Genomic DNA, 144179 nt, shown 5'->3' on the forward strand with positions numbered 1-144179 from the left:
TTAAACAGATATATCCAAGCGTAAAATCTAAAAAATGTTCCCTGTGGGCGCCTGGGGGGTGTTGTTTGAAATCAACTACATATCAATTGAGCGGCGGCGAGCGGATCCGATGATAAATTCCAGTCCACAGACGCCTTATAAATTACATTTTTTTGTTCACGATCTAGCCTCATCTCAGCTCCCCAGAGGCCCTTAGACTGAGAACTATGATTGTGTTGGAGAAACGTTTGCTCAGCTTGAGCGATGCCATTAGTGTTACATGTGCCAGGCCCCTCTCGCCGGCACCCCCCACTTCCATCCCTCCATCCCCCCAGTCCCAATCCAATCCCCCCCAACCCCTCCCCTCCTCTTCTTCCCTTCAACAAAATGCAATATGTGCCTGGTAATTCTTCTGTTCATTATCTCATTGTTTTCTGTAAGTACAAGGTTAGATTGAATTACTGCAGGCTCTATTGTCTATTTGTAATTCTCCTTCCATGCCGCGCTACTAATGAATGGGCAATTTAGTCAAATCTTTGTAACGGCTTCTTCTGTGCGTCAGCCACTTAATTACTCTGAGCTTTTCTCACTGCTGCTTTATTGCATGGAAACTCAGGCTGCTTCCAGGTTTTTGCTAGAGGATCTCCAGCTCTGAAAGCAGGAAAAAAAAAAAAAATAAAAAAATAAAAAAGCATAACAATAACCAGCCTGGATCATCTTGATTCCTTGGTGTAACAGCATCCTCAGCACGTGGGACTTTCCCCTCCCATATGGTTTATTTGCTCTATAGTTAGTATTTTTCTTATTGTCGTGTGCAAGGGGGAAACTGTCACCATGTAAATTAGTCAAAGTACATCTAAGGTGAAGACCCTTTACTATGATGAGAGCTTGGCAAAAAAAAGACAAAGTAAATAAATGCACAGGACCTCTTATGGAATATGTCCCACTCTGTGCAATTCCACTGAAACTGAGATGCTAACCTCGATCTATTTTGGGATCGCCAAGATCTGAATTTATCTTGATTTTGGTACTAGGGGAAGGAATTGTGCTTGCCTGTGTTTGTTTGCAAAAATGATATGTTCACCTTTGTGTTTAATATCCAATATTTCAATCTGCAAATGAGGGGCAGGGCATGGAAATAAATACATTTTAAAATCCATTTAATAAAATTAAACACGATCATTTATAACTACCAGTCAGATAGATATGTGTAGAAAGCTTTAAAACAGCCCCTTCGCATGACAAACACTTTTTATTTTCTTTAATAGCAGGATACAAAAACAAAAATAACAGGAAATAAAGGAGTTAAAAAGGAAGTGTTGTGAATTATAAATAAAATCCTGGCAGATTATTTCCATACATGATCTGACTCACCTATTTAAATTCCTAAAGAGACTGTTCCTTTCTTCAGTGACTGAAATACTTGGAGGCTTGTGCAGTGCAGGTTTGGACCCAAAATCAGAGGTAAGTGGACTCTGTGTGTATTTGTACTCTGCTTTATCTGTGTGTTTAAACTGGATGCCTTATATCAACCACATTTTTAGCAAACTGTGCTGCCTCTTTGCAACATTAGTGTATTTTACGCTTTTCACTTTTGCACGGCGTTTATTCTCTTCAGGGAGGAAATGCTCTAACTGTCCTTCTCTGATCCTTTTTCAATTATGCCTATATACACAAAATCCAAACCTTTGGTTCTATTTTTTTGTCACATTTCTAGGTTTTTAATTCAAAATTGAAACTTTGAACGTGTTCAATGATTCATTAATTCCTGTCAAGTTGACCTTTTACAGAGGGTTTCATATCCGTGTGGCAGACAGGTATAGATTTCACATTTGTTTTGCACAGAGGGTCTGCACGCTCAGTGATCTAGACTGATATTTAATATACAAACACGAATTGTAACAATAAAAAAAGATATTTTCTCTCCAGCTCCTATGACTGGAAAAGAGATTTAAATTGAAATTATAGTCTGCAGGATTTCCATAGAATGAGTTCATCCCCCAAAACTGTTACAAATTGATGAGGAAGATCTTGGGATCTTTGTAAGAGTACAAAAAGGCTGATAATAAATTACTGTAATTATTAATGATTATAAAGGTCTTTCAAAAGACTTTTCAAGGAGTTTTCCTACAGGAGAGTTTTCCAACCCCCGGAGACAGATTGCTGAAGAGAGTTGTGAGCTGAAAACCCAGCACAAAGACGTTCCAGGCTTTTGAGAGATTTTGACTAACACTGATGCTCATCCTTGACCCTACAAGTCAAAACCTTCCCCAGTCCAGGAGTAGTCAGCAGGTGGAGAGGGACTACATCTCCCCTCCATGTGGTGCTGGGATGGGGCAGGATGGTGGATGGGCCTGGGGGAATCTGCAGTGTCCATCCCATGAGCTCCTGGCTGCTTTCTTGTCCCTTGCCTAGAATGTGGTTTACCAGCTCTTATGGTGGGACCTCACTTGAGCTTCACAATAGACATGTGTAGCTTTTGTCCCCACTCTTCCCCAGGCCAGACTCTAAAGGTAATGGCCATCCAATGCCTGTTGCACACAGCAGGAGTTGGGGTCTGAATAACCTTGGGGATCTGCTCCTAAAAGCTCAAAGTTCTTAGATTTCAGTAGAAATTAAAATAACCCAGGTTTTGGCCAGGACACAAGTGTGAACCTCTGGGCCAACCTCCAAAGAAAATCCTTGTTTCAGTAAATGTGCATTTTAATCACAGCAGTGTTGTCAGGTCAGGATAACCATGGCTTTGATGTGTTGTTACCCTCTTCACACCTAGGAAAGCGTGCTGAGCTCAATGAGACTTGAACACCATCCCAACACGTTACCCCTCTTGCCCTGTCCCCATTCACACATGTGATCCCCCAGCATCTCTCTTTCCTCTCCTCATCCACAATGGTGGTCTTCATGTCCACCTTAGAGATGCTGCAAACAACCAGATCCTGCCTGGGGATTTGAGTTCAACCCTGGATGCCACCAGGACAGAAACCGTTGCATGGCCACGACATTGCATGGCCATGGCATTGCATGGCCATGCCAGAAGAGGTTGTCCAGGCTGCACTGGACCAGCATCTCTTTGACGGGCTCTGCTGCAGCTCTTGGTGTCTCCAATCTTGGTGTGGAGGAATAAGGGGATTTCTGCTGGCGTCCGGATCAGTGAGTGTTGGATTTCTCACCACACCGCCTCGTGCCACCCACAGAACTGAAAACGCCACGTGCCTTCAGAAACACATATCGTTAAATAGCAGCTTATTTCCGTTTATCTTTACAAAATAGCTGAAGAAGGGGAGAGAGGCAGCCTGAGAGCGAGCTGGTGCCTCGTAGACCCAGATAGGCTCTTTGCCTGCTTTGTTATAATACTTCATTGGAACTGACACATTGATAGCCACAGTTTTTCTAGGAAGTGACCTTCACGCTGCCCATTGATTCCCAGTGGCCATCAACTCCTTGCAATTGGAATGACAGGCCAGGTTAAAGGTCAGTCCTTAAATAAAGCTTCTGGATTACTAAACACCTGAAGTTCAAATGAAAATGGAAATCTGCACCTCATTTTATGTGACATGTTACTGCTAATGACACTTCAGGATCTTAAACGGCTCCTGCTCTTTAACTCACGTGCGCGCTTCAGTCCGTAGCCCCTTACACCGACTCCTCTCTCCGCCGCTGCTGGACCCTTGCAGGACAGGCAGCACGGGAAAGCAATCTCCCTGGGATATATGGCTTCTGGGGAAAAAGAAGCTCTCGCAGGAAAAGACATCAGAACCAATTAAAACGCTTGCCTTTCAAGCAATGGCCAGAAACAATCATTCCCTTAATTAAGATTCACAGTAAAAGGATTTTATTTACATGAGCTGTGGCGTTAAAAAGGCCCTGATAATAGAGCCGTGCTGGGGAAGTCAGATGTCTTTTTTTTTGTCTGTGTGTGGCCAGGGCAGCACCGGACTCCTCAGCTGTGCCTGGCTGTGGGGATGGGCAGTGGGATGTGTGTCCAGGGGATAGACGGTTGCTGTCTCCCCACACCTTATGGAGCAGGAGCTCCATCATCCTCACCTTGAACCTTGGTCCCCAGAGCCCTCAGCCTTGGTGGCACCCATCTGCAGGGCACCCAGAGCTGTCCTGGGGCTCCCAGCATCTTCCCTGCCCCACCAGGCCCCCAGGCCCCCTGAGAGTGGTGGCCTCAAATTTACCTTTTTATCGTCTCCTCCAAATTTTTATTTATTTTCTGCATCTTGACTGCATCTTGTGTGAAACATTGGCAGACAGAGCACTAAAGTTGTCATTGTGTCTTCAAGAGTATTTATACTTATTCTGTAACTTTTGCAAAAAATACTTTGATAGATTCTGCTAATTTACTTCTGTGCTATTATGATGTCTCTGGTTTCCAGCTGAGATTAGCGTGTGCTAATCCTTGTGCCAGATGCAGTATATACTCCCTGTAAGAAATAGCACCTGTCCCAAAAATCGCACTGTCTAGATAATCACGTGAAGTTATTTGCCCCAGGGTAGGTTCATCTTCTTCTGCGGTGTGCCAGGACAACGGGAGCCAGAATCTGGTGGACACTGCAGCACACTCATGTTTCTTAATCCAAAGTCCCCAGTGCTCAATAAATGACCATATAATAAGTTAAATATCCCCAGGGCTTCCCACTGGCGCTGTAACCAGCTGGCAGAGTATGGCCTGCATCCATGCTCTTCATCTCATCATTCAAAGAAGGGGTTCCCTGTCCAAAAGATTTGTTTGGAGGGATCTCTGGATGACCCTAAGTCTCAAGTCACGTCTGGAAATTAGCTGACGACTAGTTGGTTGGCCAAAGCAGGGCCAAGATCTGTTCTGACAGGCTGAAGTATAGTGACCAAGTTCCCAGATCTGGGGATGTCCCTCCTCTTTAATTTGCCTTATAATACTAATCATTAAATTGCCAAATACAATCATATGGGTGTGCACCAAACACAAGATCTCTGTTTGTGCTAGATGATGCTTTCATTGCTTTGGAGAGTCGGCAGGTGAGAAAATGACTGGGTGAGGAGGGAAGAAACAGACTTCATTCCAAAATCTCACAGGTCCTGTACAGCCTCTGTTGTATGCACTGTTAGGTCACCTAGATGAAGGATGTTTTGGAAAGAAGGCATCTGAAATACGGACAGACCCCTTTTCATAAGAAAATAACACCAGAGCACAACTAAAATAATTCCATAAGCAGTAGGACATTCCTAGTACCCGACCTCCACCAGCCATGATTGCATGATCATAGAGTCATAGAATGGTTCGGGTTGGAAGGGACCTTAAAGACCATCCAGTTCCAACCCCCCTGTCATGGGCAGGGACAACTCCCACTAGACCAGGTTGCTCAAAGCCCCCTCCAACCTGGCCTTGAACACCTCCAGGGATGGGGCAGCCACAGCTTCTCTGGGCAACCTGGGCCAGGGTCTCACCACCCTCACAGCAAAGAAGTTCTTCCTGACATCTCATCTCAATCTCCCCTCTTTCAGTTTAAAACCATTCCCCCTTGTCCTATGGCTCCCCTCCCTGATCAAGAGTCCATCCCCAGCTTTCCTGGAACCTCTTGAGGGACTGGAAGGGGCTCTAAGGTTTCTCCAGAGCCTTCTCTTCAGGCTGAATCCCCCCAACTCTCTTAGCCTGTCTTCATGAGATGCTCCAGCCTTCTGAATCATTCCTGTGGCCTCCTCTGGACCCTCTCCAGCATGTCCATGTCCTTCCTGTGCTGAGGACTTCAAAGATGCAGCAGATTACAGTGACTTCCACTTCAAAGTCAATGCTGGCCCTGCCACTGCTCTGTTGGAAGCCTGCAGGACTTCCCAGTGGCCATTTTGGGGGCGGGGGGGTGGGGGGGTGGGGGTGGGTTCTGGTGACCATCTGCAGCAGGAATAGTTTAATTGCTGTCCACACCAGTATCCCTTGCCGAGGGGCTGGTGGCTAGATGGACACGGGGTTGAGTTCCGCTCTGGTTGCTCAGTGTGGTGCCTCCAGGCAGCAGCTGTAGGAAGAAGGAGCTGCTGCCTCGTAACCGTCCAGGTGATGAATAGTTTCTCCTCCCCACCGCTGTCAGCCTGACACCACTCACCAGCACTAAATTAATCTAAACAACAGTGTGTACCGCGGATGCTGCTAGGGTTTGCTAATGCCCGGCTAATAAAGTAGGAATAGCAGAGTTGCTGAGCACAGTTTCATAAAACGCTTTAAATGCACATTAACCTAACGGAGTGTGGTGTAACGGGCTGGGAACGCTCACACCAAAACATGTCTTCGCTGACGATGTTCTTCAAGTGTTGGTTAGTTTTGGTGGTGCTTTTTAATGCGAGTCCTGTGGCTTACAGTAGAAAAAACAAATTTCTAAGGGAATATTTTAAAATGTCTAAAGATCTAAGATAATATTTTAATATGTCTGAAGATATAACTTAAAAAATAAGGTGATCTCTCAAAATAACCTATTTTTTCTGTTCATTTAACAAAAAATGACTCGAGTTTCACCCAGTAAAATCTAAGGAAAACTTCTGTGTAACATCGGCATAATAGAACTTGTTTCAAACAAGCTTTCAAAAAAATGTTTAAAACGTTTCCCCTGGCCAGAGACCTTACACTGAGTTTCAGCCAGCAGCAAATTTTTTGCAGCCGGTGTTATAAATCAAAACTGGGTTTCTAATGAAAGTGCTGACACAACTTTAACTGTAACAGTACTTTCAGGCAAAACTGTACAGAAGTTAGAGTCCTACATTCAGTATTCTGGTGACATATCCAGAATTGTTTTTTTAAATCTTTCTCCAGAGTGCTTCTCTATATCAGAGCGACACTGAGAGTTAGTGTCATCCTCGTGTGATGCAGAACGTGATGCCTGCTATACCTTGTGAAATTCTGTGATATGAACCCTTTTGTTAGAAATATTAAGAGATCAAATGATCAACTCTTTTAAAGGGTTGTTTATGAAATAATAGCTCTGTGTGTGAGCAGCTACCCGGGTCACTCAGCATGACATTTACTCCCTGACTGGACAACTGACATCTTTAAAATATTATAAACAGAGCAACCAGTCGTCAAAAATCTGTTCTTGGCCCAACATCTGGGTAATCATTTGCTCCAACTGCAAACGTTTCCATGAATATCTGGCAATTGTCTACTGGAAACACATGACTCCTTTGAGGTAAAGACACCATGGCCTGAGTCCTGCTCCAGAAAAACAGGTAAATGATATAATTTTGGGAACTTCGGTGGTCCCATGGAGGTCATTTGTGCATTAAAAGTTCCACAAGTACACAGATGTCTTAAATGACATGGACTGTTGGGGCTGTGTGAGCCTTGCCCTTTCCATCGCGTGGGATGTTATGGCACTTCAAAGTGGGTTTGTTTGGAAAGAGAATGAAAATTGGGATTCTGGTGAAAATTTGAAATCTCTCAAAAAGGACTGATTTGGGGACTATCAGAAGGATTCTGCTGAAAACTATCACCCATCAGAAAGGGTCTGGAAATTTCCCAGATTTTTCTGGGAAATTTCAGAAAAATCCCTGATTTTTCTGAAATATGTCTCAGAGAACCAGTTCATTTTCAGTGGGATTCTGTTGAAACACAAGGTTTTCCACTGGAAACCTGCCTGATTCCCTACCAGTGTACTACTATGTTTCAGAGTCTACACTATAGGCATGTATCATCATGAGGATTTCAAGGACTCCTCCTCAGTATTGTCAAAGGAAGGCCATTGAAATCAATTTTCCTACCTCTTCCCCACAAATTTGCATTAAAGTCCGGTTAAAGGACAGAACACCATGCTTCTTCAAATCCAGAAACCGGGAAGGTGTTTTGAAATGTGATTCTAAGTAGCCTAAAGACCTTGTTAACTTCTTTTGTAGTGATCAATTCAGCTCTTCCCTTTTCGAATTTCTGGATTAGAGGCACCCAAGACAGAGAGGACAACTATTAGGACAATGCAGGGCCACTTTTTACAGTACCAAACCATTTACAGACATTAAAACTGGCTGTCTAATCGCTGATCCTGCAATGAGGGGAGGACAGGAGGTCCTTTTTCTTGCTTTCCTCAACCGCAACATGGCATTCACATTATTGCATATAAAGTGGTGGGTCTGAGTTTCCTCTCCAAGGTTGAGCTACTTGAGTTGATGGTTTTACATGACTTTCTCGGTAGGATATGAGCTAGAAGGGAATCTGGCTTGCTTTCCTGTGGCAATATGGTTTCTCTAGTGGTTACAGAGGTGAAAATAGGTTTGAACCTCTGAATGCAATTCCAACATGTTTGGACTAAAATCCAAAGCTGTTCAAAGGTGGGAACCTTTGAGGACCACCTCAGAGGCTTCTATTTTCTGTGGACCATGGCTCCAAATCTCAGCAGCTGGAAGTTGGCAGAGCTGAAATCAGGACCAACTGAGGTCTTAAATAGACCTTGCCTGGCACCTACTTGTGCTCAGTCTTTTCACCTCCTGAAAATAGTGTCACTTGTCTCTTTACTGACAGCCACCACAATTTTGAAAGGCGACCATAAAACGAATGCAGGAATAACTAACAAGAAATAGCTTAAAGGAATGAAATAATTCATAGATATATTTTTTGTGAATAACTGATTTTTGACTCAACTATTACAATAAAATAATTAATTTATGGAAGTATAAATGTTATCCTGAATATTTCAGAGTATTCAGCAGCTTGGAAATTATAGTTTTTTAGGCCAAATGGGACATTTCAAAGACTCAAACAATATGTCTCTCTTCTTGGGAAGATTTTCTAACAAAAGCAATGTAAAAATATACGTGGAGATGGCATGTGAAGCCAAGAGATCCATACCTTAACTAACAGGCTGTAAGCCATCTGTCCTCCTCTATGCTCGTTTATACCCACTATCAACCTACTGGAGAACAGATGAAGCCTTTTTGTTTCAAACACTGTGGTGTGAGCCATTTTGATTCTTTCCAACTAGGTGAGAGCCCTACATTGACTCTGAATTTCTGAAAACTTTTGGTTGACCCAAAGCTGCATTTCTTCAGAGGTAGACCCTTTTCTTAAGGAAACAGAACCCCCTCAAAAGGAACAAAATTGCTTTACTGCATATTAAAACACTCACTGTCCTTGTCTTGGTGTTTATAAAGTAGCATATGTGTGACATTTTGATTAAATTCTGGTTTTCTGTGTGATGACTTCAGGCTTGTGAGGTGTTTTCTGAGTCCAGAGGCCAAGGACCTTTCAACCTTCGTATGTTGATGTTCACACTTACATCTACAAAGCAGAGCAAGAGAGGGACATGTGGTCCCAGCACCCTCTTATAACTATGTCCAGTATCAGTAGTAAGTCTCAAAGCTAAAGTGGCTGACATGAGGCAGTTTTTAGTTGATATTTTTTGGACAAACCCCTGTGTTTAGGCTGTATCTCTTTTGGTGCCTTTGTAAGAACTCACAAAGATCTCTGGACTTTCCAGAGATCTGTGTCCAGGGCCCTCTTCTTCAGCTTTTAGTCTGATATCAAAACTTGTAGTTTTATTTCAGTTATATTGACAGGAAAGAAATTTTAATACAGTACTGTGTATTTACTTTATCTGCTCATCTTTACAAATCACTCCACAATCCAAGGGTTTGGTGTGAGACAGAGAGTGAGCGAGCAAGAAGTAGTATTTATAGTAAAACATGGATAGTCAATAGCATGTGGGAAAACAACTGAAACTGAAAATGGTCCCAAAGGTAATTTGCAAATCTGCTGAAATCCCGAACAAGCTTTGATTTAACCGAAGCTTGAAATGGCTTTTATTTACTGTCTATTGTGGAATAAATGACATCTCATAAACAGGCTTTATCCATTACCACAGAATGGAGATCACTGTGTTAGGGACATTTTATCCTCTTGATATAAAACAAGATATGCTATAGTGTGTTATTACAAATAGAAAAATCAATGCTGAGACACACACCTTTGAAATTTCATTTTTGCGGAACCCCATTTTCAAAAATGTATTCTCTAATAAAAATGTCTCCATAACCGGGGGGATTTACAAAACACTGAGCAACAAAGAACAATAACAAACAATGAATAAAGTGGCTCCATCCTGAGTCTTTTTGCTGTACATTAGTCACACACTTGCATACATTTCTGAGCACTGAACAGAGCTCCCACTAGGCAGGAAAGTAAAACAGCTGAATTACCTTCTCTTTTAAGCGCTTTGTGGACAACATATGCTGCATGCCAAGTTGTGCTGGAGAGGAAAACTTTGCAGTAAAAAGAGCCTGATCCAGGGATGGAGAGATCAAAAGAAAGAATCCCCTTTATTTTCCCCAAGATCTGGATCAAAAAACTAGCTAAAAAACTAGTTAAAACTTGGCTGGTGCTGGTGTTGGCAATTACTTTTCATTCACAGCAGGTCTGATATATTTGCCCTTTTCCCTTGTTCATTACTTAATGCTGATTCATAGGATTCTGTTTCTCTGATAAATTTTCACCAGGAAATGCCTGGGAACAGATTTTCCTCCAGTCAGTTATGAATTGTTCAGACTGGCTGTTCCCTCTGTACAATACATAACTGATCCCTAAAATCTAGTAGTGTAACTGGGATGAGGTTGGATGCCTGTAAAAGTAAAATTAGACAAAATAATGAATGGCAAATAACAAACAGTGATTGCATTGATCTTTTCTTTTTTTTTTTTCCTAATGCGTGATTATTTGTCTCTGGAATTTATGATTCTTCTGAGATTTTGAGACTCATCAATCAAGTAAGTGGAACAGGGAGTGGGTCTGCCCCAATACCATAGTATATGAGCTATAAATAATTGTGGAGTGACTGACCTGAACAGTCCTGAAAATGCAGATAAATTGCTTTTGAATTATTCAGTTGCCAGAAATCAACATCGGAGAGTCACTTTTGGTGGGTCAGCAGTATCCAGGGATGTGAACCTGAACTAGGAAAGAGGGTCTCCTGCTCACACAGCAACAGAAATCCCACGAAAAGCCCCATTTCCTGCAGTAAGGGAGATGTCACCATCAGACTCCAGTTGGCAAGAGATACGTTCCTGTCCTCATAAATCAAGGAGCAGCTACTTCCAAGAAGTGGTTTATGACATTTTGGGTTGTAGCCTAATCTGGACATTGCTCTAAGATATATGGCTTATTTCATAGAATTGTCCAAACTGGAAGGGACCTTTCAGATCATTGAGTCCAACCATCAACCCAACACTGACAAAACCACCACTAACCCATGTCCCTCAGCACCACGTCTGCCTGGCTTTTAAATACCTCCAGGGATGGTGACTCCACCACTGCCCTGGGCAGCCTCTTCCAGTGTTTGAAAATACTTTTGGTGTAGAAATTTACTAATATCCAATTATGTAAATTAATTCCCCAGTTAAATCTAATAGTTTCTGCCTAAAATTTTCTCATGACAGTGAGTTCCCTGACCAAGAACACACGATGGGTAGAAGGATTTTCCCGGATTCTGCGAAGGTGGATGTCAAAGACCAGATTTGTGGCCGCTGTTCAGGATGTATGACTCTCTCCTCCTCAGGCAGATAAGTGAATTTATTAGGATGACTTGCAAAGTACAGTGCTCCTTAATGTGGGCAATCATGATGAGGTCACATTTACATTGAAAATGATCTCATAGCCCCTAGGGTTTCCCACCCATCACTGGGAAATTGTCCTTGCCTCTAGCTGTGTGAAGTGCAGACTAGGGAAGCTGCATGAGCAGATGGAGTGGTGATTCTGCTCTGAAACAGCGTCTCCACAGAAGTTTCAATGGGAGGTGAAGAGCTCTTTAGGCTTTCTCTCTGAAGAGAAGTCAAAATTTGCTGGGGCCCAAGGGCCAGCTGCAATCCCCTATGGGAGACACCACCTTTGAGAAATGTAGGTCTGCTGGCTGCATTCACATAGACATTTGCTTGCTACAGACACAAATAGCTGAGAGGGATGCTTTCAGGATGCAATTAAGAACATTTATTTGGACTAGAAAAGTCCCTTCTCTCTGTTTCTTTTTGCTCTGTGCTATGTTCTGACCCTCCCATGCCAAGAGTGTAAATGAGGACAACATCCTTAGTCACTTCAATCACATTGACATCAAAACGCCCAAGTCAGTGTCTTTTAAATGTAAAAAATTGGAAAGAAACAAAAAAAGCAGCAATGTCCTCTCTCAAAAGAAGGCCAATGTGGGGAACCACAGCTTCCTTGGGGAAGGAGGTGAGACTTCAGGCTGAGGGTTCCAATGATGATGCAAATAAATATCATGCACCAGTGAAACCTTTGTAATAAATGCAATTTCTCGTCAAATAACTACTTTAATGCAGAAATGAAGGATCTTTTTATTGTTATCACTGCACAAAATATATGTAGAGAGGTTCATGGTTTGAGTTCCTCCAGTTCTAAGGATTTAGTTGCTGCTTGTGTTAGGGACTGATCAGCAACAGAAGTGCCTCACAAAGACCCATGGACACCTCTGACTGCTGCATCTGTGTGCAGCCTTTCAGGTGACATGGTGGGTGCTTCAAGTCCATGAAACTAAGGCACTTGAATTGACCAAAGCAACTGAAAGAATATGGAAAGATCTGATTTTTCCGTTGCCATGCCAAAGGAAATAATGAACCCATGTGTCTGTGTACACATGGCCCCAGACAGTCAGCCCCATGAGGACTCCTAAGATACAGTGAGCTTGGCAATGCATATGGACCAGGACCTTATAAAGCTGGTTTGACATCCTGTTCTGTTGCCAACCTACAAATATTTAGCCACTTGCACTGAAATTCATAAAATCATAGAACGATTCAGGTTGGAAGGGACCTTAAAGACCATCTAGTTCCAACCACCAGCCATGGGCAGGGACACCTCCCACCAGACCAGGTTGCTCAAAGCCCCATCCAACCTGGCCTTGAACCCCTCCAGGGATGGGGCAGCCACAACAACTTCCCCGGGCAACCTGATTCAGTTGCATAAACCCCTTTCACAGTCTTGGTCATTCTAACAGAGGCTTCATCTTTCTTGTATATATCTGCTTTTGGAGCTACTTCCAGGGGGAACAGTCTCAAAGCAAAGGGGGAAAAAGCTCTCTAGGCTCTGCAAATGTTCACAGGCTGATGGAGGAAATGACAAACCACTACATTTGACCTCAATTTTGTCCTTTTTTCGCTGGCTCTCAATCTGGCTCGCTTTATTCCAAAGGTATTTTGTTCCATTTGATGCTCACGAACGATGCGCGGCGTGTTTTCGCCCGGCGCTGCCTCCTCGCCAGGGCTCGCTGGACCACAGTGAGTGCAAATGAGATGCAGATCTGCAGATTGCATCTCTTGCTGGAGATCCATCATGCATATGGATCAGGCTGCCTCCTCAGGTGGGGAAGAGCTCTGTGCACAGAGAGTATTTAAGGAGCGGGCTCCTAATGGAAAACTTTGAAAAACAGTCTACTTAGAAACAGTTCTGCTTGCGCCTCCAATACACTGGATATTGCTCTTCATTTCTTTGTTATTGCTAAGGGCATTTGCATGAAAATAGGATCGGGTTTTTTTAAGCATTCATCTGTTCCTGGTGCTTGTTGCTCACTTGGAGACTTAATGCCTGCAGAGTCCCAAGCCACAGCTATATAGGAGATGAGTGGGTCATCACCAAAAAAAAAAGGAGAAGGTCAAGGAAGGAAAGGGGGAAACTGAATGAACCCAATGGCTGGGTTTGTGTTTTGTTTCTTGACTTTTCAGGCAGTTTATGTTGTGGTAATATGTAGACAAGGAAAGAGGCTATGAAGCTTGAATCATTGAACTTCTGTGGGTACCTACATGCAAGCATAATCACAGAATCACAGACTGGCAGGGGTTGGAAGGGACCTTCAGACATCACCTAGTCCAACCCTCTGCCAAAGCAGGGTCACCCAGAGCAGGTTGCACAGGAACACACCCAGGTGGATTTTGAGCATCTCCAGAGAAAGAGACTCCGCAACCTCTCTGGGCAGTCTCCTCCAGGGCTCTGACACCCTCAATACAAAAGCCCCTCTTGGTCCAAAATCTTGTCTCCAATGGTGACCAGCAACAGCCTCTTGGGAAAGGATATAAGAAAAGGATAAGCGTGTTGGGCAGCTCAGCCTACCTTCACTGCCTTCAACAGCTCAGGGCTCAGGGCTCTCTGAATCAGATCTGAGGTCTGGTAGTAGTAACTTCGTGCAGGAGCCCGTAAGGGATTTTTACTTTCATGTTTTTCTGCAATACCTTTTTGGACTGTAAGAAACAGCCTGAATCAGGGAGTTTCCTAGAGGAGTTGTGTTGTGGCTCACAGTGCGGATGTGGGCAGAGAAGGTGGGCAGAGAAGGTGGCCTCTTTCCTTCTTACCCAGTTCTCTCCTCCAGAAAAGGTCTTCATTAGGGACACTGGACTTATCAGGTGCTGAAAGCAGAAAAAAAGGCACATAAACAATTGAAAAATCCAGTGTTAGAAGAGGATTCAGATCACTCTGGCTTTGGGAAAATTATGGATTTGGCTTTGGTCTAAACAGGGTGCGACCTAGCCCAAAATAAGTTGAAACAGCAAATTTGTCACCCCGTGTCCAGATTGTGTTTGAACCTTAGTAAAGGCTATGAGCAGAGCATCTTCACCGGTCTCACAAGGCAGGTTTCTCTCAAGACACACAAATTCCTTCTGTGGGTGACAGAGGGAGTCAGCCCTCCAGTAGTATTTCTGGACTGGTTCTCCTCTTTCTCATCGGATCAGCACATGAGGAAGAGTCAGCAGTAGTTGATAGGCCCCTGCAGTCAAAGAATAAATGCAGATTTCCTTGGCAATAAAAATGAGAGGAATAACAGCGTATAATTATGGCCTATAAGCTCTCACTGTGGTATGGGGAAACCCACTTATTTAAAAGTCATATTTAGCCTTTTACAGTGAAAAATCAAATTTTTGGCTTGTAAATTGGGACTTGACATAAGATAACTTTGTGCATTGTTTATGACTTACCCTTAATCTCAGTGCCTACTCATACAGCAGGAAAACTTTTTGCTGCAACACAACGAGTTCTTCCTCAGAAATCCATCGTTAGGCTTCAGAGTTAACACTCGGTTGAGATAACTGGTGTGTGGGGTGGGACGGGTGCAGTTTCCACACTGCCTTGTAGCTGTAGCTTTAATTGAGATTTAAAAAAATCCAATGTATATATTAGATTACTCTTTTTCAGAACTGGAGGGGTTAGGGTGAGGGAGGGTCCTGCCCTGTCTCCCAACCTGTTGTAGGTCTGACCTGCATCATGAGCCAGGCACAGCAACCAGAGCTCACAAAGGCACCTCCTCCAAATATTGGCAGCCAAAAGAGCATTGTTTCATTATAATTTATAATATTATAATATTGTGGTTATGGGTAAATCAAGGGCAAAGCTGCCTGGCTCTCCTGACAGTTCGTGGAGGAAGAGGATGAGCGAGAACAGACATCTGTCCTGTTTTAAAGCCAAAGCTGTGCTACCTACCCAGGGAACTATCTAATGGTGCATCTGAGTGGTTTATAAACACTAATTAACTGATGTACAACACCTTTCAGATAAGCGTCTATGGACAGGTTTAGTGTGCACTGCAGTTTTACTAGGAGAGGAAATGAAAAATAAATAAGACCCATTTCATCACCAGTTTCCCCGGCTGGTCTCACCTTTCACGCCGTTGTGGCAAGGGTCCTTCCCACTGCCTGGCTGCGTGTTGCACAACTCACTTCTTTTAAGCTGTTTACCACAGAAAAATGTTTAAGTAGGATTCAGATATCCCTCGGCAAAGGGAGAGAGGAAAAGAAAAGGTGAAGAAGGAAAAAAAAAAAAAAAAAGAAGAAAAAGCCTTTGCAAAATATAAAACAGAAGTTGCTGCAGGCAAAGATGCCTTTGAGCGGTCTCAAGCTAAGACTTTCCATTTCCATGTAAAAATGTCTGTCGAAAGGGCAAGCTACATTTACAATGAGCAAAGTTTTATAGCTTACGCAGGCATGAGCACCTGCTAGGAAGATGGGGAAAAGATTCAATTTACCTTTGGGTTGCAATGCTCAGGTTCCCATTTAAAAGTCTAAGACCCCTGATTATTTATTGATGTCTTTCTCTTCATAGCTGTCTGCATCTTTACTGGCGTGCAAGATGCAACAGTGTGGCCTAAAGGATTTTTTGAATTAAGTTCTTTCAAGTCATTTTTCCCCCTCCAGGTGTTTAGCCAACAAGGCTGAAGTTTGACAGGTCTCCTCTGCATACAGGGGGTTTGATATATTTATATATTTATTGGCCAACAGTCAAATTAACTGTGCTTGAGCAGGGTTACGACAAGGTTACTGGATTTTCTACTTTTTTTTTATTTACAGGAGGGAGGGAAGGCAGTGTCAGTGGCAGTAATGTACTAAAGCAACCACATTTTACAGTGAATATGCCTCAAGTTCCCATAAGGCAGCGACAGACAGAATTTAATAGCAAAGACTCTATCAATATCCCGTCCTCTCTTCCAGAAAGCATAAAAGTGGCAGCTTGTGCATTTTCTTTAACTCACAGGAGCCAAGGAGACTTTTACTGAAGACACCTAAAAAGACATTACAAGGCACCTCTGGCAATAAAATGAGTATTTCCTTATTTCAACAAGAAGAATAGAAACTCTGACTCTTCTTTCTTCACAGTAATAAGTGTCGTGGTGAAAGAAAAAAAGAAAAAAACGAACTGGTATTGCAATTAATTTTGTTACTTGTAGCACCCTGGAAAATCAAACCTGCCATCCCAGGTAAAAAACAAAGAAGTATACACTAACCCAAGTGGTGGCTCGTTTGATGTGTTTAATTTTCTGGAAAAAAAAAAAAAAAAGCAGTAAACAAGGGTAAGCTTATACTGGTTGAAGAATAAGCACATAAAATCCACTTTGCTGTGTCTACTGTCTGTTAACAAAGGTGAGAGCAGCTACCCCAAATTACTAGAAACAAGGGTTGGCTGGAAAATAATACATATGGGGTGGACCCAATTTGACAAGTTACTCCAGGGGGATAATCATTGAGGGACTACATGCACAAAAATAGGTGAGAAGTTAGAGCAGGCCATGGCATGGTCTTCCCCAACCACAGAGTGTGTTCCTCCTCTGAGAGCAGATGAACAAGCATTGGTGGTAGCTGCCAGGAGCTGCTGAGGCTGTCTTTAGAGATGGTTCCTTGTCCCCTTTTCTGGCATGGTGGGAATGCACATGAGCCCTCCAGAGCTGGAGATCTTCAATGAACATATGGTGAGGACAGAGATCCTCAACCATGTAGCTTCAGGATCAAGCACTGCAGCAGACATGCACAAGTCAAGGTTGAGGTCTGGTTTCTACAATGTCCCCAGCCCTGAGCAGCTACTGCAGGAAGGGATGAATCTCAAAATGAGGAATGGGTTGGAGCTGTCAACATTAATCACAGTGCTCAAAGGGCTTTTTTCTGGGACTCACCTCACCTAAATTTCCCTACTCTGGGCTGACTGCCTTAGGCACCCTTTTAGTCGGTGGAAAGAGGCCCACAGGGCATGACTCTGACCTATCTTGAACATCTTCAGGGAGTGAATCACAGCTGTAAAGTGCCCGTCCTTCCCTTTACTAAAGGCAATTTATGGTAACTGCTCAGGTGTCTCCTCCTCCTGAAGTTACAGCATCATTGTAGTGAACCTCTCCACCGGAGGACGTACAAACAAGGCTACGAGCCAGCCCCATGCAGGTCACAGAATCACAGAGTCACAGAATCACCTAGGCTGGAAGGGACCCTTTAAGATCATCTAGTCCAACCAATGAAAAAAAAAACAAACAAAAAAAAAAACCACACACACACACCACACCACACCACACACAACCCACACACACACCACCACACCACCCAACACTAATCCATATCCCCGAGCACCATGTCAACTCCTCTCTTGAATACCTCCAGGGATGGTGCCTCAACCACCTCCCTGGGCAGCCCGTTCCAATGCCTGATAACCCTTTCAGTAAAGAAATATTTCCTAATATCTAACCTGAACTTCCCCTGGCGTAACTTGAGGCCATTACCCCTTGTCCTATCATCTGTAACTCGGGAGAAGAGACCGACCCCCGCCTCTCTACAGCCTCCTTTCAGGTACTTGTAGAGAGCGAGAAGGTCTCCCCTCAGTCTCCTTTGCCCCAGACTGAACAATCCCAGCTCCCTCAGCCTCTCCTCGTAAGACTTGTGCTCCAGACCCCTCACCAGCTTCGTTGCCCTTCTCTGGACCTGCTCCAGCATCTCAATGTCTTTCCTGTGGTAGGGGGCCCAAAACTGGACACAGTACTCAAGGCGGGGTCTCACCAGTGCCGGGTACAGGGGGACGATCACCTCTCGGGTGCTACTCACCACACTGTTCTTGATACAGGCCAGGATGCTGTTGGCCTTTTTGGCCACCTGGGCACACTGCTGGCTCATGTTCAGCCGACAGTCGACCAACACCCCCAGGTCCTTTTCTGCCAGGCAGCTCTCCAGCCACTCTGCCCCAAGCCTCTGGCGCTGCCTGGGGTTGTTGTGACCCAAGTGCAGGACCCGGCACTTGGCCTTATTGAACCTCGTCCCGTTGGTCTCAGCCCATCCAGCCAGCCTGTCTAGATCCCTCTGCAAAGCCTCTCTACCCTCCAGCAGATCAACACTCCCACCCAACTTGGTGTCATCTGCAAATTTGCTGAGGGTGCATTCGATCCCCTCGTCCAGATCATTGATAAAGATGTTGAAGAGAACCGGCCCCAGTACCGAGCCCTGTGGGACACCACTCCTGACCGGTCGCCAACTGGACTTCACTCCGTTCACCACCACTCTCTGGGCCCGGCCCTCCAGCCAGTTTTTAACCCAGCGGAGAGTATACCCATCTAAGCCACGAGCATCCAGTTTCTCCAGGAGAATACTGTGGGACACTGTATCAAAGGCCTTGCTAAAGTCTAGGTAAATAACATCCACAGCCTTTCCTTCATCCACCAAGCGAGTCACTTTGTCATAGAAGGAGATCAGGTTTGTCAAGCAGGACCTGCCCCTCATGAACCCGTGCTGGCTGGGCCTGATCACCTGGGCATCCTTCATGTGTTGCATAATGGCACTCAGGATGACCTGTTCCATCACCTTCCCAGGCACCGAGGTCAGACTGACAGGCCTGTGGTTCCCTGGATCATCCTTCCAACGATCTTTCTTAGAATCATAAAATGGTTTGGGTTGAAAGGACCTTAAAGATGACCCAGTTCCAACCCCCTGCCATAGGCAGGGACACCTCCCACTAGACCAGGTTGCTCACAGCCCCCTCCAACCTGGTCTTGAACACCTCCAGGGATGGGGCAGCCACAGCCTCTCTGGGCAACCTGGAACAGGGTCTCACCACCCTCATAGCAAAGAGTTTCTTCCTGAGATCTCATCTCAATCTCCCCTCTTTCAGGTTAAAACCATTCCCCTCATCCTATGGCTCCCCTCCCTGATCAAGAGTCCTTCGCCGTCTCTCCTGTAGCCCCCCTTTAGCTACTGGAAGGCCTTCTCCCTTATTAAGGCAAAAGCTCTGCTCCTTGTAATCCTCTTTGGGGAGAGCAAGGAGCCCACAGAGGTTGTGATCAAACCATAATGGAGATGTGTTTGGGTTTTCCATGGACAAAGAGGTCTCTGGAGTTAGAAGACCATGGTTGGGTTCCCTAGTTGGTGTTACTCGGCTGTGAGTGTCCAGCACGACAGGGATTTTCTGACACGTGGACAAGGGGCTTGAGGTACCTGTTGACAGTGACTGAATATCGCTGCCAAAGCTGCCAAATAACATTCCAGCAAGGGATATTTATGGGCCCCAATGTGAAATTAAGTAACTGTCCAATCCATTTATCAGCACACTCACAATTACGAAATGAGTGAAGAAATAATAGTTATCACAGTAAAATTTATTATCACCATGCAAACCTTTTTGGTAAGCCACAAAGTCCAGAAAAGGTAGCAGATTATTGTTGTAATCTGTTATTTGGTGGAAACAGGCATTTCTGGAAGGGGAGTTGGGTCTTCTCAAGGGTTCATGGGACCCTGGGGGTGATACAAACGCAGAATGAAAAGCTTACCCTGCTCTGGTGATCTTCTGCTCTGCTCTCCTCCAGATCCAGATGAAGATTTCTCTGTGTGTCCAAGCCAAAGGAAGCTGTGGAGCAGCCATCCCAGTAACGTTGGGGAAGGCTGACATGCAAGACGATGGAGTAACATGAAACTGTGCTTGCAAAAATGCTTTTAAAAAGAGGGTTTTACATACGTGATGGATCCCAGGCCCCTCCAACGCCGCCCAGCTGCTTTCTTCCCTAGACGGGAGGCTAATAGGTATATGCATTAATGTAATGACCTCTTTATTGACACACTTTCATTTCACTTCTCTTTAACCACCACGAGAGTAAAACCCAGAAGAACTGTTCAGCGAAGAGTGACTACATTTAGAAAAGTAAACCAAATACCATTACATGGAGTGCACTAAAACCAGGTAATTAGTAAAATGATGTCATGGACCCTCTATTATTAATAGATGCACACACGACTTATGCGGTTCTCCTGCAGATCATTTCAAAAAGGTGTTTACAATCTGAATTGAATCTGAATGTCTTTATTTTCCTTATAAGAGATGTATAGTACAGTTATGTCGATATCTAAATATACATTTTACTTGCAAATATATATCAGAGCCAGATGAGATAGTAAAGATCTCCTCTTTTTATGTATATAAAAGCTATAGTAATGCATCTCAGTTGTTATATGAGAAGGACAATTGCTAGTATAATAGAAGTGGGCTTTGAAAAGATGAAGCCCCCTTCTGATTTGAGAAATACATGTATGTCAGGGGTTTACGGAAGACATCCCTCAGTCTGTTTCGGAAGCACAGACTTACCGATCGACTACGTGAAATATTTTGTGGTCAGGGATATTTTTGGTGGGTATTTTTCCTGGGTGACTTCTCACTGCTTTTTAAAAGCGGGCCATGCCAAGCAGGAGGAAGGTGAGAAATCTGTGTTGTTAGAGAACGTGTGATTCATCTGGATTTGGGCTGAATTGTTTTCTCTGAATGAAAGCGCCAGGTTTATTTACTGGATTACAAAACCTTAAACAGTTCCATTTTCCTGCCCTCGTGATCATTGCTATTGATTACTGTGTGTTCTTGAATCTATTTTGTGCAGCCCTTGTTTAATATTTAAGAGACATAAGGAGCAGCGTGTTGTAATATTTAAGAGGTTAACTTATTGCAGAAAGATAAAGAAAAGGCATGGCTCCAAATGAGGTGGAACTTTGGCCCATTTTATTGATGGGCTACAATATACATTTAGGGGTATACGCTGCACTAAAATATAGATCCTTGTTTTACAAGATGGTAAAATACTGGTTATATCTGAGACCTTTTATCTTTAGCAGAGGCAGTGCCAAGGTGCTCAGCGCCTAACCGGGGAGGTGATGGCCATCAGACCTCATGTGTCACTCCCTGTGTCCCCCTGTGTGGGGACCCCTTGGATCACAGGTATCGTATTGTTCGTGGCTGTGTGTCTAAGTCACAGTCTGGGTTGAAAAACCAGCAGAAATCCAGCTTGGTGACAAAAAACATGTCCTGTTTCACCACTGACTGGGCAACAGTTTGGCTTGCACCATCCTAACCTGCATAAGCAGGTCAAATCGTTATATCTGCCAGTAGCTACTTTTATTTCATGCATTATTTCATTTATCAGCATATAAAAGCTTTTCATATGTTCAAAGGAGGTATCAGGGTCAAAAGGGTTGATGCTGATCCTCAGAATAGCAGAATTTTGCGCATGTTAATTCACGTGACTGTGGCTCCTTACAAAGCCACTAGAAATGCTTGGACATGGCATGGGCCAAGACAATCTGGTGTATCACCTGCTGTCCACATGCCTGCCAGACCTGTTTGTGCATACAAATATTTAGTACAGACACGGCAAATGATAATCAAAGGCTTCCGTCAGTTTTTAAAGGCAGTGGGGTTTAGCTATTCCTCTGTGGGCTGATCATCCCCTCCTTGACTGGAGTGGGGGGCTGCTGGTACATTTATTCCTGTTACTCCTTGGGAATTTGGGGAAAGCAATGACTGTCATTTGACAGAGAAGCAACTAAGTAGCTTGAGGACAGATTTTCAATGGTATTTAAGAGACCTGCTTAGTTTTCCATTGAACTCAGAGGTAATTAGGCACCTCAGATTTAAGATATCTGGTCCTTGGTGGCTTGAGTGAGGTCTGGATTAATGCAGGGAACTGAACTTATACTTCCCAGGGCCAAAGCAGGTGCTTCTACCTTGGGACAGACTTCCTTCTTCCTCCACTCTGCTGTGTGGAAGTAAACCACAGATTTTTATGAGATTTATAAGGATGGTTTAGCCCCTTTTTGGGACCGGGGCATGTTAAGCATCAACAGAAGCGAGCAGGTATCCTGCTCCAGTGCCTGGTACTGGGGACAAACTTCCACAGCTGGTCAGTAAACACTCTTCACCTCACATTTTTCCCCACGAAACATGGGTCATAATCCTCACAAGTTGATGTGGAGTGATGTCAGGTAATTAGTATGCGATAAAGGTAATTAATGTGGAACTACGGTTAGGTTTATAACAGGAAATTGTGGTGCTTAGGTTAAAGGCCCCAAATAGGAATCCTAAAATGATCAGAAATAGAATTTTAAAAGGCTGATCCATCTTCTTGCCACTGTAATAAACCAAATATCCTTACAAGTGAGTGCAACATCTTCTTCCAGGGGAGAAAAGAAGGACCTATGGGTTGCTATGAGGTTTTACATCAACAATTTTGTTGATGCAACAAATTTGTTGATGCAACGAATTCCGGGAAAGGCGGCAGAGAGGAATAAATCCGTACAGAGGTTTTCATTGAGGGACCTGATCGGCAGGGTGAAGTTTGTCACCTGAGTTATGTTGGCACCAGGGGTGACCGGTCCCTACCACAGATGTTGGGTGTAGCAGCCATGACCACAGCAGGAGGTGGCCCTGGAGAGACCTCACCACACCTCAGGCCAGCACCCACCATTGCATGCAACACCCAGAGAGGCTGCACAAATTCGGTGCAGGAGTGGCCAGTTGGAAATCACACCAATTTTCCTCTGCACACCCTCAAACTGCCTCCTCCCCTTCCCTGGGCAAAATCAGTGCAATCTGCTCGACACGTGGTACGGTAGGTGAAATTAGACTCCCGTGTCATCCAGGGATAGCCAGTGTCCCGCAGGAGCAGAAGAGATTTGCAGTTAGATAGATCCATGCCTAGTGAGTTATTACCACTCCTGACAGCTGCAGGATCACTTTTGAGATAAAAAATCTGGTAAAATGCGCGGATGTGCCTTTAGTGCCACACCTTCCTTCCACGGGCAACGCCTGCCAAGAGCGTTATAACTATTTTTGGTGATGTGCTGGTACCTCCTGGATGTATATGGGAGTATGTAAATGCTCTCCTTGGCTGGACTCAACCTGCAGACCCCGGGGCGGTGGAGATGTGCAGCCGTTTCTCCCGCAATCAAGCCTCCCCCCCCCCATACACACGGTGTCACTCCCGCTCCGAAGCAAAGCTCGGGGTAGGTTCGGTGCCTCAAGGTGTTATTTCCTCGCTCTCCCGCAGATGGAGAAACACTGGAGGGCTTTAATGAAACTGTTTGTCCTTATTAAGTTGAAAATGGAAATACACCTTTCCCCCGTTGGAGACAGAAGCGGAATGGCACAAGGCTGCGGAGTTTTATTGTCTTGGTCTCAACTTAAAATACTAAGAGGCGCTTCTTTAAGAAAGTTTAAGAGAAGTTCTATAAACCATGTCTATATATAATCCCTTTTGTAAGCATCTAGGAAACTGCAGGACGGAAAGGTTGCCTGCCAGACCTCAGAAAGCAAATACTAATTCAGCAGTCTAGTCACTCTGTCAAACATTTAGTGTATCAGGGTTGATTGTTCCCTGGTAGGTATAGCTCTGGTATATCCGCCAGGCCTTTTGTCATGTTAACTGCAACCGATCAATGGATTGAGGTCAGGACTTCTGATGTAGGTGCAAGCTTAGAGGGAAAAAAGTCTCAAAGATTCATTTTTTCTCGTCTGGTAGCACTCCGGTCACTTATTTTTTCTCAGTTAGCCTCTGCTGCTCTAAAGTGGATATTGATCAGTGCTTTAATGCAAACCTGTCAAATTAATTTTGCAGAGCTGGGATATGACTGGCCTAAAATTGCTTCTGCATCTGTTCTCTGCAGCAAGCCTATGAATTTTAATCATGACCAGAATGGGCTGTTGGCTTTTTTTGTTAGAAACTTGAATAGGAAAGGTTTAAACTGTAAATGCCATGAAATGATGCTGTTTTGTTCTTTTCAGAAACTCATGTGGCTGAGGTCAAAGAAATTATTATGTCTGTGCATTCTTGTCAGATGCTTGGGGAGCTGTGCAGGCTTTTCTTCTTTTGCAAAGCAAAGCAAAGGTATGTAGTGAGCTTGTTAAACATTCCCAGGCCAATGAGGGAACAGCAGGCTTCGTGTCTCCTGCAATGCCAGATGCATTAGTATTAATGTACAATTTCCTCTCCAGCCCCCCGCCCCCCCGACTCTATGATCTGATTATTCCTGATAACTTTATCTCACAGGGCAGAGAAGGAGACAAAATGGGGGGACAGCATTTATTTCTTTGAGTACAAATTAAAAAAGGAATAAATTCAGAGCATCCCACACACTATTAGGGGGTTAGCGTGGCTGTCGCTGACGAGCCACGTCCTTACGGTCCGGGGGAAATGCAGATGGTTACAGAGGCTTTTCTTCATCATGCAAAGCAGGCTGTTCTTCTGCTCTTCATCATCTGAGACTGCGTGTACAGGTCCCTGTTGTGATGTCAACGCTGTACAAAGTAAATAATGATTTTTTTAAGCTTTGCTCCATACAACCAAGACGACTTACTCATACAAAAAAAAAAAACAAAAAAACAACAACAACAAAAAAAAAAAACCCCAAACATGTCAAGTTTAAGCTGCTCTGGAAAATCTGCATCAGGCAGGACCCATCCTTCAAAACCCAAACAGTGGCAATGACTGTAACAGTTTGATTTTGTGCCGGCTCTTTTGTCAGACGATCGGAAAGCATTCAGAGTATTAATTATTAAGTACTGCTTGATCTCCAGGAGGTAGTGAAGAATTTGAAACTCGGAATTTAGGGGGAGAAAAGCTGACACTTGAGGTGGGAGCTGGAGCAAACCCACACAGTGACAGAGCAGCCCGGGAGGTCCAAGGGCAGGTCCTGGATCTCTGTTGAAGGAATAACATCAAAGGGCTGATGTCTGAGACTTACACCTCTCCAGCTGTTTTGAAGACAATTTGTAACTACAGCCAGCAAAAAGATCTGTGCTTTTCCCTGGTGAAATAACTGGCAAAACTTGCACTAAAACTGGCAGAACTAGAGCAGAAGGGTTGGTCTGGGAAACTCCTGGCTTGGTCCTCTGCCCTTCCAACTGCTCCCTGGCATCCAGCCGTGCCCAAATCCATACTATGTAAGGGTTTTCTGGTGGCTAAGCCCCCCACAGATGCAATTCTCAGGAAGGATGGTTGCATGAAAGCTATCAGCTTTTGGGTTCAATTCTTCTGTTGTTCCTCATCCCCTTACACTGTGGTTCTATCTGCAGCCTTGCAACACTCCAGAGCTGCGGCCAGGTCCAGAGCTCAAAAAGGGATATCTGAAGAGCAAGGGTGATGGTAGGAAAAGGGAAGGACCTTTGGCATCCTCATCTGAAAGTATTTATGAGCAGTCTCCAGCAGCCAATCTTGGTATATGAGCACATTGGGTGAGCCAGGCCAGCCCTGACAAAGACCACTGCTGCCAAAGCCACACCGTTTTTGGTGTCTGAGCAGACTTTTCCTCATATAACTTTGTGTGTCTCTGCAGGCTGCTGGGTGGACATACCTGAGGTTCAGAGGTGGAGGATTTGACCAAGTCGCAAACTGCTTTTTCCTCTAGAGACTTTCATCATTTCTTACCTCCATGGTATGGACAGGAAACCAAGATCTTTGCTGCTCCCCACTGTTCTTGAAATTGAAGCTCATGTTAGATGTCGGGTGTGCAGGATGCACGCCACCCTCAGCTTGTCCCACGAAGTCATCAGGGAGGACAGCTTGGATGGTCCCTGCCAGTGTTATTAGAAAAACTGATAACATCACTGATTTTGTAGAGAAGGATATTCCGTTCTGGAATGAATCAAATTAGGGTTAGATGGTGTCTTTGGTAACACTGGTTCCACAAGCACAAATACAAGCGATTCACATCCACTGATTTATAAAACACCTTTCTAAAGGTAAAAATGGTGTGCACGAAAGCAAAGAGCAGAGGCAGAGTGTCACAGCAAAGACAGCCCTAGCAATCCTCTGAGCAGCTCTAGCAGAGTCTCAGGCAGGAAAGCCAATGGGTCGGGGCGGAGTCCATGACCTGGACTGGCTGTAACGCAGAGCTCAGGTATGGAAGAGCACCTCAGAGTTTGGTTAGCCTGCACCACACTAGCATTCCATGTCCACACTGCTTTAACAGACATTAATTTCATTAAGTCTGATCACCACGATATTAACTAAAGTTATTGTATTCTTTTGATTTGCTACTATTATTCCAGAATGACTCTTCTGCTTAAAGTACTTGGGTTAGGGCTGTCTCAAGGCTTCCAGCGACCAGATTACAAGCCCTGGGCAATCCAATACCTACGATATTTATGGATACAGAAGATATGAGGCTTAATTTATCACCTTTTGTAACTCGGAAATGCTCAGAATAAATGCACTGGAAGAGCTTATATTTGGGATCATGCTTATGAGTATCCAGAGCTAAAAATCTCTGCTTACCCACTGCTGGAACTCAAGCTGTCCATGTGATAACGCCCGTGCTGCTTTCCAGATACTCAACTCACATGACACATCTAAATGTTTCATTAGCTTTGAACTTAAAGTCTAGTTTGAACACAGGTCTCCAGAGGTGAGCCCTTTGCTAAGCCACACAGATAAAAAGGTGGATGGGAGATGCTAAGGGTCTCCCCCAACTCAATGGAGGGCCCATCTCATTGGGGAGTCCATGGGGAAAACTTAACTGCTTTGAATGGTAGGAACAGCTTTTTGCACATCAAAGGAGAAGATAAAAGGCTGTGATGATGTTCTGGCTTCTCCGATGTTAGTGGCAAACTTCCCAGGAGCTTTCCAGGAGGTGAGATTTCAGCACCGGATTTCAACTTGCTATGGCAAAATAGAGACCACGACTCACTATCCAGCATAGATGCATCTTCCCTGGTTGGCTGAAAATATTTGAATAAACAATTGGCTGAGGATTGTTGGCTAGGACAAATATCAGAGAAACTTCTGTTCAGGTTGTACCCAAGGAAATTTTTTTCCATTATTTTGATTTAATGGAAGAAAAGAAATGTTATAGGTCAAGTCAAGACTGAATATTTTGGTCAATACAAAATGAGATGTTTATTTCAGAAGTTATTTAATCTTTATGAAAACTTTGGTTTGTTTTTTTTTAACAAATGGTTTTGTTAAGAAAGAGACTAAAAATGTGATTTTAAAAGGAAAAATAAAATAGTTTTTTCAAATAGATTGTTTGGGCTTTTTTTTTCTTTGTCTATACGTGTGGTACAGTTTTTCCTGACATCATGAATAATTTTGATCCCTTCTGTAAAATTATTTTTTGTCAAATATGTCTATCCCAGCTATAGATTTGACTTATTTCCAAGCAACAAAGGTTCATTTTTTCAGTCCCAGAAGATGAAACTTCATTTCTCTGGCAGCTTCAGCAAGAGGAAGGCTTTAAAAAGGCAGGTAGTTCCAGGAGTGATAAAGGTGAGAATTGCTTAACTTTTTTTGGTTTTATTGGATCTCAAAGGAATGTATTGGAATTTCCAGTAACAAAGAGTTCAACAGACTACATTTCTTTTAGGAAATGGATCTGGAAGTCTATAACGATACACATTTGTTTTAAGTCCTCTGTCTTTGGCATGTATCCTCAGCTACCACATTTGCAGGCCTCTGCTGGCTTTTACTGCTTGGTTACACATTGACCCTTGGAAACCCAAAGTTGCTTGAGTCAGACACCTCATGCAGAGCCTGCACACAGTGACATTATCAACGCTGTTGTCTGAAGCCACAGAATCATAGAATCATCCAGGTTGGAAGAGACCCTTGGGATCATGGAGTCCAACCATCTACCCTACACTACAAAGTTCTCCCCTATACCATATCCCCCAACACCACATCTAAACGGCTCTTAAACACAACCAGGGATGGTGACTCAACCACCTCCCTGGGCAGCCTATTCCAATGCCCGACCACTCTTTCTGTGAAAAATTCTTTCCTAATGTTCAGTCTAAACCTACCCTGCTGGAGCTTGAAGCCATTCCCTCTTTTTCTGTCATTAATTACCTGTGCAAAGAGACCAGCACCAACCTCTCTACAGTGTCCTTTCAAGTAGTTGTAGAGAGTGATGAAGTCTCCCCTCAGCCTCCTCTTCCTCATACTAAACAGTCCCAGCTCCTTCAACCGCTCTTCCTAGGATTTGTTTTCCAGGCCCTTCACCAGCTTCGTTGCCCTCCTCTGCACTCGCTCCAGCACCTCGATATCTCTCTTGGATTGAGGTGCCCAAAACTGGACACAATACTCCAGGTGTGGCCTCACCAGTGCTGAGTACAGGGGGACAATCACCTCCCTACTTCTGCTGGTCACGCTATTTCTAATACAAGCCAGGATGCCGTTGGCTTTCTTGGCCACCTGGGCACACTGCCGGCTCATATTCAGCCGCTTGTCAATTAGAACCCCCAGGTCTCTTTCTTCCAGGCAGCTTTCCAGCCACACTTCCCCAAGCCTGTAGCAATGCACGGGGTTGTTGTGGCCCAAGTGCAGAATCTGGCACTTGCCCTTGTTGAAACTCATGCCATTGATTTTGGCCCAAAAAAAGGGCTCTTCCCACCGAGTGACAGAATCATAGAATCATAGAATTGTCCAGGTTGGAAGGGACCTTTAAGATCATAGAATCCAACCATCAACCCAACACTGACAAAACCACCACTAACCCATGTCCCTCAGCACCACGTCTGCCTGGCTTTTAAATACCTCCAGGGATGGTGACTCCACCACTGCCCTGGGCAGCCTGTTCCAATGTTTGATAACCCTTTCAGTGAAGAAATTTTTGCTAGTATTTTTCCTAGTGATTTGCTGGGGTGGATGGACTTTGCCAGGAAGAGGTGATGCACACATAACCACCTGCAGGTGCCAGGCTACTCCATAAAAGAGTGGGGTTGTGTTGCAGAAAGACGTGGAGCAGAGAGGAGATGTCACTGTGAGCCTCCAAAACCCATCTTAAACTACCAGAGTGAGGGTAAGCACCAAGGAGACCCTTATGATTTTGCATAAAAGTCATTACCTTTTGCTGTAGGACAGGAAAGACCTTAGAGGAGCAGATGCTGCTTCCCAGTCAGAAGTGACTTCCCTGTAGCTAGAGGAGTCTGTAAGAGAAACTGCAGATTACTTCTTCAGGAAGAACCCTGTTCTGCTCCACAGCCAAAAAGAAACATGGGTGATGTTGCCCTTCACACCCTAGTGGTTTCATCTCGTGGCAGGACTCTGAAATGCAGCAGAGCTGAGGCACGGTTCACACCGCTCCGTCAGTGGCACTGATGGATTTGGCTTCTCAGGGGCCAGATCCACGTATTAACGGGCATCAGAGTGGCATCGGGGGCTGTTAGCATCCCCAGCGACCAGCTGGAAGGATATAATTGTATTGCAAAGGCCGCATGTGCGGGTGATGGATAAGCACATCTCTGCAGTCTGACTGCTGGGATGTACGGGCCAAGCCATCCTCTAATTCGCCACCAAGAGGGTCTCTTGCACTAAACAGCCTCTCTTAAATCAAAGCATTCAATCCCGCTGAAGGTGGGAGCTGGGAGGGGAGAGCTGGAAAAAACAGAGTAAGACGATAAAAAAATCAATAGTGCTTCCCTATAAAATAGATTGAGATTTGCAGAATTCACTTCCACTTGACGTCAGAGGTGCCAATTCGGCAAATTCATTTAAGGCCAAATTGAACACTTTTCTTGTAGTCTGGTTTGCTGGACCATAGCGTGGTCCACTCATGGGGGCTTTGGTTCATTACTGTATGTAAAGGACTTTGACTTGTCGTACTGTGAGTGTCACAAACAGCAGCTCCAGCTCTCACCTTGCGTTACAGTGGTGAGCACACTGTGCTGCGTCCTCCTTCGCACAGATGGCTGCTGGCAACACTACGAGGCAGTGAAAACACAGCCTTGCACCTGCTGACCTTGCTTTGCTTCTCTCCCCACCCAAAGGCCACCATCGGCCAATGTCCTCTACTTCATCCCCTTGGAAGGAATTGGGTGGTGACCACCCTGGATCTTGTGTGGTCCTCCCAGAGGACCAGTCTTCTGTGCTCTTGGAAGGGGTCTGCAAGCCCTGACCTGCAGGCTGCTTACCAAAGCAGGTTGCAAAAGTGCAGCCTGAACCATTGGGGGTCTTAGAAAGTTAACCCTCAATAACACCCTTGTCTTCTGGGCAAGAGACATACATGAGTGTACATGGGGCCCCATCAGTCCTACAAGATATCCAAAGTCTCTGCATTTCATGTCTTCTAAAGCAAATCCATTGATGGGCTAAGGTTGTGTGTGATCAGAGCTGTGCATGTGAGCTTCCACTGCACTGCAGAGAACGAAGTGTAATTAAGAAGTTACCAAGTGACTATGGTACCGTTTAACATGAGGAAATCATTTGCAAGATATAATTTTGTTATCAACAACTTAAATAAATAAATTCGTTATGTAACTGCCACCCTATCACTTAAGCCAAAATTTTAATTCATGAATATTTAAATTTATGGCTCTAGAAATGCACCTAGAAGAAAATGAACTAGTTAACTCTTTCTCTTCAAGTGAACAGTTCCATCCTTCTTCAATGCTCCCTCTAGTGCACAAGTTGTACTGGTAATTAGGCCACGTACATTTTGCACACAGATTTGTAGCTTCAACCCTTTTCCATAAAACCAGATCTTCTCCAGCAGCACATCAGAGTTGTATGTCCACAGTGAACCACCAATCCTTACCTCTGTTTTCAGAACATTTGTAGTAGAGATTATTCTGCTAGTTCATTAAATACGCTGAGGTGTTGAGTCCCAGTTTTGCTCCCTTTATACAGGAGGAAAAAAAAAGGTTATTAATTGCTAAGTTGAAAGGGAATAGACAATTTCCTTGTTCTTTGAACCTATCTGACAGTTGTCACAAGAAGAGAAGCTCCAGGGTTAGCACTTGCACCATCTGAACACTAAGAAGAGCATCATTATACCACAGGTCTTGCACCATCATCCACAATGGCATAGATGTTGTGGCTTTTATGGACACTTCTTGAGTGTCATTTTACTGGAGAGAGGGGAAAACACTGCCACCTTCAAGGTGACCCTGCCCATGGTCCTACCCCTCATCAGGGCTGGAGCAGAGAGACGATACAATGGCACAGTGTAGGCTCTCAGCAGGGCAGACAGAGCCAAAGAGAGCAGAAGGATGCCCTGCCACTAAGTGAAGGCTACGTGCAGGGCCAGACAGCACAAGTCAAAGCTCAGAGCCACTGGGTGGATGCTGGCAGCAGCATGTGGCTATTGTGGTCTGGTGTAAGGTGCGGTATTAACATAGTGCTGGTCTATGACACATCATTATACAGCTAATGACCCTGTTGCAGAACAGGATTTGCTCTTTATGACCCAGGAAAAGTGAAGAAAAAGAGTGGGATATTCCTAATTTTTTTTTTCTTGTAGGAGAATAGAGTTTTTTATTAAAGTTTCTCCTTGTGGCCCAGCTGGGAAGATACTGAAGAATTTACAGTCTCCCCAGAAGAAGACAGAAGAATTTGCAGTCTCCCCAGCTGCGCTTTCCTGGAAGATTTTCAAATGTTGATCAGGAAACGCCAGAAACTGTGATCATTGGTGCCAAAATGAGACTCAAAGATGAAAAAAGGTGAGGAGTTGGCTTTCAGCTCATGCGTGTACTTTGCTGTCTAAGGAGAGAGGCTCTAAGAGGGTTTCACCTCTTAGGTATATGTAAATAAAGGAAACAAGACTCAGGCTTGATTGTCTACACTGTTTAATTGCAGTAGAGGTCCCAGTAAGAAAACCTCTCCCTAGCCAAGGACTACTGTCCCACCAGGTGGGGAACAGAAGAGCACCAAAGCTAGTGTGGAGAGGAGTCTGCAGACCCCAGGTCTCCAGCACAGTGCTAGAGTTAAATCCTCTTCAGGATTTGATGGGGACCATGTCAGTTTGAGATTTTTTAAGGTCTAGGGGGATAAGAATGATATTTCTGCTACCCAGTGGTTATCTCTGAGAAATGCTCCTTCTTCAGCTCCAGGGCTTTTAACTACAGGGATGGAAGAGTCAGTAGGAAAGCAAGAGATAGCTTAAATCTGCTTGTTGATATCCTGAAACCACATGAAAACTCTCCCCTAGGTCTTGAAGGCAAACTGCAAAACCACCTTCCTCACGATATTCACTGCAGAGATGTTAGGTATTTAACCAAATGCAAAGGGATATTTTGGGTATAATTGTCACTGAGACTGTAAACGGAAGGTGAAGGAGCAAATGACCACCTTAGTAACAGGTAAAATCTCTGTCATGTCTACAAGAGAGTTAACTTTGGCTCATGTGACTTCGTCATTTCGTTGTTGAGAGTGAATCTCAATTTGACCTCCTGAAATTGAATATTCACTTTAGCCTAGATTTGCAAAGCTATTTGTTAATGCGCACATACAGGGCTGTTTTCTCCAGGGTTTTAAAGAAAAAACTCATTTCAATGTAAAATTCACAGGATCAAATTGAAATTTATTTTGAGAAGAGTTAACATTACTGATTTTCAGGCTCAGACAATCACTTCCATGTCAGATTGTAATTACACCTTTTTGTGCATCAGCTGCATGCATGGTATGGAAAAAAAATGTAAGATAATGCTGTTTCTTTCAGCTACTGAAAGGACCTTTGTACTGTCCTTCTCTGGAAATCCCCCACACTAAAAGGAAAGAAGTGATTTATTTCAGTCAGTCTGCCAGTATGAGTTAACGCGTTAATTGCATAAAGATATTTGTCTTACCCAAAGTTTTGTTTGATTTTCACTCGCAATTGTCTGCTAGGTGTCTGCATAGCATTTTCTTTTCCCTGCAGCAGTTTTCACTGCCATAAAAATCTTGCTTCTGTTAAATAGCAACATTAAAATATTGCAGTGCTGACCTTAATGGTTTACAACATTCAGCGAAGGAGCTCAAGTCTCTAAAATAAGGGTAAAACACACAGTAAAAATCTGTCTCGGGAGAATTAAAGCCTAAAGAAGAAGACTGAAAACCGTGATGTAATTTCAACCCTTTTTTGTACCTCCATAAGGTCCCACCCAACCATGTGGGTGTGCAGTGGGTTGGAGGATCCCAAGAGCCTGGTGCAGTCATGTAGGACTGGGGTGGGCAGGGATTTGGCCCCAGAGAAGATTCCATCACTGACCGATGGCAGCTGGCTATGGAAGCACAACCTGATTCCACACTGATGGAGCATCTCCACGCTTGAGTCCAGACCCGAGCACAAAACATGACCGAACCAGGAAGGCCGATGTCTTCTGCCCACTTTGCCCCCATGTACAAGGCTAAGTAAGTTGCAGGAAAATGGAGGACTAAATATCATAGCTTTAATGTTATTTAATATTTTATTAGGTTAAATGGGCACACAATTTGTACTTTGTAAAATACTCAGCAGAGATTAGCTATTTTGGTACAGCATTTAAAGGACAAGACAGTGGGACTCATATCAGGATTTTTCCAACTGCAAGATATTCCAAGCGTTGGTTTTTGTTTTTTTTTTTTTGTCAAGAAACACCAGCTGTAGCTGGAGAAAACAGTTTCTCAGTGAACCATATTGTCATTTTGGTGTTACAGACCCCAAAAGGGATGCTAACCTAGCTGCTCCCCCAAAATCTGGCAGGACAGTCTGCACTGTCCAGACACATGGAGCCATTTGTGAAGCCATCAGCTATCCCCTGTACGGAGAGAATGCTGGGGAGAAAAAATACCGAGTAATTACATGGCCATGGGTGTGCTAGAAAAGATATGCGAGCCCACACCCCAGAGGGCTGAAATCCCCCAAACACTTACTGGTGGTGAATCCCTGCTGCAGAGATTGTTAGAAATAGTCCAAAATCACTTAGGCACACCTTGATAATATTTACTGTAAATTCAAAAGGAGAGGATCCACAGTGATGTTTGGATAAACTCCTGACAGCACAGGAAATTTGGCCCACTAGCCATTGGGAAGATGGGAATGCTTGTAGGAACCTGGAGGATCTTGGGAACAGAAAAACTGCAATGTTGAGTGTGACCCTTCTTTACAAGACCTCATTTTAATATTAGCACAGCAGGCCAAGGAGTTAACAAGAGTTAATTCATCTTCCCAACAAATTAAATCTTAAGAGCTGTCATTTTTATCAAGCAGCAGAGAACCAGCATCATCATATGGACAAATTCTGGTCCTTCATCTTCTGCAGCGGTTGAGGATCAAAAAAGCCCATCAGAGCTTGATCCCAGGACAGCTCAGTTGACAGTACTCTTTCCAGTGGGTCCACAGGGTTTGGGCAAGGACACATAACTACCACCCCAACCCGCTGAAATCAATGGAAAAATGTTCTAAGTGGGCTGCCTCTCTCCTCCTAAAAGCCTTTCACAAGATGGCAATGGTGACCAACGCTGTTTCCCTTTGCTACCGCACCTTTAGAGAGTAGCCTGTAATTCATGATGAAAAACAACAATAATATTGCTTTACATAGGAAGATAAAAGCCTTCCTTTGCAGCAATGAAACTCAGATGTCTTGAGCAATGTGTGTAGCTTAAGGGGTTTTTTTTGACAGTGCAATATTGTATATAATAACAATTACCAATGACCTCTATTAGGTTGTCCAGTCTCATTAAGGCCAATGCATTTGGTACCTGCCACTGCCAATTTGCCTCAACAGAGGTTTTATTCAGTGGATATGATAGAGCTGTAAAGCAATCTTTTTTCATTTAAATAGTTTAATTGAGGAATGCTATCAGATGTTTCAAAATTTAATGTATACAACAATTTGCTTCCCCTATCTCTTTTCAGAGTTTAGTTTGGAGAAAATGACATCTGATTCTTATAGAAAGAAAGCAATTACATTTTGGAGCCTGCCTGCCCGTATTGCATATGTTTTTAAACATAAAAAGAAATTCTTAATATGTAATTGTCAGGTAATAAAAAGGAAAATATTTTACTTTGCATTTATGAAGTAATTTTTCAAAAGCATAAGGGAATTGCATGTTAACGTTTTTCGTTTATTACCACACTCCTAATGTTGCACTGTTTTCACAAGTTTAGATTAAAAAAAAAAAACAGATCTGATGCTCACGTATTAGTATGATAATACCCTATAAAGTAATTAGGACAGGGGAAACCGCAAAGGTTCGTCGGTTCTGATAAGCCTACGCCCGCTCCAGGGCATCGTCAGAAACCCACCGGGAGTTTCTCCACCGGCTTCTATGGGCCCCAACTCTTAACTTAATCTTCTAAGAAACTTCAGTCCCAGCTCATCCATCTCATAATCTGTTTTCTCCATGTTTTCTTCTACTTCTCCTGGAGTACGAGCCTCACAGACCAATGCAGTGCCTTGACACTTGGCTCTCCTTGGCAGAGGGGACACGCAGCTCTGTGCCTGTGTCTCTACACAGAGGTGAGGACCGGAGTGACACCCCAATGATGTTCACGCTCCTCTGGCCACGGCCCATTTCCACCCCTAACTTCAAACTGGACCTTTTGGTCCAATAGACCACAGCATATACCCTAGGAGTAACCCAAGCACCTGATCAGAAAAAAAAAAAAAAAAAAAAAAAAAGGTACTATTTTCAGGAATTACCCTCAAAACTCCTACACTGCAACACCAGGAACTTTTGAGCTGTGAGTAAAATACTGCGGAGCTCTCCTTACGTTTGTTTGTTGTGCTTTCATTTTATAGAGCTGACCTCACCTCTTTGAAATGCACTTGTTCTCCCCAAAGCCAGTAAACACCACCCAGTTGTCTTAAAGTAAATCACATGTTTATGAAGGGCTGGATTGCAGTTTCATTAAATACTCACCTATATTTATTTTAAGTTATTCTTGCCTCATAAAAACAAATGCCTGAAGATAATCCCAGTTAGTAAAAAAGGACTGAACTTCATCAGGGAATGGTAAATCCCCCTTCTCTTCCTCCCGTGGCTTCTTGGTTGGAACAAATCCATCTTTAAATCTCTGTCAAATCTGATGCACAATCTCAGCTAGAAAAATACAAACCCAAGTATTAAAAATACCAAAGTATTTCATTCATCTTTTGATTTGGTTGGGAAGGGAAGGGAAGGGAAGGGAAGGGAAGGGAAGGGAAGGGAAGGGAAGGGAAGGGAAGGGAAGGGAAGGGAAGGGAAGGGAAGGGAAGGGAAGGGAAGGGAAGGGAAGGGAAGGGAAGGGAAGGGAAGGGAAGGGAAGGGAAGGGAAGGGAAGGGAAGGGAAGGGATCTCCTGGAGCTTGGGGCTTCTCCATCTGCTGTCAGCTTTGTCCCATGGAGGGTCATGCCAGCTGTGTCAGGAGCTCTCACGTGCTACTGTAGCCAAAGACTCAACTAGGGGGAACCCTTTCTTTGGAATGCCTTTGGAAAGAGAACTCCATGCACAGAGAGGGGACCTGAGCTGGCAGTACTAAAACTAAAATGACCTGTTTTCCATGGAGCTGGTGACATAAGGGCAGCAGCCACCAAGATAACCTACTCTGTCCCTGCTCTTCCCTATGGATCAGCATTTGCCCATCAATAACGTCAAAGTAGCATAAAAACCTTTCAGAAAACCCTGTGAGTTTTATTCAGAACTGCATGTGCAAATCCAGATTAACTGATCAGGCGCCCACACCATCCCCAGGCTCTCTGAGGAGTGAAAGGGTCTCCAGTGAAAAGACTATCAAATCCCTGGAACAGGTTGCCAGTTCTGCCAGTTCTGCAGGTTCTGCAGGTTCCTGCTGGAACTGATGGATCTCCAACACTGGTAAACAAATACCTCGCAGGCGTGGTTTAGGTCTAGCTCATCTCACCTTAGGTCTAGGGCACTCATCAAATGACTTTCTAGGGTTCCTTCCAGCCTTATTTCATGTACTACCATAACTTCAAGCAGGAGAGACAAGACAGCAGCCAGGGGAGGTATCAACCTGGGCAGACACAGAGCCAGCAGCTTCTGAGGGGCACAACGGCTGTTTTATAGACTTGCTGGTACCTCCTGACTTAGTGCCACTTAGTGCGAGATTAATGCCATGTGAATGCAGCTCATGTCCCCAGCTGGGATTTCCTACAACCTACTGCTGATGCTTTGCTGGCAGCAAGAGCAACAAGCTTTCAGTTTACTGTTGGAGGTCAAGGTAAAGTGATTTCAATTAGAAGAGGATCACGTAGGTCTCAATCCAATGCAGGCAGGTTGTGTAACACTGGCAGCGTGAAGAGGAGAGTCGTTTATTCATTTCTTAGCTGCATGGTTTGGGGTTTCATTTTCCCTCCCTGTTTTCACAGTCTTCCTCACCCCTTTTACCATTCAAAAGGGTAATGCAAAAAAAATGCATTGGGGTTCTTTAGTTCCTCTGCTTTCACCAGGCGGTTGTTTGCTATGCCCCAATCGCCCCAGTAATTAGCAGTAATGAACTGGAGGAGAAGGGAGGAAGCAAAAATGGAAAACAAATATTCAGCTGACCAGTTTCTTTCCCCCCCCCCCCCCCCCCCCCGGTGGCATTTGCTTCTGTGTCACGCAGCTGCATTTCAAAACCCCACATATTTACATGCCTCTAAGAGGAAGGGCATGTGTTTGCTGCCCTGTTCAAAACCGAGCACGTATTTACATGCTTTGCTGAATTGGGGCCATATACCCTTCTTTTTCCTTGACACTGCGGGCGGCCCTTTGTTTCTGCTGGTCAAACAAAACAGAACACACACACAAAACAAAACAAAAAAAAAAAAAAAACAAAAAAAAAAGGAGAGCGGGGAAAGAAAATGTATTTATTAAATGGTTCTATAAATAAAAGAGCTAGGAAGATGTAGGAGGGTCTGATCTCTGAGGGGTGATGGCAAAGTGCTACTGATAAAGTGGCTAGGATTCCGATCAATAGCAAACAAGACAGGCAGGTGAATTTCCCCTTTGATCTTCGCTCCCCACGCAGCCCGAGTCGGTCTGACTGTGCCGCACGAATTACTGCTTTGTGCAGGGGAAAAGCAGTTTGCTCGGCTTTTTGCTTATTGCACAAGTGGATTGGATGGCAAATGATAAGTGTCGCTTGTTATCATTTCAAAAAGCCACCGGAAAATGGTGGCTCCAGCACTTCAACTTGATGTGTCAACATTTTTTGTGTCAGCAGGGTATTATAGGGTTGATACATAGATCAGTGCTAAACAGTCTTAATAAAAAAAGATTAAATCTGGAAGAAGGAAATAAAGCTCGGGGCAGGGTTCATCTGTAAAGCTATAAATACCCAGTAGGGAAATTTGAGGGGGCAAAATAGTGATGATGGGAGATGATGCTTTGCAAGCCAGAACCGTGCTTCTGGCCTCAAATCTGCGTTGTAACTTCCTCTGCCCTACTACAGACTTAAGGAAAATCATATCAGCTTTGTGCCTTATTTACTCCAGCAAGCAGGCAGGCATGGTTGAGAAGAACTTTCCAAACTTACAAAAGGAGGTGACTTGTGACCCTCAGTGCCTGGAAGTCAGCAGTGTGGATGGAAACCGCTTGGCAACATCAAAGTGAGCTCAAGCTAGAGTCCCTGCTGGAAGCCACTCTTCTGAAGCTCTGGGGAACTGCATTGAAGAGGTTTGAACTTTTCAAGAAAAGTGGGTCATATTGTTCCTGTAAAGAGCCAGTGAGTGGTTTTTGCCTTCAGCTTTTCCCTTCAGTGACAAGGGCAGGAAGGACACTTGGCAGGTCTAGCCCAACTTCATGCTGGCAGGTTCCCTACAGGAACCGAAAGATAAATCAGATTGCAGATGCACCATATGCAAGCACAAGAAGGACATGGACCTGTTGGAGTGGATCCAGAGGAGGGCTACAAAGATCCTCAGAGGGTTGGAGCACCTCTCCTATGAAGGCAGGCTGAGAAAGTTGGGGGGATTCAATCTGGAGAAGAGAAGGCTCCGGGGAGACCTTAGAGCCCCTTCCAGTCCCTAAAGCAGATCCAGGAAAGCTGGGGAGGGACTCTTGATCAGGGAGGGGAGCCATAGGATGAGGAGGAACAGTTTTAAACTGAAAGAGGGAAGATTTAGGGTAGATCTGGGGAAGAAATTCTTTGCTGTGAGGGTGGTGAGACCCTGGCCCAGGTTGCCCAGAGAAGCTGTGGCTGCCCCATCCCTGGAGGGGTTCAAGGCCAGGTTGGATGGGGCTTTGATCAACCTGGTCTGGTGGGAGTTGTCCCTGCCCATGGCAGGGGGGTTGGAAGTTGGTGATCTTTAAGGTCCCTTCCAATCCAAACCATTCTATGGTTCTGTGATGCCCACCTGAGCCCTTGAGCCCAGAGAAGGAGTTGCATCTGGCGATGCCAAGACAGGACAGTTGCAGTGTGGGCTGGGAGGTGCTGCCCAGAGGTTTGCCTTTTCTGCAGCACATCACTGGGGGAGCATTCATCTCAGACAAGGAAGCCATTAGAGATGGGGAGAGGTTTACAAGCCATACGGACCACCTTCCATACAGTAAATCCATCCCTGTGGTCCACAGAACAAGGCGTGCCTCGTTGGGTGTTTATTATTCCTGGCCTGTAGTGGATGGGGCCTCCTCCACAGGGCAAAGCCGTTAAACCATAAAATATTGGCTTCCCATATGTTCTCATTTTTATCACAACAGCCCGGTCTGTTGCAGGCAGAACTTCCCCCTGACAGGACTGATAGTTTCTTAAAAAATAAATAATGATCTTGCAGCTTCTATGCCCTCTACTGCTGTTCAACTTCCCAACCAGCTGTTTTAATTGTTTTAAAATTAAATGTACACCATGGAGAACTGTGGGTAGTTGAAACTTGGAATGTGCTTTTGACTGGGGCTAATGAGTCAGTGATATCCAGTCAGACATATGCCACCCTATGGGCTTCTGAGCAATCACGGGACAATCTCCCACTTGGTTTCACATCATTCTCATGCTGGTTGTGCCTTCTTTCCTTTTTAAATCCTGGGTATCCCAGGGACCCCTGCAGGTCTGTGGGTAGCTTTTCAGTACAGGAACAGGTATGATTAATGGAAACCAAATCACATTTCCCTGATATTGTGTACTGCACGTGAACACAGCTGCCATTTATTCATCGTCAAATCATGAATCTTTAATACCAATCCTTTTCTTGTTGTATTTCCTGCATTCACATCTAGTAGCCACAGCAGCTGGGCTTTTTCACCTCTGCGTTTCTTAGAGTTTCGTACCGATTACATTTTTAAGCAAGAGACCAAGCAGATCACTAGAAGCCACCTCCTGTTAACAGTGATAAGGAGCGCAGCAAACTACACAGGGAGCAAAATCCAGGCAGAGAAGTGGTGAAAGGACAAACTCATCTTTTCCTCCCTGGGGCGCACAACCACATCTTGCTGGGTAAAATCCAGATGTAACTAAAGTAGCCCCAAAACCCCAGCAGGGAATGGTGCATCCCCTGTGTTCCCATGCACCCCATGGACCATCTTAACAAAACTATTATCTTGTTCCACATGATCCCTTCCAGGGGTTTCTAAGTCACTTTGCTGAATTGATGGGAAAAGAACTTAAAATGGTGAACCAAGTACAGCTCAAATCTTCGGAGAACTGGCAACAACAGCTATGAGAGTTACCACATCTGAGATAACATGAAGCTGGGGGAAACTGAGGGCTGTAGTTATTGCTGCTGGAAGTGTGCAAGAGCTGAGGACATCAGCCCACTCAGCTTTACCCTTTGCAGTGTCCAGGAATTAGTTGGAGAGTAGATTCCCGTTGTTCTCAGCAAGGCTGTAGGTTTCTCTGAGGGTGTCTCAGACTTTGGCTGGGCTGACTGGAGAAAACCAAGTCATGGGCCCATCTTTTTCCACTGCCAGCTGAGGGATCAGGATCTGACTTGGCTTCTAGCTGAAGCTCCTCACTTAGGTGTTGAAAGTGTGATGGGGTAATGTTAGGCCATGCTACCAGTGTATGTGAGCAAGGCAGAAGTCCTTGAGGAGTTCAGAGAGCTCCAAGAGGTAGTGCAGGAGATGGCCTGGAGTAAGGTTGAAGGTGGAGGGGTTCTGGGACAGGTTTTAACATCCAGGGGAGAAGCTGCCATAGTGTACATGGACCTTGCAGGGATGAATTATACTGTGTACCTCCTTGCAGAAGTGATGAAGAAGATATGGCCAACATAGTGTTCATTCCCTCAGGCAAGGCCACCAAGCAGCTCGGACTATGACTACCGAAGTGATCTGCTTATAGAGAAATATTATCTTACTTGAAACCTACAGATCTCAGTAGGAGCATGACTTCATCCTCAGTCTTTGCAATTTGTGTTCTCCACATTAAGAATCAACTTTCTGTGTTACTTGCTGGCAGTAATGTACAGAGGAATGGAGCTGGAATTACTTGGTATGACCATAAAAAATGCAGCTGATGCTGGAACTTTAAAACTGTGCCAGTGAAAAGCTGATTTTTAGTCAACATTTCTGAATATTCACATTACAGGTAGAGTATTACATTAATGATACCTCTATTATATGGTGTGCAATGCCAGTCTACCTGAGTAAGAATGGAAGGAGCTTTTTATTCAGTTCAATTTTAATCAAATTCTACAGAGCAGCATTTCTATGGCCTATTTAAAATTTGAACAAAGGCAGAATAGCTCCCTCTATATGTGTACCCTCTTACTATTGTCACAAGAAAAGAACAAGTAAAAGCTCAAAGAAGCCCTTGCAATCCCATTGACACTGGACAGATGCAGGCTGTACAGATATTTTAACCTCACTAAATAACTGTTTGAAATGTCTTTGCCTTCTATTTTGGGGTTCTAAAGAGCCTGATGAAATGATACCTGGAGAAAGTGGCCAGTCCTATTGTTTGTGAGATATCTCTGTGGTTTCTTAATAGCAATTTTGAATACTAAGCATTTGCCCTGGTGCCTGTTGTGAGATTCTCAGAAATCTGCTCCAAAGTGAAAGAGACAAAAGGGAATGAATGAAATCAAATTGAGTTGTAGCAGAGGACAGATGGGACCCACTCACTAATGTATCCTGGCCTATTCATGATATTCTCTTCCATGCAGAACAAGGTTCTAGTACTTGGAACTAAGATGGAAATGATATATAGCCCACAAGATCTGCATTACACTGACATTTGGAATATACAAAGGATGAGTTTAAATGGAAAAATTGAGTGGTCTAATATTTTTTTTAATTATTTCTCTTTTCCATTGAAATCTGGTAACTCAAAGTTTCTCATAGGAACTGGGCTGCTCTTTTTAATGGCAAAGCTTTCTTGGATGTACTCAGAAGTTATGGAGATACTTTATGCCTCCACAGTGTGGGAAGCAGAGATGTGAAAAGCAGCAAGTTGACTTTTGGAGCGAAGGATGCTCGCATGTGGGACAGAACCAGGATCTGGAGCCGTGCTCCTGCTTTCCTGCTAATTTCCTGTGCCACCTGGGTATGTCGTGACAATGGTCACAACTTTCACAGCTTGTTTCTCAGGGATAGAGAAAGCTTTGAAAGCTACAGAGGAAGACTTGAGAGCTATTTATTACATTCTTCTGAAATTTTTATGGTCCTTAATTGTCATAGCCCCTGAGCTCTGTATAGCTGTCTAATAGTACCGGGTTAAGTAAACGGTTATCACAAAGAACTTAATTAAATTTCTGAACTCATTGCCCCAGGATATTTTGGAGGCTAAAAGTTCAAATGAGTTTACAAAGAGAGTAAATAAATTCACAGAGGGAAAGTACTTCTGTGGTTACTGTATCAGTAGTCCAGATGCACTCTCAACTCAAGCAATCCTTGCCAGAAGCTTGAAGGAGATGTCAAAGGAAGAAACACTCTAGACCTCCTCTTCTGGACTTCTTCCCTAAGCCTCTATTATTTCCAAGTGGCAGAGAGAAAATACAGAACTAGCTGGATTTCTTAACCACGCCAGATAAGCCTTGGGCGTATCTTTTGAAAATGGCCACTTCAAGGGTCAATATCTAACAGGGTTGTAAGTCACTGCAAACTGGATCTCACCAAGCTCCCTCTGCCTATTGTGTAATGTCAGACCCTCTGTTCATCACATAAGACAGAAGTAAAAAAGTTGAAAATCTGATGACTGATCCCACTGACATAAACAAACACTTCAATGGTCAGTAGTTAATTTGGCGTGTGGAAGACCATTGCTCTTTTCCAAGGCATATGCTACTTGTTAGCTGATTTGCTGCTGGGAAAGTTGGCTTTTATTAAGAGTGCCAACCGTTGACACCCAGAATTAAAACTCTCCCTTCTCTGCTGTGGTCTTTGAGACCGCGGTTTGTGGCCAGTAGTAAAATGGATGCCATCAGCCAAAGACTTGGTTTTCAGCCGTATTATCCCTACACAGGTCATGGGGATATGACTGTATTTTTTCCCTGTAACTCTCTCCATGTTACAAGCCTGCAGGGCTACACAAAGTTAGGACTTCCGTCAAGAATTAGTTACAGAAGATCTTACTTTTCATCTTGAGAGGATAATAAGTAGCTGGAATGACCCATGTCTACAGCTTCCCCCACCTGCATGCACCAGCCACTTGGAATAGATGTTCAAGCAAAGAGGCTTTGGAAAACATCAGCTTTGCATGCTTCTGCCACATGCTTCCCAGTACTCTATCCAGTTAAACACCGGTAGATCAGACCAGAAGGTCATTTGATGGCAATTAGGACTCTGTACGCTCCCTGTTGCTGCCATCAAAGCAAGGGGATATACCCAAAGAGAAAGATGCATGTATAGTCACTCGGTGTGAGATATAATTTATGTCCAGACCCACACAGACTTTTATATAAATCCCAGTTAATACATTAAAATAGAAAATCTTAACAGTCGAGCTTGACAGAAAAGAATTTTTACATCCAGTTCCCTTACTCCTCTGCTCCACTCTGGTGAGACCTCACCTGGAGTCCTTAGCACAGGAAGGACATGGACCTGTTGGAACAGGTCCAGAGGAGGGTGATGAAAATACTCAGAGTGCTGGAGCACCTCTCCTATAAAGACAGGCTGAGAGAGTTGAGGGTGTTCAGACCTTAGAGCCCCTTCCAGTACCTAAAGGGGTCCCACAGGAGAGATGGGGAGGGACTCTTTATGAGTGGAGTGATAGGACAAGGGGTGAGAGTTTTAAACTGAAAGAGGGAAGATTTAGATGAGATCTCAGGAAGAAATTCTTTACTGTGAGGGTGGTGAGACCCTGTTCCAGGTTGCCCAGAGAAGCTGTGGCTGCCCCATCCCTGGAGGGGTCCAAGGCCAGGTTGGAGGGGGCTTTGAGGAACTTGGTCTAGTGGGAGATGTCCCTGCCCAGGGCAGGGGGTTGGAACTGCATTATCGTTGAGGTCCATTCGAACTCTAACCATTCTATGATTCTATGACTGCCCTAGCAGATCCTGAGCAGGTACACCATGCTCTCTGCCTGGCACTCAAGAATTGTACTGAAGGTTACTCCTGACACTCATAGCAAAGCCTGAAGGCTTGGCAAACCTGCAGAAGAGAATTATCAGAGCACCAGCAGGCTTCATCAGGGCAACTGTTCAGCAGCTAGCTGGAGCTGAAACAGGGTCTAGGTAATGAATGGAAGAGGATTTTACGTCAACTTGAATTGCAGAACGCCTCCTTGTCAGGCATGCATCGTTTGCAATGCTTTTTTGCCCTTGGGCCTCATATTTAGCAGAGAAATCAAGCTGCTGGCCACTGTCGGATAGACGTAGAAGAGAGAATTTCAATTTTGAAGCAGCCTGATTTTTCCAATTCCTGATGACCCTCCCAGCGAAAAAAAGAAAAAAAAGAAAGAACCCACAGACAACGTATTGCATTTAATCAAACTTATGCAGTAGAGGGTGGGTTTGTTTGTTTGTTTCATTTCATACTTCCATATTCCACCCATGGAGAAATCTTGCTGGTAGGGAGGATAAACAAACAACCAACGAAACAACCCAACCACTGGGCCTCTAGGAGCCGTTGTTATTTATTTCCACAATTAGCAGTCTAGTTCTGGTGCTGTGCCCAGAGAACTCCTCTCATTTTTCAGCGTGTCACTCTGTGCACAATATGCTTTTAGGAATTGAGGATTAAGGCGGCTGATTGTGGGTGGTTTATGAAACTTTTTATGGGAAGCCATATAGCCAAACCTTTAGAGAATCAGACCATCATTTTAATGGGTTTATGTTGTGTACAAGACTGTTCAGTAAGATTTTCACACAGTACAGAGCGTCTTGATAGAGAACTTGGATTAATCAGGGATGCAGTTGCCAGTTGATGCTGTGGGCTGTTTTCTGAATTAGCAACAAGCTATGAGCAGTGCTGAGAACAGCCTGGGGGCAGCTGCCCTTCCTCCTTAAAGATGCTGAAATGGTTGGATTCCAGCAGGGAAACATCTACAGTCCTATTTGTGAAATAAACTTAATATAGACTTGCCTTGGCAAGTGCCTGGAATATAGAGTTAGAGCGGAGAAGGCAACTCTGCTCATCAGAGATGGTCTCTCTGAAGTCCAGTCCCACGGGGGTGCTCTGCAGGACAGCACCAGGAAGAGGTCATCCCAGTCACAAAACCTGGATGGGCATTGTATCTACCGATATGGAAAACACACCCATATACCTCCTAGCAGGAAAAGAGATTTCAGAGAGCACAGACACCTCCAGAAAACTACAGGCACTCAGCACCTTCCAGGATTCAGTCAAATATTTCAGCTGTGACAGAGGGATGAGTATTTAAGGCATGGATCTACTGTGAAGCATTCAGATTTACCAGAGATGTCATCCTCTCCCAGGGTTGTTAAACGTATTGATTAAATGCCTATTGTTAAAGTTATTGATTGATGAAGCTGCGATATAAATACTGGCACCATCAGCTACTCCATACAGTTTTTAACCTGAGCACTCAAATGTTTTATCTCTTTTCGTATTTGTGAATCAAGGGAGTTTCATGCCAAACTCACACCGCGTCCTTGCCCCCAAGTGCTGATTCCTCTTTTAGACACCTTTAAGCATCATTTTGCAATAAGGAATTCACAATGAGACCTCATCTCTGTACTGTGCTGCAGGTACCAGGACTGTCTTGATGTCCAGTTTCTCTTTCGGATAGTACTGGAGTGTTTGAAGATCAGCTTTTAACACGCAACCAGAGAATCATCCACCTTTTAGGATGAGCAAAGAGCAGAAGAGGTAAACCAGGACTCATCTTCCCAGGGTGAACAAAGAAGCCAATTTTCTGGATGGTGCTGAGCCTTCAAATACACCTGGGACCTGAAGACCTGATGAACCCTGTTATAGATCCTACAAAGGAAAAAAAATCATTTTTATTGAGTGCTACCTACTTTCAACAACTTTATTGATATGTTTGAAGGGAATCCTGAAAAACATTTCCCAGAGCCTTCAAGGTCAATCCACCATCATCATTATCAAAGTGTTACAAGACACTCCATGTTGATTAACTGCCATCGTATTTAATTAGTGCTCGAGTGGCACTTCATCCTGCTTATTGTCAGAAATCCCTTTATCTTGCTATTTGCATTGCAGAGTTTTTAATTAGGATATGTGTAGGGAATCTCTTAATGATCTCATGTCTGAACAACCATCCAGGCTGTGCAGAGGGTTGCTCAGTTGTCTCTGTCTCTCCAGAGGGTGCTTTGCCACCACAGGGGAAGAGAAACATGAATTTCCTCAGCTGAGGCATTGGGAGTGTGAGGCTGCTTTGAGACCAGCTCAGCTTGTCAGAGATGTATCTAAGTGGGACACATCTAACAGTTTGGGCACTACTGCCCAAGGCATCACCCTTTTCCTATGAAACATCATTTTTTCCTATTGCCTAACCCAAAACCTTCCCAGTTGCAACTTGTTGCCCTATTCATCATGACAGGCAAGTCTTTGGAACAACCTTCCAAGTAGCCTTAATCTTCAATTTTATTTCCCCTTTAACTTCCTCTTTGCTGGACCAGATGAAGCACATTTGCTCAAGACCTCCTTGCAGCCTCGTGCCTTGGGCTGAACATCTTGGGGACCTTTCAGTGAACTGATTTCTCAACATCCATCTTGAAGTTAACTACAGAAAAGAAACCTTAGACATGGTAAAGGGGCAGTTATGGAGAGATATGGAATGAAAAACTATTCTAGGAAGGTGATCCTCTGTTATCAACAAACAGGGGAATCCTCAGCTGGCCTTAGCCACCTCTGTGTCAGAAAAAAGCGATTATCTAGATTCCTCCTCTGGCCAGTGAAGAGAGGAAATCTCCTTGGAGAGCTGTTTCTCCCTTCATCTTGGACATCCAGTCCAAGGAGTTGAATCATCTGCTAAATCAGTCCGCTTGCAGTGGGAGCCGCGACTGCTTGGTCTCTTCTCCCAAGGAATAGGTGATAGGACAACAGAAAATGGCTTCAAGTTTCACCAGGGGAGGTTTAGGATGGATATTAGGAAAAATTTTTACACCGAAAGGGTTATTGAGCATTGGAAGAGGTTGCCCAGGGCAGTGGTGGAGTCACCATCACTGGAGGTATTTAAAAGCCGGGCAGACGTGGTGCTGAGGGACATGGGTTAGTGGTGGACTTGTCAGTGTTGGGCTGATGGTTGAACTTGATGATCTGAAAGTTCCCTTTCAACCTGGACAATTCTATCATTCTGTGATCCAGAGCAAACCCGAATCACAAGTGCGTTTTAGGACCACCCCTCCACTGCAAAGAGTGAATGGAAAATAAAGTGCATTTCTGGGCCAGCAGAGAGGTGCAAAGACATCAACAGAAGTAAGAAGGCGACCCTCTGTTTCCCAAGCATCCTTAATGACCTGAAGAGCAGCAAAGTTGGACCGACAGAGCTGACAATAACTTTACAGCTGCCTGTGCTGACCTGTTAGATACATACGTAGTTTTGGCACCAGGGACTGCTCCATTTACCTCATAATTCAATAGCCAGAGGCAAAGCCAAGGCAGCCCTCGTACACCCAGCTGGGATATTGAACTACAAGGAGGTTAAATGATTAGATCCTGGCCATGCCAGTAAGCTGTGTCAGAGCACTGTTAAGAGGAGAAAAAAATCCTCTTTGTTGGCATCAATAAGACCTTTCTGCCTCTCAGATTCCTATGCTGACCACCCAGAGTTGTTAAGGCTTGTAAAGATGGAAAAGGACTGCTGGAAGGCCCTACCAAATTATAATTGGGCCGTTCAACGGCAGATGAGAGAGACCGGCAGTGTGTAGGTAATGCACACTGGAAGGAGAACAGTTTAAACCACTTGTACATGCTGATGGGTTCTGAATTAGTTGTAACTCACAGGGACAAGATTTAGGCATTGCTACTGACAGCTCAATGTGCAGCAGAGGTCAAAAAAGTAAATAAGGCATTAGGCTGCGTTAGAAAGGGAGAGAGAATCAAGAGCAAATATAAGGCTGTGGCTGTGCTGCATGCACAAATGATTGAGTCTGAGCTTTAAATGCAGCCTTCATTTCTTTGCCAGCTGGCCCAAAATTGGGCAGGACAGGAAAGAGAGACAGTCAACACCATGAGGATTTCAGGAACGGGGGGGACTTCAAAAAAAATGCCGGTGTCAACCAAGGGTAAGCTTAGTACACATAGATCAGAGTAAACAGCTCATGGTCCTTGTCCAGAGAGTGCCCCACATACAGACCACAGGTTCTGGGTGCAGAAGTTTCTGCCTCAAAGTAGCAAGGGAAAATGTTGAAATCATCTGGATTCTGAAATTGGGGACTCTCCATTTTGCTGGAAAACTCCCTTCACATCCTCAGAGAAGTGGTCCAAGCTCTCCATCTGCTCCCTAGGTGAAAAGCAGGTGGGAGGGCTTTAAATTTCCAGGAAAATAATTTTTCTCTTATCTGTTCACGGGGCCATTGCATTCCTTTAGGTATTGAAAGAAGGAAACAAAAAAAAAACCCAGTAACTATTAAATATTCTAAATAGATTATGAAGTTTCCTCTCTTTGCTTTGAGTTTCATTGGTATGGATCAAGATGCTGGAGTCCGCAGTGCTAAAGAGTGAACCACAAAAGAGTTCACTGATGAGGTAAATGAAAGGGTCAAATTTTTGTGTGTTCATTTTTCTTCATCTCATAAATGAAAACAAAAGTAGAGTGATGTACCTGTACAAATTAATCCAGGAACTTTCACCGATGAGCTGTAATCACTTGTATTTTACTTACAAACCAAAATGTGCTTGGAGCTGTACAAGAACCATAACACTTTTCAAAGCGAAGCTTCTGCCCAAGGATTTTTGCTCTTCATGAAAGAAATTACTCTGCAAAACCAACTGTGGGGTTGGGGCTGTCCAGGAAAGTCAGTGCAGAGGTAAGTAGTAGTTATCACGTTATTTTGGCACCCAAACTTAAAAATTGTTCTATGTCAGCCAACAAGCCTGGAAGCATCCATAGCTTTTGTGGATTATTTTGGATTCTTTCTTCCTCCTTTTCCCTGGGTAGTGTCTACTTTTTTCCCAAATGCCAATCATGCTTGCTTCTACTAAAGTCAGAAATTACAGCCCCAGCAAGCCTGGAGTTCACCCTGTTTCTGCAGAGCACCTGAGCAGGTTTCAGTCCTTCTGGTTGAGCAATGCCTATATAAAATCATAGAATCCTAGAATCCTAGAATCATAGAATGGTTTGGGTTGGAAGGGACCTTAAAGACCATCCAGTTCCAACCACCCTGCCCTGGGCAGGGACACCTCCCACCAGACCAGGTTGCTCAAAGCCCCGTCCAACCTGGCCTTGAACCCCTCCAGGGATGGGGCAGCCACAGCTTCTCTGGGCAACCTGGGCCAGGGCCTCACCACCCTCACAGCAAAGAATTTCTTCCTGAGATCTCATCTCAATCTCCCCTCTTTCAGTTTAAAACCATTCTCCCTTGTCCTATGGCTGCCCTCCCTCATCAAGAGTCCATCCCCATCTCTCCTGTAGGCCCCCTTTAGGGACTGGAAGGGGCTCTAAGGTCTCCCTGGAGCTCGCTCTTCTCCAGGCAGAACCCCCCCCCCAACTCTCTCAGCACGTAGAAAAAAGAAAATTGAATTAATGGTTCAGGAAGAGTAGGAACAGTGCCATAATTCCCTTTGCCTCCCATTTCCCTGGCATCTGACAGAGGTTTGCTGCCTGTTTTGTGCAGGCACCCATCCCACCTCGCACAACCAAGCACATTCAGCTGGATCCTTCCCATGCTGTTTTATTGCCCTCCTTTGTGCTCAGGCTGCGTGACGCCGCTGCGGGTTGTGAATTCACCTGATGTGGGTTTAGCATCACGGTCGTCTTTGGAGAAAGGGGGAGAAAACCCACTGGCTCCTCTCCAAGCTGCAATCAGACACACCTGGATCAACAGTGCAGCAGCCTCGGATGGGACTTGCCCCAGCCACCCTGTTTGCTGGCTCCCTTGATCCCCATCAGGGCTGACGAGCTGCCATAGCAAGGGCTCTTGTGGAGAATCAAAATGCGTCGTTGAGAAGTGGAGTGGATCCCAAGTAATTAAATGTATAAATTAATTCTCCCCTTAAGATACGTTCCTCTCCCATTATTAGGTTTGTCTCGGAGGAAATCCTTGGAGGATCTTCATAAAAGTACCACTACTTCAAATATTGTCTTTCTAAAGCTTTTCTTTCTTTTTTTTTCTTTTTTTCTTTTTTTTTTTTTTTTTTTTTTAGGATTGATGCCTGCAGCCTGCAATTAAAATAAGTGACATGAAGGTGTCTTTAAAATAGAGATCTATGGAAAAACGAAAGGATTGTCTGTCAAAGGGTGAAAAATGAAAAATAGCAGTCTCAGATCTCTGAATGGATGAGTGGGGAAAATTCCTGTCTGTCCTAGTACCCAAAGGGATAAAACCCAATGATAGCTTCTCAACTGCTTAGCAGATAATGCATGTGCTGTTTTGATGCTAGTAATGTGTTTTTTACTTCTTTCTATCTGGGAGGAACGAATCAAATATGAGAAGTGCTGGGACATGATTTTCAACCCATTGCCTTTGATTAAGTGCTTTAACATGTGAGTCCAGAGACTTGCAATAATACTAATGGGGCATAAAGCACTATAAACAGGACGGGCCTACTTTTGTCCAAATGCCATTATCCTGGAATAAAAAAGAACAGCAAATGTAATATGTCCACTGCTAACCTTTTTTTGACAGGAAATTTTCTCTCCTACGTGCACGCCATAAATTATGCTGCATTTTGCCAGAACCATGAGCGATTGCTTAATTTCGAGCGAAGGAGTGTTTGCTAAGCTTGAACCACTTAGCTCAGTGCAGTATTTAGCTGTGAAAATATGATGGTGGGAAGCAAAACACGGGTGCAAACGGCAGGCTGGCTGGGGCTGCAATCAAATCTCTTTTTACATCAGGTTTGGGAAATGGAGGTAAAGACCTGTCGATAAACATAGGGGCGAGTCGTTTGTTGTTCAGCGATTTTAAGTACAGTCAAAAAGCCACCTGGAAATCCAAACCCCCCATTTACCCAGAAAAGACAAGGGAGGTTGGAAACTTTGCCTAAGTTTGGTTTGAAAAGACGTGGGGTGGCGTCCTCTGGTGCGGGCACAACAAGCCTTGCTGCCACACCAGGATGCTCCAGTGCAGCTCTTCGGGCTCATCTCCATGACACTTCTAACTTTGTGCTGTGTTTTATTGCTCTCAGCAAGTTGCACATTGTCCAACTGTTCTGTCGTTTGGTGTAAACAGTTTCAAAAAAAAAAAAAAAAAAGGAAAAAAAAAAAAAGAAGGAAGAAGAAGGGCAAAAAAAATTCCACGACTCTATAACGTAGTCCTTGGTGTAAATCAAACATTCCCTGTCATGTTGATAGCTTGTGTTAGTCTAATGTATTTTATATTACTCAAAAGCATTGAAACCCTGCAGCTTTCTTCATATAGGCCATTATGCGGTTATCATTAAATTGTCTTGCAAAGAACATTATCGGTAATTATAGCAGACACTAAAATCAAATGATCAGACTGGGACCTTTAACACCAAGAGGAACCATTAGAAGTTAATCAAATAAAAGGATGAGAATAATTATGTTAGGATTAAGCAGTAATATGCCAGAAGTTATATACTTTGCTGACTATATATCTTTACTCCCAGCTTCCTGCCTCTCCTCCCATTTGATGCTTTTTATATAATACTTTGGCACAGAATGTAAATGACAGTATTTTTGTGTGTCACAAATGGGGCTTTAGGGTTCAAATGAGGTTCATGTCTAAATGGCACAAAAAGCGGCACTGTGTAATGATGAAGATAAAAATAATAGTCATGTGTATGCGTGTTTGGATAATATATATAAAAGTGCAAAGCTGAAAAAAAAAAAAGACCCATTGGTCAATGAAGCATAAAGTGGTGATAAAAATAGTTGCAACAGGAGGTGAAACCACATGGCTATTGGTTTGCTACTCGGCACTGCTTTGCTGTTTTTAAGTGACGGTGTTTATGCTACTCGTCTTCCAGCAAGCCACAAGAAATCCCCCTGCACAGACAGAAATTGCTCTTGTTGTCCCTAACATCATTCTCTAGGGCAAAAACCTCTGTATCAAATTCACTCTTGGTGTTTGCATGAGCCTAGAAGTGGTGGCAGTGTTGAATTTGTTTTAGAAAGCCCAGAGAAAGGGCTAAGGAGGTTGCCCCAAGAAAAGCAGTTTGATCGTTAAATGGCCTTCAAAGCCAAAATTAAGATCCTTGTAAAAATTTTGTCTGGAAATGCTTATAAATCTGGTACTGAGGGGATAATGTTAGTGTATACCTGTCACCTATGTTAGGAATCCAAGAAGTAGGATCATTCCTTCATTAACAGGAGAAAGCAATTATAGTGCCAGGCTCCTTGTGTGTTGTTACCTGTCCCTGCAGAGCCCAGGGCGCTGGTGACGATGCATCAGTGCATCCTGGACCCATCCCCACAGACAGAAAACAAAACACAAAACCCAGAGGGAACTAGGAGTTTAGGAATTTCACCATGTCCTTCTGACATGGAAATAAATCTTCTTAAGAAGTTCTTCTTAAAGAACTTCTTACTTGAACGTAAGAAGTTCCATCTAAACATGAGGAGGAACTTTTTTACTGCAAGGGTGGCAGAGCCCTGGAAGAGGCTGCCCAGAGAGGTGGTGGAGTCTCCTTCTCTGGAGACATTCAAAACCCGCCTGCATATGTTCCTGTGCAACTTGTTCTAGGTGAACCTGCTTTGACAGGGGGGTTGGACTAGATGATCTCCAGAGGTCCCTTCCAACCCCATGTGATTCTGTGATTCTGTGAAATAAGGCCTCAGCCTTAAATCCTTCTACCCCTATTAGCAAATTTTGCTTTTACTGCCTTTCTCTTGGATATTGTTTCATTGAGGATCGTTAGGCTTGAAACCTAATTGGATGAGACAGTTGGTATTGGAGCCAGAGCCTCATCTCACTCTTGAGGAGCTTCAAATCTAACTTTATTCATGTTTAATGAGTACAGAGTAAAGCCAAATGATAGATACAGAGCTGGTTATGAAGCCTCTTGTACATGCTGAGATGGAAACCACCACCTGGCTGGCTGGCATCATGGAGGAACCTGGGCTTCCCAAGGGTCCCTCTGTCCCCCATGCCTTACACAGCCCACAGCAAGAGCCGGGGGTCTGTCAATGGGTCTGCAGAGTCCTTAAAATGCCAAAAACTTGATTTTCTATCAAGCAGACATGGTTGAGGGGAATTCATCTCCCTTCTGGCCCAAGCACACCAGTTCCAGCTTGAAGGACACCTTCCTGGAGTGATTTTTTGCCCATGTTTCTGCTTCACTGTTTGGCAGTTGGATTACTGAGCTCTTTTTCATTTGGACCTCCTGACAGCATCGTGGTAAGGTGATAAAATGGGCAGGTATTTGTTAGGAATTTGAGGGAAACCTCAAACTTTGCATGTACTGAGTACACCAAGACGAAACTACAGTGCTCCATAGTTCTATGGGTATAATAAATTAACCTTCAGAGTGTTTATGTATTCATTTGATGTCTCATGTGGATGCCGTATTTATTACTTGGATGCCTCACGGATGCCACCCAAGACCATGCACATTAAGCAGTTTTAATATGGACTGGCTTTCCATGCAGTATGCAAACCAGCAGCATGCCCGAAGTCAAACTACAAGTGTAGATGTTAACTTTTCTGAAAAAATAAGACTAATCTTTTTTTTTACCAAGATTAGTGGGAAGAAATAGTATTTTGGGAATGGAAACCTGAAGAGGAGGAAGGGGACTGTTCAGCGTTAGCCACACATTATGTCTTGTTTATTTTTTTGAGAAGTGAAAAACTAAGCAAAAAATTAATTTTACTATTGATTTAAATAGTCAAAATTTTCACACTATAACAAAACATTTTCTTTCTTATTGTTAAACCTTTTCAAACAAAAGCTATCAAGAAAATTTCAAAATTGTATTTGCTTTAAAAACAAAATATTGAAGTGTTTTATTCTAGATTTTTCAGCTAAAAGTTTGGGGGTTTTTATGTCTTAAGCTATTCTACAAATTCAATACATATAAACCCAGACTGCATTCCTAAGAAAAATATTTTTTGGACAAAAAAGTACAAAAACCTTCAGCTTCAGTCACTGCAGCAGATAAAATCCAAGAACACTTACCATTTAAAAATCCAGCAGATCTCTTAAAATAAGTTTTAGACCACAAAATGGTGTGTCTTGCCTGACCTGTCTTCATAAGTTGTTGAGGTGAAACATCTCATCTGAAAACTCTGAAGGTCCTCAGAGCATCCAACCTCCCAAAAGTTATGGGGGACAGTAGTTGATGGAGAAATGCTGTGTAGTGAGGAAAAAAATCTGAGTTTTGGGTGCAATGTGTGCTCTGGTTTCAGGTTCTCAGACGGACTGTGGAAAAATTTCAGAAGGGGAACTTAAAATCCTCTTTACTGGAAATAGGCAAAACCAAGCTGGACAGGACACCAGAAAAAAATTTTAGCAGCATTTTATTCCCCCTAGGTCCCTTTTTTATTATTATTCTTTCACACTACGGCAGATTTGTGAATTTAACCCCTGTCTTTATGAGATTGTCAATCTTTGCTGACCCTGAATTTCACAAATGAATCACTTAGTGACTAAGTGGTATAATTTGATGATGTCCATGATGCTTTTACCAGCAGCGTTTTCCCCATTTCATCCAGCAAAGACCCAGCAGCCCACAAGTGTCCAAGAGGATAATTTGGTAAGTTTTTCCTTTTCCAAGGGGCTATAAGATAGTTTCACATTATACTTGGCAAAGAGGCTACACCAGCTGTAAGGATAGAGGTGTGTTGATCAGAAGGAGGAAAGTGGGTATTTTCTTACATCCAAGGGATTTTAGACTGGCTGGAGTTTTATGGTGAAAATCCCAAGAAGATGATGGAAAAAACACCATAGCAAGGGCTGGAGAAGTTTGCCCCAGGTGGAGAGCACTGTTTCTCAGACAGGTGAGCAACTGGTGCCCTCCCTGCCCCTTTTCCCCCTCATTTGCTTCCCTTTTTTCAGCAGATGAAACAATTAGGCAAAGGGAGATACTAAAGGTCCCCAGGCAAACCCCTCCTGAGCAAGGAGAGAAGGGTTGGAAGCACAAATCCAGGTTTGAGAGCTCAGACTAAAAAAAACTTTGGCTGATTAAATCAAGAATTAATTTATTCTGCTCAAATACACTTCAAAAACAACGTTCAGTTTTAGGGCAAGTGTGGATTCCTTCCCCAATCTTATGCCAGTTTATAGTCAATGACATTTTAGGACATGTGGAATCAATGTCATGTAAAGAACATGTATGTGGGTTGCAGGTCTTGTTTACACTTTGAGATATTTTTCTGAAGAGCTGCTCTTATTTTTGACTGGGATCTTATGACCATTACCCTGACCATGACGTGAAGATCAGTTTTCCGAACAATGATTTCCCTTTCTTTCTCTTTCTTGCTTATTTTTGATGGCTCATGCAGTCTGCTGTTATGTCCATGATTCTTCAGACTCAAGGAAACAGTTGCAGGGCAGTGGTACAGGGAGAGATGCAGGGATACAGGGATGCAGGCACGGGGGACACAGGGACACAAGCCCATCCACCCAGCAGGCACCAAGCTTCTCCTACAGGACAATCACTTTGTTGCATCTTCAGTCACAGAATCACAGAATCACAGAATCACAGAATGGCAGGTGTTGGAAGGGACCTCTGGAGATTACCCAGTCCAACCCCCTGCCAAAGCAGGTTCACCCAGAGCAGGTTGCACAGGAACATGTCCAGGTGGGGTTTGAATGTCTCCAGAGAAGGAGACTCCACCACCTCTCTGGGCAGCCTCTTCCAGGGCTCTGCCACCCTTGCAGTAAAGAAGTTCCTCCTCATGCTTAGGTGGAACTTCTTATGTTCAAGTTTGTGCCCATTTCCTCTTGTCCTGTCCCTGGGCACCACTGAAAAAAGACTGGCCGCGTCCTCCTGACACCCACCCTTTAAGTATTTATAGGTACTGATCAGGTCCCCCCTTGGTCTTCTCTTCTAAAGAAACAACTGATGCTTCAAGGATCAACACCAAAAACCTCCGATGACACCTGTGAAACACAAAAATCGTATCCATTAGGCGTATGCATGCTATATGTCATGTATATGCATGAGTACGCATGATGTATTTTCTGCTTGTTCTACTGCGTTAAAATTATGTTTGATCAGAATAGAAATTTAACTATGAGAGACAAAGTCGTATGGACACGTGTTCCTCCACCAGCTGTGCCAGTGCATTATACTAAATGGGTCAGCAAAGCTTTCCCTGTTAAATTTGCTGAGACAAGACTGCAACAAGCCATTGCTTCTAATCTCTCATAATTTTATTTCATGACCTATTGTGTTGATTCAGAGATTTCAACCCAGTGCTGCACTGATTGAATTTTAATTGTGATATTAATTTAATAGTTTCCTCTTCCAGCTCTCGGAGTTGATAAAGCTGGAGTAAATCAGCCCTGCAAAGTGGTAGCTGAAGTGTTGGAAAGCTTCACAGGCTTGCCAGGCTTGGAGAAGACACGTTATCTGACACCATCCAAACTGGCCACCAAGATAGGACAATTAAAATGGCAGTGACCAGCAGAGTTTGTTCATACCAACAGCTCTGAGCTGTGGCAACAGTAGGATTGCTTTGACTACAAGCCAGGGCCCTGTGGGTTGGCAGAAAGGCTGTCCACCTTCACATCCACCTCTTGCTGCCACCTCAGCTTTGGGTGACTGTTCCCCGCGAAGGGGGATTGGATAGGTCATGGGGCTGGCCAAGAGTTTCCATCAGCTTCACCAGGGGCCTCTTGGGGAGAGCAATTGCCTCTCCGCATGCGTGCAGTCTGTAATAAGCTGGACTTGGCCCTCTCGTTAGACCCTTTAAAATAGCTTCACTGAGGGATAAAACCAAAGAGCCTTTCAAACCCCCCCAAAAGTGAATCTACTGGAGGAAACAAACTCATTTTACTGCTTTTCACAAAAACACAGCTGGTTTCATTCTTTGCCAACGTAAGCAGTTATTACTTCTTCATTAGAGCTTTCACTTTACTATGCAAAACATGCTGCTATTTCAGAGGAAACCGTATGCAAAATGACCTTCTTCCAGTCTTTGTACGTGGAGCATATACCCTTCCTTTCCAAAACTTTCCAAGTTAGAAATGATTTAAAGGATTCCCAGCAGTCAACAACTCAAACCTAGTTCACTCTTCCCTTTCCTCTGGATTTTATTGAACCACCTGGGATTATTTTAGGAAAGACGATTGCAGTTTTTAGGAATTAATTGGTATAGAATGAAGAGTAATGGAAAAAAAAAATGGCGATGTATATTTATTCTGAATTTAAAATCAAGTTGTTTCTACTTAGACCTTGTTTATGGCCTTTTCTCTTGGTTATTCTAACGAATTTTAATTTACTGGCAGGGTGGTTTGGTGGAACGAGGAGTTTACTGGCAGGAGTGTTGGATGGAATTGGAAAGAGGGTAATATAATGTGTTACCCGCAGACATTTGGCAATGAAAGCAATTAAAATATTTTGTCCCCCAAACTGGAAAGCCAAATTCCTGGTGTGACTTACCTGTCCCACCCTGCAGTTTGGCTTTCACATGTAATACACGCCAGTGAACTGGTTGTGAACCAGACCCAAACCCAGAGTTATTCGCAAAAGTTATCTGGCAAATAATTTAATGAATCGATTTGAGAAAACTACAATCTGTTCTTGGACAACTGAAAGAGGAAGAAAGAGAGAGAAGGTCTGAATTTGGCAAGGAAATTAATCATTGTAAATTATTGGCCCAGCTGTACTATTAACATTAATAACGCTCCCAAATTAATTAACCAGAAAACTCTTGTTATTAACAAATAATCAAAGCCACAGTCAGTGTCCTTCCAAAATATTAGGCATTTGCCTCACAGTGGCTGCTTTGGTGGTTTCATTAATCTGATGGGAGAATAAGAGACTGGGGCCTCCTCTGGACACAGTGTCGGTGCAGGCATTTAGCTTTTCCACCCTGAGAAATACCCCTTTGCTACCTTACAGCTGAAGATATTTGGAAAAAATGGAGGGCCCTTCCCTGCAACCAGGAGTGCTTAAACTCCGACCCAGCAAGCATTTACGCTGTGTCTTTAACACCAAGCTAAATGTGAAAAAGATGTTTTCTTGTGCCAAGTCACAGATGATTGAAGTCGGTCACTAGGATTGTTCTGGTGACAATGAAGTGTCTGCTGGAAAATTAAGTTGGACCTGCATTGGAGAAGAGAAGAAGACAAAGGCAAGCAAGAGAAGGCAAGAGGGGAAGGATTGAGTTCACAGCTACTCAGATTCTCTCCCCTGTGTCTTTCTGAGCCACTTTTCTAGTGGTTGCTGAAACCCAATGATCTTTTTATTTTGACTTTTGGGCAATCTTTGACACCACAAAGTGGATGTAATTGGCAGAGGACCTGAAAAAAGGTGGATCCTAACATTTTCAGTGATGTAAGAGCAAAGATGAATTTGTCCGCTCACAATTAGGTGCCAAATGTATATCTCTGGATTCTTCTGCTACAAGAATGTGCCTGAATCCTTACTCAGCATTAGCAAGACTCCCTCCTCACTATGTATATTTCTAATAATAAACACACAGGCAATTTGTGATGTATTGCGAGAATCTCTGAATAATCCTTTATTTCTTTAATGCCCATAAAAATTGCCCCACCTGCCTCACAGTTGCATTTTGGCATCTTTGGCCAGTGAGATACAGATGGGCCAGTTCTGATCATAGAATCATAGAATGGTCCGGGCCGGAAGGGACCTCCGAAGGTCATCTACTCCAACGTCCCCACAGTCAGCAGGGACATCCCCAACTAGATCAGGTTGTCCAGGGCCTCATCGAGCCTCACCTTGAATGTCTCCAGGGAAGGGGCCTCAACCACCTCCCTGGGCAACCTGTTCCAGTGTTCCACCACCCTCATGGTAAAGAATATATATTTGATATTTGTCTTGGAGAGAGGGTCAAGACATGCAAGACATGAAACCCCACAGAGATAGGTGTCACTGCAGGGACCCTACATCGACCCTGAAGCATGATGCTCCTTCACCATGCAGGGCAAGAGGAAATAAATCCCATCATCAGTGACAGTACGAATAGAGGGTAGTGAGCCCTTATGAACCTTGGGAAAAGCCTGACAAAAAAAACAGCTACAAACAAAGCAAATGGCAAAAAGATCCAATTAAAAGAACAGCATCGCAAAGAGCATTTCAGCAAGTGTCCAATTACAGTGTTTCTGTCTTTAAAATCACCGTGTTTGCAACAAGCAGTAGAGGTCTGGTTATACTCTGAAAACCCAGTTTTTAATTTAGTTTTAAAAACTGAAATATCCACTTTTCTTGTGGCCCGCCAAAAAGAATGGCCATTAAAATGCACCAAAGAAAGGCATGCTAAAATAAAATTTGTCTCCAGAAGGAAGGAGAGTTTCCTAATCATGTTTCAGATGACCTTTTTTTTTTTTTTCTCATCCAGATGGATGTCTTCTTTCAAAGCCTGATGGCCAGAGAAATGAAAGGTACATTTCACCATTAAGTAACTATTGAAGTTTTACCTTGCTAGATTATTTGTTAGTTGTAACTAACATAAAAATTGCCCTGTCAGAAAATGGCTTTAAAAAGTGTAATATTTTGTTTTATTTAGCAACTACTTGGGAAAATTTAGCACCGAGCCAGAAAGGTTGCAGAGCAAGTAGCACTTCATAAATTGCTTGAGCCCTAATCAATACATATTGTCATCTAGTCAAGTCCTCCTAGCAGATTTTTCTTTGCCCTGCCTCAAAAGCGTATTTTATGAGGTTGTTACTAGCTTGTGCTGCAAGGCCTGGTCTAATGAATCTGTCACTGGCACTATTGATTGACATGCCAGTGTAAGTGAGACATGTGATTCCGATTGACTTCCTAATTACTGCTGCTGTGATGTCTCACCAACTGGTAAGGCCAGAGGTTAATAGTTTTGATGTTCAGCCATTGCTGGCTCTGGAAGCTGGAGTTAAACCAGCTCGTTGGAAGTCAATATCTGAATCAAGTTCTCAAGGCTACTTTCGAAGCTGATCAATTAAGCCCTCCTTGTTCCCCCTCTTGTTGCCTGACAAGAGTTTGATGAGTGGGGACCTCTAAAGCTGGCGGTTTAAGGTAGAGCAGGAAGGTTGGCGAGATTTAAATGCAGGCAGTGGCAGGAGCAGTGTGTCTGCAGGGGCTGTGTTTCTGGCAGCACAGAGCTGGGATCCCGCTCTTTCTTCTTGGTGGAGGAAGCGGGGCTCAGACTTCCAAAAGCGTCTGGGTGACCCAAGCGGACCCATCACTTGGATGTTTTTTGGGCTGTTCATACAAGCCAGGCAACAATAGCCAGACCCTCCTGACCATCCGTTCTCTCCTGCAGCGGGAGGATAATGATCGGTCACCCTCCATTCCTGGACAGCCCCCAACTGGGCAATGCTCCTGGCCCAGAACTGGGCAGGACAATCCCAGTCTTCATTTAAAAAATGCATTTCTAGCCTTCATTTCTGAGCAAATGACCCTAAAATAGGGCAGTGTAACTGTGATGCCTGCCTGAGTCCCCAGACTGCCTGGGAAGACAGCTCAGTAAGGCATGAGCTCTTCCAGATGTCTTTTCAGAGCCCAGGGCCTCTGAGATGTTTTTTGAGATGCTGCAGGACTTAGAGGTTTTGCTGTGGCCAGAGTAACAAAATGAAACAGCTGCATCAAACCAGAGGATCATGTGGCTGAGTACTCTGCCTCCGATGATAGCCCTTTGCTAAAGTCTAGAAACAAGTATAAGAACTGGGCAAATCCATATGCATCAAGTATATTCTCTGAATTTCCAGCACAGGGACTTTCCAAGCTGAAAGCAGTCGATGTGTACCAATGGCCTTTATGGGTTTCTCTTCCATGAATTCATTTCATTGCATTCTGAAACTACGTCAGCTCGGCATCCACCACATCTGTCGGTGATAAGCGGTGGAGCCCACCATGTGCAGTAGTGGGGATGTAGCTCTTTTGGCTTTATACACCTCTGTCTCCACACTCACTTTTTTTTTGGAGATTTTTCTGGACCTTGTGCAAAGCCGTTCTTCTCTTGGGCAATCCTTCCCATCTCTGTCTTACATTTTCCTTTAGGGAACGGCGGGGCCAGAAAGGCACGATGCAGTTGTAGCATTAATTCATACAGTGACATAACATTTCTGGCTTGTTCTTCACTCCTTCTTAGCAGCTATCAGCAGTCAGTTTGCTTTTCTGCCCGTAACCAAGCAGTGAGCCCACAATTTCCCAGAAGGATCTGTTTTAATTCCAAGTTCCCTTTCCTGATGGTAATAGACAATTCGGAGTCCATGTGTGTGCATTACTTTGCATTTAGCAACATTGAACTTCATCTTCAATTTTATTTTCCAGTCACTCAGGCTTGCAGAGCCTTCTGCAAATCTCAGCAGTCAGCTTTTGTGTTTACTACCCTGAATAATTCAATAATATCACTGAGCTTTGGCATCTCACTATCCACACTCCTTCCTGGGTTATTTATGAATATGCTGAACAGCATGGATCTTACTACAGACGCATACGTGATTCCACTGGTGCTTTGTGAAAGGTATTCCTAGGGTCTATTTCCTAGGGTTTTTCCCCCACCTAGTTGTTAATTGATAAAAGGTCCTACCCTTCTGGTTGCTCTACAAGCTTCCAGGGTGGGACTTCATAGAAAACTTACCTATCTATTATCAGACTACCTTTTTCCATGTGCTTAACGAGACCTTCAAAGAGCTCTAACAGATTTATAAGCTCGGCTTCCCTTTGTGAAGGATAGGTTGAGTCTTCTTCATTGTATTATATTTACCACGTACGCCCTGAGGATCACATTCATCATCTAACGGTTTGTGTAGTACAGACCTCAGCCTTACGGGTGCTGTCAGTCCACAGACACCCCCGAGAACACTCTGTGTGTGCAGGGGTCAAGCTGACCTCTTGCAAGGGCACACCACAGATAATAGTGACCAATTTCATGCCCAAGTTCCTCTACAGCTCACAGGAGAACATCACCCCACCCCAGTAAGTGCCGTATTCGCTTTACCAAGCCACTTTACATCTCTCCTACTGAAACTTCAATTTCTGACTGATCTGCTGCTGAAACCTGCAAAATAGACATTACAAGTGTAGGCTACTCCTTGGGCTTCTTTGTACTGAGTATAAATGTGAAAAAAATCACTTAGCTTATCTACTGGGGCCCTACCTTCTCTAAACATCCCCATTGCATCATGAACATCTGAAGTCCCTGGTGAGGTCTACTGGAAGATACCGAGCTGGAAATCCCTGAAGGCTGAGAAAGGGGGCTGGGAAAGTGTCACTAAATGCTCTGCTGTGCTTTCCTAGACATCTGGTATCAGCTGCTGTCAGAGACAGGGTACTAGGCTGGAGGAAACTTCAGTCTGACAGTGCAATTGTTCTTGTGCTGTAATTGCCCTACAAACTCTCTGCAGGCTCCTGCCTCTGATTTATTACCAATGTTTGCACCTTCAGCAATTTTTTCCTCAAAATATTTTTTTTTTCTGTCCTGTTCTCTTTTTAGATTTAAGGTGTCAGAATTTTTGTTTCCTGTTTTCTTATGGTGGACAAACCTTCAGCTTTTGAAGGACACCCCCCTGACTCCTCATAGTCTCCTTTGAGCTATTGCTTGCTCGTGTCAGATTTGCATGGTTGTCTTTCTAAAGTCCGCTGTGATCTGGGGTAGAGATTTACTGTTAGCCTCTGACATATTTAATTAACTCCCCTGCCTCTTACCAGCCTTTTAACCCTTCTTCTTGGCTCTTCTGGGCTTCATTCTTACAAAGCTGTCCCATTTATATGTAGGTGCCCCTTTCTGAAATGGAACACTGGTGCTCATGCTGAGGCTTCAGGGTTGGTTTGTCAGTGTGCTCCATCCCACAACTGATCCAGCTGCCTGTTTTGAAGAACAGTGGTTAGATGGGACTTTGTTTGATCAGATTTACCCTCCTCATTCTTGAGTTTTGCCAGCTTCTGGCCTGCCCTATATTTCAACATAAGAAATATTCATAGCATCTACATTCCAAGAGCATGCATTCTCCTGAAGTCTGCCATTTTTCCTTGAGTTTTGATTTTAAAATTTGTTCTGAAACATTTGTATTGTAAGGCTCAGTCCTACATCTTCTTCACCTCAAAAATTCCTCGGTTCCTCATGAAAACCTCTCTTTGTGCATCATTTTCTCAACCCTTAATTGCAGCTGTCTCTCTGAAGAGGTTGAGAGAGTGATGTTTTCATGAAGACCATTGTCCTTTCCTCCCAAAATAGCACTGCACCAGGACCTCTCATGTGTCCTATGCTGTTGGCTCTTCCTGGGCTGGGACCCACCCAAAAACAGTCCATCAGGGGCTTTCCTGTGGTGGTGTTTCTTTGAACTGGGAGCACAATTCCCATGACAACCTTGATGCCTGGGAAATTAATCCCGCCCCATTACAAGCCAGTTGGTCAGCAGGATCTCCACCTCTGAAGTGCCCATGGATGGAACAGGACAGGTAGAAGTCCATCCAAGCTTGGCTTTCTCTGAATGGACACCATACAGAGAAAGGAATGTCATGACTTCCCTAAGTCCCTGGGCTGGGCTGGTCTTGTGGTAGTAAATGCTAAGTAGTAATTTAAGGGCTTAGTACTAATGTTTTTCTTTAAAGGATCTGGTCTATATGGCAAGTTTTTAGTGGAAATTAGTCATGCGATCTTCATTACCTTGGGATAGACCTCTGCCATTTCACTGTAACTGAAGTTACTGAAAAGGACTAAGCAGGATTTGTGATTGATTACACTCCACGTTATATTAGACAACATAGATCAACCTGCCAATACGAATTTCTCAGATGTCAAAAATACCAGGTAAGAAAAAAAAGATTGTATGAGAAGGGAAAAAAAAAATCATTAGACAATCAGGGAGGGCAATAATTCACCCATATCTATGCACTGTGTACAAATAATGCCCAGGGGAATTAGCCATACTTATCACTTTGTCAAATGTCTGTTGCCAGCAGATAGTGCCGGGTTTCTCATCCGTCACTGCTTGTTTCCTGCAACATTTCTGAAAATGATGATGAACACGAGGGTTTGAATGGAACTCTGCATCTTAAATGGTTAATTAAGGACAATCTGAATATATGTGTTCTGTTACCAAATTAACTTCAAAATATGTGTTTTAAATACCCTATGTAACGCTTCTCAAGGAGGAGAGACTTTCTCGATAGTCTTAATTGCAATTTGAAAGACCTCTTGGATGCGTGAGGGAAAGATAACCAAAGACAGATAATCTCCTGCAGACTATTTGTCACTGCCTCCTGCCCTCTGCCAGCAGAGCTGCTCCTGTGATGGGAGCTCCACCTCCCCATCCCCCGGGGGGGGTATCTCTGCCAGCACCATGGGATCAACAAGGGGATGCAGCTCAGAGCCGCCAGCAGGAACCAGGGACAAGCCCCATGGCTTGGGGACACCTGAGGGACATGGGACCCAACCCTGGCTGCCTGGGGAAAGGACCTCAACTCATGGATTTGGCAGGATTTGGCCTTTCCGGATGGGAAAGTGACCACCACTGGGCTTTTAAACCTGGCACAGGAGGGCAGGCACAGCGTCGTGATTGCAGCATGCAAACCCAAGGGGGGTGGCAGGATCTACTCTGCGCTTGTGAAACCCCACCTGGAATACTGTGTCCAGCTTTGGAGTCCTCAACACAGGAAGGACATGGACCTGTTGGAACGGGTCCAGCGGAGGGCCACGAAGATGATCAGAGGGATGGAGCACCTCCCCTATGAAGACAGGCTGAGAGAGCTGGGGTTGTTCAGCCTGGAGAAGAGAAGGCTCCAGGGAGACCTCATAGCAGCCTTCCAATATCTGAAGGGAGCCTACAGGAGAGCCGGAGAGGGACTCTTGGTCAGGAAGTGTAGTGACAGGACAAGGGGTAATGGTCTTAAATTGGAAGAGGGGAGATTTAGACTAGATATTAGGAGGAAATTCTTTACTGTAAGGGTAGTGAAGCACTGGCCCAGGTTGCCCAGGGAAGTTGTGGATGCCCCATCCCTGGAAGTGTTTAAGGCCAGGCTGGATCGGGCTTTGAGCAACCTGCTCTAGTGGAGGTGTCCCTGCCCATGGCAGGGGGGTTGGAACTCGATGATCTTTAAGGTCCCTTCCAACTCTAAGCATTCTATGATTCTATGATTCTATGTTTCTATCCCTGGTCCTGGGGAGCACTCATCAGCTCATGACACTCAAAGATCTTTGCAACAGGGCTACTTTCCAAAAAAACAAAAGGAAAGAAAGAAGGAGAAAAAAAAGCACTCTTTGTGAAATAAAAAACTTAATTACTTCCAAAACAATTAGTTAATTAATTAATTAATTAAGCCTCATGTTGCCCCTGCAAGGTAGGAAGTGATTATTCTACCCATTTTACACAGAGGGAAAACTGTGCCGTTAAGTGACTTGCTAGAGGCAAAGGCGTCAAAGGCAAAATCAACATCCTAGGGCCAGCATCCCCAGGCTTGGCTGCAGACCAGCCCGACTCGTTTGGGCACCATTTGTCCTCATCACCCCAAGACCTCAATATGCCAAGGCCCCTAAGTCCCTGCTCTGATCCCCTAAGGAAAACCCCAAAGTAATTCTGCCAAATCTCAAGCCATGCCATGGTCAAGCTGGGCTCTGGTGAACTTGGTCTTGCTACCCTTAGCACCCAAGGGTGCTGCTGAACCCCTGAGGGACCCACCTGCTGTGCCCCAGAGCAGGGCAATTCCAGGCAGCAGTGGAGTTTCAACGGGGAAAGACCAGGTTGCTCAAAGCCCCATCCAACCTGGCCTTGAACCCCTGCAGGGATGGGGCAGCCACAGCTTCTCTGGGCAACCTGGAACAGGGTCTCACCACCCTCACAGCAAAGAATTTCTTCCCCAGATCTCATCTCAATCTCCAGTTTGAAACCTCAAACCTCTTCCAGTTTGAAACCATTACTCCTCATCCTATCACTACATGCCCTTGTAAAAAGTCCCTCTCCACCTCTCCTGTAGCCCGTTCAGATACTGGAAAGCTGCTATAAGGTCCCCCGGAGCCTTCTCTTCCCCAGGCTGAGCCCACCAACTCTCTCAGCCTGTCTTCATAGAAGAGGGGCTCCAGCCCTCACAGTATCTCTATGGCCTCCTCTGGCCCTGCTCCAACAGGTCCATGTCCTTCTGCTGTTGGTGGCCCCAGAGCTGGAGGCAGCCCTGCAGGGGGGTCTCCCCAGAGTGGAGCAGAGGAGTAGAATTCCCCCCCTCGCCCTGCTGGGCACGCTGCTGGGGATGCAGCCCAGGATAGGGAGGGCTTTCTGGGCTGGCAGCGCACATTGCCAGGGTGTATTGAGCTTCTCATCCACCAACACCCCCAAGTCCTTCTTGAAGCCAGAGGGAGGCAATAGGTGAGAGTTCTGCCTCTTGTCCACAGTTTCACAGATCAGCAAACTTCAGCCCATGCTTGCATGCAGCTATTTCTTAAGGAAACAAGTATAAAACTGAAAAGTGAGAATTTTCCATTACCCTAAGGCTCCAGGAAATGAGGAGTTAACAACAGAAAGCAAATACCAGGAATAAATCTCAGTGCTCACGCTTTGCACACACAGGTGGAGCCTGAGCAAGGAAAAATCATACTTTCAGACAGAAAGTTTGCTCAATTTGTGACTAGTGACCACGTTCATGCCTCTTACTTGTCACCACACACCAAAGGAGCCCCAGGAAATCCTGCAGATGTGTTCCAGGCCAGTGGCAAGAAGAAGTGCTATGATTTAGCCGCATGGACCAGCAGACAAACCATGGCACAGGACAGGATGGTGCTGCAGGGTGGCTCAGGGATGGCCACAACACCATCTTGACCCTGAATCTTTGGGAGAGAAACTTGAGCCAACATCTCTGCCAGGGTCAGCCGTGACACACTGGGGTACAGGCAGTCATGGTGGGACAAAACTGGGGGACAGGGCTGGATTTGTCCCTTTAGGGACCCTTCCAAAGAGCAGCATCACTGCTAGTTTGACCAGCTGAGCCTTTCAACCTCCACCGTTTTATCTTGATACCGTTTCTTGTGACCAGGCAAGGTCCCAAATCTCTCCTAGGTCAAGAGGCCAGGAAAACAGGCCATAAAGGCTAGATCTATACTGCTAAAATCAGACCGCCTGGACCCTTTCTCTGGCACAAATACAGTGCTCATCTCATCTGTACTGTTACCTAGAGTGGCCAGTCCCAAATAGACAGTCAGGGATGGTGCCTGGTCCAGGCTGTCCCCTAGACCATCCATGGGAAGTGGCTGGGAGAGGGCCAGCTGCCCCTGGCCAAAACCACCTTCAGATTAGGCTAATAATTCGGTTTACAGTCACACTCCAGTGCCCAGCAGTGACCCCTGGCACTCTTTAATTTCCTAGCCACAAGGTCACAAAAGTCATAAAACCCAGGCTTCATCTGCCTGAAATGAGGTGGAGAGACCAAGATCCCTCACCCCTCAAACCCAAACTGCGGTCACTCCCGGGAACCCCTTATAATTCTGCTTTAATTGTTGTGAGAGCTTTCCAGAGGCAGCGCTGACACTGATTTGGATCTAAACCTCTCTCTCTCTCTTCATCTCAGGGTACTGCAGAAGTGGCATCCGCGAGACCAACATTTATAGAATTCCTCCGAGGGGTGAAATGTACCTACTGTAAAATACGCTCAGTTAATTCTGGTGCATCATCTGCCGGGGAGCCGCGTGGGGATCAGCGTGGGACATACAGATTTAGATCATTTCGCTCCAGTCAGGTGGTGCCTTGCTCCCAATTCCTGGCAAGTTAATTCTTACCTGGGATAATTATGTCTCTCTTCAATCTAGCCCAGCTTAACCCTTCGTATCCCGTGCACCCCCTCAGAGCACACCTGTGGTGATGGAGATGCTGATTTGGGGGGCATTTGTGCCTACTGCTGGCCTCTGCTATGGGTTTCCTCGATGACCTTGGGCAATTCAATTAATTAATTCAGCTTGCTTGCTCCTTAAAGCTCTCCGATGGGTAAAAGCTGCCCGGTGTCTAAATTACACACTGCTGAGGAATGATCTATCCGTTTAAGGCAGACATGCCACTTTATATCTGGTTTCTGATGAGACTCACCCCATGGCCACTGCTGAAGCCCCAGCCCCTCCAGAACTGGGTCTTCTGAAACGTGCTGCAAGACGTTGTTGGTGTGTCTCCGTCTCACCTGTGCAAGAATTAGAAATAAATAAAAAAGGGACAAGATTCGACCTCATCTTGGAGCTCCTCTTCGAGGAGGCACCAAGGAAGTACTTGCCAAGCTGTTCCCCTTCCTGTTGAGCCAAGGTGCCATGTGCCAGAGCAGGTGACATGAGTTGTCCTCTGTGCGGGCATGAGCTGAAGCTAAATTGGGATTTTCACATGCAGAAATGCAGGTTTTACATCCTGGGCATCAAATCATCCCCGCTTAATCCCACTGACTTTGGCAGGTTCTGCCCAGAAGCTGGAGAGAACGTCTTCAGGTTTCCCGGCCTCTTACACAACGGCCGTACTCCAGGGTCTTTTTCTGTAGCCGAGACAAAAGAAATAACATCTTGGATTCCAATAACCAATAAATTATTCTTGAAATGCCATAATTGCTCAGCTGCAGCTGCAAGAGCAACCAAGTACAGAACTTTAATAAAATATTATCGTTCAAATCAATTTGCTGCGAGTCTGCCTTGTTTTCTGCGCGGGGTGAGAAGCAGCAAATAGTAAGTACTGATCACTGCTTAGAGAGCCAAATAGCAAGGTAAACCTGGAACCTGATTATTGTTATCTGTACTTTTTTTTTTTTCTGAGCTGTCTGAGCAATGACAGGGGCTGGATTCTGCTCCACATCTGCACAGTTCCACTTCTTTCCATTTCAAAGGCAGCTATTGCACATATAGGTTTACAAAGTAGCTTAGGCACTTAAACAGATGATCATCTAGAGAGATTTACAGTAGTGACTTTTACAGGGGGAAAAGAGAAGGGAAGTGCCCAACTCCCCATCAGGGTGAAAAATAAATACAAATAAATCCAAAGCAGCAGTGCAATTGGCAGCTCCGGTAACAAGTTCAGAAAATGACCACGTCTGGACTATTCTGGATCAAAAACTATTGAAGTCAATCAATTTTGCTGTGGATTTACAATGGTATTAACTGAGATCAGAATCCAACCCTATAAATTTACTATTACTTCTAATCCTGGTGCCTCTGATCTTGCTGAGATATTTGCTAACTGCTGAGCAGCTTGCTTTATTGACACTGAAATAACATACCCGTGCCCTACTATTGTTAAACTCAGCTGGTTTTAAAAACCCATCATACTGTTTGTCATGACTGACCTTAACAAACTGGCCTGCTGTCCTTGGATCTATGGGCAAGAAAGTTGTCAAATGCCCCCTTTTTTTGCAGCCTTCCACCAACACACACAAAAAAAAAAAAAAAGGAGGAGAAAAAATCAATTTCAATCAACATGGAGTGTAATATTATCAAATGTCAGATGCTGAGGCCGTGTGCTTTGAAAATTATCCTTGACAGCTTCTTGTCGACTTAATTAAGTGCTCAAAAAAAAAAAAAGAAGAAAAAAAAAAGACAAAATATCTCAATTGTCGGCTCCCTCTCTTTGTGCTTCAGAGGTTCTATTGACAGCTCTGAAAAAAAGATTGCCTTTGGGGGTTTTATTGATAGATCCTCGCCTGATATTGGAATGATTCCTGGGCAGATAAATCACATTTAGATTTGTTAGTAATTGAGGAGAATTGATTGAATAGTTAGGATGGTCCCAAAGGGAGGTACCTACTCCTCTTCCGTTCTGCAGAGGTTGTCATCAGATAAAGGACCTCTTTGGGCAGGATGGATAAAGGTCTAATTGTTTACATGATCAGGTATTGCTTCCTTTTAGCCTGCCCTCCCCAGCCTTTCCCAACTTTCACATGGCAAATGTCAAGACGACAAAGAGGAAGGCCATAAATAAAGCAAAATGTGGGTGACGGTGATCAACCCTCTTCATGACCTGCAAAAGCACTAATTGTTTTCAAATCATTAGTGGAATTGGTGTGTTAAAAGTGATGGGCTTTTATTTTAAAAAAAAAAAAAAAAAAAAAACAAACCCTGCAACATTTATTTAACCAGCTATGAACTTTATTTATCCAGCAGGTTAAACATGGCTAATGCCGAGTAGCTCTTTTTGGCTGATGGGAACTGTGTTTGGGGATGGCTGCTGGCATGTTAGGTCCTTCTTCCTCACTGGTGAGCTTCCTCAGAGCCTCATGTCCCACCAGCCTGGGCAAGCTGGTGGTCCCTGCATGGTCCCAGAAGGAAGAAGCATTGTCTGAAGCTCAGAGCAATGTGGGAGGAAGCTGGAGTAATATGGGGGGATGCTGGAGTGAAATAGGAGAATGCTGGAGCAATGTGGGAGGATGCTGGAGCAATGTTGGGGGGACAGATGCTGCAGAGCCTCATCCTGCCCTAGCCTCAGTTTGCTGCAATCAGCTGGTTGATCTGCCCAAGGCTTTCCCTCCACATCCTTTCCCGTGCCCATCAGAGGGAGTGAAAGGGTGACTTTTTTCCGGAGAGGGTTTTTACATTGACTAGAAAATGCTCTGAGTAAGAGGCAGTGGTAGTTCCATTATCGCTACCCATCCATTTTGAAAGATTTCGTTTCCTTTATTTGCAGGAAGATACACTGCAGTCAGCTCAGCACTTCAAGGGCCAACAGTTTATTTCTGTTCACACCAACTAGAGAGCCTCCATGAACCTTCTCTCTGTCCTAGCTTCCAATAGCTGCTCAGACAGGACCATGTTTCCCATACTCTCTGTACAGTGCAGGGTGCTTAGGATGATCAACAAGATGTACTGTGCCATGATTTTCCTCCAGGTACTTGTTTGGGAAAAATGGGAAATATCTGAGAATCAGTTTTTGAAATCTAAACTCATTTCTGCAGATTTCTACAAAGGGCTAAAATGACTTAGTATTTCTCATCCTCTTCTCCCTCTTTCTGCACTGAAGAAAGGGTAGAAAATTAAGATTTAAAAAAATAAATTAAGGAAAAATAAACTAAAATATTTAACCTTCCTGTCTTCCCACTTCATTAAAAATGAACAACATTGATGGAAAGAAAGGGACAATTTCTTAGCTCAAAGTAAAAGCTGTATTGGAATCACCATATATATATACTGAGAAGTGATGCCCAACTGTGAGTTCACCACCTGCAGGCCTGATTCTGTTAGTGTTTCAGCCTTGTTCACTGACAGCAAATGGCCATTGCTCAACCCGGTCACCGGGGACTTTTGCAGAGGCTGCAGGAACTCAGTTCTTCCTTCTCTCTAGGTCAAACCCATCACCTCCATCTACAGCTCTGCAACCCCATCCTCCCTCTGGGATTGGGCTATTGAAGTGCAAATGGGTCTAAACCAGCCATGAATAAATTTCGGCTGGAAATTAGAAGAAGGCTCCTAATTATTAGAGCTGTGAATATCTGAAATAGCCTCCTTTTAGAAGCAGAGGAGTGAAAGAGCCTACTAACCAGATCAATGACGGTAGTGGTGGTTGTGAGCATTTCGGCAGGAGCAAATTCTTCCTCTTTGCCAGCAGTGGAAACGGAATGTCTTCTTCTACACCTCCATGTGTTTTCAGATAGACCCTGTAGCAATAATTAAGACTCTGGACTCTCTCAGAGTTTTTTTTTTTTCATGGTAAAAGCTACTGTTAATGTAGGATTTGGGGCTTCTGGGTTTTAGCCTTTATTAACTTCCATGCTTTCAGACTCAGGTGGAGCGAGAGAGTGCCAGGGTAAGGAGACAGCTTGTCTCTGTTCTCATTTCCCTTCTCTTTTGTTCGCATGTTTGCCCGCTTTTTCCCTTCCCATCGATGGATATTCTGCTCCTACATAAAGGAACTGTTTCCCATTACGATGGAAGGTGCTTTGTTGAAATTCATGGCAATGCTCATCCCTCCAAATGCCGAAGTAATTTCAACATTCTCACCCTTATTACAGGCACAGGTCTGCACAAGTCAACTGCTTTTACAGCCAAAGCAAATACCTCAACTAAAGAAAAAAACCAAACAATTGCTCTTGATAGATGTGAGAAACATTGGTTTGCTCCTTTGACCATGGCTTTAGATCGCGTCGTCTTTGGGTTGTATAAAGACCTAGAAGAGTTTAAATAGCCCACAGAGCCTGTACTAGCTAGGCACCATAGTGCCAAGAGGAAAGAAAAGCACACATGTACACCTTTAGACATGTATGTGTGTACTCACCACAGGAACACACACACACATGAACAAGGACCTGCTACCTCGTGGAAGACTCTGGCTGAGGCCAAGGAAGAAGGTTTGGGCCTGAGAGCTGGCACCGCCTGGATATTCCCACGACCAAAACTGGTGCGAGAATTATTCATAGACATACATGTGAATCTGGATAAAAAAATCAAAATTTTTCAAGTGGTATGCTTCTTTGTACCACAGCAAAGGGAATATTTCTTTTAAGCAGGTTCCTTCCCTCCCTCTGAGCCCCCCCCCGCTAAAAGCTGTTGAATTGCCTTTTCTTCTTTCCTTTGCTCATTCCTATAGCAAGAGTGGAATTGATTTTTGATACTATCCATTTTGTTTGTCACAGATCGTCTTCCACTTCCCTCTGCGCGTTGCTGAAATATCACCCACAGATGATTATTCCTATCACCGCGGTCGCCGCTTAGCCCGGGGCAGGGAATTCTCCCGCAGCAAAAAGTGGCCGCGTAATTGAAGGCAGAAACACCAGTACCTGTAGCCTGAAAATGCTAATAAACTACCAGAGGTCCCAGGAAAGTTAAATATTGGGAGGGATGTCAGAGCCGCGGTGTGATTAGTGGAACTGAACGACAAAGAGCACCCGCCTAAGGCGCCGGCACGGGGAGGATCAGTCTCCCTCTGTCATCCAAACATGCCACCCGCCTCCCGCGACGGGGTTTCCACCACGGCTGTGCTTACAGCGAGGCAATCGGAGCAGGAGGAGCGTGCTTGTAGCCACACAGAGCTTGATTTTTCTGGCGATGGATTTGGGGGCTTAAGACTGCTATGTTGATGCTATAAAGGATCTTGAGCTTTCCGTTGCACAAAAGGACTTACCTTAGAGTTGGTGTCGGGGTTTCAGTGACAGGGTCACACGTGTCTCTCATTTCCATACCTGCTGTTTTACAAATACGTCTGTTTTTTGGTTATTCAGGTTTTACATCATTCTGAAGATTCCCAGTGTTCCTCAGAGACATGCAAATATACACTTGTACTGTGTATCTGGACAGAAAGATGAAGTATGAAAACATATTCTCATGTGTTTATGCTAATTTCCTCCTAAGAGGTAGCTAATTTGCTACCTCCACAGGTAGAATTCTTCCCACACAAACAATTCCTTATATACATATATGAGTGTATGCATGTATTTATGTATATGTAGAGATGCATGTATATAATGTCTACTGTGCCCATGGAGGTAGTTTTGGGGGATTATAGACATATGCTGTACTATACTGTGTTATGTTCATTCTGTTACAGATTGTTTGACCCCTACGCAGTGTAGTAGCTTTACTTGAGTGAAGACTGAAAGCCACTTTAATAGACAAATATTCTCATTTCTCCTAAATCCTTTCCTACCCATTCATCATCTTTGTGCTATTTTAGCCCTGACTTGTTTCTAGCTTTGCATACAATGCGTGTACTTGTGCTCAGAGGTCCCTACATATACACACAGACACACGTTTATATGCACACAAAGCATCTCCATGTGCATGAACGCAGGTGCTGATGTATAACATACACACGCAAACTCACATGCATGCACATATCTATCCATCATTGAAAATAAGGACATTGAGCTGCTGGAGCGTGTCCAGAGGAGAGCCACCAAGCTGGTGAGGGGTCTAGAGAACAAGTCATATGAGGAGAGGCTGAGGGAACTGGGCATGTTTAGTTTGGAGAAGAGGAGGCTGAGGGGAGACCTCATTGCCCTCTACAACTCCCTGAAAGGAGGGTGTAGAGAGGTGGGTGTTGGCCTCTTCTCCCAAGGGAATAATGACAGGACCAGAGGAAATGGTCTGAAGTTGCAGCAGGGGAGGTTTAGATTAGATATTAGGAAGAATTACTTTACTGAGAGGGTGGTCAGGCACTGGAACAGCCTGCCCAGGGAGGTGGTCTGTCGTAAAATGATTTGATCAGATTGGGGTTTGAAGACCCTGGCTCCGGATTTGGTAGGGATTGCTGCAGAGATGCATGATGGCAACGCTGGTGTAAGAAATCTGCGTGAGAACAACAGGGCAAGGGTGAGGAAGGGTACATTAATTGTGACTTCTATACATGCCTCCCTAGCAATTAACTCCACTTTCCCCCCAGCAAAAGAGTAAGGTCCTTTTACATAATTTTACCACCCTTTCTTTTCTTGCTTGCTTGATTCTTTTCTTTCTTTTAACGGTGTATCTCTAATCATTGCCTTGTGTCATTATCGTTATCTCTTATTATGATCTTTAGTTACGATGTCAAAGATGAGAAAAATGAATTCAGTTTTCTGGCATCCTAACACATATTGATTTTAACAGCAGCTGCCACAAGACCGTCACATATGATGGATGGCTGTTAGACCAATGCAAAAAATACCTACATGAATAAAAATATTTATTTTTAAAGAGAATAACCAGTGATTGCATAACTGCATTTAGGACACATTATCATATTGACCAACAGCCCAGGCAAGCTCAGGGAGTGATCTTAGCACATACTAATATCCTTCAGGGTAAGAAATTGCACTGAAGATCTTGTTTCGGGTATTTCATGCCAATAACTGTCTTCTGGCTTCTTGAGGGCTTCCTTGAGCCTGGAAAATGAAATATCCCAGCCTAAACACAAGACGCCTTGCCATTTGAACATAGAGCCCAGAGCTATGCCCTCTGGGAGGAAAAGTGGAAGAAAACCCTTGGGGGGAGCAACATCGCGCATGAGCTCTGGGTGCCACCACACTCCTTTGGCCCATCCTGGAGGCACCAGCTGCCACTTGGCCATAGGAAATGGTCCACTCTATCTAATGAGGAACTGGGGAGCAGAAGAGGTTGGCATTCACAGCAGAACATCGAGGCTGTAAATGCAGATTATCTTTTTTATGAGCCCCTTCTCAAAGGCTTTGACCCACAGCATCATGTGAGTGGACTCATTCCTGTGCAAATTCATGCTAAAGTAAGCTGTGGACTCACACACATGCAAGGTGACAACCCAAGCTTTCCCACTTGGAACAGGGTCCTTGGCCCCTTGGAAGGAGCCTGTGCCCTGCAGGTTTGCTGGGCTGAGCATCAAAGCTGCTTCTGGATGATCTGCTATGAGATGTCTCTTTGTGAGCTCTGTGAAAAGCCCAGCATCTGGCAGTAGTGGGGGTTTCTGGAAACCCACCCTAGGGGAAACATCTCCCGGTTGCATCTCATCAGCATTGCAGCTCCCAAATGTGTAAGCTCAAAGGCCAGATTAAAAGGATGAGAACAGCAGGAGCTGTTTAATTTAATTTTTTGCTCCAAAGCCATTAGCAGCAAATCTCTGGGTTCAACCCTTGCATCCAAAAAAAACCTGCCAATATCATAGACTATTTTATCGTAGATTTTCTTTCCTATTCTTTCCTATTCTAATCTGGAGGCAACCCCAGCCAATTCCCTCTGAATTGTATCTTGCCATCTTTCAAAGGCACCTCCTCCTTCTTACAGGGGGGGGTGGGATTTGGAAATATTCCTGCTTTCTTTTCCTGTTTTCATCCATCTGCACCAGCTTGGCAACTGGCAAAAATACACATATAAAGATGTCTTAATCTTAAATATAATTAGATATAATACCTCACGCAGCGTTGTATGATTAGTAAAATATATGATCATTAGTTATTAGATTAATGTGTCTACTTGTGTAACTGAAAGCCATTTGCAGCCAGAAATGAAATAGCTCAATTTGCTGTAATTGACTTATCTCCCATAGAGATTAGTACACTTGCTGCTGGAGAAGAAGGTTTCCTCCAATGTAAAAAGCAGCTGCGTGGAGAAGCTGGATTTTGTTTTCTTTGGAAACCCCCTGCCCCGCTGGAGGCAGAGATATCCGAGGCGAGGTCTGGAGGATCAGCAGAGCCATAATTAGGACTGCTGAAATTAGAGCTCCTGCATTTAGAGGCAGGCGGTGCGAGAAGACGCCGTTTCCAGGACCCTGCTGGATCGCAATCAGGGCTGCCGTTGGGTGACCCATCTGAACCAAGGTTGCCGTTGGGTGACCCTAGGAGATGCCACCACCTTTTCCTCCCCCCGCACACCGGTCCCATTTGAGCTGGTGCAAACCAAAAGCAATTTCATAGACATCATCTGAGAGCTTGGGAAAAGCGAAATATCAACATTTGGGTCCTTGCCCACCCTGGAGAAGAGCTGGGAATGGGTGGTAGCCCCAGGTGCAGTAGCAAACCACAGGGGTGCTGGGCAGGGTATCTGCAATGCGGGTCTTTGGTGTCGGCACAGGGAGCTCCTCCCAGGGGTGTCAATAGCAGCATCGGCAATCGGGAGCACGTCTCTGCTGGCGAGGCGGGATTGTGCCCTTAAATTATCCGCTGACACCTCCGACATTGCGAGGTGCTGTGGGGGCCCCACAAATCTCAACTTTTGCTGCTGTCTCTTCTTTTTTTTTTTTTTTTTTTTTAAATAGGTTTTCTTATGGTTTTCTTAATTTATTTTTTTTTAGCCACAGCAACTAAGCGAACCGTTCAAATTGAAACACTGAAATGAACCAAGCTGAACAATAAACTAAAACATGCCTAGAGCAAGTTGAGCAATAAACAGGTTTTTAATTTTTTTTTTTCCCCTTCCATCTCGGTGGTGTCTGCCTCTGATAGATGATGTGACAAAGGAAGAATCCTCAATAAATTCTAAATTCTGAATACTAAATCAGCGAGCGAGAGCAGACATGTGAGATGCCATCCCCGCTCACAGTGGCTTTACTGCTGCGATACCGCGATGTTGCTGCCCCGCGGGGACGCGACGGGGGCACAGCCAGAGAGAGAGGGAGATGCACCGGATCCCTCCGTCCACGTGTGATGGCTTTATCCAACCTGCCTGTGTCCACAACCCAGGTGTGACAGAGGCTTTTCCCACTGTATCCCAGCTGGAGTCTCAAAGGGAAAATATTATTCATAGATTTTAAGGCCAGGAGGGGATATTTTGCTCCACTCTGACCTCCATTATAACTCAGGCCAGGGAATTTCATAGAGCGATTCCTGCAGAACGAACAAAGGGGAGCGATCGGCTACTGCGTTATTTCGCCTCCTGCGAGATGTAAAAAGGCTGTGATTTCTACTCAGGGATGCCACAGAGAAGGAGGACCTGTGAGGCAGGTATGGAAGGAAATAAAAGCCCCAAGCTAAAATTATACTAAAAGCATCTATGCAAACTTAATGTTGTATGCTCTTTCTCACCTTGACAGAGGGGTGAGTGCTGTAAAATGTTTGTCCTTCTGCAAAAAATTGCGTGGTTTGGGAGACAAAAGAAATAGTTTCTTTAAAAGCATCGTCACAGCTTTTGCCTCAGCAGGACCAAAATGTGAAATAATCCGACAAGGGATGTGGTATGGTGTAAAGCAAGGTGCTGGTAGTCACACAGTGCGTGTTGAGCCCTAGGACATGCTTGGGATCTCAATTCACGGCCTGCTTTGAAGAGAACTGAGGTGTGCTTTCCTTCTGCAGCACCTGAGATCCTGTCCTGTCTGAGTCGGGATGCAGCAACTTTTCCTTCTCAGACGTGGTGCAAACTCGTCAAAAGGAACCATGCATTTCTGCACAAGACATGCTCTAATATTTGGTGCAGAGTTTCAGCATATACTTGTTTCTCACTACACCTCAGCCTACCTGCACCTATTTATTTTCCATGTGGTTCCCCATGAAACTTGTTGGTACCAAGTTTTCACCTTCAACCAGAGAAACTCTTTGGTTTAGCCGGAGTCTCACTATATATCACTTTCTTCTCACTGAACGTGCAGCTCAGCTTGAAGCTGACACAGGCAAATGTATATGAAGACAGTCCAAATTTGCAATTAAATTCATCAAGCTGTGCATGGGCCTGCCGAATAACCTACGGCAGAGATGAGCTCAAACTTAATAATTCAGGCAGTCGGCTTCCTACCCACACTTCATCATGGTCCTTGGCTGATCAGGCCTGCAGCTCTCATTTAACTGGTGAAAAGCGGAGTCCTCTGAAGTCCAGAGCCAAATTTTGTCTAAACTCAGTCTGTAGTTTCCAATTAATCTTTGCAATCTGCCTACACGGGTAAACCAGAATGACTTGGTTAAGCACCACCAGGGAGTCGATGTAGAGCCCTCAAGTTGGCTTGATACGGTTTGTTGGAGGAAAATAAGTTTAGCCCAGCTTGCAAACTAATGGACACATTTATAAAACCCAGAGTGACAGCAAAGAATTTGGGCCTGTCTCCTCCAGGAAGATTCCCACGGCTTGCACATATTGCCTTGGTGTGGTTAAAATGCATGTACAGACAATGATAAACTCCACCAGGCACCATTATAAATGCGACAAGCAAGCTGTGATGCCAAATGCAGATTACCTGTAGGTACTCTCAAACTACTGCTGCCATCCGTTCTGCTGCCAGGCTGATTTCTGAGGACAATTCAGGTATTATCAGATTTATTACCTTTCCCTCCTCATGCCATTTCTCACAGCCAAACACATCAGCAATTCGCCAGTTCAGTGACCATTACCATTTATTTTTCTTTTTTGCTTATTTATTGCTTCTCTGAATGATTTTGCCATATTATTTTCATCCTTTTTATATAACAAATATTATTGCAGTGTCCTTCTCTCATTATTTGACCATCACCATATAAGCATGAAGGAAACTATCTCCTGGTCCACAGAGCACCACTTGGAAGCACAAAGTAACTCCAGGTGTTGTGGCACAGCAAAGTCCCAAAAGCCCTGCCTCATCTCACCTTCCTATTCAGGTGTGATATGCTCCCAAGTGGACTTGGAAATATGTCTGGAAATGAAACTAACACATCCACAGGTTGTGAAATGAAAGGCAGTTCTTTTACCTGGCTGGAGGAGATGTCCTGTAATAAAATTCCCATGTCCCAGTGATGTCCAGCAGCTGCCAGTGACAGCAAGGCTGTGCTGGGCTGGGTGCTGACAGGGAAACATCCCATCAAATTAAACAAGACGAACAAGTGATATAAAAAGGACAGTATTTCCAGCCCTGTTTTAAGCTGAGCACCTGAGAAAGTGGCATGGCCATAAAAGCAGACGTACGGTAGCACAAAATGTGCCTCCTCCTGCTCCCTCCGGCCCAGGGCTACTCAAAATCAAAAGCCACTTCTCATTTTCCTTTGGATGAGCAGGTGGTTCAACAGAGCTGAGAGACCGGACAGAAAAGGGAATGGAGATTTTACAACTGTGGAGCTGATATAGCTGGAGATAAAGGCGCTGCAAGCTCTGGTGCCACAATCTTTACTGCCAGGGTGGTGTATATAAAAAGAAGAAACGCAACATGGTTTTCAGACAGATAAAGCAGAGCCTAAAAATCTGGCAGCCAGAGCAGAAATAGTGGATTTTTAACTCACAGGTAGCAAAAAAGGTGGAAGTTAATAGGAAAAAAGGCCAAAGAATGTAATAACAGATGAATTGCATGAAATGGGCCTGCCTGATAAGGGAGAGGGGGTGGGGTGCTCCTGATTAGTGTTAATTAATGTTAAAATAAAAGCCTCATCACTGTAAGGAGTCCACCAGGTCAGTCCAAGGGGCTGACAGCAGGCTGGGAGCAATGTGCCAGGCACAGACTGTCTTCCACTTGCCCAAGGCTGGTGGAGAAAGATGGGAAACCACCATAACTCGTTACTGCCTCAGGGACCCTCTCAATCGTGCTGAGAAATGGGCAGTGCGTTGCCCTTTGCTCCCTTGTGGGAGGTGCATTTCCCCAGAGGACAAGAGTCGTGTATAAAGGAACACAGGAGAGTTGTGAGGAAGTTGCCTGGTCCTCTGGGAGTCGGTGCTTTTTCCATCTGAGACTAAATAAATTCATTAAACCACTTGGTAGTGGCTGGCTGCTCTACAGGATGCAACTCCAATTCCTGAGCACGATACCACAATGTACCTGTAACCCAACTGTTTGCTACTCGTTACTTCTCATCTTCACGGTGCTTCCATAGAAAAAATCTTAATTAACTGCACTCCAGGGATTACAACCATCGCAGGGTGCTTTACCACCCCGCACTCTGAGAACAAAGCACATTTGTGCTTTCTCCAAGTCATGGGCAGGTGGACCTCTACAGCCTTCTTGTCCCAGTACAGCACATTTCCACACTCCCACATGGGCCAATGAAGGGTCTGACAGCAGATAACCTCTCCCAGATGCTCAGGGTAATGTTATGAGAACAGGGATATGCAGAAAATGCTTTCTGGGATGCACCTCCCAGGTCATACCATCCATAGGTTAGACACATCATGACAATGGAGATGGTGTTCAATAGTCATAGAGGGATCCTTCTTCCATGCATTCATCTGATTACATTCTTAGCCCATTTATAGCCATTGGCTTCTAACACATTACCTTGAAATACGTAAAATAGCTCTTTTTGCTTCTTTTAAGCCTGCTGTCCAGTAAATATACAAGTTCTTCTGAGAAGATAAACAGTCAACAACTGTTTCCTATTCCTTTTCCTTGTCTTTCAGAAATGTGGATTTCTCTATCAGATTTTCCTTCAATTGCCTCTTTTCAAGACTACAAAATTGCAAAGGGACCATTCATTTTTCTATTCATTGGCAACTACTCCTTTTCAAGAAGAATTGAGTATCCTGCTTACACTTTGACTCGTGCTCCTGTGCAGTTTCTGTCCAATGTGGACAACTGTCACAGTATGACATCTCAGATGATGCTAGATAGCGATCATATGGAAAACTTATTCCAACCCCTAATTTGTTCCATATTGCCATCCCCAATATCCTTTTTAGAGACGGAGCAATCAGATTGCCACCAAGGACCACCCATTCTCATAGACTCCTCTGGAGAAGTCTCACGGCCTTGAGCCTTCTTTTCTTCCATGTTTCATGGAGGATTATTGCACAGGATACGCTTGTTTCTGTACCACAAGGATAAACAAAGATATAATTCTTTCTTCTCCGTTAAATTTATATGCTCATATTTATTGCTTTTGATTTAACAGGATTAGTCTCACAGTTCACAAAATTTAAAGCATCTCTGTTAGATACAGAAATTCAAACTATCAATACAGGAATTAAGCTGCTTAATAAAATATCCATCCCTTCAGCTATCTATTCACCAATGCTAGTGGTCTTTCTCTGTGAGCGCCCCTATCCAGGATGAGGTAACCAACCTTTTTCTCCCCTTAGGGCATTAGGGTCCCAGAGATAAAAAGCCATGAGAATTGGAAAAAGATACCTAAAGGGGCATAAAGGTAGATGGGGAGGGACTCTATCAGGCAGTTGAGCCATAGGATGAGGGGTAACAGTTTTAAACTGAAAGAGGGGAGATTTAGATTAGATATTAGGAAGAAATTTTTCACTCTGAGGGTGGTGAAACCCTGGCCCGGGTTGCTCAGAGAAGCTGTGGCTGCCCCATCCCTGGAGGGGTTCAAGGGCAGACTGGACGGGGTTTTGAGCAACCTGGTCTGGTGGGAGGTGTCCCTGCCCATGGCAGGGGGGTTGGAAATAGATGATCTTTAAGGTCCCTTCCAAATCTAACCATTCTGTGATTGTATGGTTCTATAAAAATCTGTACTGAGACAGAAAAAAGAGAAAGAAATAAGATTCAGACAAGACCACTCCATGAGTGGTAAAACCAAAGACAACATCCATTTTACAGGCAGACAGAGAAGATTTTTGGTTTTTTGGTGATGACAAAGAAAAGAGATAAGTAGGTTAAGGTAGGGGCTAGAATTTTTCTCACCCAAAAAGAAGCTCTTACCAGAGACACCTGAATAAGGAATTCATTACCCTCAGTTCCCCCACAGGAGCTGGCACTTCCAAGCTAAATCAGATTCCTAATTCACCTGCCAGAGGTGAATCTCTTTATTCCTTACTTAGGCTCCTATATGTTTAATGTTATGTAGACACTCAAAGACGTTAGCAGAAAGATGGGAGCAGATCCGTGTCAATTGGGAAGATGCTCCAGTCAAGAAACAAATCAGGAAGACAGAGTTGAAGTTGAGAAAAAGCATTCACCTGGAAAACTTCTGAATTTGTTCATGAAGGGTTTCATGTCCCTCTAATTTACACAGTTTTCTCCTTCTCCCTGTAGTACCAAAGGATCATTTTTCCTACTGCTAACGTCATGGGAAGCCTCACTCTGTTGCTGCAGTGGTTATTAATAATGATACAATAATAACTATAACAACAACAAGAACAAATGCTAAAGATACAGCACTTTCATGAGACATGAATTCTTTCACTGCTCCACTAATACTCTCTCCCTTCTCTGCATCCATAACTATCACCTTGCTGCAATTGATAACAAAAGCCATCCTACAATAGGATCTACCTGCAGTTGAGGACAGGGTACAGAAGAAATGTAAATGAAAGCCGAGGAAATACTGAAGTAGGTGAAATATAATTATGCAGGCAAAGATCCTGGACACAATGCTCCTACACAATGCCAATATTTATTTCTGAAATCTGAAGGACCTTTTAGATATCTAGCATAATAAAAATCTTGTCTTACTGTGCCAGTCATCCACAGGGGTCTGATTCAACATCTTGTGCTCGACTGAAATATTTCTTCCAAGAAGGAATACAGGCTTTTTTTTTTTTTAAAAAAAAAAAAACATCAAGAAGGCAGAAATCTCCTTCTTCTCCTGATGATTATTATCCATAGTTAATTACCTTCACCAAGAAAAATGTGTGTTTTGTTTCCAATTTGAAATATTACAGCCTTAGTCACCGGTCCTTAGTTCTTCTTACATGTTTCCCCACTAGACCAAGGAAAGTTGGTACTCGCTGAAATATCCAGGAAGGAAATATGCTCTCTCATCAATTCTCCTCTATATCTCTCTGATACGCTGAATAGATCATGTTCCTTCAGCTGTTCACTACGGGCCAGCTTTTACCTTTCCATTACTTTGAGCTCACACACTTTAATAAAAGTGCCCTGAGGTCTTTAACCACTGTAAGCAAGGTCACACAGCGTAAGGACAGAGCTATGAGGGGCAATGCTGCCCATTAAAAGTGCCAAACCACCGCAGCAACAGTTTGCCCTCTGGAGTCTCAGCTCCAGCATGGTAGAGAAATCCAGTGAAAGTTGCAAAATATGGAAAACCATGCCGTTGGAGGCTAGAAAGCACCAGATAAAAGATGCTCGCCCATTCTTACCCTCTTTCCCAGGCCTGCTGCTGAAAACAGACTGGGTGGACCTTTCATTTGGCCCAGTGTGATCACTCTTACATTTTCACATCATCCCGTTGTGTTCATCGCACTTAGTGTTGTACATTTCTTGAGACAACACTCTCCTGCTATAATCCTAAAAGCACATCCATTTGCACATCACCACCTGCGTGAGCCACCTACACTGATTTAAGAGGTGGAGGGTTCATTGTCGTCCTTTAATTGAGTTGTCCTTTAATTATTCCAAATACTAGTAGAGTCCTCAAATTATTCTGAGTCCAGCTGGAAAACATCTATAAATACCGATCAGCCTCTGCTGGTGTGTTGGGAGTGCAGTGCAAGGTGCTATCGCTGCTACTAATTGAGTTAAGACTGGTGTGCAAGGAGCTGCTACTGCAAAACTTTGGTCCCATCCTCAAGTTAATACTAGCAATGTTGCAAAATGCAGAGCAAAGGAGCAAGGCTGTAGTTTACTTTAAATCAGCTCAAACTGGCATCAGATGACTTGAATTAGTACACAAGGAGCGTACGAAACATATTCATTTTGTTAATAGAAATGCCTAGCTATATTAGCCCCTTTTTTGCTTATTATTCATAATATTTTTCTATAATACAGAAAATCAGTTTTTATTTTTAAAATGCTATCAAATTATATTTCCTATTAAAACTTTAATATCAAAACAAATTAACCAATGCTGCAGATTACACATTAGTAATGTAGTTCTGACATAATTCATGCTCCTCTCGATTCTGTTATGAACTATCACTCTGCTAAAGTGCAGCAGTTCATAACATATTGTTAAGGGGAAGTGAAATGCTCTTTTTAAGGGGAAAAAAATGAATTAGACAAGATACTCCAGTAATAACAAAATGTGTTAGGCCAAACCTTCAGAGAAAAGTATTTTAAAATGAAAACAAGCCCAAATCTATTCCTCCTCCACTAACCTGCTGAAATTGATGGGGTCCTCTTTTTCCAGATGCAAGGATCACCATTTCAGAGGACAAACCACAAGACCAACAGGAAAGCTGCCAGAAGCTGCAAGTCTCGATTGGGCAGCAGCGTCCACCACTCCAGAGACCGTTCCTGAAGCAACTCAAGCGTGCAAAATCCTATTAAATAGTGCTACCAAGGGAAAAACACTTGAGCATGCTTTTGGGCACGGTGAAGCAATGCTTTTCCAGACAGAGATAGTGCCCGAAAGCAGAGTCAGTGGCTTCCTAAAAACTTTCGAGGTCACTAAGCACGATCTGTCCCTCACAGCCTCATCTCCTCCATCTCTCTTGGAGGAAGTTGCTAGCTCACAGCTTGCCAAACTTGGTGAAATGGTCCACTCCAACCCCTTGTCTTAAGAGAGGCAGGTCAGACCTCCTCCAGAAGCTGTTAAGAAAGGTTCATCTCTAACTGTCCTGGTGAGTGCAGGTGACCTCAGTCTCAACATCAAGTACCTGAAGGGGTTCCCACACCGCCATCAAGGGCTTAGGTGGAGGCAGGAGCATCACTGCAAAAAAAAAAAAGGCAAGAGAAACAAGAATTTTCAGAATTAAAAAAACAAGGCAAGTAAATGGCTGCAGTTAGGGAAGGGTAGGTCAGAGGCAAACTGCGCAACCTGTTTCTGGTGGTGAACACACGGACAATGAAGGTGCTTTACCAGGCGGCCAAGAGGAGACCACATCATCAGGTTACATCCCCAAGAATGAAATGAAAGTGGGTTTCAGGCTGGCATTGAGCAATGTGATCAACACAGTGGTTTTCCCCATCAGAGTCCTGTGTCCAGCAGAAGAGCAGAAGTTGGGTCCAGGGATGGTGAGTCTGGAAGCTGGCCCCTTGCTCCAGTATAGTCTCTCTGGCCAAGACCTGGGGCCAAGACAGTGGGCTCTACTGACCATCCACAAAGTCAAGATCCAATTGTCAGCCCCTTCTCTGCTCCAAGTAGATGGTCTGCATCTCCCAACCTGAACCGTGTGTGCTGTTAGTTACTAGTTGATGATTGTGATGCTAATTAAAACATACTAAGAGACACACTATAAACATGCACAGCACATGAAGGAAATTAGCCAAGTGAGCTTGTCGCTTTCATTGTGCTTTTATTATGATGCTCCTCGGATGATGTTTTTAAATGAATTTTGAATAGTTTTCTTAATTTGTTTTATTCTGCTTCATGGTAACAAAACTGCCGGAGCCCCACAGGAATGATTCGGAGAAGTGCAATATTATTGGAACATGTCTCCTGGTTTTCTTACTGCTTACTTATAATTAAGCTTTATTGAGGTGTAAAATGAATAACAATTTAAAAAAAAATGTTTATTGGTCCAGGTGCAAATTCAGAGATACTCCAGAAAACTTCCTTTTCCATGACCTCAGAGAAACATTGCTGGTTTCTACCAATTCCCATTGGTTTCAACCAAGGCAGTAAGTCACCATCCTGCTCTGCTGTATACCCCAGCAGGACATCTCTTCAGAGCCACTTACCTTTGCTCGCTGTACATAGATGAGTGGAGAGCCTATTGCTGGGTTTCTGCGTGGAAGTGAGCACAAACATTAGCTGCAGCTGCTCCCCGTAGCACAGAGAACTGGGTACCAAACCTCACCTTTCCCTACCCTTGGTGGGAATCAAGACCTGGCTGGGAAAAGAAAAGTAGGAACCAATGTCTTGCCTATTCCTGTATTTGCTCCTTTAGGGAACTGCTGTGATGGAGACACCTATCACATTCATAATTGTAATCAGACAGTAAGGTCTAATGAGTAGGAGAAAAAGGAGGAAAACAGAAAAAGGTAGTAGACCTACCCAAAGTGAGAAGGATCTCGTAGACCCAAATTCAGCCTTTGGTTTGGTTTTACAGAATCACAGAATTACAGGGGTTGGAAGGGACCTCTGGAGACCATCTGTTCCAACCCCCCTGCCAAAACAGGGTCACATAGAGCAGGTTGCACAGGGACATGTCCAGGCAGGTTTTGAATATCTGCAGAGAAGGAGACTCCACCACCTCTCTGGGCAGCCCCTTCCAGGGCTCTGCCACCCTCACAGGAAAGAAGTTCCTCCTCATGTTCAGATGGAACTTCCCATGTTCAAGTTTCTGCCCATTACCTCTTGTCCTGTCATTGGGGACCACTGAAAAAAGACTGGCCCCATCCTCTTGACACCCACCCTTGAAGTATTTCACTGAATTTCACTGAATTTTTTTTTAGAGTTAGAAGGGACCATAGAGATCATCTAGTCCAACTCCCCTGCTGAAGCAGGATTGCCCAGAGCACGTCAGAGCATGTTACTCAGGACTGCATCCAGGCGGGTCTTGAAAATCTCCAAAGATTTATAAACATTTATAAACATAAACATATAAACATTGATCAGATCCCCCCTCAGTCTGGTCTTCTCCAGACTTAAAAGACCCAAGTCCCTCAGCCTTTCCTCATCAGAGAGATGAGGGTGTTTTAGAGGTTAGTGGGACCAGTTGTGGTCATACCACCAACACCACCCTTAGTGTATCACTGGTTCGGGCTCTGCCTTCCCACTCTCGGCCTTTGGTAGTCTTTCAGTTGGGGAATGTTTGGCTGTACCATTCACAGAGATGTCTGGCTTTGTTATTGCTGGAGTTTTTTTGGGTGTGTTTGTTTTGTGGGTTTTTTTCAAGGAAGATTTTCTTGGCAGGCAAATAAAGCCTGTCTGCACCTTCGAGTGGATTTCCCAAGCTGTAGCGCAGCTCGAAGATAAACCCCACAGTGGTCAGCAGGCCTTCTGCTCAATCTGGGATTTTAGCACTTACGGCATCCATTTTAGCACCACTCCCCCAGAACACGGCACTAATGGATTATTGTGCATTACGTCCCTCATTACTGCTTAAATATTTATCAGAACATTATGTATTTAGTGGCTGGGGGAAGAGAGACAATCCTGCATTTCACCACACAAAAGGGTTAATTACAGACTGGATAAATCTCCGTGACTTAAAAAAATTGATAAAACAGATATGGAGATTAACAGGAGAATGTGTTATTTACAGCTAAATAAACATTTAGCTGCATAATCCCAATCCCCATAGGAAAAACTATTGAAGTCAATATTTTACATCCATAGTCTACATTTATATATCAGCAAATCAGAGAAGACTGGTTTTTTACTGTCTAGAAACAGCATTGGTTGCCTCATCTGAGGCAGCTTCCGAGCCTGGAGCCACTGTCCTTGAAAATATTTGGAGGAGTTTGTTAATTGTGAATTTTCCCTGGCCACAGCCTGCAGGTGTCTGAGGCACTCATATCTACATCTTGCCCCACTCTCGGTGGGGCAGGTGGACCTCTCTCCATCTTTTTCAACACTGTGGGTCCTAAGGTTTTTGGGTTTGTTTTTTTTTTTTTAATCTACACATCCATAAAAACGAAGCTAGGAAGATGTTTCCATGGGGCTCTAACATACGTATACTATTGAGCACTGCTGGAGGCATGCAGAGGTACAAATGCTAGAAGAAAAAGGGAGAAAACGATGTCTAACGTGAACCAAAGCAGCCTCTGTTTGCACTTCAGCAGGAAATAATACTCTGGTGCTAACCTGTAGCCCACTGCCATCACTTCCTTCACTGCAGTGGTCCATGTGTTACACACATGTAACATGCAGATCACTGTAATGACAGGCTTATTTATAATTAAAAACCTTACTTAAGTTTGGGGGTTTAGCAGACAAAAGACACCAGAAAACCCAGTTGTTAGTGGAATTCAGCCAGCATTTGTCTCATAAAGTAAGTTCTTAAGGTAACTTATACTGGCACTGTGAAATATTGTTCATTATAACGGAGCAGCTGAGATAATGTTGTTTTCTAATTTCCCTTTCTCAGTCAGAAATTAAATAAAAAGTCATGTCTAAATTACAATACTGGATTGAACGCAGACAAGGACCCCATGCGGGGAGCTTATGATATATCCTTCCCACGTTTTATAGCCATTAAAAAAGATTATAGGATTTTTTTTTCCTTTTCTTTTAGGCCATTTACATTTGTTCTGAACTCTCACTGTGTTTTATTTGAAGCTCTTAAAAGTGCCAATGTACATAATAAGTCAATCAAGAAGTTAAATTAAGAAAAAAAAACAAAAACATATTGACTTGTCTATACCAAACACGCACTTGGAAATCTGAACTCTGCCACCTAATGACTTACTGACTTTGCAATAAATATCACTGAGCATGGATGGCTGGGTTGTTCTGCACAGGCAAGGACATTTATAATCCGATTAAGCGGTCTTCTAATATATTTTAGCACAACTCCAATAATGTGGTGCTCTGTGTTCTTCCCCACCAATGCAGCTGTTAACATCTGCAGAAACACTCTGTGGGGGGCTGGGCTCCTTCTAACAAAGGTTGCCAGCCTCAAAAAACCTTTCCTTGTTGCTACTTGTCTCTGTAATGCCTTGTTTGTCCATGCCCGTAGGGTCACAGGGCAGCTCACCACCTTGCCAAATGCCTCCTCCATGCCACTAACTCCTCCGCCACCCTTCATCTGCTGTCTCCCTGTTTCCCCAGACCCTGAACTCCTCCTGCATAGAGCTAAGCCCTAGAAATTTAGTCTGTGTGGCTTCTCAAGAGCTTTCTCAGCCATCTGTTAGCAAACCACCATCCCGTGCCTGACACTTCCCTACTCCTTTGCTCTCCTCCTCGCACCCACTGCCATCTCCTTCCAGGAGTACTCACTACTCCTTTCCTCCCAGATGTATTGAGTCAGTCAAGGCCATCTTCTTCTACCATCATTGTTTTGAGTCTATAAAAGATTTTGGACACCGCAGAAATTGCTTCTTCCTTTTTAAGCATGCAGATCTGCTCCTTTTCCACAGCTTTTCAAAGACAAACCTCCTCTCCCACTCTCAGTTTCAATGGCATTTAAAGTACCCTTCTTCACTCTAGCAGCCTACCTCAGAGCCAGTAGCACCAAAGGAGCTTGAGGCAGGGCTTCCCATGGGGCTTCATTAGCTGAAGGTGGGATTTATCTCACTTTCACACCTGAATGGCATCTCAGGCCAGGCCAGACCAGTCAGCTGGGCTCTCCTGCAGTCAGCACAGAGAAAGAGGCAACTCGAGAGGCAGATTCACCCAAACAAATTCGATCATTTGTCTTAAAAGCAAATCACTTTCCTCTAGAAGCAGCTCTTTCTTTTCATTAAGAAGTTGTCCTAGGCTGCTGGCTTAGCCTTGCCTAACTGACTTCAGAAATGTGGCCACCTGGCCTAAGTTTTCCGATGGAAGGTGAAGACACTCTGCTGTTGGAAGTGTGACTTCTTGGATCGGCCGTGCAGCATGGTAGCTGCACAAAGCTCTCATAACATTTTACTTCAGCAAGGTCAAAGCATCACGAAAATTCTCGTTAAGGTGATTACATTGGGCCCTTACTGACAGCTCACTGGAATTTAACACCTTTTGCTTCCTGTAGCTTGCCTGTCCTTGTGAAGTGACTGCCACGTTTCACTCCAGAAGTGGCTGCGTTCCAGTGGAAGGTGAAGTGCTCCTGCATGCGGATTCCTGGACCTTGTTCAATAAACATAAAACTTTAATATTGTGTTTGGATCTGCTGCAAATGGAAGGTGCTGTGTTACCCTAATGCAATTTCTGGGAACATAAGCCCACTCTATACCTCGGGGCTCAATTAATTAAGGAACATTAAATACAGTATAAGGTCTTCCTCCCAGCAGCACAAACACCTGCACTTCATTGTACAACTTGTGCCTCTCCTAATAGCTACACAGACAGCTAAGGCCTCATCCAAAACCTATTAAAGTCCATGGAAAGATTCCCATTTACTTCAGTGTGGCTTAGATCAGACACCAAGGCGACATCGTGAGGATAATCAACCTGAAAAGTAAATCACAACTAATTTGCAACTGGGAAAACTTGGAAGGAGTAAATCAGTTGAGCTCCAAGCCTTAGACATTGAGTGTCTCGGTATAGTGCGAACAAACGATAGTAAAGGACTTTATGATGAAATTGTGGTAACACTGCACTCCAGAGATGTTTTTCCTGTCTCTCACTGAAACAGGATGGTCCCTAGCTCCAATACTGTTTAGTTTTGTTATTCTAAGCAAAAGATGCTTCAGTCTGCAAAGAAGGTTTTTATGCTAATCCTTTGTAAACACACAGATTTTCAGTTCCCTAATTCCCCTGTCAACAGGTTTCAATACACAGTGACAATGGGAAAGATTAACTAACCTCCTTTTAACAGATCATCACACCAGCCAATGGGTTATCTGGTCATCACAGCAAAAAAGTACTGTCTGTGTCTGATTAAAAGGTCAAGGAACGACTAGGACAGTATCAAAAGTGAGATCAATTCATATTCTCTAGGCTAGTTCCCCACAGTACTAACCTGTGATGATACAACATACAGTGGACTATAAGCAAATACTTTGTCCAACTTAGTTTCTTGAATGTTGCTCTTTAGCTCTTTGCCACTAATGAAATCTACGAAACCAGCAAAAACTGTAGATCACCTTTTTTCTCAAGGAGACCCTGTAGGTCAAAGAATCAAAACAGCAAGCGCACAAAGCTGGAGTCAGCTTCACATCAAGGCCCCAAATTTAGGTAACTTGTGTCTACATCTCGGGTAGGTATCCGGGCTCCCATTATGGCCCGTGAGACCATGTGGAGAGCAATTCAGCTCACCCAAAGACAGACACCTCCAATGCTGAACCAAATACAGACTCCAATGACTATATTGACTACAATGATGGCACAGACACCCAGGTCATATATGGATACCTACATATAGGGGTCTTTATCTGGGCACAATCTCACCTCTGTTTCATCCTACATGGTGCTTTACCAGGAGAAAGCATGTCGTACTTCAAGGCATCAATATATTTCAAAATGAATATGGGTCTCAGTAAGCAGCTGTCATATTTTTCATTTGGCTTTGCAAAGAGATGCTTTGCGCCTCCTGCCTCATCTGCATTTATGCAGCAGCCTCCAACTTCAGCCAAGGACCTGGCCAAGAGTTACCCCTCGTATACAAACAGGAAGAAATGTCTGCTCTTAATAAACGTAGTTATATATGATGGGTTAATTCAGTTTTCTTACTATCATCTCCAAGACTTAAGTCTGAAACTGTCTCAAGAAATGAAGTAAAATAATTGTCATACATTCTTACCCCAGTATTCACGTGAGGTACTTGAAACTCTGGAATCAGAGGGTAAAAATATCTGGTGATATCTGGCAGCTTAAAGGAGAAATGTCAAATATGGACTTTTCCTATGTTACAGAATGTCTTAATAAAAGAAAAGAATCAACACAGTAATTTTAATTCATCTGAGCTATCCCTGTAGTCTGTGGTTGGAATACACCCTAAGTTTTGAGGGAAATTGTATTATTTTTCCAAGAAAGCAGCTACAAAAGACAGATTCCTATTGCTCCCCAGTGGCACAGACTTCAGAAGTCAAAATAGGAGCTAAAACAGGAAACAAACGTCCTAGACACACAGTGAAATGGAGCAATGCAGGGTAGGAGGCTGTGGAAAACATTTAGCTCTGTGACCTTCCATCTCATTTATTTCTGTCCTACAAAATTAACTCTGCTCCTACTGAACTGAACCGGAGCATAAGAGAAGGGACCAATTCTCACACGTCTGTTTCAGTCACTATAATTCTCTGCTTTTGGTCTGGAAGAGACCAAGTCACAGGAGAGACTCCATCCAGCTTCCAAGTGGTCACCTGAGGAGCAGGTCACATCTTCAGTGGACGCAACCAGTCCAGACCGAAGGAGAAGGCTTCCTTAGTGCTTTGCTGGTTGCAAAATGCTACTTTTTTGCTCTATTGCGAAAATAAATCCTACATCCAACAGCACAGAGGCTGCTCGAAGAGACCCACGCATCTGAGTGTGAGAGAAAGCATCACATACAGTCCACAGCAAACCCTGGAAAAATTGGAGTCCACTTGGGACACTTTCTTGGAGCCAGTTCATTACACATCCCTGCAGGAGATCAGCCTGGAAAGGGGAGAAACCAACCTCTCTGTCCCCATTCCCATCTCCGCTCTGCCTCTCCTCCTCCCTACCATCTCTGTCTTCCTAATTATTTTTTTATTTCTTTCTCTACATGTCATTTTGATAACTGGCATAAAAATCCGTGTGCAGGAAGCCTTGCAGTTAATATGTGGGAACCAGCACACTGTGAAACCAGCTTGATCTTCCCTCGCTTTGTGTATACAATAACTGGGCATGTGGTCTCCTTGCTGGCACGTGGAATTTGCTTGGATCCTTAGAAAAACACTGGAAAAACTCAATAAATGAAGCCATTAAGCTATTTCTAGTTGGTAGCTGAATGGGTCTGTACTGGAGAGAACCACTGAGAAAAAAACAAGATGAAGTTTTCTGCACTTCCCGTCCTTCTTTAAGGACAAAATCTGAACCAAACTACCCACTCTAATGTTACATGCTCACTAAGATATTTAATACTGAAGAAAGCTAGTTCTATTATCCATGGCCTTCTACAGGGAGAAATTGATACCTCATAGAGACAGAAGTGTTCATGACTCGAGTAGCCATGGACAAGAGATGATCTCTGGTGACAACCCATCTTTATGCCAATGATAGCACCAGGGCTGTGACTCCTTAGTAACCATCTCTATTCCACATACGCAAAAGTGATAAAAAAATAAACCTAGGACCCCGAGACCCCGTGACCTGCACAGGTATCAGATATGGTCCATCACCGAGAAGATTTTCACCACTTCGATATTCATATCAACCTGACAAGCTACCAAGACCCAAACGACCAAAACAGAGACACTTCTTTCTTTCTTTACAGTACATTTCAATATATCTTCTAATTTCAGTGTCTTAAATTTCCCTGTGTGTCAAACCCAGCTCTGCTTTTTCATGTTGATTATTGTCTGCTCAGATTGCTCAGCCTCTTCTATATGGGAGCCATCTGCTGTTTATAAAGCTCTCTTACAGTCAAGTTTCCTGTAAAATACAACGGCTTTATTGGTCTTTTTGCTCTTTTTCAAAGGCCACTTCTCATTTCGATCCCTTAGTTTTGTTTTGAGGAGGTTTTTTTGCATTAAAAATAAAGTCATTCAATTTTCCACAGACAGTTAAAATCACTTTTGCTGGAGGGAAATAAAAATCTCCATAATCACAAAAGTTTTCATCAGTCTCTAATAACAGGAATATCCTGGTGACTATTTTGAATATACACAGAGAATTAGACACCCTGAACAGATACAATGAATATTACAGTTAGTTAGAAAGATGGTTCTTTCTCCCAGGGAAGATACCGACTAAAGGGGAAGAAAATTAGCCAAAGACTAAACTCGATTAATTAAAATATTTTCACTAGGATCTGAGGAAAAAAATCAGCTCTGAGATGGAAAGCTTTTGTCTTAAGTTTAATAAATTTTATGGCGTCTCTGAAGAAAAGATTTCTGCACCTATCCCTTTTAACTCAGTAAAAATATTTCCCATGAAAACTTTTGTTGAAACTAGTCCTAGTAAAAATCGATTTGTGTCAGGTGCCAACTTGAGGGAATACCTCCGAGGCATCTGCTTAAAGAGCAAGAAATAAAGCTCATTTCCTGCTTAGCACTAAGCTACCTGTCCTTTCTCCAGAAAACATAAAATAATTCAATAATAATTATTTTTTTAAAAGTGCTGCCAAAAGTACAGGCACCTGGTAGCAAAGTTGCATCTTTAAGGAAATTATATAAATACATATATCAATACATAAAAATAACTATAACAGGTCTCACTGCAGCAATATTTAACTAGTTTGCATGCACTTTTCAGCTATAAACACCACCCTTGCCTTATCATGTTTAAATGTGTCACGGATGTCAGATATTACCTTCTTAAGTGGACTCAACTGTATTACAGGCTTCTGCGGTAATGCTGGGCTGAAGAGTATCTCCATTTTATGTTCTTAAATATTCATAAGAAGCTTTGCAACATTAATATCTTAGAAGGCTTACAAGAACACTTAAATAATGTGTCTTGCCTCCCTTCGCCCCTCCCAAAATGTCCCAGTCTTTTCCAATTTGTGTAATGCATTGAGCCATTTTAATAATTGTTTGGGGATTTATTCCGTGGTTCCGCAGTTTGCTCATAGCCGGTGTAATTACTATCTCCGCTGGTCTTAGCGTGTGCTAATCCTGCTTGTTTCACCAGCAGAGGAGACAAGATTTGAGAGCATAAGCGTGAGGCAGGGGGTTTGCCCTGGAATTGCACCCCGTGAGCCCCCCCACTGCCTCATGTCTGCACAAGAAATAAAAATAAGACCTTACTTCAGCTGAAACAGTGTTTTTAATATGAGATACGTGAAGGAAATTAGCTTTTCCACGATTGTAAACAAAGTTACACATTGTGGAAGTTTAGCCGTATTCTTATAAAATATTCTTCTATTTAGGCTTTATTTAATCTAGCTGCTTTGAAGGATTTTTATCGAGTCATTATGGACAATAATTACGTTTACATGCTTGTGTGTGTGCACAGATCATCCGATGCACGTGGAAGTCATAACCCTGTAACAAACCCTGCACCAGAGAAGATCTGCACGGATTAAAGTCTGCTTTGAGATTTGGCATTAACAGAACTTTTTCCCAACTATGTCACTGAATTCCCAGCTGTGGAGTGAGAACAACCCCTCTAAATTTTTCTATGCACACTTCTAGGAAAACAGTAATTTTGTGGCAGAGATATTTAAGATATTCTTTTTAATGGATTCTACTTTATTTTCCTGACAATCTTGGAGGTCTTCTGCGTAAAAAAAAAAAGCTTTCTCCCACAAATTCAGCATCGCACATGTGTATATTTCCTATACTATTCTAGCCAAATCTTCCTCTGAGCTTTCAAAATTAAGCACGAGGGCTGTTTGCCCAACACATCATGGCCTGAGCTTGCCATGATGAGCTTACAGGATGTTAAGACCCGCTCTCTACTTCTGCTCGCTGATGTTACCAATCTGCTTCCCGCCAAGGGGCAATATTTCAATGAAAAGCAATACAGAGAATATTTTCATGACAATTTTATCATCGTGCTGGTGTTCCAGGGAGCCCTCTCTCTCATTCGGCTATGAGCAGCAAATAACCCCAGCGAGCCGACGTACACGCATGTGTCTCATTCCCTTATCTCTGCTTCTTGGTGGTGTTTAGACAAATGTCACTCAAGGCTACCATTCGCAATCCAGCCTCTCGCTGTGCTTATCCAAACCAGCATGAAAATGCATGCAGAGCCCCATGCCTGCAACAGGATGGTGTAGATATAGGGGGATCGAGGGGATGGATTGAGGGAACAGCTTGGAAGTAGTGAACGTTAGGTTTGAAAAGCATTGGAGATGAGTCATGGAGGAAAGTTGATCATTCCCTGCTTTTGATGTTTTCTGTTGATTGGCAGGGGGGTTGGAACTCTATGATCTTTAAGGCCTCTTCCAACCCTAACCATTCTATGGTTCTATGATTCTATGTGAACTTTGGCCAGCTCTACTCAGCATGGTTTGGATTAGGCTGGCAAAAAGGCTTACCAGATGTGAGCTAGAAACAGAGGGTGCTGCAGAGCACTTCACAGCAGGGCAAGCCTGGGGTCAAGCTGGATCACACATCCAGCATCCCAGGGGACATCTCAGAAATGTTGTGGGGTCCCAGTGGGACAAGCAGAACTCATCTGCCTTCAGGACCCCATGGACACTAAAAGCACTTTAAACATGAGATGTTCAGGCAGCATCAATCAGAAGGCACTGCAATGGAGATGATTCACTCCGGCAAAGCAGCAGCCCTTGAGAACATGAGAAAGCAAACCCTGTCCTCACCTGTGATGCATTTCTTATTGCAAGTTAGGAAAGAAGGACTGTCATGGCTTCAGCTGGGATAGAGTTGACTCTCTTACTAGTGGCTGGTATAGTGCTATGTTTGGATTTGGGATGAGAAACAGTGTTGGTAGCTCTCCGGTGGTTTTGGTTGTTGATAAGCTGTCAAGGATATTTCTGCTCCTCACACTGCCCCACCAGCGATGGGTTGGGGGGCAAGGGACACAGCCGGGACAGCTGACCCGAACTGGCCACAGGGATGTTCCATACTATGTCATGCTCAGTATATAAAGCTGGGGGAAGAAGAAGAAAAGGGGGGATGTTGAGAGCAATTGCATTTGTCTTCCCAAGTAACCATTATGTGTGATGGAGCCCAGCTTTCCTGGAGATGGCTGAACACCCGCCTGCCGATGGGAGGCAGTGAACTAATTCCTTGTTTTGCTTTGCTTGCATACATGGCTTTTGCTTTACCTACTAAACTGTCTTTATCTCACCTCATGAGTTTTTTCTCACTTTAACTCCTCCATTTCTTTCTCCCATCCCAACTCAGGGGCAGTGAGAGAACAGCAGCGTGGTCCTACTTGCTGGCTGGGGTTAAACCACAAGAGGGATGCAGGTATTACAGGTATCGTGGGTCATGCCAGGCTCCGGTATTGGGGTGAGCACCACTGTCCATGTTCCTCGGTGGACAGAGGTGCTCCTGGCATTGCACCAGCTCTGTCTCCCCGCTCCTAGGGCATACCATGACATACTGCGTGCTCACACTTCCATATATTCCCGTAAATAATATCCAGCTTAGAAAACAACCACAGGCAGAAATGGGGGGGGGAGGCAGGCACAAATCTCTGTTTCCAGGGCAGCTGGAGTGGTTGATTGAAAAGCTCACACAATGTACTGCCACTATTCCAACTTTGGGGTGTTAAATCCAAATCTAAATAATCCTGCATGTTTCTTCCTTGACTAAGCACCTGAGCACTAATTACATGCCTGGTTAATTCAGTAATGTACGTACATTTCTGGGCTCCCTCTGCTTGTATTGCTCTCTCTCCGCTTCGGGAGATTAATGAGGTGAAGAAACAGAAGATTGTTACAAACCTGCAGCTTGTTGTACCTCCTAAGAAGATGATGGGAAATGTACCAAACATCATGTTATTTTGTTAACACTGCTGTGTACAGTACATAATTATAATTTAGCTGTTATATTTCTTGCCTATTAAAATAGATAAGCAATGATCCAGGACTGCAATGAGCAGCACAGCTTCGCGGGACTGTTTTTGCCATTGTGCTGTAATAAGCTGAAATACATTTGTGTTTGTAACATTTTTAGTAGGATCATTCACAAAGGGATCGTTTTTGAAAAGTATCTTTCCTTGTAGGTTTACCACCTTCAGTTTCTTTGCTTTCTCTCTGCCTTTGGGATTACTGCTGCCTTTATGTTGCTGAATTTTGTAAGCATAAAGCCTTGGGCCTGATTCTTCATTTATCCATTCGCTTGAGAGTCTATGGGAATTTTGGATATACAAGACATGCTGAATTGGACCCTGTTCGATTCCGCAACGGGGTATTCACTTAATGTGGGTATGTCCATGCTTGCTTACTCGAGATACACCTAGGTGACCTGCTGAACTAGAGCCTAAATCTGCAGCCATGGTCTACATGTTGCTGCCACTGACAGGGAGGAGAGGTAGAAACTGGGTTGGAATCCTTGGGGTGTAACTTTATGACCCTGAATCCCAGCCAAGCTGACTCATTCTGACACACAAAAAGAGCATATGACGATGCTCAAGCATCACTCTAGATTACTCTTCTTTCTCTGTTTTACCTGCGCTCGATCTGTCTTTCTCCCTCTTCCATTTTTTTAAGAGGACTCCTACAAGCACAGCACTGATGCTGTGCAGTTATCCAATTTTTCTCATTTATCAAAGTTTTATGCCTCTTAGTTTAGTGCTTACACACTCATTATATTAAAGAAGAACATAAGTCTAATGAGCCCAATTAATAATCCAAGTAAGCCCATTAACACTGCAACAGCCGAGAAGACACAGCAGTGTGGAAGTGAATGTTGTTTAAAGAAGCTCAAGGCAGTGACATAGACTGGAGTGTTGCACAAAGACAGAGAAATCATATTCCCAGACCATAGGACCTGCACAAACACTTGGAGTGGGACTTAGCTGCTGAATGTGGTACTTGCTGCCATTCAAGATGCTCGGGTGTGTTCAAAGCACCTTCATGAATAAAGGTGAAAGGTGGAAAACCTTTCTTATGTTCCTCTTGTCAAAGGTGGAGTTTGCTACCTTGTTCCTCTCTAATGGATGCTCAGAGGAATCTTGCCTGGTTCTTCTGCGAGTTTTTCCCAAATCTCAGACATCCACTCCGAAACTGTGAAATGTCTTCTGCATCCAAACAAGAGCTGGAAGTGGGAAATTAACATTGCATAAATATTATAGGAGGATGCCTGGATTTAAATCCAGCTCACCCCAAACCCAAATCTAGATGAATTTGATATTCAGTTCAAGTTTTGAGTCAAAGCAAGAAGTAGGGACTCACAAATACTGATTATATGGTCCAGAAAATATGGACTGAAGATTTCAATATTTAAGACCCGGGTTAAAAGCTGATGGCTCCTCAGAAAGCATGTTGCATCCATTTTCACAAAATAAGACCTAAATATCCGCAAAATATATACCAGGCTTTTCAAAAGTCAATGCCCCTTCAGTCTCTTACTAACTCTCTCTTCCACGTCCCACTGAAAATATGTTTGTCCATACACATGCCCACACAAATATGTATATATTTACATAGATATGGGAACAAATTCATCCTCTCTCTATATGCATGTATTTCTTTTTCTTCCCTTGCCCACCCAAAATTTGAGGGAAGCCTCTTCTCTGCTGTACAACAGTGCATGAGGAAACCTGATGGTAGCCCTGCAGTATTTTTCTCATGTAACCCAGCCCCTCGGCGGGAGCAGAGAGAGCTATCAACTCCCTTTGATTAACAAGGTGGGTAGGCTTGACATTCACTTACCAGAATAGGGAAGATAACTTTGTAGACCACATTAATGGGGATCTACCTCTCTTGCTCATTGAGGACATTGAGACTAACCATGTGGTGCTTCAGGAGAAAAGTAATTCCATCGTCTGCCTTTGATTACATCATAAATTGACACCTTGCCAAGATATAAAAACATGGTTTTAGTCTGTGGAGGCCAGGGCACTTCAGATGGTGCCCTCTCTCATTTGCTGGGTCTTGCGCCACAACAGAGCTATAGATCACATCTGTAATCCTGTGGAGTTCATTATCTCCTAATGCTATTTGCTTTTTTAGATCATTAGAATGAAACTTGACCTGACCTGTGAACTATGAAATTGATTGTTGCCTTTAAATGGTCAACAGCCCATTTTCTAATCGATATACCAAATAATTTTATACATATTTAAATTATATATAACTTTAATGCTTGTTAAATTTATCTGCCACTTTCCTTCTATAATTTTTTTTCCATGCATCTGAAACATGGACGGGGCTTTTACTACTCAGTGGTACCATTTAGAAAAAAAGGAGGACAAAGGAGGAAGACGCAAATAAAACCTGGCCTGAAACAAAAGCTGAGCCACTGATCATGAGTGCAATTCTGCTCTGAAGACTTTTAAAACATATCCTAGGTTGGGCTGTGGTTTCAGATTGATACATTCACTCATGGCTGGGATATAAAAAAAAACTAAACCAGAACAGAGTTTTGCTGTAATCATTTAAGTTTGAATAGAGTTTGTGGTGAGCAAAGGGCTTCTTTTCCCTGCCCGTTGCTTTGCAGAATGAAAAACAATAAGAAACAAAGGAAGATCTCTCCACAACTCCCTGAAAGGAGGGTGTAGCCAGGGGGGGATCAGTCTCTTCTCCCAAGTAAAAGGTGATAGGACAAGAGGAAACGGCAGCCTCAAGTTGTACCAGGGGAGCTTTAGGACGGATGTTAGGAAAAATTTCTTCACTGAAAGGGTTGTCAAGCATTGGAAGAGGCTGCCCAGGGCAGTGGTGGAGTCACCATCCCTGGAGGTATTTAAAAGCCGGGCAGACGTGGTGCTGAGGGACATGGGTTAGTGGTGGTTTTTGTCAGTGTTAGGTTAATGGTTGGACTTGATGATCTTAAAGATCCCTTCCAACCCAGACAATTCTATGATTCTATGACTCCGAGATGTTGAGGGACACTCATGGTGGCACTGGATTTGGCAAGAAGGAATATTTCTGTGATTACTAAGGTTATTGCTGGTCCTGGGGAAGTACTGTTTAATGGTTTGGGTCTACTGGGGCTTTGTACAAGTTTATAAAGGGACAGGAAATATGGTCTCTGGCCACCATACAGATCACTTAACTTTTATGTAGATATAATAACCTTACTTACGCTCTGATGATTTTAGGAAATTCTCCTCTGGGCATCCTTTGGCATCCTGCCTTTGCTGTATCTTCCAAAGTAAGTTGCTGTCTTCATGCACAAACTCATGTGGAGACCCACTGACAGCCTCATTGCTCTGCCTTTTCAACCATTTAGTGAAACAGTCTTTGGTTGGTTGCAAATTCAGAAAAGGGGAGAAAAAGGGGGTCTTCCAACCTGTCCAGCTCTCTGCATCACCAGGGAAAATTCACCCCAGTGTCCCAAAGCTTCCAGTCTGAGAAAGAAGCAAACTCGGGTACTCACAGCTTCGAGTTTCTTTTCTTACTCATGTGGGAGAGACAGATGCACAAGTAAAATTCATAAAGTCTATTTATTCTGTGGGAGATGAGACCTGACAGCACCAACACAGGGTTCAGAGGCAAATGCAGTCACAGATGAGGGGGGGCGTTATAAGTGCGGTTACTCAAGGCTTTAAAACTCTTGGTTTCAAGACTGCAGACAGGTCTCTTCATCACCTGCACCTTCTCCAGTCGACAAAAGGGAATATTGTATATATCCCTATCAAGGTAGTTAACTTTAGTAACTCCTTTAAAGAGGAAAAGCAGTATATGCTACTGCAAATGACAATTAATGATGCACAAAATCGTTCTTCGGTGGAAGGGTCATTTCCCACCACTTGACAAGTCAATGCCTCTTGTCATGTGGGGGGTTTCTTGAACTGTTCAGGCAGATTTTTTTAAAAACACAGACAAAAAAGGAACGAACTTCCTGTGTTTCCAAAATCACAGCCTTACTCTGACAAATCACAATGAGTTGTTGGGGAAAAGAGTGGGAAAGGTGCCTTGTTCTACACCATAGTCTGCACTCACTGGGCTTGCAGAAGGAGCAAGATGCAACCCTTCTACTGAGGATCAAGCCAATGCCACTGCACACAACAACACCTCTCTGATCCAAGGCACCTCAAAACATCTCCGAGCCTTTCCCTGCTCCTCCTCAGAGTTCTGTCCCAAGAAAGCAATAAAAAAACTAATAATAAAATCAGAAACAAGCAAACAACCAGAGAAGAAAACAAACCTCCAAACCCCCTGGAATGGCTTCCCTGGATTATTTCTAGCCAGGCAGGACTTAATCTTCTAGGCATCCTCTTCTTTGAGAGTAAAGAGGCATTCAGCACTTATCTGAAATTAAAATGGTGAGCAGTGAAAGCCCTTGCAGGTATAGGGATCTCATCTGCATATACGTCTCTGCTTTGTTTCTGCTGGTCGTCCCTTCTGCTTGCTTGGCCATGAGCAGGGAGCTCTTGGGGAGGGCAGTGGGGGGAAGCAGTAGCTTTTGCTGCGATCCTCTACCTGCCACTGCGGCACCTTGTAATACATGTCCATTTTTACTTATATTCCGGTTTTATCAAAGCAATGGGGCATGCGATAGGCTGGTAAATAATTAATTTGTTTCCCAAAGATGCCCAGTGGAAGGGATGACAAGCCCTGCCATTTATACTTTTATGGAACGCCAGATGAAGTGAAGGCGTCAGCGAGGGGGCAAGACGCTGGGAACAAAGTGAATTAGAGAATATCTTTCCTTCAGTAAGACAAATTTGTGTAGGGTAACCATGCTTTGCTGGGGAAGCCAATTGGAAAAGAGTGATAGAGGCCCAGCTACTGAAGTTCATCAAAGTCATCTGTTTCAGGTACGCTCATTTTTCACCAGCCAAGGGGATATTTACCTGGAGTACACCTGTAAGGTACAGCCGACAGATTGAATGGTACAGTGCTTTATTATATTTCACACCCTGATGATTCAATATGATAGGAAGGAGGGAGAGAAAAAGAGAGAGCTGTGGGAAAAAAAAGCCGTCTCTTCTCTTTGCAGTGGGTTTGCTGCAAACCATGACTGCAGTGCTTAGGTAAACCGGAGGAAAGTGAGCAATGGTTTGCAGTGAATTACGCTCCTCTGTGAGTATTTAGCTCAAAATAACCTTAATTTCTTCTCCTTTCTTATTTGCAAGTGATGTCCTAGATTTCTGCAGTGAGACAACCCTATGTTATACATATAGAATCATAGAATGGTTTGGGTTGGAAGGGACCTTAAAGATCATCTAGTTCCAATCATCCCCCCAGCCTGTCACCCTGGATGGCAGCAAGGGCTGACTCTGCCTGTTGTCTCACCAGGGAGCTCCATGCTCCTGATGGGAGAGCAGAGATCCCTTCAGCTGGGCAAAGAGCTGGAAAAAGGGACCATCTCCAAAATCACTTGTCTTTACAGCCAACCCTACTGCCACCTCCTGTCAAAGTGTGCACTCTGCTTGCAGGCCACCTCCCAAGGTCTTTCCAAGGCCACCGCGTTGGACAGTCATCACTTTGCTGTGCTGAAGACAACCTGACCCACCAAAATCCACATGAGAGGCTGAACCCAACTTCTACAAGATCAGGAAATACCACAGTTTCACCTGAGTTTGCAAATCTGACTGTTAACAGTCCCCAAGAGCAAAACGTGGTTGTGTCTCGGAAAATAAAATTGTCAGTGGGTGGTTTCAGGCACTTCAGGACATGGGGTTTTGGAGATGGGAAGTTTTCCGTTTAGGCTTACTGTTTCCCCTCAAAAAGAAAACACACATTTCTCTCAGCTTCTGGAAAAGAGTGTGGCCAAAGCCTTTCTTATTTGGAGAACACAACTCAAATTAGATGTATAATTTCTTGTACGTCTTGCTTCCCAACAGTTAAATATTCTTTTTCTCCTGGAAAAGGAGTTCATCTCTACCACAACAAGTTTGGCCCAGAGGCCAAAGTATTACTGATACTGCCACTACCATTTTGCAGTGAGATGGCAAAGATGAGCTCAAAGAAGTATTTTAAACAAATTTGTAAGAAAATTATCGTTGTCACAGGCAATATGTAGAACTTTCTGGTGTCTGATATTACCTTTACCAATAAATCAGGGATTTCAGGTGTCTGAGCACCTGCAGATGATCTGGGGGCAATGGTGTGTCAGACCTGGCAGAAGCTACGAGTTATGTAGATCCTTGAGACAAAGGGGTCTGGGTTTGTTTATTTTTGTTTATTTACTCTTCTGTCACAGCTGTAACTACTAGCATTTGGCCCAGGACCAGATTTCAGCCTTGGGGCCACAGTCAAAGGTCACATTAGCCAACCATTTTGCAGTCAGGGTCATATGCTAGGAAGGAGAACATCTGGACATGTCAGGACAGATACCATGGTGCCAGGGACTAACAGAGGCCTGCCAGCTTCATCACAACAGCCAGTGTGGCTCCAAAATACTTACTGTTTTGGCGAGAGCTAAAAGGTACCTAGCTGAATTCATCCATATAGTGATGCCCTGTTTTAGTCCAAACCAACATGGAAAATCACTGTTGCTGTACATGGGAGTTTGTTGCCCAAGGGAGATGTTTCTGGTGGGCAGCAGATACCAACAGGGCAGAAAGACAATGATATAAAGGGGACATGGGCTCTATGCTTCGTGGAACCACTGAGAACATCTACTGAAGATGGTGCAATTGTACCAGTATTTGCCCCAAAACATGTCAAGTAACTAAAAATGCAAGTTTAAATGCAAAAATGTCCAGATCTGAAGGACTCTTTCTCTAGAACCTCAGCATCTCTCCAGCTTCCAGATAGATTAAAGGGCATTTGAGACTGTCTAGGGAATATTTTTCTGCATTAAATATGTGCTGGTATGTTTCGTCCTTTTGAAGAGGTGGTTTCTCCTAAATTCTAAGGTATTTCTGTTCTTTTACGAAAAAGAATCCTCCAATAAATTAACATGCCTTTACAATGATAATATGGACTATAAAAATTATTGTGATTCATATCAGGACACATAATGATTTGACTAATCAGTCATTAATTAAACAGGTTTTTACCTGCGGGGGCTGCAAGAGTTTAATAATTTAAGCTGACTAAATGTTAGTACTACCCAGGCATAATTAGAGCTGTGGGGAAAGTTTCACAAATACAGCAAAGCTGGCTACATTTCATGCTATTTACTGCACGTAGGCAGCAGTCTGGCAGCGGAGTGGACTTTTCACACCTAAATGAGCATGCTGCCAAGAAAGAGTGACCAGGAGGGGACTGGGTTGAGGACGTTGGTCAATCTAAATTATAAAAGAAGTCCCAGTCCTTCAACCGCTTAAATACACTCTTGGTACACACCATCATCCTCATTGCAGAAGCTGGCGCAGGATTGACCCCTTTATTAAGAGTTTACACGTTGAGCACATCCTTGTGTAGGTCTTAGGACATTGGGGTGTCGGGGAGAAGTTTGTCTTAGCAGAAATGTGTTGATTATCGTGCAACACGAGGCAAGCTTCAAGCACCAGGAGTCTTCACTCCAGGAACCCTCATGGCCATGTTGTCTTCCACCTCTAAGTCGCATTTTACTTGTCTATAAACTGGTAACAGTAGCCTTTGCCTGTTTTGGGTTGCCTGCTTGCTGCACTCCTGCACCAAAAATGTGTTGTTAACGCTATTATTTTATTAATGAGGGGCTACAAGTCTGCCTTGGAGCATCAGGAGCCTGCCGCGGTCCAGTGGAGAAGACAGCACCTGGAGGAGATCACGGGTTCATGTACAGGCCTGTGATTTCTGAACCCAGCTCCTCTCCTGTTGGTACCAGCGAGGCAGCCGTGCCCATGTATTTAATATTCAGCATCTCAAAGAGAAATGCTTTGGTCAAAGCAACATCGAGGAGGAGGAATTCTTTGTTCTATGAAAGGTTAATGCACCTGGGTAGCAGCCGAGAGCGTTTGCATGCAGAGAGATCATTAATCCATGCAGTAATAATTTGTGAAATAAAAATCAATCTTGGAAAGGAGGCAAAGCCTCTAGTTCCAAAGTAATGGACTGCCTTTTGCACTGCATCTCGTTAAGCAAGACCCAAATACATAATGGGCTCAATTTCCATGCAAAAGCTTCTCTGCAACCCAGAAAAACTAATAGCAACCCTAAACAAAATGTATCCATACCCGGCTGCCTTTCAGGGCCTGGCAATTGCAGCTCAATTAACACGGCAATCCCGGCCGTCACAGGATGTTTTTCAAATGGCAAAAGCTGCAGTACTTGTTCCAGAGAAGTGGAGTTCCTGGGCTGATGGACCAGCCCTGCAGACATGCTTGGCACCATCAGCTCTCGGTGAAAGCACCTGATGGACACGGAGCTTTAAAGGGGCTCAGAAGCAGCCCAGCACCACCCCACTTGGAAGGAGAACGGGAACATTTAGAGGGTGGCCCATGGAGACATTCCCAGAGCCCCAGACAGCCTCATCCATGCCTCTTCTGCTCACTTAAGAGGGAAACAACCTGAGGCCAAATGGAACAGCCGCAGAGGTCTTGATGCCTCTGGCTCAGACAAGGTTTGGTCAAAAGGCTGCAGAAATCCGTGGTACATCCCTACGGGTAAATAAAACAAGGCGAGAGACAACTGGAAGGGAAATGTGGGCTTACCTACATAGCAGAGAAATCTTTAAAGTAATATGTTCCTTTGAAAAACATCCCACAAGCTCCTTTATAAAGGAACAACAGGGTCAAATTCACTCCTTGCTTCGACACACAATGAAATACCTTTTTGCTTTCATGAGTTAAGGTGGTATCAAAGCTGCTGCGCTGCCGGCATCTGGTTTCCGCAGGGATCCCAAAAAGAAAAACCATGTTTTATCACTCACTCTTCAGGTTGAGATCTGTCCCTCTCGCCCCTTTCCCTACCTCCCAGGGGCTTTAATTTGAATTTTCCGCTTGGGGTGGAGAGGTTTCCTGGACACAGATTTCACAGCCTCGGCAGCATCTCCAGGTGATTTCGGTGAGAGGGGAGACAGGCAGGCTCACTGCCAGGCTGCAGCCCAGCCCCGGGTGCAGAGGTGTCACTCCGTAATACTGACAAAGTACAAAATCCAGTCCCAATAATCCTCTTAAGTCAGAACAGAAAATAACTGCTGTGATTGATAACCCAAAGACAATCAAAGTGGTTAGGGTTTAGGGAAGGGACCATACATACAGAATATTTCCAGAAAGAGCTACACAGTTTAAAGGACTGTTTCATTTGAGTTTTTTTCCTCTGTTGGTATACTTAAAGGGGGGAAAAATAACCATTATAACGGGAAAATATGCTGAAATCAATGACAGTTTTACCATTGATTTGAATCGGTTTTCAATCAGGCTTTTAAGGAACACAACAGAAATATCAATTAACAACAGAATAATCATTACAAGTAAACAAAGACAATAAGGAATAAATTAGAGCAACACTGGAAATCAATAGCATTCAAAGGCAGAAAATCAGTTGAGTTCAGTTTGGGGAGAAGAGATTCAGCAAAATTAATGCAAAGAACTGATGGTCTAGGGGTTTTCCACCACGCTCCAGGTGGTAACGGGCTGTAGATCTGTGTCCTCGATGGATACGGGTGTATCTGTCAGCTCTCCTATTTGTGCCCTGCAAAGTGTGTGGCTCCCTCGTGGTGTTGTTTGCACAGCAACCTGAGAGACTGGGTGTCCGGTTCCTGCTTTAATTAATGGGAAAGGAACATCCCGGACTCCTCTCTCCGGTGTAGAGGTGCTTTTTCAGGTGTGCGGGGTGCTTTGAAGGAGAGAAGGATACAGAGGCAGATACACGTCTATGGACATAGCTGTAAAAATATAAAATGTCTGGTAATGCTAGTGGAAATTATTTCTTTCCTTTGTGCTTTAGAAATAACGTTGTCTCACGTGGTAAGGATGCGTTGCAGCAGAGCAACGTGGGTTTTTTCAGCCTTACCAAGAGGAAGTTTTTCTGCCCAGAGTACAAAAAGAACTGGAGTTATGTTAACAGCAATATCATAATCCAAAGATTGCCAAAAATATGCATTTCTACTTTCCCAGTTTTCAAACTATCTTTTGGGATTCCCTCCACTACCAGAGATGGCTTTGATGCATATAAAAAAAAAAAAAAGCAACAAATGTGTTAACCCAGCAACAAAACCCCTCAAACAGCAAAGCCACCTCAAGATACCGTTTGAAGAAGTGACAAAAAATCTATTTTGAAACTTTTGAACTTGTTTTAGCCCCCAGGCAGCTGGTTTGCATCACATCTCTTCTTCCAGCCGAGGCTGTCCAGTGATAATGTTTTGCTGTGACTCCTCTGTGATTCAGCAAAAGCAAGTGGAGAAAATTATCCCACTAGAAATGCCAGATTTACAGAATGATCTGCCTAATCTTACATAGTAATAGGACAATAGGATGAGGGGTAATGGTTTTAAAGTAAAAGAGTGGGCATTTAGGGTAGATTTTAGGAAGAAATTCTTTGCTGCGAGGGTGGTGAGACCCTGGCCCAGGTTGCTCAGAGAAGCTGTGGCTGCCCCATCCCTGGAGGGGTTCAAGGCCAGGCTGGATGGGGTTTTGAGCAACCTGTTCTGGTGGGAGGTGTCCCTGCCCATGGCAGGGGGGTTGGAACTGGATGGTCTTTAAGGTCCCTTCCAACCCAAACCATCCTATGATTCTATGATAAGATGTTTCCCACTTTCCAGCTGATTTTTTAGGTCAATCTTGAAAGACAAAGAAATTCTCTGGTAAGTGAATAGCCTTGTCATTTAATGTACCAGGTTCGGACATTTTTTCCCCCAAAAGAATGGACTGCTGGGGCTGTGTTCACTTGGGTTTCACCTCTTGCATGGGACATGACCTACTTGTTTTTGCAACAATTACCAATTTCTAGAGTCTCATGCATTGGAAGAGGCTGTGCAGCACCCAGCCCTGGGCAGCGCTTCCAGGGATGTCCATGACCAAAGGAGCATGAGAGCCCCATTACGGCAGCGAGGGGCAAATCTCTATATAATATATATATGGGGCTTTTTTTTTAACGTAACTACTGCACTCATAATTTTTCACACTAATCCCATTCCTGGCACAAATCTTCTATCTCAATCTTCCTATTTTTCCCCTGTCCACATCTTGACATCCATTAAATTCTCAGTGTGCCCAAAGCTTACCAATACGGCACACTGCTTTATCCAGTGGCGTCAGTCCATCAATAAAGCTCAGCTGCTGAGTTTGTCTGCTTTCCTGCATTTTCGGATTACTGTAAATTATGTGGATGCTGGAGCCGGCGATCCCGATGTGCCAGCACTGGGCTCCGGGGCCCACGGTCCAAGCCCCTGTGTTTCAGCAGCATCAGGAATGGAGCAGGAACGAGACTTTCCCATCATTTCCAGGCACCAACAAAGCCACCACCAGCAAAAAAAAAAAGTGGTATCCTCTAAAGCTCAGCCCAACTGAGGGGGGATGTAAATGTGAATGGCATCTTTCTCCTTGGCTGTGGCTTTGCACTCATCTTCTCTTTCTTTTCTCACTCCAGCAGGAATGTACAATTAAAACACAATCAATCTCCATGACATTTGCAAAGTGTGCAGTCAGTGTACCGGCTTCTCTTTTAGCCTTGGCGAGAGCCCAAATTTCTCAGAAAAATAAGCTCTCGACTTTCCCCTCGGAGAAACTCAAGATTAAAGGTTGTCAAGTGGGGACAAATCAAGCATCAAATTTGTCGTCAACAAATTAATACACTGAAGAGACTTCTCTGAGTGACTCTTTCCAGGTTTAGCGGTAAGTGGGGATGGTTAATTCTAACAGTAGCCAATGACTTGCGTTCAATATCCCTGTGTCATGTGGGCAAATACGTTTTATTAACAGAAGTGGCTTATTACACCTTTCTTAAACAAAAAATAAGGGGAAAGAGAGGTAAGAGACCTATTAGATGAAAAGACTCTTGTTTGTGCTAGGAGAAAAAAAAAGGTGTTCCCAGTTTATTTTATTTGTCATCTCAACACAGACAGGAAGAAAAATATTAATATTTAAGACTACCTCTAGCAATTCTGTGCTTTGTTTTTCTATTTATACACCCTCAAGGAGCATAGAGGGTTATAGCAATGCCTCAGGTCACACTCATAATAATGGGAACCTCACTTTTTTTTTTTTTCCCCGTCTCCCTTTAAAACAACTCTATTAGTACTGCGCAAGCTACCTTAAGCAGCATCTGACATATACAAACTGTTGCCTGTAGGTTGCCTGTTTGTTTGATTTTCTGCAGTGTGAAGGTTGAGTTGAGTCATTTTGCACCCAATTACTTTGCAGTAAATTTGTCGGATGATTCTTGTCGTGCCGTATTGATCCAACGTGTCACCTTGAACTTGTTTATTGACACATCAAATTCCGAAGGCAGCCCTGTTCAATTTACCACTTCCCAATTATGGCATTTATATGATGTCACTGAAGCTTCTTGTCACGTTCAGATGAGGCCATTTTCCCCCCTCCACCACCAATCACCTGAGCAGCGGTTGCCATTTTTCTCTGACCTTTCCCGAGACAGATGGTGGTTCATAAAATACATCATTAGCACACATGTCATTTTATCTTGCCTGGATTTTTTAAGTGAAAGGTACTTTGTTCAACAAAAGATTTTTCAATTTCTTCCTGGACGGTGGTGCTGCTAAATAGGAATTTTTTTGCGAATGCCAGAGAAGGGGATTCATCCCCAGTGGTTTCATTGAGGGATTCGCAACGCGAGGCTGGGAGAACTCCATCCTGGGTCCAGCAGAGGATCTGCATCCCTGGATGGTCACAGGAGCTGCAAATATCAGAAAAGCTCAGGATCCATCCCAGTACTCTGACACACAGAACAGATGCGGGAAATGGAGTGTTGATGTAACGTTCACCACAGGAGGTGGCCTGGTGTGTTCCATCGACAGCTGGAGATGAGCGCACAGAAGCAATGGCTATTTTCTTTGCAAAGTCTTTCAGGGTCTGTGTGTGCCATACTGATGGCAGCGATGCTGAAAATAGCCTTCTTTTTTACCCTGAGGTGTCCTTTTCTTTAGGGCAGTCCACTTATTTTTTTAATAACTCAGGAGCTGTGCAGAGTGGGTGCAGGAAGAATATTTGAAACTACGGCTTTCTCTTAAATCATGATAACACTTGATGCCAATAACTTAAGATATTAGCTGGCCAACTTTGTTCCTTTGAATTGATTCAGCAGTGCACTTGAGCTCAGATTCCTATCCGGGCATATGCTTCAGTCCCACTATGTGAATTTAACATGTCTATGTGGTTTCCAAGCTGAGGACCCATGAGTTGTTGATGCACAATAAAAGTGTCCCTCCTCTCCCTGTGCAGAAACTCTGACGTAACCCAGAAGACAATCTGGACCAAGAAAGGTGTTGTTGTTTGAGGCTGCCTAGGACTGAGGTCAATGTTACAGACAAACAGAAAAGACATGCACTCTTCCGCTGCATGATTTACCACTTGCCAAAATATGATTGAGAAAAAAAGTCAGGGGAGGGGAGAGAAAAGCAACCACAGCAGAAGAAAAGATTAGCTTCTTGGCAGTTCCTCAGTTATGATGCCAGTGGTGTTTTAGAGTAGCTGGAACAAAAGCACTTCCGAATCCAATTTCATTAAGTATAATATCTTCTTCTTGCTTGACACTCACTGTTTTACTTCCCCATTTCCCCGACAGAGGACGTGATCATTTTTGCATCACAGGAACTTAGAAAATAGCAGACATCATCTCTTTAAATTCCTGAACATTCTGGCTTATCTCACCACGCTCTCATGTCCCAAGTTCACTGCCGTTTCAGCCAACCAGTGATGCTGCAGTGGTCTGGCGTGGGAGAGAGGAGCCTGCCTACGTGGGGAGGAAAATAAAGTCAGCAGATGCTCTCAGGTGGAGACCTTGGATGTCAGGTGTCAGCCAGGAGCCAGCTCTGGATTTATAAACCCTGAAGGAAGGGTTAGGGGTGGACGCTGGGCACCTCCTTGCACTCGCTCGGGCAAAATGTTGTTGCTGTCAGACCTTACCAGATGGTAAGACAGTGAGATGGCTTCTTCTTCCCTTTCTGTCGTTGGCAGCTCTTGGATGATGCTCCCATCTTGGAGCTGTTGCCCAAGTCGAAGTTACTGCTTTTGCATTTTATTGTTCTTGTCTCTCCAACACATATTGTTAATCTCCTTTACAAGACTGGGACTCTTTCTGCCCCAAAGATATCAACTATGTCCCTCCTTCAGCTTGCTCCGTCTATCTTCCGGCGCATATCTCCCAATGTCTTTGCTTGTCTGTTATTCAAGGAAGCCACAGTTTGGCTATGAGCACTAGTTTTCTTTTCCAAAGGTCTTTGTATCATAAGATACTCAAAAGAACTCCAGTTCCTACCCCTGAGAGGAATTGAAGTCTCCAAGTCCATTGGGCATTTTTGGATTGCCAAAGATTTACTGTATGCACACTCTGATGTTGTGGCAGTGGTGGTGGTGGCACAACCAGATGTTTGGACGTGGTTTGAAATCCAACTTGGGACCATCAACTTCTTCTCTACCAGGGGCTTAGCAGATAATCACAGATATGTAGCAGGAGGCTACAGCCCAGGGGGTAATATCCCAGCTTCTAAAGCAGAGAGCAGAGAAAAGGAGAGGGGACATCACAGGTCAGGAAGGTCTTCTGAACCAGAACCAAAACCTCCTAACAGTCAACCAGCACTATGAAGCCGAGGTCATTTACAGGCACAGTAGGATGTGCTGGCTTGTCCTGCTGCTCTGATAGTTACTGGTTGTTCATTAGGTCAAGCTTGAAGTCTCCAATACCTGTGCAAGGTTTGTACCCAGTCCATATGTTGCCAGCCAGGGTGGTTTTGGCAGTCTTTAGGAGCTCTGAGAGCATTCACAAGGTATTTTCTGACCTGCCACCAGCACATCCAAAGCTAAATTTGATCCCTTCTCCTCTGAGGTATATCGCAGGATAGCATATTCCTGTAGAAACATTGTATGTCTCTTAAATATGACTAGAGTAGACATATATTGGGTCTGTATATACGCAGTAGACCAACAGATACACAAACACCTGATTATCTTTTTACATGTGTGTGTATATAAGAAACAGAGATGTAGAGCAGAGGTGTTGGATGGACACGTGGTAGATATGAGTGTGTGCATCTGCAGGTTCATGTTTGGGAGACTATTTGGCCATCTATCTGGATAGAGCCCATCTCAAGGCAGAGACACAGGTCCAGTCCTAGACTGCTTCCTCTGCTTCCTCTCCCAGCCTGTGCTTTCCCGGTGTGTCTGGGATGTGGGAACTTCAGAGCACAGGGTGTTTTAGAACATTTGAGAGAATGTTCTGCACAGCACCCAGAGGAGCTGTGGCTGCCCCATCCCTGGAGGTGTCCAAGGCCAGGTTGGACAGGGCTTTGAACAACCTGGTCTGATGGGAGGTGTCCCTGCCCAGGGCAGGGGGTGGGACTGGATGGTCTTTAAGGTCCCTTCCAAACTAAACTGTTCTATGATTCTATGATTTGGCAGGAGGATCCCAGAAATAAATGTCCAAAGGGATTTGGGCAAACCAGCCTTCAAAATAAAGGTTTCTACTGAAGAAGGCCCCTCACAAAGTTTGGGGCTTGCTTGGTTTTGGCTGCAGTGACACATCTTTGTTTGCACCACTGCAATTCTCTGCACATGCTGACAAATAAAACGGGATGGAGAACAAACGCTGTGGTAGATACTGGATTTATGACATGCCAAGTTTAAATAGCACCCATAAGGCTTAAACCAGCAGCAATGGGGAATCCATTTTTCAATCGTAGCGGGCTCACAAAGCTTCCTCCTTCTCTTCTCGCTGGGTAAGCCCATGCTGGCTACCGATTTCCTAAACTCCTCATGCCAGGAAATCATGTCTCCACCTCCTCACGTGTGACTTAGCGTTCTTTTTAAAGTCCAAAAATGTACTAAAATAGCAACCACGCTACTTAACAGTATCAGATGACTAGAGACAGCCCTTAGATACCAATTAACCTTTGTGCCAGTTTTAGACTGGTGTGCACATTCTCATCATGACTGCAACTGTTGAATAATTAATCCCTTCGACTAAACAAACCATCACCAGACCGTGCTCAGCTTCCTCTTCTGCTGGTTTAGGCACTGATGCCTAATTTTTTGTCATTGATTGTTACTCCCTCTTGAAGGGCATTTTTTTCTTCATGTGGATATGATTAAATTATTTTCCTTGGTAATCTGAACAGGGGAGATCAGGGGGTTTGTGGTAGCCGATATAGCGGGAAGGAAGTAAAAAGAGAAAGGGAAAGGGAAAGAGAAAGAAAGGGGATAGGGATAGGTATGGGGATGGCAAAGGGAAAAGAAAAGGGAGAGGGAAATGGAAAGGGGATAAGGATGGGGATGGGGAAGGGAAAGAGAACAGGAAAAGGGAAGGGAGGGGAAGGCAAGGCAAGGCAAGGCAAGGGGAAAAAGAAGAAGGAGGGGAAAAAGAAGGAGGAGAAAAAGAAAGAGAGAAAGTTTTTCATTGTGGCAGAACAAAAATCTCATTTTGACAATTAATTGGGGAGAGATGCATTTTGGTTACAAGGATGGTTTGGTCTGCTGTACTATTTTGCACAAAACTCCAAAATTAAAAATTACCTCCAGGGAGTAATTTTTTATTTTATTTTTGCAAATATTAGATAGCCCATTTCCATCTTATTGAACATATTGTCACTCTAAACTGGCAGCTCGTTTGTTATTCTCGGAGCATTCTAAAGATACAGAAATAATACCACAGAGAATACAAATGGCTACACGTTTCATGAATACTTTCCAGGATATAAATTTGTAGTCATGGAAGAATTTACAGATACATCATTGTTTGTTTTCAAGTCAAAGAAATATACTCTTACATTTCATGCGTAAAATTGTATGCACTGCTCTAGTGCAAACACATCAATTAATAATAGAAGGCCAAATTTTGCGGTTCTTTGAGCTTTTCCAGGCAAAATTCTCATAGGTGATCAAGAACTGCCTAAAAAAAGTTGAAATATATGTATCTATATGAATTGTTTGATTTAATTTTGTTGGTTAAGTACCACCTATGAGTTCACAGTGCCTCTTTGAACATACTAAGGAAAAATGGTGGGAGGTCTGAACCATCAAAGCCTAGTTTGTCAATTACATTCTTTAATGTTCTGTATGGAGAGTACCTCCTCTAACAGGTGTCAGTAGCCTGTTAGCACCAAAGAAGTTGTTTCAGTCCAGCACAGTTCAACTGTTCACTGTATGTTTTGGAAATGTCCCACGAGCACCTTCTATCTGTGAGTGACATGACACCTTTGGGAAGAAAGAGATGGTCAAGAATTTAAAAGGCAAAATGGGAATTGTAACCCCCAAGGAGTCTGCTCCCAGACTGGCTGCGGTGGGAGGTTTGCCCCAACCAGGAGCCCGGGGATTGGGTCCCATGTACTTACTTTTCATTATTCTTAAAATCAATAAGTAGATACTGACTACTCTTAAAGTGAATATCAAGATTAATTGACCCAAGTGGTAAGTATTGATCTAGGAATGGTCAATCGATTGTCAAGGGATGATAAATCTTGAATTTTATAGGAACACGAAGCCACGGGCAGGAGCAACCCCAGGGTTTGCAGTGGTGGACAATAGTGCAGGGAATTCCTGTGGCAGGATGGGCTGCCAGCACCAGGGACCCTGTCAGGAGAGCCATATTTTGAAGAGTTAAAGTACCCAAATCCTTTTCTTTGCCTAGAGGAAGACCTCCCAAAATCTAGGACCTTTTCTCCCTTTTGAATGCAGGTCAGGCGAAGTTTGTCACATGTGCCGGGCAAAAATATGCCTATAAATACTTAAAGGGTGGGTGTCAGGAGGATGGGGCCAGGCTTTTTTCAGTGGTGCCCAGGGACAGGACAAGAGGAAATGGGCACAAACTTGAACATAGAAAGTTCCATCTAAACATGAGGAGGAACTTCTTTCCTTTGAGAGTGGCAGAGCCCTGGAAGAGGCTGCCCAGAGAGGTGGTGGAGTCTTCATCTCTGGAGACATTCAAAACCCGCCTGGACACGTTCCTGTGCAACCTGCTCTGTGTGGACCTGCTTTGGCAGGGGGTTGGACTAGATGATCTCCAGAGGTCCCTTCCAACCCCATATCATTCTGTGATTCTGTGAAAATCAGAGTGTCTAGCTATTGCAGAGGGCAGCGGAAGAGGGGGTCCAGGTTGAGTCTTCCTCCAGCATGGACTGACTTGGACAGAAATATCTGGGTATCTGTTAGGATAAGAATGTCCAGAAATGCACCTGATTTCTTTAGGCACTGGAACTTTTTCGACCTGCACTTTAAAGAGACCTGGAGTGAAAATGTACTGATCATCTGGGAATGAATGTCAGCTTCTGTGGGGCACAAGGCAGCAGATCTGGATGAAATTTAAATAAAATAATAAATGCAACATTACCAGGTGATGTGATTTATCACTATTTTTCCAGATGGTGGTATTACTGATCTCTTAGAGCTGCAAATACCAGAAATCAATTGGTTCTTTGTCTGATTATTTTTGGCCAAGTACAACCCAGAAGGTTTGGGTTTTTTTTTTCTTATGGACTTACCAATGAATTTTTCAAGAAACAAAAACTAGTAGAAAAATGTTATGTTATATGAGAAGGCGTTTTCAAATCAGAGGGGATTTAGTCAGTAGTCTAATATCACAGCCCAGGACCGTGTCCATCTGGAGGCTGCACAGAGCCCCTGGTCCAGCAGGGTTACAGTCCAAAATGTGGAGACACGTGGGGAAAGGCTTTGACCTGCAAGAAAATCCCCTGCCTGCCCAGATCAACACAAAACCTAAAAGACCCCAACACCTGGGGCTTCAGGTACTGCCTTCAGGAGATTTCCTAACCGTCTAGAGAAAATTTCCTTAAAAGGTTCCCTCCTTTTTTCCCCAGCAGCGTGTCTGTGCCTCTTTAGCCACATTCCCATTCCCCTTACAGCGGTGCTACCCCTCCCGAGCATCCGCATCCGTGATGTTTCTTCAAAGGGGAAACCACCAGGGAACTGCTGAACAGTATCTAGGCCTCTGGGATGTGAAATATTTGTATTTTAATTGCATCCTTTGTTCTTATTTCTAATAAAGGATGATATTATGAGGCCTGAGGGCCATATTCTTCTTTCTAGGGATTGTCACTGTGCGATGATAAGAGAAGTGCTACGTGATGTGGAATATGTGTTCAAGAAAAATGTCCTTCGATGTGAGGAAATATCCTATCTGCCTTCATAACCTCAGAGGGAGGGGAATACAGCTGAGAGCTCTTCCCTTAAGCACTGCTTCCTACCTTACATTTACTCTTCAGTCTTATTTTCTACAGACTCCTGTGAATGACACTTGGAGGCAAGGAAGAGAAGGGAATTTTCAAAAAAGTGTGCAGGAGGCATGGGTACGAAACCAATTAGTTATTAATAGATTTCGTCCACACACCTCCTGTGCATCATTTGGAACATTTACCCTGTAGGCAGCGAAGAGCAATCAGGTGAGAAATTTGGGTTTGCATCTTGCCAGACGGGCTTGACAACTTCGCGCTGAACTTTAGCTCCCCATCTCTGTCCTTGCAACACAGGAGTGTGTTTAATTTAAACCAAATGCCTAGAAAAAGGGTGGGTTTTTTTTTTAGATATTGAACTTACATTTGCCAAAATGTATGTAAATATATATATATATTGCTGATTTATAAATTTGTATGTGTATATATATATAGCCAATGTATGAAGAGCTCATGCTTTTGCACTGAAATAAGGACATCTAGCCAGAAAGAATTTGAGAGCAGTGAGAATTGCATTTTTTTTTTAAAAAGAGAAGATAATTGAAAAATGACAGCTAAACAAAGGGAAATGACACTTTGAATAGAAACCAAAACATCAGTTGCATCTGTAGTGACCCAATTATTTGTTATTAATGCACAGATTTGCTAGTGGTAGTTGAACCACAAGCGTTGGAGGACTTTGTTTCGGCATGAGCTGTAATCCTCAGGATACCACTAAGGAAGAACTTTCTTAAAGTCTGTTGCATTAAGAACACGAGGCAGTGGTGTCCTCGTTTCACACAGGGCAAACCACTGGTAAAGGGACTTGTCAGGAGTCAGGCAACGAGTCCGTTGGCAGGACTGGAAGAAGCTCCCTAATTGTCCACCATTATTCAATCCTGTTCTCATTATCTGACCTCTGTGGCACGCTGACTTGAGTCAGAAAACCCCTGAGGAGACTGAAGTTTCTCAGACTCATTCATTATAATACAGTAAAAGTTGTACCAGAAAATTCTCAGGTAGTGTTTAGGTTTCTCACTCAAACACTGCTCAGCAAAGCTTTGATTTCTGTGGGCCATTGGAGTAAAGCCGCTCGATAGCCCCAGTGGGAACTGCCGTAAGTAAACATTGAGCAAGAACTCAGGACACAAACTTATGTGTACAGTGCTGAGAATATCATAGATCAGAGGTGACCAGGAAAATAAGATTCTTAATCACCTGGCAAGGAAAGGAGATAACGCAATAGAGCTGGGTACAAATTTCCCCTCATGGACCTTAGCAATTCCCATTCTTCCTATACAATTTTGGCATTTAGTGACAAGTTAATCACGATATTTGAGTTTCAGTCAATAGCGTATGTTCCTCAAAATAAAAAGAGGCTTTGTTTTCTGGTTGTCCATCAGATTGCAACCAATCTTTCAAACGCAGACGCCAGACACAGGCACAAAAATCTACTGACAACAGCAGGACGATGAAGATGATGGACTGTATGATTGTGCCAAGGGGCTGATTTCTCATCATTTTCAAGAGCAAAACAAGCTGGGGCGCTGAGACCGGTGCTCACCCCTCATCCCTTCCCAAGCCTGCACCTGTAATTAGTGCACACGAGGGGTTCTTCACATGTAACTGAGATTATGTGTAAGATATCTATTAACAACTGATAAAGCAACAAGAATTAATTTAATACTACCAGCTACCTGACTTACCTGGCAAGATTTCACTCCGTTGCCCACAGGTAAATGTAGGTGTTGGACATTAAGAGCTGGCAGCAGGCACAGTGAGGAAGACAATTAGCAGCAGCAAGGAAGCGTCGCAGCCTGCCAGGCTTTTATTGAGGCAGGTCATAAAATGCTTTTGTTCACATTTTCCAAGATTCATTGGCAGTCTGGAAATTGATGACAGAGCCTAAGAGAGAAAGCGTCTCCCACAAGCACACTGCAAGGCTCCCCACGCCATTGATAATGACCTACTTGCATTTACAAGAAATAAGTTCCAGCATCCTTTTATTGATACAAAACTGGCCACCATTGAGGAAGTCCAAACAGCTCTGCAGGAGCTAAAGATAAATAAAGCTATTAAAACCTACTCCATTTCTCCTGAGCTGCTAAAGTCTGTGGCCTCTTAATTGCTACAAAGCTATAGAAGCTGTCCAAACTCATTTGAAAGAATAATCATATACTCAATAACCAGCACATTGGAATAGCAATAATAAAATACCACAGAAAAGGAAAGATGACTAAGCAAAAAGGCATTGCTTAGTGTAATTCTATTTTTAATACCCAGCAACTTTTGCCTGGGCCATGCTCTGAAGATTTGCTACTGGAGTGATTCCCATGATAAAATCATCGTAGGGACAGTCAATATTTTTGAGTGTGCATCCACAGCTTCATGTTTTTGTAAAGTGAAATCCCAGGGCGTCCATTTAGCCTCAACTGTGACACCAGCAGAAGATCTGACTGAAGACGGACCTGGTAATTTTTTTTTTTAATTCTGATTTGCTCTTCTTTTGCTCTTTCATCCTCCTGCAAAACAGTGGGACCACTCCTCCACAAGGACACGTTTGCAAGGGAAGACCACAGATAACCTCTCTGTGGCCACCACCACCACAAAGGCAGGCTGAAAGCCTGAAAGTCCCCAAGATGCATTGGGGACCCCCCAGTTTTGGGACCCTTAAAACAACGAGCAGGTTGCCCCAGGCCCCTTAGGATCTCCTGCTAATTAACTGGCTAATTTGGTTCTTGCGCCTTCAGACTGACCACATTCCCTTTCAGGGTTCCTTGCAAATGCCTGGCAGCTCTACAGAATCAGACCCTGTGGTGGCAGAGGAAGACATCAAAATTAACTGCTCCAGCAGTTAATTCACACCAGCCTTTCAAAACCCACTACACATGGGCCAATAAATCCACCCCTGACGCCAGCAGAACCCCTGCAGACATGCACCAGCTGAAGAGTTGGCCAATAAGCCCTACTGCAGCGCTGGCATACGGCAATGACGGTGGAGAAAAGATCGTTTAAAGATATTATATTCTGTTGCATCTTCCAACCTGTTCCACAGAAAACTATCACGAATTTGCAGATCTCCCCATAAGTCACCATAAAAGCATGTCATTTTTCTCTGATCTTTAATTCCTTGAGTAGCTACTTCCTTAATTGTAGTTTACAGATAATTCCAGGTAGAGTAGGTGTCATTAAAACCTCATTTGTCACTCGGTAGTGACTGCAGTAACACAGTGTCTCCTACTGTAACTAGGAGAAGGCTCCACAATAATTGCACATCCCCAGGCAGTGAACACCGAGAGTTTAATGGTGCCAACTGTAACCGCAGCAGAAGGAGAAAAGCCCAACGTGCACAGTACAGAGCGTGCTAGCACAGCAAAACATCCTCTGGCAGGCAGAACCCAAAGGCACCAACCCCTGTCCCAGACCCTGGGCTGCAAATTTAGTCATGGGATTCAAAATCCAGAGTCACAATGTGCATCTTCCGTCCCTAGGGCTGATTTGAGCCACCAGGCTCAGCTTGGAGCTATAGAAAAGTGCAGGGTCTGGGCTCTCTCTTCCCGAAAGAGACCTGCCAAAGGAGCTGCAAGCTGGGGGAAATGTCATTAAAAGGTTACCTTTTGCAATCAAGAGTGCTCCACTTAAAATGTAACTGTCAGGATGGTAAATGCATTAAATCAAATTCACTCCACTGGAGTGAAGGGAGTGTTAAAGAGAGAGAAGATAGTTTGTGTGGTTTATATCGGCTGTGAGAGAAAGCAGTGGAGCAGAGAAAACTTTCACACTGCCATTTATTAAAATTACACTCAGCACTTCCCTGCCTCGCTTTAGAAACATTAACAGATCGTCGGCCCTGTTCTCATCTCACCAGTGGGGAAACAACGGTGCAGAGACTAAGTGGCAATTTTAAGGTAAAGTAGACAGCTACAGCAAGCCCATGGGAGCCAGGGCCAGAGCTGAAAGAAGAAATCTAAGTTACTTTGCATGGACATTGACCCACCGGAGCGATGAAGGGGATGCACAGCCCTGCAGTTGGGCTAGTTAGTTTAGGGAAGTGTATAAACACAACCAGAGCACTGGGGTCAGGCTCACAGAGGAGGGTAGGCAAAGCAAGTTTGTCACTCAACAGAATCTGGAATTTTCTGTCGCTCTTCATTTTCAAAGGAAAAAAACATATGCAAAGGTACCAGAAAACAGTTTTCCAGCTGGTGTTGAGGGCTCTGAACGTTTGCAGACAACCTGACATTGATGTGAATACAGGGAGAACTTTTCTTGACTTCTCCCTATGCTTTGATGTTGGCCGTCCTCACATGGGTTTCTACTAATGGGTCAAGTAGCATAAAACAAAGGTGTCAGAGTTCTAAATATTGGATGTGCATGAAGGAGGAGGAATTAGTGTAATTGGCATATAACCAATGGGTAAATTTGGAATAGTTTTATCCAGGTCCACGGCTGTCATCTTTATTGTGTCCAGACTCTGGCTTTTGGCATCTCACTGTATCAGTCTAGCCCAGCCTGGTCCTTGGATCTATCTACTGGGGGCAAAAATTAACACAATCCTTCCTCTGCTCATGTTTTTTACTCGCTGCCAACAGCAGCCTCAGGGAGGAAGGCCAGATGGATCTCACCACCCACTCCTCTCCAGGGGATGCGCTGAGGACGGCCACAGGAGGAGTGCCCGCAGGTCGGACGTTCCTGCAGGAATTACTTCTCTCTTGCACGGGAGAGCTGCCCTGGTTCCACAGCACCTGCAACTCACCCACTCCCGGAGAGGCAGGAGGGCAGCAGCAGTTCCCTCATGTGAACGAGGAACAAAAATGGCAGTTTGCATATAACAAAAGGCATTTTAAGTCAACGCCACATCCAGTGGAAAAGCGTGGTGGAAACAGCAGTGAAATTTATAAGTGGAAAAAGTCTTTAAGGCTTATTTGCCAAAAATGGTTATTTAGATATGTATTCGTGCACAGCATTTTTGTGCAACGGTCTCCAAATGGCACTTTTAGACACAACTACAGTACGCATAATAAATAAAAATAACAAAAGAGACCTGGAACACAATGAACTTGTGCCATTGCCAGGAACGACATTGCTCAAATGCTGGTTTTAATCCTATTCTGGTTTTTATGGGTCTGAAAAAGTACCTCATTGCATCACAGGAGACTACTAAACCTCATCAACTTATTCAAAATTCTTTTATGTGCCACAAAAGGGGGGAAAAAAAAAAACCAAACAAGACAAAAAGTAACTGCTATGAACTCCCTGCTGATAGACAGTCACACACCTGCCTTGCATTTCCCTGTGGCCAATACCCATGCTCACTTTGGAAGCAGAATCCAGACAAATATGATGCTTCAGGTATTGATTAAGAACGTGCCCAAAAAGAAGTGCAATGAGGCAACTGTTTTGACACAGGGAGAGTGAGCATAAAACCACTGGAAAAAACTTTAGAAATTATTTTGTCGCTTTGGAAACAGTCAGAGGCTGTTTCCAAACAGACCTCCCAAGGAAAGAGAGAGACCCCAGCCATCAGGTTGGGTTTTCAATCCTTTTCAAGAGCCAGAAAGACCTGGAAGACCAAGCAGCTGCATCCTGCAGGCCTCAGGCTGCGTAAACTGGAAAGGCATCGGTCCTGGGCTGATGATGCTGGTACCAGCATCAAGCACAGACAAAGCCTGTAGTTGTCTAGAGCAGAAGACTATCAGGGGTGGCAAAATCACAGCTGTCAGTGGGAAAGACTCAATGGGTTTCAAAAAATGTGCTGCTGCAGAATATCAACTTGACCAGGCAATACATCGCCCATATGCCTGGAGATGGAGTGAGCTCCTCAACTGTGGGTGGCCATGGCCCTCCTGGCTGCGAGCCTTGGATAGGCTGGAGAGTTGTGCAGAGAGGAACCTGATGAAATTCAACAAGGGCAAGTGTGGGGTGCTGCACCTGGGGAGGAATAACCCCCTGCACCAGTACAGGTTGGGGGTGACCTGCTGGAGAGCAGCTCTGAGGAGAAAGACCTGGGAGTCCTGGTGGACAACAAGGTGCCCATGAGCCAGCAATGTGCCCTTGTGGCCAAGGCGGCCAATGGCATCCTGGGGTCCATCAAGAAAAGTGTGACCAGCAGGTGGAGGGAGGTCATCCTCCCCCTCTGCTCTGCCCTGGGGAGGCCCCATCTGGAGCACTGGGTCCAGTTCCGGGCTTCCCAGTTCAAGAAAGACAGGCAACTGCTGGAGAGGGGACAGCAGAGGGCTACAAAGATGATGAGGGGCCTGGAGCATCTCTCTCACGAGGAAAGACTGAGGGACTTGGGTCTTTTGAGTCTGGAGAAGAGAAGCCTGAGAGGGGATCTGATCAACACCTATAAATACTTAAAGGGTGGGTGTCAGGAGGATGGGGCCAGGCTTTTATCAGTGGTGCCCAGGGACAGGACAAGAGGAAATGGGCACAAACTTGAACATAAGAAGTTCCATCTAAACATGAGGAGGAACTTGTTTACTTTGAGGGTGAAGAGCCCTGGAATAGACTGCCCAGAGAGGTGGTGGAGTCTCCATCTCTGGAGACATTCAAAACCTGCCTGGACACATTCCTGTGCCACCTGTTCTAGGAGGACCTGCTTTGGCAAGGGGGGTGGACTAGCTGATCTCCAGAGGCCCCTTCCAACCCCATATCATTCTGTGATTTTGGGATTCTGTGCAGGAGAAACAGGTGCTATTTGGGTGCAATTTATCCAACCTGCTCCTGGCATCTGTACAGGGATTAAACACATTGCTTGCTTCTCTCCATAGCCCAACAATGATTTAGACCTGAGGCATCCCCAAAATGTCAGGTGTCCCCCAGGAAGGAGTTACCCTGGAAGATGCAGGTGGTTAATAATGCCAAGCAATTAAAGGTTCCTCCTCTTTCCACACCTCCCAGAATTTACCAACACTTACCCTAAGTGAGGTACTTACCAAGGGTTTCCAGCCCCACTTACTCTGTTCTGCATTTCAGCATGATTCAAGTGAAGCCCAAAGCTTGGGCAGGATGTGTAGGGGACAGGATAACTGCACTTTATACCTCTGTCACACCAGGGAGTTTATTGCAAAAGCACTGAAATCTCTTTCTGTCTTGCCCACACTAATAAAATAAACTTGGGCCCAAGACTAGGTAAAAAATGTTTATAACAGCAATTTTTAGGGTCTGATTTTGAAAAGAGCAGCTAACAGGAACTTCAGACGCTGAGCCCTGCTAACATTACCTTCATGGAGGTGTCTAGACAGATTCTCCCAAAACTTGGTCTCTTCTCTGGATCCTAGAGGGAAACTGTTAAATGAGTATTAAAAAATATGGCCCAGTAAGTAATTACTCTCGGAGATGTGTGCTTGGTGGTAGTATCTCAACAGCTCTCAACAATAAATGGCAAGATAACAGGAAAAATGATGGCCCTTTAATTTTTGATCTAATCAAACAGCTTTTATTTACATGGTCTACTAGTTAACTCCACCATATTGAAGCTGACAGACTGTCCAAGTTGCTTTAGTCCCTAATTACTGAAATGAAGCAAGCACTTCTGTTGAATGATGTGTATTTTTTCCTGTCACCGTAGAAGAGACCCCCCTCCTTGTGATTTAATCAGACCCATGTCCTTGCTGTAAATAACATTTAATCATCTTAGCCAACCTCATTTTTGTAATGGCCCCTTTCACTGGAGCTCAGAAGGATATTAATCCATGATCACACATGCACAAAAAAAAGGATTGTTTCTCAAGATCAGAAGATATTCATATTCTTCTGTTTACTAGGAATTATCTTCAAGATCAGATTAAATGAGTGATTCACGGAAGAGTTTGGGGATTTTTTTTTTCCAAAGCCCATCCTTACGTGCAGCTAACAGTTGTTCTGATGGACTTGTACTTGCTGGCAGTAGCGTTGCTGACTTTATAACACAGGTAAAACTGTGAATTAGTGGGGACCTACTAATCCTACAGTCAAGTGAGTTGGCAGTAATTTCTTGCAGCACTCTTATGGAGTCATTAAGGGGGAAAAAATCATTAGGAAACTCAGAAGCTCTTATAAACTCTTGTGTTACACAGTAAAATCTTCGGTCACATACTTTCTCCAAAATAGCTATGTTTTGCTACTGCATATCTTCACCCAAATGGAAAATCGAGACTTATCTCTATTTAAATCTATTTAATAGCTATATTTAAAGCCTTGTCCCTCCACTCTGGTGGGGTTTGCCTCTGTACATCCAAAGGGACAGCACTGATTTGGAATAACAGAAATATTCCATCAGATGCTTTTTTTTTGGTCCAATCAGAAAAACAACCCATACCTTTTAATAAGGATATTGCATTGGCTTAGTGGTGGACAGATCTCTTCTTATTTTTGTTTACAAATTTTACATGCAGTAGTGTGAAGTACAAATATAATTGACTTTTTAAGAGCTGGATCAATCCACATAAACCCTTAGTATTATGAAACAAATAAAATAAGAACCAGTTAATGTTCTTTTATGGTTCTGAAATGTATCACGGGTGAAACTGCATTTAAATAACAAGAATTTCCTCTCAAAATACTACTATAAGGTTGTGGCCATACAGCCAGAGTGAGATTGTTATAACATGAGCCACATGGCACAACACTATCTGGTTTCATCCACAGGGAGAAGAATAATCTTTGCTGTGACATAGCTATTTCAATAAAATGCGTTTTTCTTTATGTACTAACATGAAATGGAAAGCTATAATGACAAAAAAAAAAAACAATGTGAAAAGCTGTGAAGATCAGAGTGGGCATAGAAGATATGTAAAGCTGATTTAAAAGATTAGGAGGGACAGAGAGCAGAAATGTCCAGTGAATTCATGGAAACATTAACAACAGAATCTGGAGAAGAAAGAGAGTAGCTCTGTGTCTCAATGTTTGAAATGTAATTCTAAGGTCAGGGACCTCCATAAGAGATTTTCCCTTGCAAGAGGGTTTTTCTGTATTTCCCTTTCACCAGCACATCCAGACACCATTTCCAGAGCAAAGACAGATTAGAAGATGACTCAGATGAAAAATACATGTCAGATAAATGTGAAATGCTCAGTAAGAAAACAAATGTCACACTCTGGAGGTCTCCTCTCAGACCAGAAGCCCTCAGAGGACAGTGCAAGAAGACCAGGCCCTGGTTGCAGAAACGGTGCCTGAACCTTACAGGGAATCATTTGCATCCCTCTCCACCACTGACCCACCAAACATCCCTTTCTGGAAAATCAGGTCACCGATCCAGAGTAAAAGCTAAAAAGGGAAATGGGAAGAGCCAAGTTATTAACTTCATATATATTCAGAGCTTGAAATAATTTCCCCTTGACATTTTTAAAGCGCATATCCCAACTCGCGTTTGGCTGCATTTCTTAGATCAATATGGCTAAGGGAACACATTTCAGAGCCACTTGACATCAGCACAGGTTTTACCACCCAGTTCAAGAGCTGCGAAGCCAACCCTCACTCTGGAGCTCCAAAACACCCATGCTGCCTCTGTGTCCCACCAAGTAGGTGGGTTAATGAACCCCCCCAAACAGGCGCTCAGGCAGCCCTCACCACTCAAAACACATCTTTTGCTCTAGTTGCCTATAGCAAATGAGAAACAGATGAGAGTCCATAAAATATGCTGTATATTGCCTTCTCTCGTACTCTGGGGCCTCAGAGTGTTTCTTTAAGATTCATATTTCTCTTCCAGGCTCCATGGTGGGATATGAATACACATTATATAGCCAAACTTGCCACAAAATTAATCAAGAAGCAGCAAAATGACATTCTTAAGAATGTCAGGAATTGGTGGAAGGTGCAAGGATAGAATGCAGAGACTCCATGTTTCCCAGGTCTTCTCTTAAATTAGTAGGATAGACACAAGCTCAAAGGAAGTGTCCTCACTTAGCTGGTTCAAATACCAGGGAATTGAACCCCACATGAAATTTTGAATTCCCTCATTTCACTGAGACTTTGTGTCGCTAAAGAGGGAAGCCCAAATGGGGTAGCTTCTGGCTTTGTACAGCTGTAATGTGCAGGAGTTTCATTCCTACATGCAGATTTGGATTTTGAAGACACCATGACATTAGCTTTGGGTATCAGCTAGAAAAGTGACTGAATGAAGAGAAGCAAGAGGCCCTTGTATCCTCTGTAAATACACTCCTGGGGGTACATGTCAGTCAAATACTCAATTTGCAAATGAAGACAAAACTTTTTCTCCCAGTTCCACCTTTACAAGTACAGCCTGGTATCTCCATACAGCACTGGGGGCCTGAATAGGCCTTAGACCTATTCAAAAACCACATCAAAAAGGAATGAAGCATGAGTAATAAAGTGCCTTCTGTCCTGAGAAGAGTGGGAGAAGTTTGATTTAGCTGCAGTAATTCCATTCTCAAAATGAGTCCCAAATCTGTTTTGCTGCCGTAACAGGCTTGTGCATGGGTGCAGAGTTTCTGCTATGACATTTCATTACAGCAGTATTAAGGTTTATAATTCTTATGTATTTCTCATTCCAAACAAGAGAGGGCACCCATATATACCTACAAACATGTAGGCATGGCTCCTGCAAACACCTTGCCGCCCCAGAAACCACCCCAGTGTTGCTTTCCTGATTGTACCTCTCATGGTAAGATCTACAAAGCTTCCAAAAGTTGTGCTGACATAGCAATAATCTGGAAATATCTCTCTGGAGGTGCCTATTGATTGTCGCTGTGGGTGGATTATATGAGGGATCTATCTTAATTACCAGAAACCATCTCCTTGGAATGGCCAGCAATGTAGCAAAAATGATGCACGAGGAGATCCATTACTCTCAGGGAAAGGTCAATCCAATAGGATGTATGTTTGCATTCAGGTCAAGTGATGGCTAGTCCATCACCAGGCTCCATTCTCACTGCCCTGTCAGCTCCGTAATGGCTTCACCTCTCCTCCCTACCTCTCACCTCCCTCTCCCCGGTGCCAGACTGATAACACGAATTAGGGCAGCTGGAGGTAACAGGGCACAGCTGTATTATCGCAGATGATAAACAGTGTCAAAGACAATTACTGGAGCTGCAGAGAGAGGAGGGACCTTTCAAAGCCATCCTTTTGCTTTCTGTGCCGTGGGAGGAGAATACCTGGCCCATAATGATAGCAGAAAAGGGGAGGTGGAAGGAGGAAGCCAGCTTTGCTGCCTCTTTCTCCATGTAGCACTTTCTCCCCTCCGGGAACATCTCCGGTCTGCTGCAAACCCAGCTCTGAAAAAGTCTCATGAAGCAGGGCAGGGAGGCTTGAGTGGGAGGGACCTCACGCATGATTGGAAAAGGAGCTAGATGTTGATCCACATATATCCACAATGGTCATATTTAACTCTGGCACCCCATGGCAAAAAGATACTAATGCCTGTCAGAGGTGTTTGCCAGAGGTTTAGCTGCTCCAGAAGGCAACCTAGGACAGGAGCATGGGTAGGGAGCTATGAAGAGTCTCCAAAACACCATCTCCCTCTCTCTTTCCACTTTCCACACAGGCACCCCAGGAGGGCTGGTCTCCTCCATCTGGTCTCCTCCATGAGTGCCTGCATGAACAGAAGTGAACACCTACCTGTTCTCTGGTCCCAGACACTGAGGAAAGCTCTGTGCAACCACTGCACAGTGCCCCATGGTGCTGTGAATAATCCAGCTGCTGCCCACGATTCCACAGACTGTGTGCAAACTGAGTTTATAAACTTAAAAATTAATTAAGCTTATTATAGATTAAATAAGTTTATAGATTGCCTGGATTTGGGTGGCTTTTCCACAGAAAAGGCCCACGCCTGTCACACAGATCTCACACCCATGGCTGCTTTTAAGTCCCCTCTCACTAGAACCAAAATGGATTTGTCTGGAGAGCAATGACCGTGCTTGCCCTGGGTCTGCAAGTCTGTCAACTGCACCAGATCCAAACTGGAAAGACAAAAAAATACAGATTCAGTCATATGGAAACACAGGCACCCCAGGCAGTGTGGCTGGAAAGCTGCCTGGAAGAAAGAGACCTGGGGGTTCTAATTGACAAGCGGCTGAATATGAGCCGGCAGTGTGCCCAGGTGGCCAAGAAAGCCAACGGCATCCTGGCTTGTATTAGAAACAGCGTGACCAGCAGAAGTAGGGAGGTGATTGACCCCCTGTACTCAGCGCTGGTGAGGCCACACCTGGAGTATTGTGTCCAGTTTTGGGCACCTCAATCCAAGAGAGATATGGAGGTGCTGGAGCGAGTGCAGAGGAGGGCAACGAAGCTGGTGAAGGGCCTGGAAAACAAATCCTAGGAAGAGCGGTTGAAGGAGCTGGGACTGTTTAGTCTGAGGAAGAGGAGGCTGAGGGGAGACCTCATCACTCTCTACAACTGCTTGAAAGGACACTGTAGAGAGGTTGGTGCTGGTCTCTTCGCACAGGTAACTAATGACAGAACAAGAGGGAATGGCTTCAAGCTCCAGCAGGGTAGGTTTAGACTGAACGTTAGGAAAGAATTTTTCACAGAAAGAGTGGTCGGGCATTGGAACAGGCTGCCCAGGGAGGTGGTTGAGTCACCATCCCTGGATGTGTTTAAGAGACGTTTAGATGTGGTGTTGGGGGATATGATATAGGGGAGAACTTTGTAGTGTAGGGTAGATGGTTGGACTCGATGATCCCAAGGGTCTCTTCCAACCTGGATGATTCTATGATTCTATGATTCTATGAAACAGAGCTGGGATTGACTAGATTTTCACATTTCTCAGAGCTAATCTAATATTTTTGGCAGGAGAGGAAAAGCCAGCCAGGTGAGCTGTTGTCCTCCTGCAAAGCCACCTGTGGGTTTCTCCTTTGCTATGGACACCAACCCAGGTATATCTCCCTTTTTTTTACCCCTTTTCCTTATCTGCCATTGGTATTTCATTAAAAAAAAAAAAAAAAAAAAAAAAAGAAAGACTTAGTCTGGAGTTCAAGGCCAAAAGGACTTTGCAAAACTGCTTCCTTCCCAGCTCTGCTTCCCAACCCTTCCCACCACAGCCCTCCTGAACTGTTCAGTAACCAGAACAGAAACTCTTTCTAGGTAACTAGCGTGGGTGTGCTGCAACACTCTTAATGATGGCCTCATCTGGAATTGCTTTATTAATATTTATTAAGTGATCACTAGCTGCAGGTACATTCTTTAATAACTTATTTATAAAGCATGCTATAAAACACATTAAAAATACATTCTTTAACAGATAACACCATAACAAGATGCTGTAAAGCAAACTATAAAACGTAAATGAGGGCTGTACCTGAACTGAGGACACGCGGGAGGCTTGGAAAAGGGGGGAGAGGGGAAGGGAAGCTGTACCAAATATGTTTGAAAATGAGCAGTACCTTTTGGTAGAGCAGAGGATTCATTTGGATGACATTTAAAAGGATAAATACAGAGCACTGGACTGTTTTGAACAATGGCTATGGGCAAACAGAGGGGAACACGGAGTTACTGCAAAAAATATTCCTCGGCAGGGTGGGAAAGGGCTCCTGCTGCTACTTGTGGGTGGTGGTGGGTGCCTGTGGATGCCTGCAGGGCCCCAGCCCATCTCTCCCGGCACCTCCACTCCCTTTGCTTTTCAGGCAGCCTTTTGCCTTCCCTTCTTCCCTCTTCTCTCTACTCTCCTCCTCCTTTTCTTCCCTGTTTCTTCCCCTTTTCCTTCTCTCTTGTCTTCCTGCACCTTTTTCCACCTGCTTTACAGCATGTCAATGATATCATTAGAATATCATCGGAGTATCAAGGATTTAAATGCTTTTAAGTGTGGGAGCCATGCCCTCAGCTCCCAGGGATCCTAGAGAAGGAGGATGGATAGCAGAGCCATCATCACCCTTTCCTTGCAAGGCAGGTTTGGTCCTCAGTGCTCCTGTACATCCATAATCCCTTCCATGCCTCTGCATAGAGCCAAGGAAAACAGCACCCATACTGCAACAGCTTTCCTCCTAACTAGTTCTTCTTTGATATCATCACTCTGGAGCAAGGAAATTACCTTTTTTTTTTTTTATCCCTAGGAAAATCCAACCCTCTATCAGATTGGGATTTCCATCTCAGCTGAGCGCCGGTGGTTCTTATCAGAACAAAAAGGGGAAAAAAGAGCAAAATTAGCATATGCAAGGGTCAGTTCACGGGAGTTGGAAGCAGACGAATCCTGCCCACCACAAGCAGTCCTGGCTCCAGCCCTCCACTCCCCTCTTTCATACCTTTCCAGGGGCATCTGCTGCTCATCACTTTGGTCTTATCAGGTAAGCAGTCCTTATGCTCCTGAATGTCCCACCAAGAGCAAGAAAAGTCACAAAAAGTCATTAGTAACCACATTCAATTGTTAATTAATTCTTTTGGATGAGGGGAAAAGTTGATGAGAATGGAAACACCCATTTTTTTAGCTTAGCTTTGCAAAATATTTGTGAACAAGCTTATGTTTGTGTGTATATTTGTAAAAAAAACTGTGATTTTGGAGGACTGTGCAAAGAGAAGTCAAAGAGATGCCGGGTGACCTGCCCACTCCCAGCTCAGCTCAGATTTCCAACTCTGAGAGGTTCTCAGGAAATCCAGAACTTTAAAAATGGAGTCAGAAAATATTTGCTCAGAAATTTAAAAAAAAAAAAAAAAAAACAACAAACCAAGAAAAAAAACACGTTCATGGAAAATCAGTTTGGTCCCAGACAGAACCTGGAGCTGACCTGGCCAAGACATTATCTATCCAAAAATTTTTTTCTTCTATTTTCACCTGGGATCCCAAAGCCTTTCCATTTTTTGCAAAATCAGCCTCAATTCAGGACCGCTTGATCTCTTCGTTTCCTCCTTGTGGGAATACTGAAATGTCTCTCCCAGCCCCTTCCCTCTCCCCCCTCCTCCTGCGGCAAGCTAAAATGGCAAGACTAATTTCATTTCTTTTCCTTTAGTTTGTCTATCTGTGACAACCCTTTTTATGCATTTAATTCATTCTCAATTTCTCATAATCAGGCGAAAGGTGTCCCCTAAGGTTAGGAGAGAGCTTGTCAAAAAGGCAGCGTAAATTTGCAGAGGTAATCACCAGTCTATCTCCTTTCCCCACTGCCCGTGGAACTATTAACTAATATCACTGTCTAATCTTTTTTGTACTTATTTATTTTGCAGCGAGAAACTAGTGTTATAAACACCCCTACTGTCAAAACTTGTCATCCTCATTACCTCAAGGCGGGCTCCATCTCAGTTATTCTAATTTCATAGTTTCTCGAATTTACAGCCGCTGGAAATTGAGTACAAAATCCATTATCATTTGTATATTTTAATTATGCAAATGAGGCAGCTCAGCTGCTCTGGCCGGGACCTGCAGGGATGCCTAACTTCAGTCTGGGTGATTACAATTTATCCAGTCGAGTCACTTTAATTGTAACAAGCTAATTACATTGTTCCATTTGGCTTTAACAAAAGAAAAGGAGACGGAAGGCGCTTAATGGCAAAGGCCCGGCGTTTCGCCGCATCTCCCCGGCGAGCACGATGCGGGGGCGAGGCGAGACACGGCCCCGCACACCTGCGGAGGGGATGGGGTGGTTTTGGGGTAGGGGGTGTCCAGAAGGGGTGGGTAGGACGTCAGCCTGGGAGAAATCCGGGAAGGGATGCTCGCTGAGCTTGGCCATCGCCAACTTGGCCGAGAGCAAACCGTCACCAGCAGCCGAGGGGGAAGAACAGCACCCTACCCCCTGCCTCCATCTCCCCAACCTTCCCCGAGCACCTTCCCACGGGGAATTTAACAGAGACACCTCTCCGCCTCACTTGAGGTCTTAGGGACTGTTGGTGAAGTCCCTAGGTATCAACTCTTTATCTCCGGTGTAAGAAATACTATCTGTATTTATAGGCATTTCATTCAGGTACAAAAAAAAAAAAAAAAAAAAAGAAAAAAGAAAAAAAACCCTTACCACCTCCAGCAGCCCAGATCAGCAATTACTTTCTCAGACCCACAATAAATGCTCAGTACCTAAATTAAATACCCAGGAGAGATGTAATATGGCTGCCCACACCTTCACGGAGGCTGTTAATAAATAATTACTTCTCTTGCACTGGCCATCTGAGGATCTCAAAACCTTTTGTAAGTATTAATGAATGAAGCCTCAGTGTGATAGAGCAGAGGCATATTCTCATCAGCTCTTTATAAATGGGGAATGAAGGTGCAGAGAGGCAAAGCAGCTGTAGGGGTTTCAAGGGAAGAGCTGGATTTGGCCCAACCGAGTCATAGACACTTGTTTGGTCAGACACCTCCCCCTCCTTGGTTATGTCCCGTGAGCCCCAGCTTGAAGACCATCCTTTATATCAGGTCCCATCCCCAATGTGCACAGCTCTTCCAAGCGGGTTCCATGGCCTCCTGTGGTGACAGTGGTCACTGGTTTCCTCCAAGCCTCCTTTTCCAGGAGTAGAAGGACTGCTCATCAGCTTCTGAACATGGAGGGACATCTCAGCTCAGGGCTTGTCTGGGGTTCTGTGTGAAGAAAGTATCATGCAAGGGGCTGAGAGGAGAACCACATGTGGCTGAACGTCAATCCCTGCCTAGGTGCTGGGGAAATCACTTGGGTTTTCACAGCCCAGTGGTAGCTGGATGGCTGAATCAGAGGAAACAGACTTGAGGATGGCAGCTCAACCACTGGGTGAAAATCTGCATGCATGTAGGATCTGAAGTTAATTTATGAAAAAACAGCTTGTTGGCCTCAAAAGCACCCCAAAGAGAGAGCCAGCACAAGACATCAGTCCGTGCCAGCAGAGCCACTCCAACCTTGCAGTGTATCTGCTGTGCTGCCCATGTGCCCTGGGTGAGCTCCAAGTCCTCCTTTGTGGTCCTCATGGCCACTGTGTGTCGGGACTGCTGGCTCTAAAGATGGACACTGCTGTGAGACCTCCAGCACCTCCGCTGAAACGTGTAAAAGGGTCGTGCCTCTTCTTCTGATGTTAGCACCTACCTGCCCTTGGAAAAGCACCTGCCCTCTTCAAAATCTCTGCCTGATGACTGTGGCATTAACTGGAGAAGAGCATAATCATTCCTTGGCGGAGAAGGGATGAAAGAACCGCATAGATCTTTTCCCTCTCCAGTTGCTAGGGATGTGCGTTATTATTGTTATTGTTATTTCCTTCGATACACAGCATTCAATTAATTTCCTCCGGCACACGTTTATGGTGCTCCAAGGAGCGTTCCAGGAGCTCTGCTTTTCCAGCACATCCAGTTCGCCAGCATCCTTTGTGCCAGTTCTGCTGCTTTGGAGGGAGTCGGGGGGGGGGGTGGTAGAGAGGAGAGAAAAAGGGGGGCGATCCCTCCCAAGGAAACACTTGCCCTTGGCCACGAGCACAGATGCTGAGGCGACGGAAGCCTGGGCACTGCTCCTGTTATCCCCAGGTGAGCGTTCGTGGGGTCCCGTTCAATAAAGCAGCAGTAACCACCATCTTGCCGCATTCCCTTGTCGGCCACCAAGCCATGGCAGGGAAAGGAAATTGAACCCATTAAACACACACACAGATGCCTCTGTGCCGCTGCCCCACTCAGGAGACAGGAGGAGGAGGAAGGAGCCTCTATTAATTTTTTTTTTTTCCTATTGTGCCTTTACCAAATGCAATCATTTAATCATTAAAAAGAGGAGGGGGGAGAGGGAAGCATGATGGGGGGTGGCAGCAGCTACTCTAATATCCAAGCAGTGGGTCTCCAGGAGTGAAGCAGAGTATACGCTGGTTGGGGGCTGACCTGCTGGAGAGCAGCTCTGAGGAGAAAGACCTGGGAGTCCTGGAGGACAACAGGATGACCATGAGCCAGCAATGTGCCCTTGTGGCCAAGAAGGCCAATGGCATCCTGGGGTGCATCAGGAAGAGTGTGACCAGCAGGTGGAGGGAGGTCATCCTCCCCCTCTGCTCTGCCCTGGGGAGGCCACAGCTGGAGCACTGGGTCCAGTTCCGGGCTTCCCAGTTCAAGAAAGACAGGCAACTGCTGGAGAGGGGACAGCAGAGGACTACAAAGATGATGAGGGGCCTGGAGCATCTCTCTCACGAGGAAAGACTGAGGGACTTGGGTCGTTTTAATCTGGAGAAGAGAAGACTGAGAGGGGATCTGATCAACACCTATAAATACTTAAAGGGTGGTGTCAGGAGGATGGGGCCAGGCTTTTATCAGTGATGCCCAGGGACAGGACAAGAGGAAATGGGCACAAACTTGAACATAAGAAGTTCCATCTAAACATGAGGAGGAACTTCTTTCCTGTGAGGGTGGAAGAGCCCTGGAAGAGGCTGCCCAGAGAGGTGGTGAAGTCTCCATCTCTGGAGACGTCCAAAACCTGCCTGGACATGTTCCTGTGCAACCTGTTCTAGGAGGACCTGCTTTGGCAGGGGGTTGGACTAGCTGATCTCCAGAGGTCCCTTCCAACCCCCTACTACACAGTAGTCCCTTCTGTTACTACACAGAAGCCCAGGCTTGGCCAGGCTCTCTCAAGAGGTCAGGTCTCAGGTGGCAATCCCAAATTCCTGTATCAGACCCTGGGCACTGAGCTCACCAGGATGAAGGGGTAAGGCCCAGCCTGGTGCACAGGTAAGAGCACAAGAACAGGCATTTCTGGGTTGGACCAAAAGTCTTGCCGAGTCCTGTCTCAAAATGTGGTCATAAAGACACCCCAAGAGAGAAGCATGCATTTCTCCACCAAGGGTTCCCCTGCTCCCCAGTCATTTCCTGGGCCAGATGTAATTTCTCTGCCCTCCATAGCACACCGTGGAAATCTCCCTCTCATTTTTCAGTTCCCTGCTGAGCACTCATAAAGCTTTAGCACCAGCTTATAGTGCCACATATGGCTTTTCACACAGAAAAGACAACCAAATGAAGAAAAAGGCCTGAACATTCAAAGCATACAAGTCCGGGGAAGCAAGGGATGGCATCAAACAATTATCATTATATATATCTTTTGTAGCCTTGTCTCATTTATAACATATATTTCCAGTTGAAACAGGGATGAGACCCTTCCTACATTAAATCTTTAACCCAGGCCACCTGAGCAAGCTGATGTTCAAAGCACATGTAAGCAGAAGCATGGGGTTAATACAGTCAGTGCATTGTGTATTATGTGTATAGGTGATCATATAGAGGAGCTTCTGCAAGTGCCAACCAGGTGTTGGGTTGGGTGCCTACGGCACACAGCAATGAAGAACAAGCCTGGAAGTGCAAGAGTTATCCTGTAAGACACCATCCCTTCTTTGATCATCAGTTGCGGGGGGCAAGCCACAGGCGTCTGCTCACTTTTCCTCACCCTTTCACTTTCCTAATTTTCTACAAAATCTAGAGGACCTTTTCCAACACAAACTAAAAAACTCCAAATTAACCTACTGCAGTGTTCAAAAGCTTAAAAAAACAGGCAGCACTTCTGACATTTTTCCACCCACTCCAGCAGACAGGTAGAGCATCTTCATGTCACGGTGGATCTGGTGAGATGACGGGCACAATTGGCACTGAATACCTCAATGGACAGAGCTGTTGGTCATCTTAAAACCCCAGCCATGGCGTGCGTTATGGATGACAGTCTGTATATATAGCCGTGTGCCTATATGCTGCTCCCTGGCATCCAGATGAAACACTACCCGAGCATTTTACTGAGACCTCCATCAGATGTTAACACAATAACCCTCTCCTATGGGTTTTTAATGTTTGCTATTTCACACAGTGCTACCATCGACATAGGAGGCACATTTCACTATGTATCTCTAATGGTATAGGAATAAAATGCCTGGAGAAATAAATAATAATAAGCTCTTTTATAGCTTCTTATACTGGCAGATCTTAGATTAATTGAAATTATATGCCTTATGCCTGCTCATCCTCAGGACAGAGATTAAAATGGGAAATGAGCATTTGTAGCTACATAGATGAGAATACAAGGTGGGATTTTTCTGACAGGGTAAGGTATTTGGGTATCACTTTGTTTAGAATTGCAAGTCCTGAACCAAGCCCTGTCCTTGAAGATGAGTGAGGCTGTTGGGATTTACATGCCATTCATCTTCCATAAAACAAGCCCATAAGCACCTGTGTGACTTGTGAAAGTTGCTCAAGTTTTGTAATGTTCTGTAGAGGTGTTACTCAGTCATAGAATCATAGGATGGTTGGAAGGGACCTTAAAGACCATCCAGTTCCAACTCCCTGCCGTGGGCAGGGACACCTCCCACCAGACCAGGTTGCTCAAAGCCCCATCCAGCCTGGCCTTGAACCCCTCCAGGGATGGGGCAGCCACAGCTTCTCCAGGCAACCTGATCCAGGGCCTCACCACCCTCACAGCAAAGAATTTCTTCCCAAGATCTCATCTCAACCTCCCCTCTTTCAGTTTGAAACCATCTCCCCTCATTCTGTGGCTCCTCTCCCTGATGAGGAGTCCCTCCCCAGCTTTCCTGGAGCCCCTTTAGGGACTGGAAGGGGCTCTAAGGTCTCCCTGGAGCCTTCTCTTCTCCAGGCTGAACCCCCCCAACTGCCTCAGCCTGTTCTCACAGCAGAGGGGCTCCAGCCCTTTGTGCATCTCCGTAGCCTCCTCTGGCCCTGCTCCAACAGGTCCATGTCCTTTTGCTGTTGGTGGCCCCAGAGCTGGAGGCAGCCCTGCAGGGGGGTCTCCCCAGAGCGGAGCAGAGGGGCAGAATCCTCCCCCACCTTGCCCTGCTGGCCACGCTGCTGGGGATGCAGCCCAGGGTGCAGATGGCTTTCTGCAGGTTGCACCTTGCACGTTGCTGGCTCATGTTGAGCTTCTCATCCACCAACACCCTCAAGTCCTTCTACTCAGGGCTGATCTCCATCCATTCTCTGCCCGGCCTGGATTTGTGCTGGGGATTGCCCTGACCCATGTGTCATATCCTAAAGTCCCTTTACGATAAAGTGATTTAAGGCCTCAAATCCTGTTACAGGGTAACAGGAACTGTGTTTCTAAATCCACTAGACCGTGATGATGCAGATATGTCCCAAAGTGGAGGATCAACTTTTGGCCTTGCCAGAAGTGCCACCATGAGGATGGTTGATGAAAGGCCATCACCTACTGCCACTGAGAGGTTTGGGCTACATGTAAACTGGGGAGGACAAAAGAGATAAAGGTGGACAGGAGATATGAAATGGAAGTGAGATGAGACAGATTTGGGTTGCAGGTGGAGCAGAAAGAGTTTCCTTTAGGATCTAGTACCAAAATAGCACCACTGGAAGGCAACCAAAAACTTTGGCACATTCATGGTGAATTTGATTGACTGTTTCAGACACAGGAAAGACCTAGTCAAAAATTTCAGGAAAAAAAACATCTTTCATTTTTCAGGTGGAGTTAGCAGGCTTCAAATTTATATATTTTTTTTCAGTTTTCATTTCAACTGCCTCCTTTTCATTTTAGAAGAGTATGCAAAGATGCAAATCCAAAACATAAATTTTATTTTGGTTCAAATATGGAAAAAAGGGAAACATGGTCATTTGAGTAAACCTAAGACAGCACTTTATTCAGCTTTTCAGCAGGTAAGATGTCCACTCAGCTGGTATCATTTCACAAGCACCATGTGTAGATTAAAGAGAGCAGAAACACGGAATATATCTCCTGGCCCAGGCTTTTTTATTACTTTAGATAGTAGAAGACACTGATCCCAACAAAAGCCTCCAGCTATGATTGCATAAAGCTTGTTAAAAACATCAGTGACACTTGTATCACAAATTACCAATTTTCTCCTTCAAAATTTCTGCCACTTTCCATGTTTAAATTTTCTTTCAGGAAATAAAGTGGTGGGAAAATATTTTTCCTGGACACTACTAACAAAAACGGTTTCCATACTTTTGGTTTCGTATTTTAAATGTCACAGTAACAGAGGTCTGAGACATACCCTTTTGCTTTTCATTTAGGTTTGGTAACAAGTTTCAGTCCTCCAGAATGAAAGAGGTACTTTGGGACAGCATTATTACAGCTATAATGAACTTTTATGTATGCTTTATTCATTTTATTATGTAGCCTTACAGTAATCTATACTCATAAAATCCCAGGACTCTTCTCTCTAATGTCCTCTCTATTAATTGCTATCTGCATCAAAAATAAAATTGCTATGGTCAATAATTTAAATTCCATCAACATTAAATTAAAAAAAAAAAAAAATGGAGAAAGTATTGAAAGCATGAAGGGAAACATTTTATTCTCAGAAATATTCTTCTGTCTAATTTAGCTCATGTAGATGAACCAAAGTACTGCAACAGCAACCCCACCTATCATGTATATTTTGCACTATGGTCACGCTAATGTGTTTGAATATCAGCTTGATGGCTGATGTAAAGGCAGCATCGTCCATGAATTCTGGCAGCTGCTGGTATGAACATCGCGCAGACAACAGGCACTTCACGTAATTAAACAGCCAAGTAGGCAAACCCAGACAAAAGAGCCATAAGTTGTCAACAGTCAGCTCGTAAGGCTATATATCATGGCTGATATATAGCATGCCTGATGCTGTTGCCATCAGCAAAAAAAAAAAAAAAAAAAAAAAAAAAAAGAAAAATTAAGTTGGATTTTTCTGCTGAAGGTTTGGAAGTAGGGGGAGAGGGAGAGAGAAGCATTTAAACTTCTTCATTGTTGCTGATGATGATAACAGGGATAGATCATCGGTAATGAAACTGGCAGCCTTAATCTTTCCCTCCCAGCCTCATTTTTATATCGTGCCATGGGATCTTCCCCCCGGGGGCTCCTACAGGATGGGCGCGCAGGATTTACGCACGGAGGTTGTGATGCCAGGGAGCAAAAGGTTCCCCAACTCTGAGTGACGGTAGTGGTACCACCCTCCCTCCTCTCCAAATTTTCGTCACTCACAGGGAAACAGGACAGGATTGCACCGGGCTTTTTTATTTTAATTTTTATTTAAATGAATGCCATTCCTGGGGAAAGAGGCAAAAACCCCGCGGAGCAGCGTAAGGGCAGCAGAAACTCCTTGCGGCAGGCCCAGGCCCGTCACGCAATAGATGGAAGGAGGTAAATAATTGAAGAGAATCATTTTGTAATGCGCTGACCCCTGAGCGTTGCGCATCACTCATGCGGATACCCTCCCTCTCCAGCCCTGCCCGCCCAGCCCTCCACTCCGCCGTGCGCACCATTAACGACCTTTTAGGAGAATTAACCGAGACTAACGCAGCAGCTACAGATCTCCTGCATTTTTAAAAAGTCCGTCTACTTGTTTGCCTGCGCAGATTAGTTCCGTAAAAACAAGGATGATGATTTAAACAGCTGGTTAGGGAAACCTCTGTTGGGCTGCCGGGTAGCATTTTCTGCCCTGCTCGTGCAAAGCATTAGAGGATTGTCAAAAAAAGAGAAGGGCGGGATCCTTGTTAAACCTGTAAAAGGACCTAATTATGGCAAGTCTGATGGCAGGTTCTGAGCTGAGGAGGCTCAAAGCCAGTGGGAAATTTGGGGTTTTGTTTAGTTTGCTTCCGTTTGTTGCATGGGAGGGAGTAGATGGACCGAGAGGTGAATGGATGGGGAGGTGGATGGGTGAGTGGAGGAGTCTCCCGGTCCCTCCTGGGCACCCCTTTCTCCAGCAGCAACATCTGGGGTGGGCTGCAGGGTGGAAACATGGAGCAAAAAGAAGCTCTCTGTCCCAAAGGGAATACAGTCAAACCCGAAAATAAAACTGTAAGGCTAAAGACCTAAGTGAAAATAAACCAGAACAACTCCGCTCACACTCCAGCTCAGAAATTTAGATCACCATAAATGGATGAGACATTTCCAGGATTTGTGTGTTCCCTGGTCATCTCGAAGGCTTTTCCCCTTCAAGATTTACTTACACACAGGAATGCAAGTGACCACGTTAGCAACAGGAACATGGTAGATATTTCTATTGCATGCGCCATGCCCGTATTCCTTGGCTCTTTAGAAACATTAGCTGAATAGACATCACTACATAATTGGTTTTGTACCGTTTTTTTTCTGGTAGGGAAGCCAAGGCATTGATGGGTAAGTAATTTACCCAAGATCACGTTCATGTGGGCAGCAGAATGAGGCCTTCCGCTTTGCAACAAGGGGTCCCGGTGAGGTGCAGGTGTCCACCAGGAGAGTTTCTGCAGAGGGGCTGCAAAGGCATCTGAGAAAAAGCCACTGTGTTGTGACAGGGAAAGGGAAGAAAATAGCAAAAAAAAAATCAAGAGAATTTGTGCTTTTCGGAGGGAAATCACGACAGTGTCATGTGCTAAAATACCTCCCTGCACTGCCCAGCCTCTTTCATGAGCTCCAGGGAGAGGGAGCCCAAGCTGCAGGAGCACCCATTGGAGAGAGGTCTTCTCCTGTCAAAACGGGGGGATGCTGAGACACATCCCGAGGAAAAGCTGTGATCTCACACACCTGTCCAGGGTGGTTTAACACTGACAGCAGACAGACAAGACAGAGTGGAAGACAAGCAGACAGATCCTAAAGACCTAAAAGGCTTACCTTCTGGATAGCTGATTTATGTTACCTCCTCTGTTTGAACCAGTAACGTGTTCATTTTAGAGGACAAAATTCTGGTGTAAGAAACAGGCTGCCTTCGTCATGCCTATTAATATTAATTGAAATTGCTAGATTTGTCAAGTATAAGTATAACAAGAAGTTGTTGAAGTTATTTGTCTCTCAGGAACTGGGAGTTTGGGATGGCTTCCCACTCTTACCCTTTGTGGATTGGTCGGAACCTCCTCTTGGAGAGGACCATAGAAGGGGAATTATCTGAATGTTTCTCCCAAGAGTTGAAATCTCACAAATCACCACAGTAATAGTCCAGAGAAGGGCTCCTTGAACGGACAATGGCCACAGGGTGGTCATCCATCCTGTAGATCTAAGGATAGACATCTCCTTTGACAAAGCATCAAGAAAGACCATTGCATGGCAGTGTACCTGGGTTCCTGGAGGATACCGGGGAGTGGAGACATTTTTAAAGAAAAGCTTCTTATCAGATGGCTGTCAGACAAACACTTGTTTTGCTTCCCAACATCCAACCATGTACCTTGGTTCAGAGTTCAGGGAGGGGTTGCAGCTGAGTGTGGCAGCACAGGCAGGCTGGACACCAAGGAAGAAGGCAGAAAAAAGGAAATTACCACCTCTGAAACGTAAGAAAATGATGGAGATCTTACTGCAGTCTAGCCGAATGCACTGGAGAATCTCCATCCCAGATATAAAGTGGTAGAAAAGTAAATTAGACCTTTAATTTTACAGATTAAAAAGTGCTTTAACCTCAGTAAGGTGGCAAAAGCAGAACAAAATTCGGAGGGAAGAACGGCTGCGGATGTAGTGCTGTGATCTTAACTATAACTTGGGGTTTCCAAAGATAGACAGTGTCACTTATGTTTAGCATATTCCTCTGATAAGACACCTAACTTTTAGAAAAGAAAATGAAATAGGTGTCACTTATCCTTGCTTCAGAGAGGGATTAGACGGATTAGCACAGCTGGAGAAACCGGGGATTAGAAAGAAAATTGTAAGGTGTTTACCTGTATGGGAAACAAGAGTCTCCAGAAACAGAAGAAGTGCTGGACTGGGGATACCTTGTTAATGGGGCTCCTCAGGGATCATTTTTTGAGCAGTCATATTTAAAATGTCTGTGAGCGACCTTAGTACAAAAAGTAGACATTTTCTAACGATGTGGTGGTGAGGTATGGTGTGATTAGGGTGGTGAGGCACTGGAACAGGTTGCCCAGAGAAGCTGTGGGTGCCCTATCCCTGGAAGTGTTTAAGGCCAGGCTGGATGGGGCTTTGAGCAACCTGGTCTAGTGGAGGTGTCCCTGCCCGTGGCAGGGGAGTTGGAACTAGATGATCCTTAAGGTCCCTTCCAACTCTAACCATTCTATGATTCTATGATTCTATGTTTTCTGAAAAGGCAAAAGACATCGTTTTGGGGAGGACTGATATGCTCTGCTGGAGGACCTGGGTGACCTTGAGAGCTGGATTAACAGAAATGGAGTGGCAGTGATGACAGACATGTTAAAAAACTTCCAGTATCTTCTGGGAATGACCGAGAGGAAAACTCTGAGTACATTCATGACTGATATGGTCATGAAAAATGCAAACATAATGTAAGAGATCTCCAGAAAGTCCTGCAAGAGTTGTTCATAGCGGGCAGTCCTGCTGTGGTGAACACTGCAATGTCCAACTTTCATCGCCTTCCACCCAAGCCAAAGCCTAACCCAAACCCAGGTGCCCAGACTCTCCTGGTCACAGACAGGATTTGCTGTGAACAACACATCAAAAAAGGAGTATTCTGAGATAGTCAGTAGGGTAACAGATCTCTTAGGAGAGAACGCAAATCATAAGACCACGATGGGGAAAAGGATCAGCTTCTGTGGTTGGGAGGCTTTCATGGTATCATCTTGACAACGAAACACTAAGACAGTGAATCCCATGTATGAATATGTGGGAAACCACACCAGGTTCCCCTCCCCTGGCTCTTTGCAAACTCAGGGAATTTTTAATTGCTCCCATTCTAATAAAAAATAAATAAATAAATGTAAATAAAATTAAAAAAAAAAATACAAAAGTATTTTCAACAGAGAGACAGCAAGTCTATACTCTCTGAACAAGGACTGCAAACAGCCACAGGATGGGATGTGCTCAGAAGGGTCATGGAGATGCAGAATGTTTGCAAAACTTAAGTCTTCATCTGACCTACACTTGAGATGTGTTGCCTTTCAGGGAAAAATAAGTGCGGGATTGGTGAGATCCTTTATGTGGTTTGGGTTTCTTTCTGTTTAAGAAACGAACTTGGAAGGGTTAAGACTATGCAGAATCTTCCCAAAGGTCAGAGCTCTTAACAAAACATTCATCTGCTCAGCATTTCTCTGAGAATGTAGATGTTCTTCAGGAAGTGGTATTCCTCTTTCATGGTAAATGTGGGTTTATACCAGCAGCCCTCCAAACTCGAAGCAATTGTCAGGACAGCAGTGTGACCAAGCTGAGCAAGAGGGCTTGTCCCATCCAAACCAAATCAGCACAATATTTTTTCCCACTTTCTTGACTTTCATACTGAAACCTGAGTTGGTGGGCTGTCCAGATC

Source organism: Numenius arquata, chromosome Z, assembly GCF_964106895.1.
Source record: "Numenius arquata chromosome Z, bNumArq3.hap1.1, whole genome shotgun sequence".
NCBI lineage: Eukaryota > Metazoa > Chordata > Aves > Charadriiformes > Scolopacidae > Numenius > Numenius arquata.